This window comes from Rhinopithecus roxellana, chromosome 15, assembly GCF_007565055.1.
Source record: "Rhinopithecus roxellana isolate Shanxi Qingling chromosome 15, ASM756505v1, whole genome shotgun sequence".
Taxonomy (NCBI): Eukaryota; Metazoa; Chordata; class Mammalia; order Primates; family Cercopithecidae; genus Rhinopithecus; species Rhinopithecus roxellana.
Genome location: NC_044563.1, coordinates 67,197,110 through 67,307,821, shown reverse-complemented (window position 1 = coordinate 67,307,821; position 110,712 = coordinate 67,197,110). Strand labels below are relative to the sequence as shown.

Genomic DNA, 110,712 nt, shown 5'->3' with positions numbered 1-110,712 from the left:
GATTACAGGTGTGAGGCACCACACCTGAACTCTTTTGTGGTTCGAACTGAACATTTTATATGATTCTATTTTCTATTTTCCTAACTTTCCTAGAATATCAGCTTTTTTTTTTTTTTTCACTTTTTAGTGGTAGCTCTAGAGTTTGCAATTAATTCAAGTACATTTTCACATAACACTATCCCACTTCATTGACAGTGTGCATATCTTTTTTATTTTTCTTTCTTTGAGATAGAGTTTTGCTCTTGTTGCGCAGGCTGCAGTGCAATGGCATGATCTCAGCTCACCACAACCTCCGCCTCCTGGGTTCAAGAGATTCTCCTGCCTCAGCCTCCTGAATAGCTGGGGTTACACGCATGCACCACCATGCCCAGCTGATTTTGTATTTTTAGTAGAGACGGGTTTCTCCATGTTGGTCAGGCTGGTCTCAAACTCCTGACCTCAGGTGATCTGCCTGCCTTGGCCTCCCAAAGTGCTGGGATTACAGGTGTGAACCACCACACCTGGCCATAGTGTGCATATCTTATAACGAAATAATCCTAATTCCTCCCTCCCACCCCACCATCCCTTATATTATTGCCATCATTCATTTCACTTACATATGGATATATATACAGATATATTAGTATATATCATTGCTATTATTTTGAACAAACTGTCATGTGTTAGATCAATGAAGTGGCCAGGCACAACGGCTCATGCCTGTATTCCCAGCACTTTAAGAGGCTGAAATGGGTGGATCGTTTGAGCCCAGGAATTCGAGACCAGCCTGGGCAATACGGCAAAACCCCATTTCTACTAAAATAAATACAAAAAATTAGCCAGGTGTGGTGGCACGTGCCTGTAGTCCCAGCTACTCAGGAGACTCAGGTGGGAGAATCACTTGAGCCAGGGAGATCAAGGCTGCTGTGGGCTGTGATTGCACCACTGCACTCCAGCCTGGGCGACAGAGTGAAACCCTGTCTCAAAAAAGTAAAAAGAAAAATAAATCAATGAAGAATAAGAAAAAGCAAGATTTTTCTTTTACCTTCAATTATCAAAGGTAATAATGATGCTCTTTCTTTAAGTAGATCTGAGGTTCTGACTTTTATCATTTTTCTTCTCTCTGAAAAACTTCTCTTAATATTCTCTTCAAGGCAGGTCTACTGGCAACAAATCCCCTTTACTTTTGGAGGATAATTTCATGGGGTACAGCATTCTAGGTTAGTCACTGCTTTTTTCTCTCAACACTTAAACATTTCATTCCACTCTCTCCTTGTGTGCACAGTTTCAGAAGAAAAGTTATTTTTTGTTCATTTGTTTTTGTTGGTTTTGAAGGACTTTTTGCATTTACTCTGTATGTCCTCTGAGCTTCCTGGATCTGGGGTTTCATGTTCCATATTGATTTGGGGAATTATCAATCATTATTGCTTCAAATATTTCTTCTGTTCCTTTCTCTGGCTTCTTCTAGTATTCCCATGAGGCACAGTTATACCTTTTTTTACATCATCTCACAGTTTTTGGATATTGTCTTTCAGTTATAGAGGTTTCTATTGAGATATCCTCAAGCTCGGCGATTCTTTCTTAGGATTTTTTTTTTTTTTTTTTTTTTTTTTTTGAGGTGGAGTCTTGCTCTGTCGCCAGGCTGGAGTGCAGAGGTGCAATCTCGGCTCACTGCAACCTCCACCTCCCAGGTTGAAGCGATTCTTTCACTTCAGCCTCCCAAGTAGCTGGGATTATAGGCGCCCACCACCACGCCTGGCTAATTTTTGCACTTTTAGTAGAAGCAGGGTTTCACCATGTTGGCCAGGCTGGTCTTGAACTCCTGACCTCAAATGATCCACCCACTTCAGCCTCCCAAAGTGCTGGGTTTACAGGTGTGAGCTTGCGTGCCCAGGCTATTCTTCATTTTCTATCTCTAGCATTTTAGCTCATTCTTAGGATTTCCATCTCTCCTTACATTGCTTGCTTGTTATTGCTTGTTGTCTACGTTCTCTAGTAGAGCCCTTTTCATACTGTTCACAGTTGTTTTAAATTCCCAGTCTGCAAATTCCAGCGTCTGGGCCATATCTAAATCTGGGTCTGATGTTTGCTCTCTTTCTTCAGACTTGTCTTTTGCCTCTTAGTATGCCTTGTAATGTTTTTCTTGATAGCTGGTCATGATGTGCCAGATAGAGAGAATTTCTGTAAGGAGGCCTTGAGCAATGTGGTGGTAAGGTGTTGGGGTGGGGGAAGCATTCTGTATTCCTAAATGAGGACTCAGTCTTCTGGTGACCCTGTGCCTCTGGACTGTGTCCTTCACGAGCGCTACGCGCTTATCCCCTCTTAGATGAGGGACGATGGCTAGAATGAGCTGGGTCTGGGTGTTTCCCTTCCTCCAGGTGACTGAGGTTCTGCTATAACTTCAGCAGGTTAGGTGCTTGTTACAATAGAAAGATCAGAAAGCTCTGGAGTATTTCAAAATGGTTCCTTCTCCCCTTCCTCTGCTGGAAACATGTGGGGATTTTTCTCCGAATTTCACTGTGAAAACCTAGTGAAGCTCCTGGGGATACAACTCATAAAAGTGTGGGTCTCCCCTGACCCCCCTCCAGTGACTGAGTTCCCTGGAGTTTTTAACTTCTCAGATCTCTCCATGCTGAGCCTGCAGCAATTCATCAAATAGACTTCACATTTTCCTAACCTGGCCCTGGTTCTTATAGAGGTTACTGCTCATGGATCTTTTTCTCATGGGTTTCTGTTCTATAAGCTATGATTCTCTGTATCTGCCTGTTTGTCTTTCCAATTTTGGGGACGGCAGTTTGTCCTGTGAGCTCAACTTTCTGACGGATCTCAGGAGAGATGTTGATCTTTCCATTTGCTCAGCTTCTTACTTATTGCTAGGATGGAGAGACCACTTCCATGCTTCCTACATGCCACGCTGGAAACCAGAAGTTGCAATTCTTAAAAGAAAAAAAAAAAATAGCTCTTATGGCTTCACACATACAAACAGGCTTATTAAAAAATATATTTATTAATTTTTACACCTGCTGCATAGCACAAGACTATTAACACTATAACTCACTGAATGTACAATAAATGTTCACATTTAAATAATAGGATAGGGTCAACATTTTCAACCAGTGGGTCAGCTTTAGCATCTCATGAAGTGCTTTTTAGACCTAGATATCTTAAGAGTTTTTTGAAAGGATACTACCGAGTCAGAAAACAAGATCAAAACAATAGGTTTGTCCAGAAAAACAGGAATTTTACATGATGAAATGTCTATTTCTGTCAGCACAAATCAACAATAAAAACAAAATCTACATCCAACCTACTCCAAAATACTCACACTGCACTGAATTAAGTCTACAGTGTCAATGTGTCTTGAGAGAGGCCACAATATCCACACTGGCTACATACATGTTTTCCAAATTTAGTTTTCTGATGGCTCGTCATTTGCCACCTCTTGAAATTCAGGTCCTTTTAAGAATCTATGACCTTGGAATGAATGAGCAGAATACCTGATCTGAAAGCCACGTGACTTGGCTCGACTGCCATCCGCATCTCTGGCTGATAATATACAAATCAGTTTGAGAGTCTTTATTTCACATAAGGACCAAAGAAGAAGAAGAAAACTTAGAAGGGAAAGCAACAAAGAGGTCCTTCCACAACATTTTCCTCTGTGTATTTTAAAACTTAAAATAACTGCCATAAAATGAACATTCCATTCAGTGATTCTTTTCAGTTTTCCAATAAGTTATTCCTGAGGGGAGGGAAGATACCTTATGGTTCAAATTAAAAAGAACATAACAGGGCCAAATTTCAGTTATCAAAGCTAAAACTGGACCTTTAGAAAATGCTACTATTCTTCCCCTAGAAAGGCTTTCTGGACAGGACACTGGGATATTTGTAATCATTACACTGTGGGACTTAGGGAACCCGAGTCTGTATTTTGTAATGCAGGGTCAATATTTCCTGTTGAATATCTTTCTCCCAAAGACAGAGAGTCCATTTTCAGTGTCCGTATATTTATGAAGTAACTTTCTCAAGTTCTCTTAGCACTCAAACATTGGGGAATAGCGATACGAACACGGTCTCAGAAATCAAGTGCGAAATCTACCCATCAATAAAGTTCTTTTAACAGACTTGTTCACTTTTCAGAAACTGTCTTTATCATAAAGAAGCTACTCTACTTAATTTATAGAACCAGTTTTTACCCAGAAATGTAAATTAATTAACTTCATTTGAAATGAAGTAAGGTCTTTCTGTTCTGGAGTAATAAATTCTACTATGCAATAATTATTCTAAAAACGTGTTAGCATGTCACAGAAAGTTGATAAAATATATACTGATTTTGTAATGCCCAACTAATAGTATACTCATAAAGATTGGATTTCTTCCAGATCCCTTATAACTACTTTATTATAAGTTTTCCTCACATTTTAATTTTTTCCCTAAGTGTGAAGTTGATCATCTTATTAAAAGGTCCAGATGAGTTACAATATGTTTAAAGTTAAAAGTGTTAAGAAATAAGAAATGCCACCTTTCCATCCAACTTTAAAGAATGTTCATTTTAAGACAGCGTTAAAAGTACTAAAATACACTGAACACTGTCAGCAAGAGTTAAATGTACACTTGGTCAAGGAATATATCCTTTACCAATGAATGATAAATGGATCCTGCAAGGCAGAACAAAATTTCAATTCTCTCTCTTCTCTCTCTCTATCAAGTTTTGGTAATTTTTCTTGATACCAATATCTCGTTCTTACCACCACCACAACCAGAGAATGGGAGGCAAAGTGTTAATGCAGGGGTTCAGATTTTGCTGACATCAAGCAGACTTTTCTCTTTCAGGGAGTCCACCTTTGCGAAACAATGAAGAACTATCAGAACGTGAGCTTCTGACCTAATCCACTGAGGACCAGCATCTCTGGAAAGCACTACCAACAGCCTAACAACAGTTCTCTAAAATAGGGAAGTTAAAAAAAAAATCAGCAAGAAAAATTTAGATGACAGTTTTTGCTTCAGAACGTCACTGTCAAAACTTTTGTTTCATCATTTTCATTTTCTTATTCAACAAGCTCCCTTTGTTAAATTACTGAAAACTAAAACAAGATAAAGCAGTTCAGACCTAATACACACCCACAAAATGCCCCTTCTCCTCCGGTGCCACGGCTTGGAATAAGAAGTCCAGTAACCATGGACTTGGCACATCCTGTCTCCACCTTTGGTATGAACACAATACACCGCTTAATATTTCCACAAAGGAAAAGTAAGGCTTGTCAGTGTGTTAAAAGACCAACTCAAGAGCAAGGCAAATTCTCTCCATCTCGAAATCTACTTTCCCCTGAAAGATCTCCGTTCCGTGGCAAAAAACGAAGGGTTTGAAGAGTCAATTTGATAAAGATGACCTTGGCAAAATAAACCCCAGTGGATGGATGAGAGACAAAACTGTCGTTTCCAGACTCTTGAGTGAATAATAAATCTTACAAAAGAGCTCTAAGTGTCAGAGCTTTCAGACTTATGAGAACAGACATGAGGTGGGTGCTGGATTCGAGCTCCAGGGTGGAAGTCATGGTTTGGTGATGTGCACTTCACTGCTTCCGTTCCCATTGGTCGTGGTGGTGATGATGTACTGTGTAGCCTGCTGTTGGCTGGTGGTCTGGGGATCCAAGGAGTCACTGTGTGCAGGTGGCTGGACCTGGACTCCACCAGAGAGGGCGGAAGTTTGCTTTTCCTCCAATTCTGGTTGACTTTCTGATAACACATAATGACCCTTAAGGAAGAAGAAAAGGATGTTTAAAAACCTGGGGCCTTAAAGGGAGGATGAAGCTACTAGGGAAGGAGAGAGATGCGAAGAAATGTCACAAGGGACCCAAAATAGGCACCTGTGAGAGATGCTTTACCTAGGTTCTTCAGAGAGGGGGGATCAGTCACAATAATTGACTACTAAGGTAAGCTCCTTAAAGGAGCACCTTAGCCGTTTCACCAAATGCTAGAGTGAACAACTTCAGGTACAGTAATTTGCATCATGGTGGTAACACTCGTGGCAAAGAAAACGTGCTGTTGCAATGCTCCTAAGAATTTACACATTCAGAAAAGACAGTTGACTGTCCATTCGATCTTAAGACTAATACAGAATAGGATCCAAGAAGAGATAGTTAAAGTCTCCTTGAAGAGGCAGAATGACCCTGAAGACAGGTAGTCAAGATCAATGGTTCTCAGAGTTCAGAATTTCAAAAGACCAGCAAAATTTTAAAAAAATAATAAATGGAGGCCGGGCGTGGTGGCTCACGCCTGTAATCCCAGCACTTTGGGAGGCCGAGGTGGGCGGGTCACCTGAGGTCGGGAGTTCGAGACCAGCCTGACCAATATAAAGAAACCCTGTCTCTACTAAAAATACACACACAAAAAAAAAAAATAGCTGGGCGTGGTGGTGTATGCCTATAATCCCAGCTACTTGGGAGGCTGAGACAGGAGAATTGCTTGAACCCGGGAGGCAGAGGTTGCAGTGAGCCAAGATCGTGCCATTGCACTCTAGCCTGGGCAACAAGAGCGAGCCTCTGTCTCAGAATAATAACAATAATAAATGGTTCCCAAATTTTATTTTGTCAAGTAAGGTCATTTAAAACATGCTACCATCAAATAGAGATTTTAACACTCAAGAGCACAGGAAGAACAGGATCTCAGAATGAAATCCCTTACACTGAATAAATTTAGCTTTATGAAAACTTACACATTGTCTTTGTTTTCTTATTTTTCCCCTCATCATGAAAACGTCTTCAGAGACCTGTAGCTGGCTATTTTGTTACATTAACATTTTTAAAGAAATGTGTCTGTCAGTCAGAAGGAGGGTTGGTCAGCTACAGAACAGAGGAAAAGAGACGTCACAGAGAGACTCTCAGGCAGTAGCCTGTCTGCACTGCCCAGAAAAGAGCCATCGCCAAATACCCATTTGATTCCACTAGGGCCAGATGTTCTGAGTTCACCCCACCAGGCAACGTTGTGATCATGATTGTTTTTTCCATGTGGGGAGGGGGCTGTTTGTCAACCTAGGGTCCATTGACTCCTGGGGGGTCCATAGGTCGGCTGCAAAAAATGCACAAACCCCCAAAACTGTACATTAAATTAGTGTGCATGTACACTGTGGTAGGGGAAGAGAAACAGTCTTGGCTAAAACCATTCTCAAATGAGTTCCAGGCCAGAAAAAGAACAAAGTCAATGGGTCGTACAGGGAACAAAAAATGTCCTGGTCATGCCAGTGTGATTATCCCATTTTACATTCGTTACTGTTTTCACTGACAATTAATAGTGTCACTCTGGATTTACATCTCTCTCCTAAGTCTAGTTAATGTGACCTTGTGTGCTGAGAAACAGGTGAGCTCTCCGTATACTAAAAAGAAAGAAAGAAAGAAAAAAAAATCAGGGTTTTGAGACCACAAGACTAGCTAGCTACCCTCTGAAACCTCTTAAGAAAATCTTCCCTTGGTAATATCTCAATATTGCTAGCCATTGAAGAGCATTTTTCCTTTTTTTTCTTCTAGCTTTCTTAAGATATAATTAAACAAAACAACCTGATTAACATATCCATCAACTCAAGCACTTGCCATTTTATTTTATGGCAAAAAACATTATCTATACTAACAGTTTTCAAGTATACGATACATTATGAACACAGCCAGCATGCTGTACAGAAGATCTCCGAACTTATCCACCCAGGAGTATTCTTCTTTTTTTTCTTTTCTGAGACAGAATCTCACTCTGTTGCCCAGGCTGGAGTGCAGTGGCATGATCTCAGCTCACTGCAACCTCCGCCTCCCAGGTTCAAGTGATTCTCATGCTTCAGCCTCCCAAGTAGCTGGGATTACAGGGATGCACCCCCACACCCACCTAATTTTTGTATTTTTAGTAGAGGCAGGGTTTTACCATGTTGACCAAGTTGGTCTTGAACTCCTGACCTCAAGTGATCTGCCTGCCTTGGCCTCCCAAAGTGTTGGGATTATAGGCATGAGCCACATGAGCCCAGCCAAGAGTATTTTTCTAAATTCCCATGTATGTACTCTGTCTTCTAATAACTTAAGAGGCAGGCCAGAACAAACCAGTGAAGATAAAAACAGAAGGAGACACAATCAACATTGTACCTGCCCAACTTAGATAATTTAAGGCAATGTTTTTCACTTTCAGGTGGGTGAAATGTTTAATACAGCTCCATAATTGATTCATTATATTATTCTCTCCCAACCCAGTTGAGGGCCAATTGTCTTGAGGACTTAATCTTTCCAAGAAGCATATAAAAACACCCATAAGGGCCGGGCACGGTGGCTCACGCCTATAATCCCAGCACTTTGGGAGGCCGAGGTGGGCGGATCATGAGGTCAGGAGATTGAGATCATCCTGGCCAACATGGTGAAACCCCATCTCTACTAAAAATACAAAAATTAGCTGGGTGGGTGGCGCATGCCTATAATCCCAGCCACCCTGGAGACTGAGGCAGGAGAATCACTCGAACCCAGGAGGTGGAGGTTGCAGGTGAGCCAAGACTGCACCACTGTACTCCAGCCTGGCGACACAGCGAGACTCTGTCTCAAAAAAAAAAAAAAAAAAAAAGGCTCACAGCGATGGAGCTAGGACCATTACAGTTATTAATTGAACAGATATTTATTGAGCATTTGCTATATCCTAGTCTCCTGGATAGGGCACTGAGGATAAAGTGATAAGACCCAAGACCCAGCTTTCAAAGAATTCATCAACTACTGTGAGAAAACAGAGTAAGCCAATCATTAAAAGATAAGTGGTGACAAGAGTTATATAGCACCACAGGTTGCTTACCGAAGTAACCGCCTTCACCTGGCCAGTAGTAACTGGAGTTGCCACACCACTGTCTGTAATCACAAACTGACCTGGGGGAAGTGTCATCATTTGAATCTCAGATGCTAAAAAACAGGAAATATTCATAGTTCAGTGGTCTCAGATTTTAACACAAATCTTAGAAACAAAACCATAACCAGTAGCCACAGTCCCCACTGATTTGCTTGCCATGAGAGTCTTACAATGATATGATTTCTCTGCTACGAATTGAGAAGAGACTGGTACGCAGCGACCCAGTGTCAGAGACAATCAGTGCATTCCCCTTCAAATGTGGCTTCTCAGTATCCACAAAGACAAATACTCAACAATTTTTAAAACCTTGAAATAAGTCACAAAGAGTTACCTTTTAAATCAATATTTTTATCTTTTATATTCAGATTTGAATTTGTGACACAAATGTATCCACACTTGGCTATCATAATTTAATCCAACTTGAATTTTATTTCACCACCAGTGTTATTAGAGCAAATTAAAAATAAAGCCGACCCTAGCATCTTGTTGATAAGTAATATTTCCTCCTAAAAGAATGAGACTTTCTTGGGAAAATGGCTGATTCCAGACCTGGGCAGAAAGCTTGTGAGACAGTTGTGGGGCACTGTGTCTTCTCAGCACACAAGATGTGATGAAAGACTATCGGGTCATGTGGGAATAATGCAGGAGCCAGTTAGAAGAGGCTCCTACAAGCCAGAGAAGGGGATCACTTGAGCATCGGAAGGATCACACCTGCAATCGGCTGAAACACACCAGGCGTTGAAATCCACGGGTACATAACCACACTAAGACGTGCACACACACCCCTATCACCTTGGATAGCATAAGAAATCAATTCATTTTGTGAAAACTGGTAAACAAAGGAAATGAATTAGGTATTTAAAGCATTTATCCTGCCTTTCTTGTACAAATTGTACCTGAGAGAAACTTGGTAGTTAAGGTAAAATTTTTTTCTTTATAAAAGTTTTCTAGCTAATTAATGAATAAGGTGCTAGAATCATGGCCAGGCACAGGGACTCACGCCTGTAATCCCAGCACTTTGGAAGGCCGAGGCAGGCGGATCACTTGAGGTTAGGAGTTCAAGACCCACCTGGCCAACATGGTGAAACCCCCATTCCTACTAAAAATACAAAAATTAGCCAGGCAAGGTGGCAGGTGCCTGTAGTCCCAGCTACTTGGGAGGCTGAGGCAGGAAAATCACTTGAACCTGGGAAGCAGATTGCAGTGAACCAAGATCGCACCACTGCACTCTAGGCCTGAGTGACAAAGCAAGACTCCATCTCAAAAAAAAAAGAATATCACAACTTTGCAAGCCCTAATGAAATAATGGAGCTAAGGAATAAACACCGATGGCTCCTAACATCACAAAAAGAGAGACACCTGAACATTATGTGCTCCTGATAGAAGTACACACGCCAGCTATGAAATATCAGGAGGCAAAAAACAAACTGCACCTGAGCAAGCCTGCAGATCGAATTGCCAGTCTACAGGAAATGAAAGGGACAGAAGAGCACATATTCACTGCATGGTAACACGGGAATCCCACCAGCAAAATCCAGAATGCGGAAAACAGCACAAATGACCCGGTTTCCTCAACACAGAAATTATAACTTAAAAGAGTGAACACATACATTAAAAGAAACTCAAAACTCATCATCAATTGCAATGTATGGCCCTTATTCGGAACCCAATATGAGCAAACCAACTTTTTTTGTTTGAGATGGGAGTCTTGCTCTGATGCCCGGGCTGGAGGGCAGTGGCGTGATCTCGGCGCACCACAACCTTCGCCTCCTGGGTTCAAGCGATTCTCCTGCCTCAGCCTCCTGAGTGACTGGGACTACAGGTGCGCACTACCATGCCCGGCTAATTTTTGTATTTTTAGTACAGGCGAGGTTTCACGATGTTGGAGAGGCTGGTCTCGAACTCCTGACCTCGTGATCTGCCTGCCTCAGCCTCCCAAAGTGCTGGGATTACAGGCGTAAGCCACTGAGCCTGGCTGAGCAAACAAACTATTTTTTAAAAAATTTCTGAGACAATCATAGAAATATAAAAACCCTGACTGGGCATTTTAAATGTATTTGTGGGTATTAAAGAATTACTGTTGGCTGAGCACAGGGGCTCACGCCTATCATCCTAGCACTTTGGGAGGCCAAGATGGGAAGATCACTTGAGCCCAGAAGTTTCAAAACCAGCCTGGGCAACACAGCGAGGTCGCATCTCTACCGAAAAATTTAAAGGAAAAAAAATTGGCAAAGCATGGTGGTATGTGCCTATAGTCCTAGCTACTGGGAGGCTAGGGCAGGAGGATGGCTTGAGCCGAGGAGTTGGAGGCTGCAGTGAGCTATGATCACACCACTGTACTCCAGACTGGGTGACAGACAAGACCCCCTCTCTTTTTTTTTTTTTTTTTTGGAGACGGAGTCTCGCTCTGTCGCCCAGGCTGGAGTGCAGTGGCCAGATCTCAGCTCACTGCAAGCTCCGCTTCCCAGGCTCACGCCATTCTCTTGTCTCAGCCTCCCGAGTAGCTGGGACTACAGGCGCCCGCCACCTCGCCCGGCTAGTTTTTTGTAGTTTTTAGTAGAGACAGGGTTTCACCGTGTTAGCCAGGATGGTCTTGATCTCCTGACCTCGTGATCCGCCCGTCTCGGCCTCCCAAAGTGCTGGGATTATAGGCTTGAGCCACCGCACCCGGCCGACCCCCTCTCTTAAAAAATAAAGAAAGAAAAATTACTGTCATTTCTTTTTAGGTGTGATAATGCTGTATGGAGTTGTGTTTTTAAAAAATAGTTTTTTTCAACTGAGCATGGCTTATGCCTGTAATACCAGCACTTTGGGAGCCCAAGGTGGGAGGATCACTTGAGCCCAGGAGTTTGAAATCAACTTAGCCAATGTAGTGAGATCTTCGCTCTAAAAAATTTTTTTTAAATTAGACTACACGTGGTGGCTCACATCTGTAAACCCAGCACTTGGGGAGGCCAAAGTGGGTGGATCACTTGAGTCCAGGTCAAGGCTGCAGTGAGCCATGATCACGCCACTGCATTCTTCAGCCTGGAAGACAGAGCAAAACCCTATCTCAAATAGTCCTTTTCTTTTAGAGATATATACCAAAATATGTATGGATGAGGTGATATGATGGATCATTATCCAGTTGGAGGATGGGAGATAATGATTGGCGCATATATGAGACAAGGTTGGGTGTAAGTTGGTAACTGCAGAGGCTGGACAATGGGTACAGGATGGTTCGTTACACTCTCTCTACTTTTGTATATTTTTATATTTTTCCCTAATAAATTTCAGTCCCAGAATCTTTTCTACAGGTTAGAATGCTAGCTCATCCTATTTTTACCATGAGTATCTTCATCACTCCACTTTTTTTTTTTTTCTTTTTTGAGATAGAGTTTCGCTCTGTCACCCAGGCTGAAGTGCAGTGGCACGATCTTTCTGCCTCAGCCTCCTGAGTAGCTGAGATTACAGCCATCCACTACCACACCTGGCTAAATTTTTTTGTATTTTTAGTAGAGACAGGGTTTCACCATGTTGGCCAGGCTGGTCTCAAACTCCTGATTTCAAGTGATCCGCCCACCTTGGTCTCCAAAGTGCTGGGATTGCAGGCATGAGCCACAACACCCAGCCCACTTCACTTTCTTTCACAGGAATTATACTGAGTACAGAGGTCAGTCTATTCACCAGATTCTAGTGGTAAGAGAGTCCTTCCCTGAGTGGAAACTAGACCCAGCCCTTGTTGTGACGTCCAGTGTTTAAGAGTATAGATTGTGGCCGGGCGCAGTGGCTCATGCCTGTAATCCCAGCACTTTGGGAGGCTAAGGTGGGTGGATCACCTGAGGTCAGGAGTTCGAGACCAGCCTGGCCAATATTGTGAAACCCCATCTCTACTAAAAATACAAAAATTAGCTGGGCTTGGTGGCCCGTGCTTGTAATCCCAGCTACTCGGGAGGCTGAGGTGGAGTTTGCAGTGAGCCAAGATTGTGCCACTGCACTCCAGCCTGGGCGACAGAGCGAGACCTCATCTCAAAAAAAAAAAAAAAAAAGAATATTGATTGTAAAAATTAACTAGATGGTAGAGTTTGAGCCTGACTCCACAGCAAATCTATGTAACATAGCCAAGGATCAATCATGACAAAGACGGCCCCCCCCAAAATAAATCAACAGTAGAAGAAAGATCAATACTTTCCCTTCTCAGCACCTATTCCTCCTAGTTTCTACTACTGAGGTCTGTTACATCTACTATTCCTTCCATACCTTCCATGATAAAGGTCTCATACTTCCTGGCCTGCAACCCAAAGCTGTTTACCCACCAAGGGGTTTACCTACTCTGACCTCTGTCAGCCAGCCTGTTACTGTTTCCATAGCATGAATATCAGGGTTTTGGAATCAACAACTCATATGTCTCTCTCCTTTACTAGATGGCGGTCAGCAGCACAGTGGGGTGGTGTAGAGTGTACACTCTGAAGCCAACTGCCTGGGTTCCAATCCTCTGTTTACTAGCTCTTGGAAAAGTGAGTGTGTGGAAATTGCCTTATCTGTAAAATGCAAATAACAATTGTACTTATCTCATAGGTTGTTGTGAATACTGACTGTGATATATATGGTTCCGAATCATTCCTGGCCATACAGTAAGAGCTTAATGAAAGTTGGTTAACATTATTATTGTGTGGTATTACTGATACCAATGAGAATATTATTCTTGGTATAGCCAGGGTCTAGTACAGTGATTGATACACAGGCATTCTACAAATATTGGTGGAAGGGATGACTCAACATAGCCTATATCCATCTAGCTTACCACTTAATTACATAGCTATGCTTCCTCCAGCGATACACCTGACGTTTCAAAAATGTCCTATCAGGGTAGCTCTGTGAAATCAGAATGCTACACCTTGAGATTTGTCATGAAACTCATTGAAGTACATGCACTAGAGAGTGTACAAAACGGTCAATAGATACTTTAAAAATCTATCATAAGCTGAATAAATTCAGACACATGGCTGGAGATCTCCCACCCCTGACCGACACGGCATCGTCCCTTCTTACTTACAATAGCCACGGAAGGAATTCCAAGCACTGGGCAGGTAGGTGTGCTGCACAGAGGAATTCTGCTGCTGCTGCTGCTGCTGCTGCAGGGCCTGCCCCTGTGTGGAAGAACTGCCCTGGATGTGGGAGGGGCTGAGCCCCTGCTGAGCCTGCTGGGCTGAGGGACTCAAAGGCTGCCCAGATACCTGGGGAGAAAGAGAAAGCAATGGCAGGGAATTATGAACTTCTAATATAGTGAAGACTCACAGATAACTGAAGGAAGTAAATCAGACTAATATGAATTATAATGTTGAAACTATCATTGCTTATTTTTTTTTTTGAGACGGAGTTTTGCTCTTATTGCCCAGGCTGGAGTGCAACAGCACGATCTCGGCTCACTGCAACCTCTGGCCCCCGAGTTCAAGCTATTCTCCTGCCTCAGCCTCCTGAGTAGCTGGGATTACAGGCATGCGCCACCACGCCCGGCTAATTTTGTATTTTTAGTAGAGACAGGGTTTCTCCATGTTGGTCAGGCTGGTCTCAAACTCCCGACCTCAGGTGATCGGCCCCCCTCGGCCTCCCAAAGTGCTGGGATTACAGGCATGAGGCACCGCGCCCAGCCTATCATTGCTATTATTAAAAGTAATACTTTAAATAAGAATAAAATCAATGAAAAGCAAGCATAACTATGAAATTCTAATTTGTTTTTAAAGGATTCTCTACCAGAGTATGCAAAAAAATTAATTTCAATCAACTGTTAGAAAGATAAATGAAAGAAAATATAATTACCTACATTATATAAGGTTAAAAATAATAGGAGGTGAAGTAACTTCCCTGTGTCACAAAACTATCTGGAACACAAAATGAAATGGAACTCAAAGTTCATCATTTCCATTCACCAGCACTGACTAATCCCAGCTGGCTGGTGGAGTTCAGCACAGGTGAGTGAAGAGGCCCACTCCTGACAACAGGATGAGGCCAGTGCTCTCCAGCCTGCCACCTGCAATCCCGCTCCAAACTACCCACCCAGCTTCCTTTCCGAACATCATTTCCTGTTAGTAATCCAAACAGAATAACCCCGTTTCAGAACTGTACCCCTCCTCCAAGACCTCAAAGACCACTTCTACAAAAATGCCCTGGACTCCCTCCTAAACCTAATCTCTCCCTCTCTGAACTCTGAGAACTTATCTATGTATCTCAATTCCAGACTCAAGCATACAAACACAGTAACATGCAATATACCATAATACTCCACAAAGCCACTGTTCCAAACCATAGAAGCCACTTAGCCATTGCATTTAGAATGGAAAGCAAAGACCACTGTTGTTTCTAGGATGTCATACCACAGGACTCTGTGAGGGCAGAAACAGCTAACAGCTTAATGTGTGTCCACAATACCAATATAAAAATTGGAGGCAAAGGTAAGATCCTTTAATAAAAATCCAAAAATAACAGTATCTCAGTAGCTGAGGAGACTAGGTCTGAAGGGAATGTCCTCCCTCTCATTAACTCTGATAGTCCCTGAGGCCATGCTAACACCTCCAAATAGTCTGTGGAGCAGGGTACCTGGGCGGAGGACGGGGCCGAGGCAGTAGGCTCGCTGACCTGGATGTGCTGCACCTGGATGGCGTGCTGGGGGTAGGGCTGAGGATCATGGAGCTGGCCAACATCCACAGTGGACTGCTGTGACTGGTGAGGGGAAGTGGCCTGGAAGGAGAGAAAACAGGCCCAGAAACCAGATATATATTGATTGAGATTAAGGGAAATCCTTCCAGAGAAAAGGTTCAGTTAAAAACAATATCCTGGGCCGGGCGCGGTGGCTCAAGCCTGTAATCCCAGCACTTTGGGAGGCCGAGACGGGCGGATCACGAGGTCAGAAGATCGAGACCATCCTGGCTAACACGGTGAAACCCCGTCTCTACTAAAAAATACAAAAAACTAGCCGGGCGAGGTGGCGGGCGCTTGTAGTCCCAGCCTACTTGGGAGGCTGAGGCAGGAGAATGGCGTAAACCCGGGAGGCGGAGCTTGCAGTGAGCTGAGATCCGGCCACTGCACTCCAGCCCCGGCGACAGAGCGAGACTCCGTTTCAAAAAAAAAAACAAACAAACAACAACAACAACAACAAAAAAAACAATATCCTGGCCAGGTGCAGTGGCTTATGCCTATAATCCCAGCACTTTGGGAGGCCAAAGCAGGTGGATTGCTTGAGCCCAGGAGTTCGAGACCAGCCTGGGCAACATGGCAAAACCCTGTCTCTACAAAAAAATACAAAAATTAGTCAGGTGGCCAGGTGTAGTAGCTCACCCCTGTAATCCCAGCACTTTGGGAGGCTGAGGCCGGGGCATCGCTTGAGGTCAGGAGTTCAAGACAAACCTGACCAATATAGTGAAACCCTGTCTCCACTAAAAATACAAAAATTAGCTGGGTGTGGTGGTGAGCACCTATAATCCCAGCTACTCAGGAGGCTAAGGCAGGAGAATCACTTAAACCTGGGAGGCAGAGGTTGCAGTGAGCTGAAATCGTGCCACTAGACTCTAGCCTGGGCAACAGAGCAAGACTCCATCTCAAAAAAAAAAAAAAAAAAAAAAAAAATTAGCCAGGCATGGTGGCATGCCTGTAATCCCAGCTACTGATAAGGCTGAGGTGGGAGGAATATCTGAGCCTGGGAGGCGGAGGCTGCAGTGAGCCATGATTGTGCCACTGCACTCCAGCTTGGGTGACAGAGTGAGACCCTGTCTCAAAAAAGAAAGCAAAAACAATATCCCAATATATGCCAACAGAAATAGAAGAATGGAAGGGATTTCAGCTCCAATGCTGCACTCGCAGATAGCCCACACCTAGACCAAGCCAGAAAACAGGATAGAAAAAGATCGTTTAAAGAAATGTGCTTCTAACACATAAGCCACTAATGTTATTATATTCTGGAAGAGAAGGAGAGAGAGGAAAGATAGTTCCTGACAATAAGCTGAAAAAGAAGTTGTCAGGAATCAAAACTTTCAGGTTACATTTAATGATCTACACTTTATCAATTAAAAGAGATCAAAGAAGAGAATTTGCTTTTAGTTTGTCACCATTAACCTACTACAACCGTGGTTTTTAACTTTTTATGTATCATAAACATCTTTGAAAAAGTAGCTAAAGTGCAGGCCCTTTTTCTAGAACAGTGTACCTATACATCATAATTTACAGGCAACTTCAGGGACTCATATAGGTTTCTCTAAAGTCTGAAGTTAAAAACCCTCCATAAGAAAAACAAGACAAAAAATAGTCAATGACAGTGGCAACTTCCAATCTCCTGTTCCCATGTTAGTTTTAAATTTTCAGAGACCAAATGATTTCAAAGCAACAAGTTTGTTCATTTGTGCCTTGGGGACACTTTTCCTCAGTGTAATTAAATGAAACGATAGTTCTGGGAGAATCACTTTCATTTAGTTCCTTAGTCAATAAGAATGAGTTATTCATTATCTGGTAGAAGGAACACAGTTATACCTCTATACTACAAAGGCACTGACTGATATGCAGAGATTGAATCAACATTATTCCTTTTTTTTTTTTTGAGATGGAGTCTCACTCTGTCGCCCAGGCTGGAGTGCAATGGTGTGATCTTGGCTCACTGCAACCTCTGCCTCCCAGGTTCAAGCAATTCTCCTGCCCCAGCCTCCTGAGTAGCTGGGATTACAGGCATCCACCACCACACCCGGCTAATTTTCATATTTTTAGTAGAGACGGGGTTTTGCCATGTTGGCCAGGCTGGTCTTGAACTCCTGACCTCAAGTGATCTGCCCACCTTGGCCTCCCAAAGTGCTGGGATTACAGGTGTAAGCCACTGTGCCCAGCCATCAATATTATTCTTTACAACCTTTCTTTGATATAAGACATTTGATACGCAGGTCGTGATTCATCAAACTGGCTCATTACGAAGCAGCCAACCAGGATGGTAAAAGATAAGGATTCAGAGGAGGGTCAGAAATAGGTGCTGTGGCTACTGTCCTGCCATAGCACAGGAGGCTTGTATATGCTGGAGCCTAAAATTTTCTGACTACCATAGACAGAAATCTCTTACACTGCTAAGGCCAGAGGCCTCATCAGCCTGAAAGGGGAAGGGGCATTTGTAAAATGCCCAAGGCTCAGAACTTCCACGCAGAAGGACATTACATACATCTCAGCCCCAGATCAGAGAACGAGGTGCTAGTGGCAACAGGGCACTCATAAGGCTAAGGGAAACCGAGGCACGCAGTACCGGGGCCACTTGCACCACTTGAAGCTGTATGTGCTGAGGCTGCTGGAGGCCAGACGCCGACTGCGACACAGGGATGTACTGAATTCTCTGGTAATCCCCTTGTGGCGTTCGGTAGTCTGTCGTCAAAGTCTGGGACAGTTCTGTCATTGCTTGGGTGAGCAGGTCCGTCGTCACCACAGTCTCTCCAGTGGCGCTGTCCGTAGTTAAAACCGCCGGGGTGGCACTGATCACAGCTGTCGTCAGTGGTGTGTGTATGGTGTTGGAGAGCTGGGCGAACTCCGGATGCTTCTTTCGAATGTGCTGGACCATCTTGGTCTGAAAAAGCAAGGTAAAAAACAAGAATTAGTATTAGAATTTGTGATTTTCCATTTTTCTCACATGTAAATCCTTCAAAGATTCCTAAAGTCTTTTATCTTATGTCTTAAAAAAAGAAAAGTCAGAGCAACACTGACCCTATGCCTGTACTTCCTGGGGTAACATAATGCTATGAAAGCAGGAAAGAGGGTGGGAATGAAGTAAAGCCTCACCTGGTCTCACACCACCAGCAAGGTCTCAACATCCCCCCCAGCTAGTACCTGCAGCAATCAATCACAATCCCCCTAGCCAAAACCACCTCCTTTGTGAAGCCACCACTTAACCTTCTATGCGGTGCTTCCATAAGCCTGAACTCACCAACTACAAGCACAGAACATTCAAACGTGAGGCCCTCCGCAGGCCAAGGGAAAAGGAAAACAGCCAGCTGCTTGGGCTGCTGTATGGCACTAATTCTGGGGGAGGTCCACAGTATTCTCTTTCCGTTCTCTGCTGTGGTCCCTGTTTACAGTGACTAGGACAACATCTCTTTCAGTCCCCCGTCAACTCAGAAGGAGCTGTCCAGACCATGTGGATGAGAAGACATCTTCCCTTAAGAGATTCCTTACATGGCCGTTTTGACCTCAGCTTTAGTCAGAAACTGCCCCTACCTTGCTGCTGTACTGCTTGGAGCAGTGGGGACAACAGACGGGAGGGGTGGCAATGGTGCCCGTCAGCTGGGTGTGTGTGCTCAGCATGGGGTCTGGCTCTCCAGGACCAGCGGGCCGGAGCTTCCGAATGCTTGGTGGGAGCTCTGCTCCTGGGTGGTTCTTCAGAATGTGGGCTTTGCGCTTGCTGGCGCTTTTATAAACCTGCAAATGTAAGTGCCTTGCCATGAAAGCAGTATATGGTTCCACTTTCTTGCTTAAAGCAAACTAACAATTTCATTATAAGACATTGAGGAAAAGTATTGAAGTAGACCCAAATAAAATATATTAATACGTATATTAACAGATCTATTGAAGGACAACAAGCATATACCATAAATTAGAATAAAAAAGAACATAATGTAGATATGCCAGGTTTCTTTAATCCATAAATCTAAGATAATAACTGTGAAAATACCCTTTACCCTAAAGTGTAAAATTTGGATATGATACACAGACACAGGAAGGTAATTGTTTTCGAGGCCCGTCCACCTCAGAGGAGAGCTGCCTGTGAAAGCTCCCATACAATGTATGCAGCTGAAGACCAGGAGCCAGAGAATCTTCCAAATGGCAACGTCAATAGCAACTGCTATCTATAGTGGGAATCTATGTTAAAAAATGTTTCTCACTTTTAAGCTGATATAGCTACATTATATAAGGAAAGGATGGCCGGGCATGGTGGCTCATGCCTATAATCCCAGCACTTTGGGAGGCTGAGGTGGGTGGATCACCTGAGGGCGGATCTTCCTGGCCAACATGGTGAAACCTCATCTCTACTAAAAATACAAAAATTAGCTGAGCGTGGTGGCGGGCGCCTGTAATCCCAGCTACTCTGGAGGCTGAGGCAGGAGAATCGCTTGAACCCAGGAGGCAGAGGTTATAGTGAGCCGAGATCATGCCACTGCACTCCAGCCTGGGCGACAGAGCAAGACTCCATCTCAAAAAGAAAGAAAGGATATTATGGTGGAACAATAAATATATATTCTGTGTCTTTTCTGAAACTACACAAAAATAATGGAGTAGTACAAGTAGAGTACTCCACCACGAAGCTTTCCCAACCCCCCCTACCTTATAGAAACCCCCAATCTACCATATATGTCATAGGCCATATGATAAATGCTCTCATTTTAGAACCTAGGAATTTGAAATTAATTCATACACTAGGCACTCAGTAATAAGCCTCTTCCAGTGTAACAAAAATCACAGAGAGAAGGGACAGTAAGAAAAATGAAGTCAATTATTTCTTAAGAAAAAAAATTGGCTTAAAATTAGGCTGTATTTCTAGTCCTTTCTTGTCTGAATGGAGACTACGGAGAGACAGGGAACCATCTGGTCAGAGTAACAAACAAATCATAGCATAGATTTATAAATGCGGACGAGTCAGCTCTAAGCAGGGAACCCCAGTGGCACACCAGCATGAATATTTCCCTTTTACCTTATCGCAATACTGACAAAAGTAATCACGATTGGGTTTTATGATGGGTAGAGTTAACTCTGGCACCTCTTCTATCTTCATGTCTGGGTGTCTCTTTGACAGGTGATTTACCTAAAGTGAAAACAAAGAACAAATGAGAAAAAGAGATCCCATTAACCAAACGGAAGCTACACAAATGCCTCTGATAATGACCACCAGAAGCTGAAATTCTCTGAAGCAATGCCCCAAAACAATAAGGCATTTGGCCAGGACCAGCATCACCAGACCCCATCTGACACCAAAGCACTCACAGTCAGGGTTAACAGGAGTTAATAATTCACCAGACAACTGAAGGTGAACTCACTGTGGTGAATTCAGCCATCAACAGTCTTTGGCTGAAAGAACTACTATTGGAAAAAGGAAAATTACACTGATATGAATTTCTTTGGTGAGTTCTCCTCATGCAAACCTGTCTTTCATTATTTAATGCCCTAGCCTTACTAAGAACATGGAATGAGATACAGACCAAGGTTCTGAATTTTAATTTGCTCTATGACTTTCCAGCTCCTGGCAGAAATATATTCTGCACCTGTAACAAGGTCAAAACGAGTTGAGAGCAGAGCACTGGCTGTCCTGATACTTCAGCTAATCTGGATGCACATACCCTGCTTTGATGGACATACCCTGCTTTGATGGACAGCTTCCTTCTACTGCTGTTTGATATCTGGAAAAGAGAGGCATTAAAAGGAAACAGCTGTGGGCTGGGCGCAGTGGCTGACGCCTGTAATCCCAGCATTCTGGGAGGCTGAGGAGGGTGGATCACCTGAGGTCAGGAGTTTGAGACCAGCCTGGCCAACACGGTGAAACCCTGTTTCACCATGAAATATAAAAATCAGCCAGGCATGGTGGTGGGCACTTGTAATCCCAGCTACTCAGGAGGCTGAAGCAGGAGAATCACTTGAACCTGCGAGGGGGAGGTTGCAGTGAGCCGAGATCACGCCATTTCACTCCAGCCAGGGCAACAACAGTGAAACTCCATCTCAACAATAAATAAATAAGATAAAATAAAATAAAAGGGAACAGCTGGGGAGAAGGCAAACACCCCACAAGAAAATACATTCAGGGACACAAAAGAGGGAAATAAAATAAGGTGAGAGCAGAGATTGAGATGGGTAAAGAAAAACAAAACTAGTAATGAAAAGTGATTAAAAAAAAAAAAAGCCTCTTGCAAGAATTGACCCAAAAAGCAGCAAGAGGGCAAAGGGAGACTGGAAAAGACAGAACTCCAAACTGGGAATTGTTTGCCTCTGTTTCTTCCCCTGGACATTGACAAAACCATTGATCAATATGACTTAGGACAGAATACAACACAGAAGTCACCATCATCGACAGAAATGAGGTGTGCTGGGAAGACAGAGGAACCCGCGGCCACTTGGCACTGACCAGCATGCCGCGCCGGCGGAAGCCCATCATGCACAGGCGGCACTTGAATGTGAAGCTGTCGTAGTCTGTGGATGTGATGCGGGGCTTGAACGTCTTGGAGCGGCTGATGCGGTCGGCTTTCTTGGCTTCCCTTTCAGGATTATGCATCCTCTGCATGTGTTCCCGTAGTTTGTCTTTTCGCTATTTGGAGAGAATTTTTGAAAACAGGGTAGACATGTTGGTAGAACATTTTTAATGGAAGGGATAATTTTAAAAATCAATACAAATTAGCAGTAGCCACAAGCCTCCAAGAGACATTTGAGTTGCTGGAACACTAGGACATACAAAGATGTGTTAAAAGTGCCTGGGAGTTACTCTGTTCACTAGCAAATATGTGCATTCCAATGTTAAAATGACCACTAAATAGGAAAGATACATACTGACTTTTGAGAATAAAGACTGTGCATTTATGTAGAGGAATTAAAGAGAACATGGAATAAGCCTGGTATAAAAGAAGACAAATTGATAATAGGTAATAGCCATGCGTAGGCCGGGTGCAGTGGCTCACGCCTGTAATCCTAGCACTTTGGGAGGCCGATGCGGGCGGATTGCCTCATGTCAGGAGTTTGAGACCAGCCTGGCCAACATGGTGAAATCCTGTCTCTACAAAAAATACAAAATTAGCTGGGTGTGGTGGCGCACGTAATCCCAGATACTCAGGAGGCTGAGGCGGGAGAATGACTTGAACCCAGGAGGCGGAGGTTGCACTGAGCTGAGACTGCGCCACTGCACTCTAGCCTGGGCAATAGAGCAAGACTCTGTCAAAAAAAAAAAAAAAGCCATGTGTATACTCAATTCCCACACATTTCAGCAAACATTATATTTTTCTAAATCCCAAAAGAATTTAAGTAGGAATCTCGATCTTATGGATTTAGAACTTCTCACCTTACAGAATTAGAAGTTCAAGTAAACAAATCCATTGTTCATTATGATGGAGCATGGGACCCAGGGCTCAGCTCCTGGTTTCACTATTTAGTGACACATGCTGATGTGAGTCCATGGAGAGAATTAGGCAGAGCCCATCCTGAATAAAAACAAAGTGCCAGCTCCCTGATCCAGTGAGGCTTTCTGCTCTGGGACACATGAATGAATTGTTATTAGTCCTGTAAAGACTCTGAGCCTTTCTACAAACAAGTTCTTCCCACCTTTTGGTACAAGGACTTTTTTAAGGACTTCATTTTTCAGCACATTTACTCAACAAATATTCCTTGAGTGCCTACCAAGTATCGGGGAGTAGGCTAAGGGCCCAGCTCGAATGCCGGACCTCCCTCACCCACCTGCCTCTTCTGCTACAATGCATATGACCCAACTGCTCTTTCTTCCTATCCCACCCACCTTCATTTCTGGAAAGCCCAGGAGGGAAAGTTCAGAGCTTTGTAGGCTGCAGTAGGATTTGGATTAAGGACACTGCCCTAAATGACGGTATTTTTCTTTAGTGTAATACGATGACAAAGCACTGTTGCACCGCTGCTATTTTTTCTTTTCCTCTTCCTCCAACTCCTTTCGTATTCCCACTTTTTCCTAAGCATCAATGTTTACTAGTTCCCCCGTCTATTCCCTTTAAACAACCAATTTACCTTAACCCAATCATCACGTAAATTTCAAAGCCTAACACAAATACCACACCATGCTATGCACATCGTGACAGGCACACATTTGTTGGATGCCAAATCTCCATGAGGCCTTTCCATCCTAACATCCCCCAAACCAAATCCGCTATCTGCCCCCACTCCTTCTGCCTAAGTCGTGCTTTTTCATATCAGTGGTGTTCCCAAACATCTAGCCTCTCGAGCTGCAAATCTTCATTCCTCGTCGTCTACCCTTCCCCCTTTCATCCAAGTGCAAGGTCTTGTCAGCCTCCCATGACGCCTGTCTTGAACACGGCCCCTCTTCTCCACACCCACTGCCTCCACCTGAATTAGCCCAGCTCTGAAATGCTTAGGGCTTACTTCCTGGTAAGTCTGATGACTTAGCACAGCGCGCTAGCTTAACCTGCTTCCCTGGCTTCCTCTTGCCACACCCTCCATCACTCCCCTTCTCCCCATCTCCTGAACGTGGCATTGCTACTCCCTGCTGCTCCCTCTGCTTGAGATGCCGATATCCCTCCCTCACTCCTCACCTCTCCCTTTCCCTAGCTGGCAAACTCTTTCCTGCCCATGAGTGGATTCAAAAGTGTCACCGTATCCATGAGGTCTCCCCTATACCCCAAATCAGTGAATCCCTCTCACGGCATTTTTGAGATGGAGTCTCACTCTGTTGCCCAGGCTGGAGTACAATGGCGCGATCTCACCTCACCGCAGCCTCGTCTCCCAGGTTCAAGTTTTTCTCCTGCCTCAGCCTCCTGAGTAGCTGGGATAACAGTCACGTGCCACCGCGACCAGCTACTTTTATATTTTTAGTAGAGACGGGGTTTCTCCATGTTGGTCAGGCTGGTCTCAAACTCCTGACCTCAGGTGATCTGCCCGCCTCAGCCTCCCAAAGTGCTGGGATTATAGGAGTGAGCCACCGTGCCTGGCCACTTTATTCTTTTCTCTATTCTCGTGTGAACTCCCTAAAGTCAGAAGGTCCCACCTTGACTTCAATGCTGCCTTCATGGAGCTTACACTTAGCAGGACAGGCAAATGCAATACACAAATGCTATGACAGGGTCGCCAGCAAAAGCCCCTGTGGGAATTCATGGGAGAAGCAGCACTTAATCCAGGGATCAGGAAATGCCCCATATGAAGTGACATTAGCCAGGTAAAGAAATATGACAGTTTGAAAGTGCGTTTCAAGTCAGGAGGAGGAGTGAGAGCAAGTGCAAACAAAGGCCCAAGGAGAGAGAGTACGCCACACTTCGGTAAAGCTATGGAGTTCAGGTCACCCTGAGTGCACAGGGAGGCAGGAACCAGAGAGGCTGGCAGGAGCCAGATCTTGTAGCATCTTAGAAGGGACAAGAACTTCGGGATTTATCTGCGTGAAGAGCTATTAAAGAGTTTTTCAGAAAGGACATGACATCAGAGCTGTTCTCCAGAAAAATTACTCTGATTCTAGTCTGAAAATATGCCAGGAAGGTAGGTGGTAGTGGTTTTGTGCTGGGTCAACTTGGCTAAGGGGGACTACATTTGAAGGGAATCTCCTTCCCAGCATGGTTCTGAGTTGGGTTAGCCAAACAGAAACTCACACCAGCCTGGAAGGTGGAAAGGAAGCAGCTCCGTACTGCTCTAGACAGTGTCACACAGAGGTACCTCTGGGTCCCTACTTATCCTCTCTTTCCCACCCAGCCACAAGATGTCTTCCTGACTGCCAGCCCTGTGGGCCAGCTCCATATCCGCCACCAGATGCAGTGACACAGTCTTCCACAGACCGTACCAGCTCTCCTTCCTGGCCCCCACTGCAGGTGGAAGGGCCTGGTTCCTAGATTCCCAGGTAAGTTCCCATTTGACCACCCAGACCAGTGTTTCTGTGGGCATACTGCTGACTTCCGACCTCCCAGCTGCTCCCTTCGACCCTCACTTCTCCATCTTCTCCTATAATTCAGTTCTCAGTCCTATAAGAAAATCTTCTGTGACACTCACAGTGGCTTTGCTTCCCTGATTGAACTGTGTTGAATATACTGGGTCAAAGTAAAAGAGAAAATGAAAGCAAGCAAAGAAATTTTAAAGAAATATTCCAAGGTGTTAAAATATGGTATCTGGCACACAATGAAAAATCAAAAAACATTGGCTGGATGGGATGGATGCATGGCCAAACAGTATCACAAAACAGGAATCCTTTTAGATATGATTTTTTTTGAAAAAAACAGAAAAATCCCAGACCTATTTATACTTTTCACATTGGAGTTCTCTACACAATTCTAAATTGTGCTACTACATATTAAAAGGCATTAGATTATATTTTATAACACACTTACCATAAAACAAGCTTTGAAAAATCTATTTCTCTTTAATTTCTTTGCATCTGTTACAAATATACCCTTAGCTTTCCTCTCCTGAATCCATTTCTGATTCTTTTCCAGTTTCTATGAGAGTGTGGCCTACAATCATATTCAGTAGAATATCTTCCGATGACGGTTTTGCAGAATCACCTGATTTCCCAATGAAGCATCTTTCATTGTTTTTACATTTATTTATTTAACTTTTATTTCTGGGTCCCCTGCAGGGTTTTGCTTGGCTGCTTCTAAGTTCCAGGTGGGTTACCGACACTTATAACGTTCTACTTTAATCTTTGAGGTCATTAACATTCTCCAAAGCAGTCTAAGCCTTCTCAGCACTCTTCAGATTTCCCACCTGTATTAGATGAGAGTCCTGCTGCCTGCAAGGCTCAATTACTGGCTCTTAATCAGTGCTCAACAAAAACCTCTTGATCTGAATGTAAAGTAAAGGTATTGGTCTGTTAGGAAATCTCAATAGCAATTTGGTTATACTTGTCATTATACATTTGGATTCTTTTAGGAGATGCATTTTTATTCTACTTGTTTGGGGATTTGAATTAGCTATTTTGAGACAGTAAGTTTTCCCCCTTCATTTTATAACTAAGTCAAACACAAGGCCCAAAGTGCATCTCAGGTCCGGTTCATCAGAAGTGGGTGAAAAACTGATGAACGGAACAGGCATTTACCCTCAGCTTGCTATAATTCCAGTGGCCACGAGAACCACCTTGGGCTGTGTCTTGGTGTCATACCTTAAATTGCTTCCCACAGGTGGAACACAGGAAGTCTTTGCGGTCCGAATGCCGGAGCATGTGGAGTCGCAGTTTATCGGGGCGACAGAAGGCCTTGTCACACTCTGTGCACTGGTAGATCTTTTCTGAGTGGAAGCTGCGCACGTGTTTTTTCACCTGGCAGTAAAAACCATGGGAAAACTCAGGGGACACACGCACCAAAGGAAATGACCAAAGGCAGCTTGTCAACGCTAGAGGGAGCCAAGTGCATTACCATGGGTTTTCATCAACCCCCGCCGAGGAATCCAATCAGATGTGATAATTGGCCTCAATAACACATACTGTCCCTGTCACAAAGAAACAAAACAAGTAGCCAGAAAGCCTTAGAAATCCTAACCTCCCCGACGACTTGAAACGTGAGAGAGAGAGAGAGGGAGGGTGCTTGCTTGGAGCCCATTTTTTAAAGATAAAAAGCAAAAGTTCCTTGGGTTTAAATGAATCTTGCTAAAAAGGATCTATAGGAAGACAAAAACCAGTTCTTCCTTACTTTTCTCCGGCTTTAATCTGCATAAAAGCAATTTAGCCCCTTTCGATGCTTTTACATCTTCTTATAAAATCAAGTTCTGAAGAATTAAAGACATGAATGAGTGGATACAGAAGACATTACCGGTTTATGAGAGCAATATGACGCTGGCGTCATTTCTCAACTGGGACTTACTTCCCTTACTTTTAGACAAATAAAGGAACAGGGCTTCTGAACTCTCTTAGCCACACATATCCAATGAAGAAGAGCTGACGAAGGAAGCTAAGTAGTGAGTCCTATCAAACTATTCCTATAAGACAGTTTGCTTCATTATTTTTGGAGTTTCTTTTGCCATTAAATTATGCCTTAAAGCAACCTTTCTACTAGTTTGTGTGAAGTGAGAAGATCTCCAAGACTCTCAACACTAGCAGAACTAAAAGTAAATCCTAGTCTTCTTTTCCTTTGGTAATTGAAAAGGTGTATTTTGCCGGGCGCGGTGGCTCAAGCCTGTAATCCCAGCACTTTGGGAGGCCGAGACGGGCGGATCACGAGGTCAGGAGATGGAGACCATCCTGGCTAACACGGTGAAACCCCGTCTCTACTAAAAAATACAAAAAAATTAGCCGGGTGAGGTGGCGGGCGCCTGTAGTCCCAGCTACTCGGGAGGCTGAGGCAGGAGAATGGCGTTAACCCGGGAGGCAGAGCTTGCAGTGAGCTGAGATCTGGCCACAGCACTCCAGCCTGGGTGGCAGAGCGAGACTCCGTCTCAAAAAAAAAAAAAAAAAAAAAAGAAAAGGTGTATTTTTACAAAATGTTTCATTATTCACTGACAGGCATAGGAAAATCCTATCATGTAAAGTCCAAATGAAATCATGAGTATTCTGAAATTTATCTTCACCCATTTTGCTCCAACAAAGAATACACTACAGGGGAGGAGACGGTGGGTTCTTGATACAAAAGTACATTATATACCAACTTTCTCTTTGTTTCCTTCCGAAACGTATGGCCTTGGTTAAAGCAAGCAGGAAACCACAGTAGTAATAGGGAGATGTTCCCAGCCCCTCAGAAATGGGAGTATGTCTTCTACAGGCTCTATATATTTTATAAGCAATAGATATTGACATGGATTATGAAAGATTTTTTAAAAATTATAACAGATCTGGGTGTTTATTACTTGTATTATAACTTAAACACTTTAATGTCAATGTCTGATCTGGACAATTAAGGGTCATAATAATCTTTTGTTTATAAAAGTAGTTTGATTGAAGAAATATTGTTCTCAATTGTAAAGTTGTTTCAAAGAAGCGATGAAAATGCAGGTGCTAGGCAGTCTCGGTTTTCCAAAAATCGAAGTTTCTTTTACCAAAAGAAGGAAGCAGACAGGAATCTCTGTAGTAGACACTCACCTGGATAAAATCTGGGAACCGTTTCTTACAAGTTGGGCAGGTGAAGTAGCCATCATTGATATGAATGGCCACATGATCTTTCAACAAATCAAGGCGGTCAAAGGATTCTGGGCAAAAAATGCAAGAGTAAGTCTTCTGGTCTGAGTGGAGCTTCATGTGGCTCTCCAAGGATGCGCTGCTGATGAAGCCCTTGTTACAGAGGTCACAGGTCAGTGGGCAGTTCCCCTCCCGCCCATGGAAGCGCAAGTGCTGGTCCAGTTTGTCCTTTTCCCGGAAGGCCTTCCCACACTGCAAGCATTTAAAAGGCCGGAAGGACTTCCGAATAAACAGATGCTGAAGAGCTGCATTCTGAAAGACATACACAAATGTGATCATTTAGTGAGGAAATTAAGAGTGCAACTGGATCACACTTTTACAGAGAAAGAGAGGATGATCTCTGCAATCACCGACTTCCCATAGAAGTTCAACTCTAGGACACACACAGTTGAAAGATTTTTCTGGTGAAGACACTGAAAATGAAGCCATCCTCAAAGAAGTTCATCTTGAAAAGACGAAACTTTTTTGTGTTTTGTTTTACATCTATGTATGTGGGTTTTCTTTCGAAAGGGTTTAAGTAACACAAAAAAAGTGTTCCCAATGGAAGACTTGTATAATAAAACAAATCCCACAGTAGAACAGGATAAAAATGGAAGACTTGGAGGAAAAGACTTAGGGTAAGTCACACATGCAGGAATCAGGCTGGAGCAAGTCAGCCAAATGTTACTTGTTGAAATCCATGAGAAAAAGAATTTGAAGCTTGATTAAAACGTTTAGGAGAAAAAAAAAGACAATAAAAAGAACTGAAGGTTAGTCCTTGCCAGTGGCAGGGTGGAGAAGGAAATGGATACCAGGTTTCTTTTGGGGGTGATGAAAGTGTTCTGGAATTAGAGAGTGGTGAAGACTGCACAACTTCAGAATGTTCTAAAAACCACTTTAAACGGTAAATTTTATGCCATGAGAATTATAGATCTCAATTCAAGAAAAAGAACTGAAAAGGATTCAGATTTATGTGAATGAGACATGAGCACACATCATAAATGGAATATAAGCATTTCATCACTTTCTACTTAGAAAACAGAAGATAAGGTCCCAGCATAGCTAGTTAGTTCTACTGGTTAGAATGCCATGCTAACAAAGTGAAGCTCATCACACTGTTCCCTGCCTAGACCAGGCAATTCTGCTGTTTGTTTTCAGGCACAGATTGCACTTGTAATGCTGATTAGCCATCTTGTAAATTCATGCAGTTGTTATAGGGAACCCAAGTGGGAGAGCATGGGTACTCGGCGCAAACCCATCACCACTACTGGAAAAACTACTCATGCTCTGCTGAGAGCAGATCGACAAAATCATCTCTCACACGGAGAATGCAGAATCAATCAATCTTTCAGTTATGCTTATAATGAAGATTCATTCATAAGTTCCTCAAAACACTGAGGGAAAGCTCTAGATTGCTACAAGGCAGGGTTGGGGGGAATCTTTCAAGTATGTCTGTGAATGGCTGTGCCTATGTAGCTATAAACGAAGAGTAATTGAAGGATTAATGGAGATCTTAGTGCGACTTGTGTAATGAAGAAAGTGCAGTGAACAATGCTTACACTCTTCAAATTACTTGTAAGCATCAACTTTTAAACTAAATTTAATGTGAAATCATCATGGGAGGAAAACAAAATATTTTTGATTCAGTGAAATTTCTAGACATAATTACTATGTAACAGGAAATTTCCTTCTCAGGGCTTCCCTAACGGGGCTAGGAGAAAGATTTTTAAGCTGCTACCTACTCACTTATGTTGAGTAGATAAACAACAATTCTGTTGTCTTCTTCAGCTCATGGGGCTGCCTCAGGGGATGTGTCATACTTTATTCTCCTTTATATCCAGATCCCTTAATAAGCTGCTTAGCTTACAGGAAGTCTTCAAAAGTAGTTTGAGAATCAGTGAAATATATTTCATACGAAACTAAAAAAAATGATTTCAAGGATTTTTCTATAGCATCTGCAGAGATTTTTAAGAATAGGTCTTTCTTGGCTGGGCACGGTGGCCCACGCCTGTAATCCCAGCATTTCGGGAGGCTGAGGTGGACAGATCACCTGAGGTCAGGAGTTTGAGACCAGCCTGGTCAACATGGTAAAACCCTGTCTCTACCAAAAATTCAAAAATTAGCCAGGCATGGTAGCAGTCACCTGTAACCCCAGGGCTGTAATCCCAGCTGCTTGGGAGGCTGAGGCAGGAGAATCACTTGAACCTGGGAGTTGGAGGTTACAGTGGACTCTGTCTCAAAAAAAAAAAAAAAAAAAAGCATAGTTTTGTTCTCAAATCAGCCACAGGGCTTGCCTTCACGTCTGTGCACAGTTCAGCAGCCACCTCATCTTTTTACTCTGTCTGGATCCTAATTTTACATAAAAGCTTTACTATTTTGTCTACTTTCAAAACTTTATGGAAATACTGCAGATGAACCAATACTATTCTGAGGTTCAAAGGTACAAGATTTAGAGCACTTTTGCCATGTAGGCATCTTTTCCTTTATCTATGTTCACTGAAGTGTCCAAGGACAGACACAATGCACATTGATTGTGGTCCCGCTGAGGATGCCATTTCTCCTCAGGTGCCAAATCCAGAACTCAGTTTTGTTTTGGTCAATTATGCTAATCGGTCTTCTGTCATTTCTGATTAGCGCGAGTACCTTCAGACACTTGATTTAAACTGAGCCACCACCTGGCTCCACTTTCTTGGCTCTATTGACAAACCTTATCATCTTTTCAATTTCCATCCTGAACATTGTCTGTACTCAAGAAGTAGATTATATTTCTCTGATCTAATGATACCAATAGGATCGTTACAAGGTCGTAAAAATGCTGAAACTGTTCCCACCCCTTGACCCACTTGCAGGCCATTTCTGTTCTAAGGTGTCTTCTGTAGCTCAGAGCCACAACCCGTACACATTTCTAGAAGAAATCATGAAAAATGTTGGAAAGAGCACATAGATCCACTCTAGTTCTTCTGCTTCCTGAGTTCATCAGGCAATCCACTACACTATAAATATATATCAGCTACTCTAGGGATACCAAAATCGTATTGTTGCTAAATTCTGTGATTTGGGATTCAGCTCACATTGCAATGAATTCTGAGACAACGGATTATTTGTAGACAAAGATCATAAAATGTTTCTAAAGTTTAGGGGGTTTTTTGGTTTGTTTTTTAGAGATGGAGTCTTGCTCCATCACCCAGTCTGGAGTGCTGTGGCATGATCATAGCTAACTGCAGCCTCGACCTCCTGGATTCAAGCAGTCCTCCCACCTCAGCCTCCAGGGTAGTTGAGACTTATAAGTATATGACACCATGCCTGACTAAAATGTTTCTAAAGTTTAACATTAATAGCTAAAAGAACCTAAATTATTCATCAATTTTCATACTCTTTTAATCCTGACACAAAAAGGAAATCAAACAATCATATTTGTTGATTTGGGGTTTTGTTGATTTTGATTTGGGGGCTTTTTTTTTTTGAGACAGAGTCTCACTCCATCACCCAGGCTGGAGTGCAGTGACACGATCACAGCTCCCTGCAGCCTCAACTTCCCAGGCTCAGAGGATTCTCTCATCTCAGCCTCCCGAGTAGCTGAGACTACAGGTGCGTGCCACCGTGTCCAGCTATTTTTTTGTATTTTTTTTTTAGTAGAGACAGGGTTTCACCACGTTGCCCAGGTTGGTCTGGAACTCCTGGGCTCAAGCAATCCACCTGCCTCAGCTTCCCAAAGTGCTGAGATTATAGGCGTGAGCTACCGTGCCTGGCAGTTTTGGGGTCTTTTAAACAACCTTCCTTTGGACAACTGTCTGCCCACTTTCAAAGCCTTTGGTTGGCCAGCCCTGCCCAACTCCGCTCACTCTGCACTATCCTTCCAGTGCACCCTTGCTAGGGCCAGGCTCATGTCTGCACTGTCCGAACCACAGCAAGAACCTCCTGTGTCTGGGCCTCTGATCCTAAGGCTATCATTCTCTGAAGCAGTCTACCTTCCTCCTCTCTCTCTTTCAAGGGCTAGTCTAAGTCTCACCTCATCCAGGAATTATCCCGACTCCTCTATTTTACTTCGACCTTTCACTCTTCCAAGTTATACTTTCACATTTAACACCTAACCGTAAACTCCCCTACATTAGTATTGATTTCCTACTTAGACTGCAAGCTCAAGTGAAAATTCTATTGTGTACCCAGCACAGTGCCAAATAGACAGTTAGAACTCAACACCATTGCAGAAGTTATTCCAATGGTTTTAGCGCTGGAAGGGACCTTGGAGATCACTTAGTCCTACCCTTCATTTTGTATATGAGGAACCTGCAGCCCACAATTTATTCATTGATCTATTTACAATTAAATTATCATTATTTCATTAATTTGCATTTACTGTAGCAACCAAATTGTGGTTTCCACCAGGATTTAGTAAGTACAGGTTGCAAAGAACAGCAGGTCAGGCAAACACTTAAGTAACATTCTGTTATGTGAAACACAGGAAACAAACCTACCTGCAGCTCCAACTGAGCAGGCAGCATTAGAGGAGAGAAAAATAGTTACATTACCAATTGGATTGGAAGACTTCCCTTCAGTTGGTCATTACCAATCTGGATAGAAAAGATGAAAAAATACATAGCCCTACTTTTTAGAATGTGTGAGAGAAAAGAAAAAACAAAATAGCTCAACTAAGACTGACCTCCAAAAACCAAATGCATATGGCTTTTGCTTTGCCACAAGGAACCCTGTACCAAAACCAGTAACCCTGCTCATTCAAAAATGCAAGTACAATTACGGCTGGACTGTGTTTGTGCATCCACAACTTCACTGCATGTGTGGGCTTCGGGTTTTTTCCTTCCAAAAAAAAAAAAAAATAGAAATCTAGCAAGCATTTCTCTGGACTTAGTAAAAAAAAATCAGAATGGCAGAGCAGAAAATGTAGTAACTGAGCAAGAGAAAGAAGTGCAGATTAGGAACTAAAGGAGAATGACGGACGAGACGACATTAATTCATAGCTTTTTTTCCTTGCTGTCCTATATTTCTGTATGTTGATATACTCTTGTGAAATAATATACAGTGAGCTGAGAGTTTTATATGTTTTGATTACAGGGCCCTCATAAAGGCTGTTTAGCCTCAGAGTTCTTAGAGCCCTTCAAAGCTATCATATGACTACAAATGTTTAAATGTGTTTTTACATGAAGGCATGGACTAGACTATTGTTCAAGGTCCCTTCTAGCCTATAGGCAAATAAGAAGACCAAAAGAAACAGATACTGAAACAACCATGCACGTAGAAGTTGTAAAGCCTAGGAAGTTCTATAACATGCCTCTTTCATCTACTGGAAGGTACCAATACGTCTTTATGCACTCAGCGGCCACAAACATGGGTTTTAACCATTGGTTTTTATCAGCCCAGGCACTTATCCCACAAAGCCATATTGTTTTCCACCGAATCCCCTGCAGTTCCTAACTCAGACTCAAATGCTATTTGTGAGATAAGAGAAAACGCATCTGAACTGCAAGTCAGGAAAGCCCTGCAGCCGCACGGCCTGAGGCCAAGACATAGGTCACGTGACTCAGACACTTCACGTGACTCAGACACTGACTCACTCTCCGACTGACAGCTTTGGCTCAAGCTATCCCCAGGTGTGTGAACTGTACCTGCCATATCAACTTGGACACAAGTCACTTTACATTGATGAGTAATGACATTTGCCATTCTCCCCTGGGAAAGTGTAGATAAGCACATTTAGTTACCCAAAATTAACTTGAGAGCTATGATTAGGCACAAATTAGCCTGGTTTAAAATATAAATGGTTATTATAACTAAATGTACTTATTTCTCCACTTCCAATCTGTGAATTGAGGGATGCAGAGAGCTAGTCCAGGAGCTGCCAACCTCTAGGCTTCTGTGTCATTACTAACTTGGTTGAATCTAGGACCAGCCATGCCAGCCTGCCATGGGACACAGAGACACTGAGAAATAGTGAATACTTTCCTTCAAAATAATGGGATCGAGCATGTGACAGGCTAGATGCAAGATTTCAGAGTGGAAGGTGAATAGGTTGGAAAACCACCAGAGAGCTGCTAGTGGGAGGAAGATCACCGGCAGGTGCAAGGAGCCGCCGGCTTTCCCCACTTACTCGGATGCGCTTGGCTCTGCGCATGTCGTCGGCTGTCAGCGTGCTCTGGGTGGGCACCACGCTGTCTTCATGCTGCGGCTGCAAATGCAGCGTGTGCGTTTCTGGTTCATGTTCCAGGGAAGACTGGGTTTCTTGTGGCAGCTGAGGGATTGGGATAGTGGTCTGTTCTGGTTGATCCAGCCCATTCAGAGCGGCTGGTTCAGCCTCATCAAATTGCTCCTTTGTGGGAAAATGTAGCAAGTCCTGAAATTTGAAATAACCAGGAACAGAGATCAGTGCCAGAGGGACTGTCGGCTCAGATTTAGAATTGCTGCTTATTTAGGAATGACTAGATTCATAATACTCAGAAAAAATATTCTCCCTCTGGGAAAGTTAATTAGGTAACTATGCACAGAAGGCAAAAGCAGGATAGGTTCCAGACCACTTAACAAGGAAAAGACTCTGATCTGACTTTTCTGGAATATCAATAATTTTAATTGTTTAATTAAACAAAGTCCACCTCTACTAACTCTGGTCAATTTTATAGAGCAGCAAAGTTGGGTTTTTGTTGTAGGTAACACTTGAAAATACATTCTTTTCTGGCATTCTCCAATCATGCTTTAATTAACAGGCAGCAAGGTCTGATAGGAAAGGTCTACAAACATTGGGAAGGTCTTCGTACTTAGATCTCGTCAGGGATCTGGCGAGTCCTCCACACAAGCATCTAAGGAGGGCTCCTTCCCGTCCCCCCGTACCTGTGTCCCATCGTCACTCTTTTCCCCATTTTCGCTGGTGATTTCCAGGCGGATAAATTTTGGAGGACGCCCTGGCCGTCGACCTGGACCAAATCGCCTCTTGCCTCGTCCCCTTCCTCTGCCTCTTGTTCTAGGGAAAAGAGATTGGGTTACGGGTCGTCATGGTTACATAATATTCCATAACAAGTAGTGACCTAAATGATTCTTACTAACCCCAGAGTATGATTCCTCTCACCTTATTACTTTCCCAGATTTTCTCCAATGGAAACAACTGTTTTACTAACATACACTTTCTGAATGTCTCATCCTTCCCCTCTATTACAGCTTAAAGATATGTCTTCAATTATTCTGAAGAAAAGAGCTATAAACATTCAAATCACTGACAATATTTTGCTTCTGAAATGATGTGAGAAAGGCAGACAGGACAGAACATGCTAAGCCTTCGAGTGTGTTCCCAGGAGATGTCATCTGAGACAAGATTCCCATTATTTCTCTCTTTCTCCCCTGGTCTTGCGTCATATTCCTTCTAAGAAACGTGGCCAAATTCAAACAACTTTCTCGTTTTACTACAAGCTTCTGGAAGGTCAGAACAAATCTCTAATTCAATTGTTTCATAATATGCCTAGTAAACATCAATTAAATTTTACATCCCCTCTAATGGATTTTTTTTTTTTTTTTTTTGAGACTAGGTCTTGCTCTGCGGCCTCAGCCACCTGGGCTCAAGCGATCTTCTCACCTCAGCGTCCCAAGTAGCTGGGACTACAGGCATGTACCACCACGCCCAGCTAATTTTAATTTTTTGTAGAGACAGGGTCTCACCATGTTGCCTGGGCTGGTCTAGAACTCAAGCAATCCTCCCTCTTGGGCCTCCCAAAGTGCTGGGATTACAGGCACAAGCCACCATGCCTGGCATGAATTGCCAACAAATACAAATTCCTTAATGAAAGAGGCTTAAAAGAAGTAGGTTATGAGAGCTTCTTTTAGAAGATATGTATGTGGAAAGTGTACAATGTCAATGAGATCAAATTTCATCCTTCCACTCATTTATTTAATAATTTAACAAATACTACTATATTTTTTCCAGGAACTTTTAAAAAACTCTTCATGTTGGAAAATTCTGAACCTAGGTAAATAATAGAGAACAGCATGATGAGCCCAATGTACCCATAACCCAATTCCAACATTTTTCAACCCACAGTCAACCTTTTCCATCTATATCCCCACCACTTGCCCACACACATACCCAGTAGATGATCTGGAAGCAAATCCCAGATAGCTTTTCATCTCTAGATATCTTGGCATGTCTCTCTGAATCATAAGGACTCTTTATATACATATGAGCACAATACCATTATCACACCTAAGAAATACCTGATAGTTGCTAAGTATTATCATATCCAGTCAAAGTTCAAACCTTCCTAGTTATCCCAAGTTTCTCTTAACAGTTGGCTAACAAACGTATTACCTACTGTGTGTTACATACTGTGCTAGGCACTAAGGACATCAGATTACATGCAACAGATTTTACCCTCAGGGCTCTAGAAGAGGGAGGTGGCATATAAACCAAAAATCACAATATAAAATAAAAAGTGCTACAATAGAGCCACCAACAGAGTCTTGGAGATACCCAGGAGTGAGTGACTCAAATCTCACTGTGTCCACCCCCCCTTAGACATTTACCCCTGTGGTCACATGCTGGACCCTGTCACTCTTGTAAGCCTCTTCCCGCCAATCCCACGCACTGCCCACTCGGACACTACCCTAGCTCTGTAGTTGACTCCCTGTGGTACAAGCACACAACAACCCTTCGGCCACGCGAGCATCTCCAATCCAATCCTTCTGGTGCTCCCGTGCAGCTCTGCATCGCCGCCTTGATGTTTTTCCACAGCATACACTCCAAGGTCACCCATTGGAACCACTCCCTTGTGTGTACTCTCAGTTCCCATCCCACAGCTGCTCTGTTTTCTCAATGTGTGTTATGAGCACTTGGCAAAGCCACAACCCTGTGTAATCCAATTCCCTGCCCGCTCTGCACCAGCATCCCTGCAGCTGAATGAAGCTGGAGAACAACGCACAGTCATGCTAGTGAGCTCACTTTCATTTCATAACCATGAACCCCAAGTGGGCATTTAATGTAGTGGGCAATTGTATGGTACTTTCCTAGAACATTCACTTTCCCACTTACCTAACTACCATCTCACACGTCTCCTCTCTTTCCAAACCCTGGAAAAGCTGGCAACCCTACATCTGTCCCCCTGGCACGACCCTACTTCAAACCACCCTCATTCCTATCCCAAACTGTTGTGATAGATGCTAACAGGACTCCTTGTCTTCACTCTTACTCCAATATAAGCTGGTGGTTATTTTTTTCCAGGTGTTATTTTTATCCAAAATGGTTTTCAAAAAAATACAATCAACATCACAATACTCCCTAACCAAAACCCTCTAAAGACTTCTCATCATACTTGGAATAAAATCTAAATTTCTTACCATTTCCCATAAGGCCCTACCTGATCTGGCCCCTGCCCCCTTCATCCTATACAATTCTCCCCTCATCTGTCTTTTTTATATAGTGGAATGAAACATATGACTTGGTTTGATTAAGTAATCGTACTGCTGAAAAAAGTCTGAAAATCAGAGATCCGAATTACTTTAAAAGTATGTGCTATCTCAAAAATTCCTATTTCAGAATCTCCAGTTAAGGGAGATTTACCTAAGATGAAAGGATCTCCCATTGCTGGGTACTGGTTATGCTGGAAAAGATGGATAACGGTAAATGAGGAGCAGAGGGAAAAGGAGATGACAGGTAACACCATTCCCTCAGTAGCCCACCTGGTTACCTGTCTACACATGACACTTGGAGACACTCATTAGCTAGTGGACAATATAGAAATGATTCTGAACCTTTATAAGCTCGGTCTGTGGGCCTTTCTCCCTCATACATACCTGCTAAACACATCTAGTTTCTCATCATGAGAATTGAGATGCTGTTGCAACTGCTCCGAGCTTATAAATCGGCGGTTACATTCATAGCAGGGCCAATTCTTCTCTTGCTCTCGAAGAACTACAGTCACAGAAGAGACATCATGAAGGCTGATGATCAATAGACACCAATGCAACTCAAATGCCTGCGATCCCCACCATTCTTATCTTGCTGCAGCCCAAAGGGTTCATAGCTATACTGTATCTGCTATTTGCATGACTGTTTTGTTATCAAATCAAAAGCTAAAACTTGGCAGAGAGTTGCTTTTTAGGATCTTACTTTCTAATGCATCCATGCAAGACATCAAAGGAACAAATACCCTCACTTCACCCTCTCAGAGCCCTCAAAACACGCACACGACTTCACCACACCAAAAACACATGAGATGTTACGAAGATCTGTATTCAGATAGCCTAGTATTCAGACCCAGGTTTCATAATCTGAGGGTATGTTTTAGAACAAATAACTTAAAACTCAATGCCCAGTAGAATCACTTCAGCAAAATGTTCAGAAGCACCCCCTAAGTTGAATATAGGCATACTCCATGACCCAGCAACTCCACTCCTAGACACATACCCAACAGACATGTGCACATAGGTTCACTAAAATACATGTCAGAATGCTCGCAGCAGCACTCTTCAAAACAGCCAAAATCGAGAAACAATCTTATCGTGTAATAAAGAATCTGCCTGGTCTTTTTCCCTAGTTGGTAACCTTTAAGTCACTGGAATTTCCTGAGTCATAGGAGTGTCTTTGTTATTCATGGTGTCCCACCCCATAAACATACTCAAATGTATTCTAATGAGATGCTTCGGAGCAGGGACAGGCCATGCAGGAAAGTTCAACCATGTAATTAGAAATGTGGGGCTTTGAGCCAGGGGTTATCAGCCTGACCTCATGGAAGGAGGAGGAGAAGGGGGAGCTGGCAGTCAAGCTTGATCACCCGGACAATGATTGAATCAGTTATGCCTGTGTCATGATGTCTCAATAAAAATGCTGGACACTGAAGTCGGGTGAGCTTCTATGGTTGGGAATCATATATCAATGTACCAGGAGGGTGGCACGTCCTGAGGACATTTTGGGGCTTCCCAGACCTCACCATATGCATCTCTTCATTTGACTGGCCCTAATATATAAAAATCATACATTTTAATATATTAGATATATAGATCTTTACATTATAATAAATACAAAGGATTGTAACAAAATGGCCATCGTTAAGAATAGCGCTTTTTCGAGTTCTGTGAGTCATTGTGAATTATCAAACCTGAGGAGGTACTGGGAACCTCCTAACCTGTAGCTAGTTGGTCTGGGGCTTGGGACCTCCAGAGCCTGCAGCTGGGGTCTGAAGTCTTGACTGCCCTGAGCCTGTGAAACTTGACCTAACTCTGGATAGTGTCAGAATTGCATTTCACAACCAAATCTACAGTAAAATGGAAAAATCAATTGTTTTACATTCATACACCAGAATACCAAATAACGAGAATAAATAAATTATAATTATATACACCAATGGGGATGAATCTCACAAATACCATGTTGAGCAAAAGATGCCCAGGCACCAAAAGTGTACATATCACATAATTCTATTACACACAGTTCATTAACAAGCATATCTTATTGTGTGGTACTAGAAGTCAGGAGAGAGTACTTAGGAGAGAGTAGGAATTAGAAGGCAGCACAAAGAAACTTCTGGGGCACAGTAATGCTCTGTTTCTTGATCTGGGGGCAGGTTACATGGGTGTGTTCACTTTGTGAAAATTTAAGTTGTATACTTACAATGTGTGCAGCTTTCTGTATATAGATTATACTTCAGTGACATTTGCATTAAAAACAAAGCCAATGCCTGCCTTGGTATATCCTCAGAGATGATAAAATCTGGATAGAAATCGTCTTCTGATCTAGGTTCTAATTTGGTATTTGGAAGTTTTCATTATATTAAATATTATTTTCCAGCACACATGAAAGAAATGTAAATGTCATTGTAATTTGACACTGAATTAGATGGAGATGTGTGTCTCCAAAAAACCTACTGGAATAGCTTCTGAAATATACTGAGACAAAAAAAATTAGAGGTTTCATAAAGATGTGATATATACAATTTAGAATTCATATACAAAATGTAAAACATAAACGTCTAACCACCTTTCCTTTCTTCCTCAGATATGTCATGAATTTTCTGGTTCACGAACTCAGCATAGGATGCAGCATACCACACCTGCAAGAAGCAAGTATATCATCAAGAACTGGGGACATCAGCAGATGTTCCTTGCATGCTTAAATTATTTCTCCTGCTTCCAGGAAACAATTCAGGCTTTTCCACAGCCCATTAACAAAGGAAAAAAAGATCATGCTGTGAGCTCCCCTTGCAATAACTTTCCAGCAGATCAGTCAGGAAGTTCATTTGCCAAGGCACACTGCCTGTTTTTTCTTTTTCTTTTTCAGAAAATAGTTACTGTTACTAGAATAACTTCACAAGAATTATAATCATAGTCTCTTCAACTAAATAAAACAGCCTCCTCTGATTTCTTATCTATATTTAAACACCGGTTTTTACAGGGTTGTAGTTACAGTGGTTGCCACCAAACACCCCTTACTGGAGTCACCAATGACAACTTCAAAGGCAACCACCTTCTCCCGCCCACCCACTGGCTACTTCTGATCACTCTGTTTGCCTCTTTTTTTGCTCCCTAACTTCTACATGTTGGTGTGGCTCAAAGCTTAGTTAGAGTGTAGGGCCTTCTTATTTTGACTTCAGGTGGCCACATTCATTTCCAACCAACTCTATGCTAATGACTCCCAGATTAATATCTCCATCCCAGACCCTCCTTCTCTGTTCCCTCTGAGTGTGTCTGACTGGATGTTTTGGATGTCTCACAAACAGATCAAACTTAGCATGTCCAGAATGGAATTCTCAATGCTTTCCAACTCACGCCCCCACCCATCTTCCCCATCTTGATGAATACCTTCCACCCAGTTGCTCAGACTTGAAACCTGAAAGGTGCCTTTGATTTCTCTGCTTGCTTCGATATGCCTTTAGCAAGGACTGCCGCTCCCTCAGGTGTTCCCCAACCCTTCTTTTGCCACCCTGATGCATGTCAAGACCATTTCTTGCCTGGATGATCACTTGGCCCTCTGACTGGCCTCTCCTTTTCTCTGCAATCTACACAGTAGCCAGAGTGGTCTCCTTAAATCTCAGTTACCCCAGTTGGATCATTACACATCATATATAGGCATCAAAATATCACATGTATCCCAAAAATATGGACAACTAATATGTATCAATAAAAAGAACACACAATCAGATCTTGTCATGCAGGCAATGGCTTCTCATCTCATAGTAAACCTGAAATGCTTGATAATCTCCAAAGGGCTCCACAATCTCCCCAACCTGGAAAAGCAACCTCAGCCCTTGTCAGCCCCCCGACCCATGCTTCAGTCAACATGGCCTGCTTTCAGCTGCTCAAATATGCCCAAGTCCTTCACCACCCCAAGGATTCAGCCCTGCTGTTTCACCCCCACCCCTGCCATAACCCTCTGTAGTGCTGGCCCCATTCCATAGTTCTCAGCCTCAGTAGTGCCTCGTCAGCAAGGCCTTCCCTAACCATCACATCAAAATCGGTCCCTTTCTTTTACCTGCTCTTTCTGCACCATCTGTTTCCTTCATGGAACTTACCCCATGAGTTATTATTTGCTTGTTTACATCTTTCTGTCCATTTCTGCTCTAGAATAAAGGTCCCCTGAACACAGGACGCCAGTCTGTTTCCTAGGGTCTCACACACAGTAAGAGTTCAATATATCAATTACTAAGTGAATTAACCATATATAATTTTATGGATTATTTTATAGATATGGAAATACTTATAAAGACACTTTATGTTTTACTGTGGAAGAGACTACATCGTCTGTATTCTATAGTTTAACTAACCATGCCCCTGTAGTTGTACTTTTAGATGGATTATCATTTTACTGTTACAAATCCTACCCTAACCTATCAATTCCAAGGTGTATTTTTAAATATTTTCACCGGTCAGAAGTCAGGATGTGTTTCACACTCTAGGGCCTTCTACAGTCATGGCCACGATGGAGCTCTTGCTACCTGCCCACTGCTCCTGCACAAACCTGGTCAAGCTCTTTGTACTGTTCTCACCTCATTCTGTTATAAGCCCACTGACAGCTCATGAGTGAACACTTGCCAAGCAATGCAAATGAAGGCCAAAAAGATCTGTCATTTCCCTGAGAACAAACACAAGAAATCTGAAAGCCATGCAAGGCTGGCGTGTGTCCTGCAGGGCTTCTCAGTAAGGCATCAGCTGTCAGAAACTTCCTACAGACTTGATCTGAAACCTCTCCACTTCCAAGGATATGTGATTCAATTGAGGAAAAAGACACAGATGAGTTCAGTCAAATGGGAAAGCACAGTATCAAAACTTGCAGGAAGGTGATCAGTGGCTTGAGGCAACATCCCAGGGGCAACAGCAGAACCCTTATTTTTAAAATATTGCAGATGTATCAACACTTTCGATGGCACAGAAGATGAGAGCATACAGAAAGGCACAAACATCCACAATGAAGTCAAACAGTGATGCAGGAAAAAGAATTCAGGCTCTGCACACAAAGCAGTTTATACCTCAACCAATTTATTTTGCTTCAGTGTGTCTTTTTATGAAAGCACAAGTATGATATAATTTTAAAATTATGTCAAAATTAGTCTAACATAGCTCCTACTAACCATTTTTTATTTTTAAAAAGCACTATAATTTAATAGGTAGCATTTTTTTCTTAATGGTGCATAAAATAATAGTGTATCCTAAAGTCACTGGTATCTTAGAGTCAGTAGAATACAGTAGAGTCTAGTACTGTCTTCTTTTTATAACTGTTTCCTCAGATTAATGTTCAATGATTAGATTTACCCAGCCAAGAACACTTTTGCTATATACTTCCAGAAATGTTTTATGAAATGCAATTCTACAATTAACATTCCTATTTTTTAAACATTCACATTCATTGTACTGTATCCATTTGTTTTTGCTAATTTAAACATAAATAGTAGCTCATAGTTATTTTGAGGGTTTTTAAAATTATTAACGTTGAAAATTTTTTTTAACTTTTTAAAGTTCCAGGGTATATGTGCAGGATGTGCAGATTTGTTACACAGGTAACATGTGCCATGGTGATTTGCTGGACCTATCAACCCATAAGTAGGTATTAAGCCCAGAATGCATTCGCTATTTTTTCTGTTTTAAAACTTTTTTTTTTACTATTTGTTTCCTCCTCCAGATAAAGTCAACTCCTGACATTTGTTCATTTGTCCCTCAGGGGGTAGTGAGGTCTGTCAGTTTTCAAAGTTGAACTTTTTAATGTGTATTACAAATATTTCCCCCCTTCTGTTGTTTCCTTTTCATTTGTTTTATGGTTGTTCATTAGACTGAACTATTATATTCTTATTTGTTTCTCTCCAACTCTATAGTTCTATCTACTGGTTTCAAAGAGGAAATCTCCCCTTCACAGTTAAAAAATATTCACCTCAGTTTCTTTTCTAATCAGGAATTTATTGGGATACATGGTATGAGATACAAATCTCCTTTTACGTGTTTTCTTCAGGGTTAATGGATTCTCTAGCTGATGGTTTCAAAAACAGAGGTTCTGCATACCTTTTTAACAAAATCCAGGATTCCTCCTCCCTCAAAAGAGGTATCCATTTCTAATTTGTACCATACGCAGGCACTGTGCAAGTCCGTGTTTGTGCACTTACGTGATCATTTCTTGCCTATTTTTCATTTATATCAGGAAGCTGAAGAGTATTTTGGTCCCCTCTTTTGGCATGTTCTTAATGTAAGTTTTATTTTAAAAAAGGAATTTTCATTTAGAATCATAGCAAAATTTTGTTATGTCATCAAGAATTATTATTTAGATAAATTTCAATAGTTATTACTCAAAAATGTATTTCTGAAATCAGAAGTCAGCACATAGGATTCTTTGAGTAAAACATTCATACAAAGAAAAAAATCTTGCTTATACATCTAAACATCTTGCCCATACATCTAAAAATCCGTTTCTCAACTATGGAGTGTGTAAATGAAGTTAACTCACATCTTGAATCACTTCGTCACAGATACAGACGCGTTCCTGTCCATGGTTTGACTTACAATTTTTTGACATTACGATGTTGCAAAAGTGAGACGTGCTCAGTAGAAATCGCCTGAGTGCCCGTACAGCCATTCTGCTTTTCCCTTTCAGTATTCAATACATTATATGAGATAGTAAACACTTTATTATAAAAGAGGCATTGTGTTAGATAATTTTGCCCAACTGTAGGTTAATGCAAGCGCTCTGATCACATTTCAGGCAGGCCAGCCTGAGGTATGATATTCCTAGGTTGAGTGTATTAAGTACATTTTCAGTTTACAGTATTTTCAATTACAATGGGGCTTATTGGGATCTAACTTCATCATAGGTAGAGGAGCATCTGTACCAGTCTACTCCCCAAAACAACTACCTCTTTACCCCGGACCTCATGCTTTCACATTGGCTCTGCACAGTCTCCTGGTTCAAGCGATTCTCCTGCCTCAGCCTCACAAGTAGCTGGGATTACAGGCACCCGCCACCATGCTCGGCTAATTGTTGTATTTTTAGTAGAGATGGGGTTTTGCCATGTTGACCAGGCTGGTCTTGAACTCCGGACCTGAAGTGATCCAACTGCCTCGGCCTCCCAAAGTGCTGGGATTACAGGCGTGAGCCACCATGCCCGGCCTCACATAGGGCCTTTGATAAGCATAAAAGTCATATACTTTTCATCCTATTTGCAGGACTATGACAGTGTATACTACATGGTAGCTACTCAATAAGTATGTGAATAAGCAGGAAACGACCTTTTTTTTTTTTTTAAAACAAACCCACTTTAGGGAAATAAACTTGCAAAAAGCCCTAAACAATCACTCTTGCTAGCAAATAGCAGCACAGGTCTGGCAGCACTGTACCTTCAGTTCCTGCTTGGGCTCCACATTTTTTATGGTTGTATAATACACATGGTGGCCATACTGGTAAGCCACCAGGTTCTGCTCCAGGTGATTCTGGGCTGGCCGTACAAACATCATCCAGTTACAAAGCGTCTCATCAGACAACTCAAACCATAGGTCCTCATGTAAATCCCTGTCTTTTCTGTCCCCTTTATCAAGAGAAACCTGTACAAAAAAAAGTCACACAAAAAACAAAACAAAACCTTCAATATGAGACACATTTTATAATGTCACAATATGCAAAGTATTGATCCTAAAATTAACATACATCCTGGCTCTTCCCTTTGTATCTGCAAAAATCCTGGATCTATGACTTGCCAAATGTTAAAGGGAAAAGATGCTTTCTGAAGCCTCAACTGTAGAAAAATTACCTGGCAAAATCTAAAAGTTAATCTAATTGCGTAGCTTTAGCTAATATTTCACAAAACATGACAAAAAATGCTATAAATATGCCAGAAAATGCAAGCAAAATACTCTCTAGTTCATTACAACTTGCCTCCTTTTGGGGTTTCATTGCATTCATTTGTAATAGGCAGCCCAGGGATAGGCATTTCTGTTTACAAAGTAATATTCTTGCTTGGAGATTTTGAGAACACAAAGAAAACCTCCCCATGTCAAAAAACGCATCCCAAATATTCACCCCTCCCACTGCCCTTTCCTAGTTCTCTGGAGTGGCTACACGAAGCAAGTAGCAGAGAGGGCTGGAAAGAAACAAAGGGTCAGCTAGCTGTAAAGAGATGGCTATAAACATACTTCACCATACAGGCAGCTATTCTTTAACCAGAGTCTACAGGTCTGACCTGTTTCAAAACTGGAAAGTGGTTTTCTTGCAAACATTACTGGCACACAGCAGATGACATTAAGCCTACATAAGTCTCTTTGCATTCCAATCAAAATTATTTTAAATAAAGCAAGCAAGCCCCTGTTATGGGCTGAACTGTATCTTCCTCAAAATCCATGTTGAAGCCCGAACATGCAGTACCTCAGACTGTGACTGCATTTGGGGACAGGACTTTTAAAAGGGTACTTAAGTTAAAATGAGGTCATCAGGGTGGGCCTTAATCCAAACAGGACTGGTCCTTATAAGAAGGGAAGATGGGCCAGGAGAGGTCGCTCAGGCCTGTAATCCTAGCACTTTGAGAGCCCAAGGCAGGAGGATCACTTGAGCTCAGGAGTTCAAGACCATCCTGGCCAACATGGTGAAACCCCGTCTCTACTAAAAGTACCACAATTAGCTAGGCTTGGTGGCAGGGACCAGTAGTCCCAGCTACTTGGGAGGCTGAGGCAGGAGAATCGCTTGAATCCAGGTGGCAGAGGTTGCAGTGAGCCGAGATCGTGCCACTGCACTTCAGCCTGACGACGGAGCGAGACTCCATCTCAAAAAATAAATAAAATAAAATACAAACATTATAAATAAATTAGAAGGGGCGATTAGGACGTGGACACACACAAGCACTGAGGAAAGACTCTGTGAGGACATAGTGAGAAGGTGGCTTTCTGCAAGCCAAGTAGAGAGGCCTCAGAGGAAACCAACCTCAAACTTCCAGCTTCCAGAACAGTGAGAAAATAAATGTCTGTTGTTTGAGCCTCCCAGTCTGTGGTATTTTACTATGGCAACCCTAGAAAACTACTGTAGCCCCTCCAAATAACTCATATAATGCTTTCAGGGACTAAAATTGTAATCTCCATCTCATTAGTGAGTTTCCATTCAACCAAATTAAGATAGAAAGAAGAATACTAGCAAACAACCGCTAAGAAACAGGAATAAGAGACTCAGTAGACAATGCAGTGCTCCTCGGAACACTGCTGAAGAACAGGAGTGAGGTGTGATAAAGCATAAATTACCTTGAGGTGAATATAACAGTCTTTCAGCTCCGAGCCCCTGACGAGAGGCCCCTCCACAGGGCCAAACTGGGTACGCTTGGGGATGCGCCGCTTGGAGAACACCCCGCCCAGAAACCTGTCTATGTAGAGCACCAGGGGAAGGCTCGCCCTCGCACGGGTGAGCACCGGCCGGTTGGGGATCGGGTGCAAGGGGCCATGCTTTGGGCACACTGAAGAATGCGCGTTATTGCACTCTTCACACCCTGCAAGAGAGAGAGAGAGTCTTGAAGAAAAGTCCAGTTCCTCAGAATAACTTGATATGAGGTAAAAAATTCTGACCTGAAAAATCCCCAACTGCGTTTTCAAGCCAAAATTCAATGTACTCCTAACGGTGCTACCCATTCAATGGTAATTCATTCTCTCTGGGAGACCAGTAGTCCCAGCTACACCTGTAGTCCCAGCTACACCTGTAGTCCCAGCTACACCAGTAGTCCCAGCTACACCTGTAGTCCCAGCTACACCAGTAGTCCCAGCTACACCTGTAGTCCCAGCTACACCAGTAGTCCCAGCTACACCAGTAGTCCCAGCTACACCTGTAGTCCCAGCTACACCAGTAGTCCCAGCTACACCTGTAGTCCCAGCTACACCAGTAGTCCCAGCTACACCTGTAGTCCCAGCTACACCAGTAGTCCCAGCTACACCTGTAGTCCCAGCTACACCTGTAGTCCCAGCTACTCAGGAGGCTGAGGCAGGAGAATCGCTTGAATCCGGGTGGCAGAGGTTGCAGTGCACCGAGATTACAGGAAAAATCCTGTAATTCTCCTCTAACATCAGACAGAATTTGCTTATGCCTGTCACAAACAACCAGCAGGCCATGACTGACTTCTCTGCTGGAGAGTCCTTTGAATAGTGGCCACTACATTTACACATCAATTACAACATGTCTGAAGAGTAAAAAGAGCTTATCAGGCTAAATGTTGCACTATCTGATGAGACAAAAGAGGTGAATTTTATAGTATGCCAATTATCTCAATAAAACTATTCCACTGCCAAGGGGCTAGACTGCCTGAGCTGGAGTCCTGACCCTCAAATTATTGGCACAGCCCTGGGAAAGCTACCCACCTCATGGTAGGGCCACGGGGAGCATGAAGGAGGTAGCAGACGCAGGGCACTCACGCCTGGGATAGAACAGCATTCTTAAAAGGCTATCATGGAAGAGGCAAAGCAGCAAGGCAAACGTGTTAAAGCTGAAGTGGCTGAAGAGGCAGGATCGGGCAAATCTACCGTGGTGGTTTGGCAGCTGAAGCTCTGGTGTGAGAGACCTCGGCTTGGCTGCCTGATGCCCCTTCATCCCTATGTGACCCTGAGTGAGTTTCCCAATCTTCTGAGCTTCAGTTTTCTCATCAGTAAAATCAGAAAACAAAGAAGAGTGTCTCTCAAAGGGCTGCAGTGAAGGCCAGGTGGGATGATGCAAGCAGAGAATGTGGCACAGTGGCTGCACACGGAAGGACCTGGTTCATGGGAGCTATGTTCACACACACACAGGCAAACACACACACACACACACACACACACAAGACGGACACAGCTTCCCTGGGGGAGTCCAGTGCCCACACTTACATAAGTCGTGCGGGTCGAAGGGCCGGGGCGGGTCTGGCTCCCAGTCATCCAGATCTGTGTCCTCTCCGTCTTCCTCCTCATCTTCCTCAGTGTCCTCGTCCTCATCCTCATCCTCTTCCTCTTTGGCCTCCAGTCTGCCTAGAGGGGTCTGCAGAGTCGCCAAAGGGTCGGAGCCATCCACACTCTCGATGGAAGGCAGCACCTGGTTATGCACTGGCAATGAGGCCTGGGCAAAAGATGAAGGCACAGAGTAAGCAGACATGGACCCCTGCTTTCGGTTCACTGGTGCCCGCTGGCAGAAACAGGGTGCAAAGGGCTGGGTGGAATCTAGTCTTTGTACCAACTCCTTCCAGGCCCTGGAAAAATGACTTCCCTCTACAGGCTGTGAGGAAGAGCTGGCTTCATTTTTGATCTGACTGCTCACAACCTCTAACCCCGGCCTCCCTCTGCCCCTTCTGTCCCACACCTGGGCAGGCTGCTAAGAAGGCTCAGGTGCTCCCTCCTTTGGCAGCAGGGGAAACTCAAAACTGGCAAGGCCCTGGCCACCTGCGCACTGACCCCACCCCTTACACTCAGGAAAACCTGGTCTCTTCCTGGCTCATTCAGGCCGTTTCACACTGCTTGAGAGGCCTGCCCTGTCTCCCAGAGACTTCGAATAGGTAAGCAACAGACCGTTACGATGTGTGCACATGTGAGGTACTATCGGTTTCCACATCTGAACTAAACCTGGGGTGGGGGGGTCCCTCTCGCCTTTCCAGAGTGGTCTCACCACAATGGAGGGGGGACACGAGTTGACTATCCTCAACCACTTGTCTTTTAAAACTCAACATGTCATGCAACGCATGGTTAACAAAGTTCAATAGCTCACAGCTCTCCTTTTCAACAGCTCAGGCAGGCTGAGGTTTTTAAGTAAGAATAAAAGAGATGAGATGCCTGTTTGTGTCATCATGCTGAAGTCAGTCTCCTGCAAATAAGCCACAGCTGGGGTCATGTATTAGGTTAATGCTCTCTTATCGAATGTCCTGGCAGAAAATAAAAATGGTACCTGAAAAAGTTCTCCTGCCTCCAGTCTAAGTGTTATGGGATTATACACTGGCCTAGAATCCCTTTATTCAATCTTGCTCCTCCTGCCCAATTAGCACAAGGTCATACTCAAGCCATGTCCTAGTCAATAAATAAAGGAAGCTTTTAAAGACACCACTCCCTTCATCTTCTCATATGTTGTTTTCCTCACCTAGAATACTCTTTCCTCAGCAACCTGCTAAATCCTACCACATTCCAGTTTCCCAGTGAACCGCCTCTGATGCCTCCAGCCCTCCCTGAGTCTCCTCTGCTCTGAACTCCTGCAGCCCTTGGAGCCATAGAATCCCTCTCACAACACCACTCAGCATCTGCTTCCACACTTCATGACCTCACCAGGCAGCCTGCTTCCACACTTCATGACCTCACCAGGCAGCCTGAATCATTCTGGAATAGTTCTATGACATTTTCTGTGGAGCCCAGATCTTCCACGCTTTGGTCGGGGCCCAGGACTTTCCTCTGGAGGTCGGTAGAATAAGTGTAACCCTTCCGCCACAAGAATCAAATAGCTGAAGGCCAAAAACCCCTAATTCATTCAGTCATTTCTCAAATGACCAAACTCCCAGCTCCCTGATCATCTTTTGTCTTCATTTATTTTGCAGTGGATTCCATATTTTTATTAACACAACATCAGGGTGCATTAGTGTTTACGTTGGCCACATTGTTCTACTGCAGACCCATCTTGAACCTGCAGATAACTAAAATTCCTAAGTCCTTTTTTCCCCACATAGAGTGCTATTAAACCATTTTCCCCCTCCTCAGGACTTCAAGAGCTGATTTTTACTTAAATGGGGGAGTTTGCATTTATCTCCAGTAAATTTCATTTCACTACTTTTATCTGTTCTTCCCGTCTGCCAAGATCTTTAGACTCTAGATCCAGACATCTCACACATTAACTATCCCTACAGCTTTGCATCCATTGCCAGACACCATCTATTTTGGTGGTAAGTATGTGTTTTCACATGAGTCCATCTTGCCTCTCCAACTGCACCTCAGGGAAGTAGACTATGGGCTTTGGAGTCAGGCATTTAGAGTAAAATCCTTGCCCTGCCACTTAGCAAGTTACTATACTTCTCTGAACCTCAGTTTCTTTGTCTGTAAAATGGACACAGTAATACATGCCTCAGGTTCTGTAAGTACTAAGTGAAACAATATGTATATAAGGTCAGTAGCAGAGTATATAGCATTTAGTAAGTGCTTAGTATCAATCATTGTTATCCTAAGTTCTTTAAGGACCATGATGGTATCATATACTTTCTCCTCAAATTTAAAAGATTGCTGAGCATAAAGTAGGTATTCAATGAAGATTAATTTGTTGAAATATATTTGGCCTTTTGGGAAATGGCATCAATCCCTTCAGGCATCTAGAGGAAGTCTTTGTGGCTGTTCACAGACATCCTTTTCCCGCAGTGCATCTTAATCGAAGAACTTATCAAACTCTAAAAGGAGGCTGGGTGTGGCTGGGCTCGGTGGCTCATGCCTGTAATCCCAGCACTTTGGGAGGCCAAGGTGGGCAGATCACCTGAGGTCAGGGGTTTGAGACCAGCCTGGTCAACATGGTGACACCTCATATCTACTAAAAATACAAAAAAAATTAGCTGGGCATGGTAGCGGGCACCTGTAATCCCAGCTATTCAGGAGGCTGAGGCAGGAGAATCACTTGAACCCAGGAGGCAGAAGTTGCAGTGAGCCGAGATCACGCCATTGCACTCCAGCCTGGGCGACAAGAGCGAAACTCCATCTCAAAAAAAAAAAGAGGCCAGGCGTGATGGCTCATGCCTGTAATCCCAGCACTCTGGGAGGCTGAGGCAGGAGGATTGCTTGAGCCCAGGAGTTCGAGACTAGCCTAGGCAACATGGTGAAACCCTGTCTCTACAAAAAATACAAAATTTAGCTGGGCAGTGGTGGCATGTGCCTGTGATCCCAGCTACTCAGGAGACTGACGTGGGAGAATCGTTTGAGCCCAGTAGGTTGAGGCTGCCGTGAGCTGTGATGGTGCCAGTGCACTCCAGCCTGGGTGACAGAGCAAGGCCCTGTCTCAAATAATAATAATAAAAAGAACTCTAAAGAAACGGTACTGCAGTGTGTTTATTGAGGGCCTGACCTGCAATGGCAGTGTAAGAGCACTGCCCAACATTTGAAACAGTCGGGCTCCAGAAAGCAGATCCAAGCGGCTATCTCAAACTGCATCCGCACACTTAACACATGCTCATTTAACTTTTGCATGACGTTCCACTTCTGCAACTCACGGTCTTTTAGAAACTTTTACGTGGGAGGCCAGAATTCTGGAAGATGCTTCTGCCTCAGCTTCAGTAAAAACAACATAAAATGCCGTGTGAGGCTGAGGACTCCACAGGGAACTTTTAGCAGTGCAGCTGCTGTAGCCACCTCCCCCTCAACCTCCTCAATAGAACCTGTGAGGAAGTGACTGTATTCCTGCTCCCCATCTCAGAGCACAGCTTACAATATTGCCCCTTGTCCTAAGTGCTGAAGCATTAGGTCAGGGTTAGTGATAAATGTTATCATACATTGAACAAACCAAAGCATATATGCACCTCTACTCCTCATAAATCGGCTCTGCAGAGCCAACCTGAAAGAATGAATTCAGCAATTCAGTTATTCTAGTGAAACCGCAGTGTATTTTTCCCCAACAGATGCTGTCAGAAAGACTCTGGTTTGGCAAGGTGACTGGCTTCTTGCCACTGCTGAGAAAGCTGACATCAAGATAAAACCAACCTTCTCTTCCCCATGCTGGACCTCTCTCCTAACAGACTGTGGCAAAAGGAAATGCTTAAACACTCCAGCATCATCTTCAAGGGCTAACGTTAAAAGCAGAGTTTGGATATTTACCAGAAACACGCAAACTACTGTTGAAAAGGAATGGAAAGAGCTGGTGACTATCATTTCTAGGTAAGAACTGTATACTTCTAGACAACACAGACCTTAACATACAACAGGCATACATTACAAATTTAATGAATCACAAATTCAAATTCAGCTGGTGTTTACTGATGCTAGGCACATATTTGAATTTCTTTGAGGCCAGGTGATGTTACAACCCTCCTAAGTGGCAGAGATGAAGTTTAAATTCTGACTCTGCACTGCTTTTTCCAGTACATGACAATGGCCCAAGGGAATTCAGTCTATTCAAGGAGGGCAGCAGAAAAGGTAAACATCACCCACGCTTTGAATACCTGGGCAACAAGGTAACCACACATGCTCCTGACGTCACCGCCAGGCAGTAGGTTGGCAAGCAGTGTGTGTGTGTTTCACTTAGAGGAAAAGAATACAAAGCAAAACCATTTTAATCCTGTGCATTTTGTCATGTACAATAAAATACAGTAAAAGGAAAAAGAATCTATAAACTTATGGTATACTTTCTCCTTCCCACTTAATACCACTCTCTGTAATTATTTCTGAAAGGACATAATGCATTTCAGGATACAATTTATCTGAGAAGTGAAACATGAAACGACTACGCTGGACAGCAGCACACACAACAGAATGCTTCTTGATTCCTACTGAGACCAATTATCAGGGCAGCATATTTTCCTCTCAGTATGTGGGGAGTCACACATGTTCATTTTCAAAAACAATGGGAAGACTATGCCTGGAGACCACTGATGCCTTTCTTAAGGACAAGGGAATGCATACCTGCAAAAGGCTTCAAGCACATTTTGCCCCCACTAAAAACAACTGAAAATATAACAGGAATCTTTTGTCTAAGAAGAAAACCAAAACCAAAAAAAAAACAAAAACCATCATCTGTGTTAAACCCTCAATCTAACTTTCTATCCAGAATTTATCCAGGTCACCAGATACACTGACAACCACTGAGGTGTTATAACCAGAAATAACAACTGTGCTGGTTGAAAGGAAACTGCAATGGAGAAAGATGCTAAGCCAATAGTTCCACTGACTTGTAATGTCAGGGTTTGTGGAGCTGAGTACAACTTTCCTTTTGAGCACAACATGAAACAGGCAGATTGTTTCTGGACATTGGGAAAGATGAAGAGCCCTTTAAAGTGCAAATGGCAACGAAGCCTTTCATTAAAACTATCCCTTAATAATAAAACAACACAAATCTGCCTACGAGATTGGCAAAATTTGAAAAGAATGCAGATACTCAGTGTGGCAAGAGTGTGTGGAAATGGGGCACCCTTGGACAGTATTTTGTTGGTGGGAATACAAACATTTTCAGTGTCTGAAAAGCAATTTAGAAAATCAATCATCAAAATAATTTCACACAAATATCAAATAGAATAGTATAATAAACCTCATGTATCCACAACTCAGCTCAACAATTATCAATTCGTGGCCAATCAACTTTTTTTTTTTTTTTTTTTGAGATAAAATGTCTGTCTGGAGTGCAAGAGTGGCTTAATCACAGCTCACTGCAGCCTCAGCCTCCCAGACTCAAGTGATCTTCCCACCTCAGCCTCCCGAGTAGCTGGGATTACAGATACATGCCACCATGCCTGGCTAATTTTTTTAGTTTTTGTAGAGACAAGGGTCTTCACTATGTTGCCCAGGCTAGTCTTTAACTCCTGGGCTCAAGTGGTCCTCCTGTCTCAGGGATCCCAAAGTGCTGGTATTATAGATGTGATTCACCGTCCCTGGCCAATTCACGGCCAATCTTATTTCAATTAATCTACCTACTTTCTCCCTCATTGGATTACTTAGAAGCAAAACTAAGACATTATACATTTTCATCTGTAAATAGTTGAGTACAACAAAATGACTTTTAGATTGCATATCTTATCATACCCAAAAAAATTCGTCTTTTTTTTTTTTTGAGATGGAGTCTCACTCTTATCGCTCAGGCTGGAGCTGCAATGGCATGATCTCGGCTCACTGTCACTGCAACCTCCGCCTCCCAGGTTCAAGTGATTCTCCTGCCTCAGCCTCCCAAATAGCTAGGATTACAGGTACCCACCACCACACCCAACTAATTGTATTTTTAGTTGAGATGGGGTTTCACCATGTTGGCCAGGCTGGTCTCAAACTCCTGACCTCAGGTGATCCACCTGCCTTGGCTTCCCAAAGTGCTGGGATTATAGGCATGATCCACTGTACCTGGCCATCATTTCTGCATGTGTGTGGTTTTTTTTTGTTTGTTTGTTTTTTATGGAGTCTTGCTCTGTCGCCAGACTGCAGTGCAGTGGTGTGATCTTGGCTCACTGCAACCTCCAGTTCCCTGGTTCAAGCGATTCTCCTGCCTCAGCCTCCCAAGTAGCTGGAATTACAGGCACGCGCCACCACGCCCAGCTAATTTATGTATTTTTAGTAGAGACAGGGTTTCACCATGTTGGCCAGGATGGTCTCGATCTCCTGACCTCGTGATCTGCCCACCTAGGCCTCCCAAAGTGCTGGGATTACAGGCGTGAGCCACTGCGCCCGGCCCCAGCTGTCATTTCTTAGTACTACCAAATATCGACTTAGTGTTATGATTTCCCCAATTGCCTCATGTATTTTTTTACAGTTGGCTTGTTCAAATCAGGATCCAAACAAGGTCCATATATTGCATCTGACTGATTTGCCTCTGAAGTCTCCTTTAATACGTAAGCTCCCCCTTCCTCTTCTTTTCCCTTGCAATTTATTTGGAAAAGAAGCTAAACCATTTGTCCTAGAGAATCTCCCACAGACTGGGTTCTGCTGACTGCATTCGTGTGTATCTTTTAATTTGTTCCATTTTGTCTACCATGCTTGAATCTAGATACTTAATCAGATTCCATTTTGATTTTTTGGGAAGCATACTTCATACGTGATATAATACAACAGGAAGTACACAATGCCAGGAGGCACATCATGAATGGCCGTCTCTCTGTTGGTGATATTATCACTTGGATCTATCCATTATACCATTCCTCATCAGCTTTTTCCTGATGGTTTCAGGCTATCATTGACAATCATTGCCTAGGTCAGTATGTCATTAGGGGCTGCAAAATGGTGATATTCTAAGTCAATCATCCCATCTTTATTTATTAGTAGGAATGCTTCAATAATGAAATTTCCCTCCTCAAGTAATTGGTTACCTGAGTACCTTCAAGGAGACAGGCAGGATTCTTTTTCTCCATTTGCCAGTTTTTAGAATAATATGGTAAATTCTAGCATCCTCAAAAAGTGACCAATCCAGCAAGACCTTTTAATATCACTATGAACTTGTGGACCTTACGTATATTTAGGTACTTCAATCTATTGTAGATGTTATCCCTTTTTTACAGGTCAATTTGACCCATTTTGGCCCCTTCAAGTTCTTGCCATAGGAAACCAGAAGTTTTTCATAGCAACCCTGCATTCTGAGAAGACAAGATGCTCCAAGTTCATCGGTGCATTCCCTGCCCCAGAGCTAGAATCTGCCATTTCTCCAAAAAGCCCTAATTCCTTTTGCTGGTGAATTGTATTTAAGAGAACACATGGCAGCATTAGGGATACTCACTGCTACTGGGATGATCATCGTATCTAAACTACTTCAATGGCCAGAACTAGAAAAACGGGATTTTTGCTTTTTTTTGTTTTTTGTTTTCTTTTGTTTTTGAGACAGAGTCTCACTCTGTCACCCAGGCTGAAGTACAGTGGTATGATATCAGCTCACTGCAACCTCTACCTCCTGGGTTCAAGCGATTCTCCTGCCTCAGCCTCCCGAGTAGCTGGGACTACAGGCATGAGCCACCACGCCCAGCTAATTTTTGTATTTTTAGTAGAGACGGGGTTTCACCATATTGGCCAGGGTGGTCTCGAACTCCTGACCTCCGGTGATCTACCTGCCTCGGCTTCCCAAAGTGCTGGGATTATGGGCATAAGCCACCACGCCCAGCCTGTTTTTTGTTTTTTTGAGACAGAGTCTTGCTCTGTCACCTAGGCTGGAGTGCAGTGGTGCGATCTCAGCTCAATGCAACCTCCGCCTCCCAGGTTCAAGTGATTCTCCCAACTCAGCCTCCAGAGTAGCTGGGATTACAGGCATGAGCCACCACACCCAGGTAATTTTTGTATTTCTTGTAGAGACAGGGTTTTGCCATGTTGCCCAGGCAGGTCTTGAACTCCTGGTCTCAAGTGATCTGCCTGCCTCAGCCTCCCAAAGTGCTAGGATTACAGGCACCTGATGAGAAAACATGTTTTTTAAGAGAAAACATATTACAAATCCATATTCATATTCCAATTCAAATTTAGAATTCTGGGTTTTTATTTCATTGGTTTGGTTTTTATATTTGTATCTTTTTCCACTTTTACAAAAAGCTTGGTTCTTAACTTAAAATACAAATATCTGGCCGGGCGCGGTGGCTCAAGCCTGTAATCCCAGCACTTTGGGAGGCCGAGACGGGCGGATCACGAGGTCAGGAGATGGAGACCATCCTGGCTAACACGGTGAAACCCCGTCTCTACTAAAAAATACAAAAAAAAATTAGCCGGGTGTGGTGGCGGGCACCTGTAGTCCCAGCTACTCGGGAGGCTGAGGCAGGAGAATGGCATGAACCCAGGAGGCAGAGCTTGCAGTGAGCTGAGATTCGGCCACTGCACTCCAGCCTGGGCAACAGAGCGAGACTCCGTCTCAAAAACAAACAAACAAACAAAAAAAAACAAATATCTTCTGTCTCTACCATTTCTCTTTGGGGTATTTATCCTAAGGAAATAATCTGATATGATATCCACGGCAGGGTTCTTTATAGTAGCAAAATAAGAAAAAAAGGAAATAATCTACATGTAAAATAATAAATGAAGAATATATATAATAGTATATCTATCTATATATATAGATATATATTTCATTGCTTGCTTGATGGAATCAATGTAGCATCCCTGTTGGAATCAATAAGTACAGAAATGAGGTTGGTTTGGGTCAAGAATATACCTAATTATTACAAAAAATTATTAAAATAAATAACAGTTCCATTTAAGTTCAAAGACCCCCACTGCATTGCCATTCACTGCCAGTCATGAATGAATTTAACCCCAACTGATATAACAAAGGCTCCTAACAACCGTCCCTAGATTTCAGATGATACTAATACAACTAGTGTTCATTTTCTAAATTGTGAAACAGAAGCATACAAATCTTCTACCAAGAAATAAAAAAGCAGAAAGTGCTTCTTCTTTGAAATTTTAATTAATTAATTAATTAATTAATTTTTTTTTTGAGATGGAGTCTTGCTTTATCGCCCAGGCTGGAGTGCAGTGGCACAATCTTGGCTCACTGCAACCTCCACCTCCCAGGTTGAAGTGATTCTTGTGCCTCAGCCTCCCAAATTAACTGGGATTACAGGAGCACGCCACCACGCCCGGCTAAGTTTTTTGTATTTTAGAGACGGGGTTTCGCCATGTTGGCCAAGTTGGTCTTGAACTCCTGACCACAAGTGATCCACCTGCCTTAGCCTCCAAAAGTGCTGGGATTACACATGTGAGCCACCACACCTGGCCAGAAAGTGCTTCTTAATGAGAATAATGTAATTATTAATCAGTCATGGCACTCAGTAATACAGACAAATTACAGTCACATTACCTCACATGAAAGTAAACCTATTTGGTTTTTGTTTGTTTATTTTTTGAGACAGAGTCTTACTCTGCCACCCAGGCTGGAGTGCAGTAGTGTAATCAAAGCTCACTGCAGCCTCAGACTTCTGGGTTTAAGGGATCCTCCCACATTAGCCTCCCAAGTAGCTGGAACCACAGGTGTACACCACCACATCTGGCTAATTTTTAAAATTTTGCAGAGATGGGGTCTCTCTCTATTGCCCAGTCTGGTCTCAAATGATTCTCCCACCTCAGTCTCCGAAAGTGCTGGGATTACAGGCAGGAGCCTCTGTGCCCAGCTGCTCCCACACCTTCTTTATCACTTTCACATTCTTGCAAAAAATAAGAAGGAAGTCATCAAAGCCAAGTAGGATATATGAAGAATGAAGGTAATGGGAAAGAAATGTTTTAAAAGAAAACCAAGAAGAACTCAGCTTTTTAGAAGCTGGCACGAGGAAAATTGGAACCACATTTATATGTCATTTAAGCAAGAATCTTTTTTTCAGTATTTAAAAATAGAGCAAGCACAAAAGCTATATCAATTTCCAAAAAGGGAGACACTTTTAAACCTCATGATTATTCCTTGGTTCTTGAACCAATACTCTGTTCATATGCTTATTTTTAAAAATTTCTCTGACAAATCACTTTCTATTACCAGATCATTCCAGTATATACTTATTGAAATATGTTAATATTGTGTTACATTTTGCTTTGTTTTCATTAAAGGAGCTGGAGAACATTCTTAGTACATAAGAAACAAACATGTAGAGATGGTGCAGTGTGAAGGGATGGGGGCATTCCAGGCACAGTGGCATTCACAGTGTTATCCCCAAACAAGAAAAAGACAATTCATTACCTGCTGAGCTGTAGCATCCTGCTGGACATAAGCTACCTGGCCTGGGTCTGTAAACAGAGTCTAAACAAACAAACAAACAAAAACTTATCAGTAGCTCTTTGGATAGCCTGCCTAGACAGCAAAATTATCCTACTGCTAAGCACCAGTTTTTAGAAAAGCTAACTCCCATTTTAGCTAGTAATAATCTTTCATTAATACAGAAAATAAAGATAGTAATCTTAAATTTAGCTAAAGCCTTTTATTCAGATGGCTCCAAAGAGATTTGGAGCCATCTGAATAAACCATCCCAATGGCTAACATACTTCACAATTTTACTCCTAAGCAAAGCCTCTCTTGGGGCTGAGGGTCATAGTTAATTAAAAAGGCATCTCGTGAAAACAAAAGAGAATGACATGGACAAGGGTTCACAGGCTCACGCATAACACTGCTCACAGGCGTAGTCTTGTGATTAAATGAAAATGGATGGAGATAGACAGGCATCCAGAAGAGGATTACATTCCTAAGGATTACAGCCATTTCAAACGTAAGTGCATGTTTATTATCAGAAGAGAAGTAGAAGGAAAGTAAATTGAACTTAATGTTCCATGAGTTCTTTATTGGATAGTCAATAAAGCCATAATTAAAAAAAAATCATCATCATAAACTAAGTTGGGTCATGATGCAGCAAAGCTAACTAGAGAAAATTCTTTGAAACTATTGTAGCCAGGGCACCACGGTTACTATCTCTAATCCAGAAAAATGTCAAAATGTCCTTTCTTCTAAAGTTTCTAAAAATCTGGCTAGGCGTGGTGACTCACGCCTGTAATCCCAGCACTTTGGGAGGCTGAGGCAGGCAGATCGCCTGAGGTCAGGAGTTCGAGATCAGCCTGGCCAAAACGGCGACTCCCCATCTCTACTAAAAATATAAAAATTAGCTAGTTATGGTAGTGGGTGCCTGTAATCCCAGTTGCTTGGGAGGCTGAGACAGGAGAATCACTTGAACCAGGGAGGTGGAGGTTGCAATGAGCTAAGATTGTGCCACTGCACTCCAGCCTAGGAAACAGAGCAAGACTCTGTCTCGAAAAAATAAAAAATAAGTAAATAAAATAAAAATTATCCAAATTCAGACATTTAGTAACACTGTAATAAACTAAAAGTTGGTCACAGGACATTCTTACATAAACTAATCTTATTCTAATATAGGCAGGGGTATTCCAAAAGTACCACTAAGTCTTCAGTGATTTCATACTTACGTAGATTTGAAAGGCACTGATTAGGCAGGCCTCATTTCTTTTTGGGAATGATCTGAGCCTCTTTATTAAATATCAAATGAGGACAAATTTTTATTACCAAGATGCTACTATAAAAGCATGGAATTTAGATGTTAAAGATACACATTTCAAAGTACTTTGTACATTGTAAAGTGCTAACAATGTAAATTAACATTTATATGTTGGGGGATATTGGTGTCACTCATTTGGAAGCTATACTGCAAGTCACTGGCAAAAAATAAAATAAAAGCAGCTATAATTGTATAGCTTTTACCAGTAAACATCTTTGCTTCTAGTACAGCCTTGCAAATCAGTAAGTTATTAAGAAGTGGTAGCTAATAAGCTTAGCAGGACCCTTTCTTACACATTTAGCTGAAATAATCTGTGTGTTTTCACAGAGCCTGGTTCTTGATACTTAGGAATAATAACAAATTCATAACCTAGTCAACTGGAGAGAAGAGCTATACACAAACCCATGCTCTAACTCCTTATCGCATTTAGTGTTGAGAAGTAAATCACATCTTCCTCTGCCAAGCTGGTTACAAGCTCCTTGAGAGCATAGATCTTTTCTTTTTTTTGAGACAGAGTCTCGCTCTGTCACCCAGGTTGCAGTGCAGTGGCATGATCTCGGCTCACTGCAACCTCTGCCTCCCAGGTTCAAGCAATTCTCTGCCTCAGCCTCCCGAGTAGCTGGGATTATAGGTGCCCACCACCACGCCTGGCTACTTTTTTGTATTTTTAGGAGAGACAGGGTTTCATCATCTTGGCCAGGCTGGTCTTGAACTCCTGACCTTGTGATTCACCCGCCTCAGCCTCCCAAAGTGCTGGGATTACAGGCATGAGCCACCGCGCCCAGCTGAGAGCACAAATCTTATCTGAATACGTTCTGCATCACCAGTAGCTAGCGCAATGACTGACAGAAGGTAAACACAAGTAATCGGTTAATTAGTTAATTAACAAATTATAAACAAATAATCCTTCACATGCCTGCGCGGCTTCCACTGGGTGGATGTATACCAGCGTGTGCTCTGGACCATCCACTGATGTGTAGGAGGCACCATCTGCCGTGTACACCACCTGCTGGGGTGGGCGAACCTGGTCATCAGCATAGACGATCTGAGCCACTGTTCCAGTGTCCGGAACAAAGTGCACCTGGCATAAAAAGGAGGCAAGGACGAAGAACAAAATCAGTCTCACAGAGGTAAGAGCTCGACAAGCGCACCTGGGATTCTAAAATATCCCCAAGGAAAGGAGAATGGGGATGCGTACACCTTCGTCTACACCGAGCTGATGACTGGGGAGGACCCAAGGACCCTGTCATTGATGTACTCCTGTTAGGCAACCGACTTAAACTCCCCTTTGCCTCAAATGTCCAATGCAGATAACTCTTTTGGAGAGTAATAAGGATGTGGTTAATTGATCCTAGAAACGACACTGAAGATTCCTGCTTGACAACACTACCAGAATAAAACATACAAGTTACTCTGTGGTGTGAAAAAATATGTCAAGACTCAAAAGCCAATTGCTCTCAACACATCATAAGAATTCTATTTTATAACTAATAGTGTCTTTCAGCAGACACATTAAAATAAGGTCACTTTTGGCCAGATGTGGTGGCTCACACCTGTAATCCCAGCACTTTGGGAAGCTGAGGTGTGTGGATTACCTGAGGTCAGGAGTTCAGGACCAGCCTGGCCAACATGGTGAAACCCCATCTCTACTAAAAAAAATACAAAAATTAGCTGGGCGTGGTGGTGGGCACCTGTAATCCCAGCTACTCGGGAGGCTGACAGGAGAATTGCTTGAATTCAGGAGGCGGAGGTTGCAGTGAGCCGAGATTGCGCCACTGCACTCCAGACTGGGTAAGAAGAATGAAACTCCATCTCAAAGATAAATTAAATAAAATAATAAAATAAAAATAAAATAAAATAAAATAGTCACTTTCTTTCCCGCAAGTTGTTTCATACACAAAGGACATACTGGAGGTGTATCAGTAAATGCTTGCTGAATCATTGAATGGAATAGAACTCTTCCTTGCCAGGTAGATGAAGACACAGAAAATTCTAATAAAGTACTTTTAAGGCGTTCCGGACAACTATTTCAGCTGTCACCAGGGTAAATAATTTTCTCCCAAGACCTAAAGAACTAAAGCAGAAATCGAGTTTTGCAAAATATTTTCCGAGTGGTCAGCTTTGGAGGATTGAATTCTTGAAGGCCTGAGCTTGGCACATGGCCTGATGCCTGATATTGGAGGTCTGGAAGCAGATGGCCAAAGCACACATTTGGGAGAGAAATAATTTATGTGTTGCTATCGAAGTCAGGCACTCTTAGGGTGGAATCCTTGCTCTTATACTGCCTTGGCTTTGGGCCTAACTTTTTTATGTCCGTTTTCTCTAGTGAAGGATTGTAGATCCCAAAGATAATATAAACTAATTTAATCCTCAGAAGGAAACCTAAGAGACAAAATGTAATCAAACACCACAGAAATACAACAAACTTCTACCTCTACACTAAATGATTAGTCTGGCTTCTACATAAATTTGATTTGTCTGGGAAGATAAAGTTTGTCTATTGGAAAAATTAGGCTCATATTTGAGCAGGCTTAATTGCTATAAGACAATTTTGTGACTTTAGATTTGTTCATTAACATCAAAGCCTTGAACTAGTTTCAGTGCTTAAGAAGGGAAAACATGTTTCCTCCAGACAAGTTATCCAAGCTTTTCCGCTTGGTCTTCATCACTCATTAAATCAGAATTCCCAGCTGGCGGAAGAACCAATTGGGAGGAAGGAGTGCCACAGGGACCCTGACCTTGGCTATCTACTATCTGGTTACCCATAGACAGGGCCCTGGTCATGCAGTGTCACAACTAGATTTTCTTTTGTTTTGCTTTTTAATGAACTACAATTTTGTCTACAAATAAAATATACCAAAATACATAGCTGCATGGAAGTGACCTCAAAATGATTTCCAGGAGAAACAAAACAGAATTATCATATACTCTGCTGAAAACATCGGTGGAACTTTTTTAAGTAATCAGACTAAGACTTCATTTATTTTTATTTTTAGAGACAGGGTCTCATTCTGTCACCCAGACTAGAGTGTAGTGGTGCAGATGGTTCACTGCAGCCTCCACCTCCTGGAGACATGACTGCACCACTACAGGCATGCACCACCATATCCAGCAAATTTTTTTTTTTTGTAGAGTCAGGGCCTCGCTTTGTTGCCCAGGCTGGTCTTGAACTCCTGGCCTGAATTGATCCTCCTGCCTTGGCCCCTTAAACTGCTGGGAAAGGCATGAACCACCATATTTGGCCCATACTGAGACTTTTTAATCATACCAGATGACCAATTTTATTGATTGTATATTTATTATATTGCTTAAATTAAATAGAATCTGCATACTTAAATGTTTCAGTGTAACTTCTTGATTTTGATACGGTACTATGGTTATGTAATGTAATGAAACATTAAATTTGTATGTTTAGGCCAGGCGCGGTGGCTCAAGCCTGTAATCCCAGCACTTTGGGAGGCCGAGACAGGCGGATCATGAGGTCAGGAGATCGAGACCATCCGGGCTAACACAGTGAAACCCCGTCTCTACTGAAAATACAAAAAACTAGCCCAGCGAGGTGGCGGGCGCCTGTAGTCCCAGCTACTCGGGAGGCTGAGGCAGGAGAATGGTGTAAACCCGGGATGCGGAGCTTGCAGTGAGCTGAGATCCAGCCACTGCACTCCAGCCTGGGCGACAGAGCGAGACTCCGTCTCAACAAAAAAAAAAAAAAAAAAAAAAAAAAAAAATTTGTATGTTTACTATAATGTTTAAAAATTAAGTTTTATGCTTTGGTCACATATAAAACATGGCTCCATATGACTGCTAATCATCCCAAAATTCAATTCCATACCAAAAATGCAGAGATTTGCCGTCACTAAGAACAGTCAGAATAACGTGGCTGGTTCTAGCAGCAATCTGAAAGGATGACAGCAGCATTTGATCAGGTGACTAACTTCTAAAGTGGCTGACTCATAATGGAACAACTTTCACTTAGAGGTTTATATTCTGAATTTAAAAAGAAAAGAAAAGGCCACTCACTTTATAGATATACCTGTACTCATTACACACAAAGGACCAAACTCCTATGGATAACATAAAAGAAACAAACTATAGTTTGAGATTTTCAGCACCAATAACATAAATAAAACAGGGTAGTAAAACAGACTATGACAGTAAATTGCAGACAAGGCAGAGAAGCCTATAGGTGGTGGTCTAGCTCTCCTAACTCACAGTGAGCCACGTCGATGGAGCATTCAAGGTGCCAAAACAGTCCCTATTCCCTGGGTACGAGTTCTTCATGTCGGCTCCTCCCAACCAGTCACTACTAGATAGTTAGCAAACTGTGTCCAGCTGAAAACCTCTCAATACCAAGCTGGAAAAGACCAGTCTTCACCTGTGCAGCATTCTGTTCGTGCTCTGCAGACGTCGGCCACACGTGCGAGCTTTCATCTTTGGAATCCATCTTCTCCCAACTGGACAGCTCCACGTCTGGCACACCTAGAGCAGCACGGGATGCAGGACAGTCATCTGTCTACCACATGTGTGTTCATGAAGGACAGAAAGGTCTGTCTGCAGTGAGCCTGAGAAAACACAGAAAAGGAACCAAGACTTTCAGTAGATAAATACATTTCAATAGATTACAATTTCTTTTTTTCTTTCTTTCTTTTTTTTTTTGAGACGGAGTCTTGCTTTGTCGCCCAGGCTGGAGTGCAGTGGCACCATCTCGGCTCACTGCAAGCTCCGCCTCCTGGGTTCACGCCATTCTCCTGCCTCAGCCTCCCGAGTAGCTGGGACTACAGGCACGCACCACCATGCCCAGCTAATTTTTTTGTATTTTTAGTAGAGACGGGGTTTCACTGTGTTAGCCAGGATGGTCTCGATCTCCTGACCTCGTGATCCACCTGCCTTGGCCTCCCAAAGTTCTGGGATTACAGGCGTGAGCCACCGCACCCGGCTAATAGATCACAATTTCAACCACAAAGAGTAAAAGAAAGATTTGTCATAAAGCAACACACCTGGGCAAAAAACGTAAAAATGAAGATATTATTTGTGATAATAATATAGGCCAGGTACAGTGACTCACGCCTGTAATTGCAGCTCTTTGGGTTTTTTTTTTTGGGGGGGGGTGGGGGGAGTTGGTTTGGTTTTTGAGATGGAGTCTCGCTCTGCTGCCCAAGCTGGAGTGCAGTGGCACGATCTAGGTTCACTGCAACCTCCGCCTCCCAGGTTTAAGCGATTCTCCTGCCTCAGCCTCCTGAGTAGTTTGGACTACAGGCATGAGCAACCATGCCTAGCTAATTTTTTGTATTTTTAGTAGAGATGTATTTTCACCATGTTGGCCAGGCTGGTCTCAAACTCCTGAGCTCAAGTAATCCACCTGCCTTGGTCTCCCAAAGTGCTGGGATTACATGCATGAGCCACCACTCTCGGCCAATCCTAGCTCTTTGAGAGGCCAAGACAGGAGGATCGCTTGAGGCAGGGAGTTTGAGACCAGCCTGGTCAACATGGTGAGACCGCATCTCTGTTTAATAAAAAGAAATTTAAAAATATAATAATATAGGCCGGGCGCGGTGGCTCAAGCCTGTAATCCCAGCACTTTGGGAGGCCGAGACGGGCGGATCGCGAGGTCAGGAGATCGAGACCATCCTGGCTAATACGGTGAAACCCTGTCTCTACTTAAAAATACAAAAAAATAGCCGGGCGACGAGGCGGGCGCCTGTAGTCCCAGCTACTCGGGAGGCTGAGACAGGAGAATGGCGTAAACCCGGGAGGCGGAGCTTGCAGTGAGCTGAGATCCGGCCACTGCACTCCAGCCTGGGCGGCAGAGCAAGACTCCGTCTCAAAAAAAAAAAAAAAAAAAAAAAAATATATATATATATATAATAATATAATGTACTGCATGCTTGCTATGTTCTAAACACTCATTGGGGGGGTGTATGTATAATATCTTATAAAATTATATATTTTGCATATGTATTTGTGTATACATACATGTGTGCATGTTTGTATAATGCAATCCTCATTAAAAATACTGAAGGTAATCTTAGTTCTCGTGAGGAGAATGAGTTTCTCAGATGCCAAAAGCAGGCTCTTTCCTTGTAGACGCTAACTTCCCATACCACCTTTACTTCAAAATGAACAGCTGAATAATAAGTCTCAAGATGAGGGGAAAGTGGCAATTTTCTGTGTAAAAAATTTAGTGAATGCAAATACAAACTTTTTTTCTCACATGGTCAGTGCTGGAGTGATTAGCGGCCAAATAAAAAGCCTTACTAAATTTCAACACACACAATATCTGCATCTCAAAGTCTTATTCCTTCCCAAAACAGGCTTTTTAAGGTAGTCAGTCTTCCCTTTTGATGATGATAAAATGTTAGTATTTTAGAAGTCCACTTGGCACTTGCTGTGTTAACAGGGCAGCAGCCACAATGCCAGAATAAAGACCAAAGAAGAAAAAAAGAGAAGGTACGTGAACTTCCAAAGTCTGTGCCCAACTCTGGAAAACAGGGGATGCCATGTCCATCTTCTGAGCCATCCAGGTGCCTGTTCCTGCTTTGCCTCAACATGATCATTCTCATCCCCACCATGCAGCGCCCCCCACCACACTTATTCACCCTGCATGCACCCTACTCTTCCAATCCCCATTTGCGGGGGACTTGAAAGACTGCCACATCCACCAACAGGTGAATGTAACAAGAAAGGAACACCAGGGAACTTCATGGAGAAATGGGAATATCCTGCATCTTGTATCTGAATTGGGGTGGTGGTTACATAAGGAATATGTGTGTCAAAAGCCATCAACCTATTAAGATATGTGAATTTTATTACATTTAAATTATACCCTAATAAAGTTGATTTTTTTTTAAGCATACCTTCCTCATACAGCAGTACTATTTAAAAATATACACAAAGATATTCAGGGTGAGTTTCATCTGGTATATAAATTATATCTCAACAAAGCCATTATTTAAAGAAACAAAAAGTATTAAGAAAGGAATAGGCTGGGTGCAGTGGTTCACACCTGTAATCCCAGCACTTTGGGAGGCCAAGGCCAACAGACTGCTTGAGGCCAGGAGGGCAAGACCAGCCTGGGCAACCCCAAGTGAAACCCCATCTCTACAAAAAATACAAAAATTATCCAGGTGTGGTGGTGTGCACCTGTGGTCCCAGCTTCTCGGGAGTCTGAGGTGGAAGGATCACTTGAGCACGGGAGGCAGAGGTTACAGTGAACCCAGATCACGCCACTGTACTGCATGGGTGGCAGAGTGAGATTCTGTCTCAAAAAAAAAGAAAGAAAGGAATAAATGTCACCAATCATCTAAAGATCTATAAGAAGAAAATGACAAAATTGTACAAAAGGACATAAAAGGCTCAGTAATTACAAAATCAGAGCCAGGAGTGGTGGCGCACGTCTGTGGTCCCAGCTACTCAAGAGGCTGAGGTGGAGGATCCCTTGAGCCCAGTTCAAGGCCAACAAGGGCAACACAGAGACCTTGCTTTGAAAAAAAAAAACAAAAAGGAAGGAAGGAAGGAAGGAAGGAAGGAAAGGAAGGAAGGAAGGAAGGAAGGAAGGAAGGAAGGAAGGAAGGAAGGAAGGAAGGAAGGAAGGAAGGAAGGAAGGAAGGAAGGAAGGAAGGAAGGAAGGAAGGAAGGAAGGAAGGAAGGAAGGAAGGAAGTTAAGTCATAACATGTTCCATGTAGGAAGCTTTTTTTTAAAGTTGTTTATTTTGAAATAACTTCAGACATAAAAGTTGTCAAAATAGTACAAAGAATTCCTGTATTTCTTCACTCCAATTCCCTGAATGTTAACATTTTACCATGTTTACTTTATTATTTCCCCTTTCTCTTTCTTTCTCTCCCTGTTTTCACCTGAACCATTTGAGAGTAAGTTGCCAGCACAATGCCCCTTTCCCCCTAATTTTCTAAGTGCCTAATTCTATTTTTCTTTTTTTCCCCAAGACGTAGTCTCGCTCTGTCACCCAGGCTGGAGTGCAGTGGCGCCATCTCGGCTCACTGCAAGCTCTGCCTCCCAGGTTCACGCCATTCTCCTGCCTCAGCCTCCCGAGTAGCTGGGACTGCAGGCGTCCGCCACCACGCCCGGCTAATTTTTTTTGTATTTTTAGTAGAGACAGGGTTTCACCATGTTAGCCAGGATGGTCTCAATCTCCTGACCTCGTGATCCACCCGCCTCGGCCTCCCAAAGTGCTGGGATTAAAGGCGTGAGCCACAGCGCCAGGCCCTCAGTGCCTAATTCTTAAAAACAAGATTTTCTTATAACCACAGTACTGTTATCGAAATGAGGATGTTAACACGGAAACAGTCCTATTACCTAATTCACAGACTTTATTCAAATTTTGTCAACTCTAATGAACATCCTTTAAAAAGAATACAACATTTTTTCTCCTGGCCTGGGATGCAATCCGATATTGCACACAGCACACTCAGCTGTCCTGCCCTTCAGTCTCCTTCAATCCCAAACGGTTCCCTGCTCTTTCTTGGTCCGCCGTGACCTTGACATTTATGAAATGCACAGGTCATTTATTTTTCAGAATGCTCCTCAATTTAAGTTTGTCTGATGTTTCTTCATGGTTAGATTCAGGATATGTATTTTTAGCAGAGACACCACAGAAGAGATGTGTGTCCTTCCTATAGAGGAATTTGAGTTGTTTCCTTCAGCTTGGCTCACTGATCGCACAAATGCTCAGGTGTGTGCTATGCTAGGCACTGGGGTGCTATGGGGATCGGCAGGTACAGTCCATGCCCTCACAAAACCCACACAGCCCAGAGCATCTTTTTGTCTTTGTTTTCATGTCTAGAAAGGTATACTTTATTTCTTTTATTTTAATTATATTTATATCTCTTTTAATAGGTAGTAAATGCAGCTGGCTCAAAATTCAAAAGGCACAAAAAGGTATACAGTGGACAACTGCCCTACCTGGAATGCCCTAGCCATTGCTCAGAAGCAACCTATATTATCAATTTATTGTATTTTCTTCCAAAAATTATTTTGTGTACATACACACAAGCATATATATACTGTCTCCCTCTCCAACCACAAATAGATGCATACTACTGATTCCATCAAGGTAGCATTTCTTCTATATCTCGTTTGTCCCATGTAATATCATACCTTTCATATTGTTCCATATATATACAGACATTCCTCATTCTTCATTACAGCTGCATATTTTTAATCTTGCATTCATAAACGCTTAGGTTATTTCTAATATTTTGCCATTACATGTGACACTATGATGAGAACTTTGGACATAACATTGCTTTACAATGTATCTTGCATTTTATGTATTAGTACCCCACGTTTTGGAATCTCTGAGGGAAGATACTAGCGAAGTTAAAGTGATTATCATATGTAAAATGGAGATCATTTTATTGTGAGGGTTAAATGATGTATGTAACAACCCTAGGCACAAGGTCTAGTACATAGTAGGTGATTAAATATATCAATTTTCACATTTCACAAACGAGTCATACAGAGCTTCACAATTTTCAAAACATTTTATACCCTTTAAAAATCTAACAATTTGGCTGGGCAAGGTGGCTCACACCTATAATCCCAGCATTTTGGGAGGCCAAGGTGGGCAGATCATTTGAGGTCAGGAGTTCAAGACCAGCCTGGGCAACATGGTGAAACCCCATCTCTACTAAAAATACAAAAATTGGCTGGGCGCGGTGGTTCAAGCCTGTAATCCCAGCACTTTGGGAGGCTGAGACGGGCAGATCACGAGGTCAGGAGATCGAGACCATCCTGGCTAACACGGTGAAACCCCGTCTCTACTAAAAAATACAAAAAGTTAGCCGGGCGAGGTGGCGGGCATCTGTAGTCCTAGCTACTTGGGAGGCTGAGGCAGGAGGATGGCGTAAACCTGGGAGGTGGAGCTTGCAGTGAGCTGAGATCCGGCCACTGCACTCCAGCCCGGGCGACAGAGCGAGACTCCGTCTCAAAAAAAAAAAAAAAAAATACAAAAATTAGCCAGGCTTGGTGGCGTGCACTTGTAGTCCCAGCAAGTCAGGAGGCTGAGACAGGAGAATTGCTTGAACCCAAAAGGAAGAGGTTGCAGAGAGCCCAGATCATGCCACTGCACTCCAGCCTGGGTGACAGAGCAAGACTGTCTCAAAGGAAAAAAAAAGGAGAAAGAAATCTAACAATACATTCCCTGTACCTGAATGTCTTTGATAGTAAGGCTTGTCATATTGATTTTCCTTTATTAATTTTCTTTTTAACTCCACAACGTTTGCAGCCCTGTTGATTTTGATTTACAGGAGACAGTAGAAGAATCCCAGGAACAGGAGCCATGTTACCGCTGTCTGGCCGGCAGGTGCTGACAGGCTCTGGTAACCAGGGATAGACTTTCGCCCCTCACCTTTTTGCCTCTCCTACAGACCCGAGGGAACGGATAGCCACAACTATACCTTGTCTAGAAAACAGCAGCCATTTTCTGTCCTTTGCCCCTTGTCCCAAAAGAGTTCAAGATTTCATTTCCAGGAAGAGAATGATATGGTTGCATTTCTATTTTCTCTCTAATGATTGACTTTATTCAACAAGTATTTATTAGTACTTGGTATGTGCCAGGCACTGTTCTAGGTCTTTAAGAAACAAGTTTATCAAAAAAAAAAAAAAAAAAAAAATCCCTGGCTTCTTGCAGCTTCTAGTCTAGTTGTTTCTTTCCTGAACAGTGTTGTACAGGGTCTAAAGTGTGAACTTTACAATCAGACAAATCTGGGTTCTGAGCTCCCAAATCTTCCATGTACTTAGTCGGGGCATTAGTAAGCCAAACACTCTGATCCTCAGTATCCTCACTTAAAAGTCCAAATTACCAGCTGGGCGCGGCGGCTCACACCTGTAATCCCAGCACTTTGAGAGGCCTAGGCAGGCAGATCACTTGAGGTCAGGAGTTCGAGACCAGCCTGGCCAACATGGTGAAACCCTATCTCTACTAAAAATACAAAAATTAGCTGGGTATGGTGGCGTGCACCTGTAATCCCAGCTGCTCGGGAGGCTGAGGCAGGAGAATCAACTGAACCTGGGAGGCGGGTGTTGCAGTGAGCTGAGATTGAGCCACTGCACTCCAGCCTACGCAACAAGACGGAGACTCTGTCTAAATAAATAAATAAATAAATAAATCCAAATTACCTGCCCTGCATGGTTGCTGTAAAAATTAACTACATGTTATGTATTTCATCGAGTCTATAAAGCACTTTCCCCCCATGTTTTAACATTTCTGGAATAGGTATCTAGTTTACAAACAGCACAATCAGTGGCATCTTGCAGTTACTGTCATCCAGGTGGCAGTCAGGACATAGGGTCACTGCCCACTCATGTGTGATCTCACTTCGACTGAGTCATGTGCACTGTTGACATACTTAGCCTAACTGCCACTTTAAATGTCTTCAAAAAGATTACACGATAACTCGGTATTCAAACCAAAAGACATGGAAACAGTAGCAGGGCACAAATTTTATTAGAGAAGCAAATATCCACCACTGGAAAAATGACCTTAACCACAGAGGCCCTTACAGAACCTGGGTATAGAAGACGGCCCATGTGGATGAAGCTGTATGATGTGTTGTTATTACTGAGAGTCACAGGAAAAAAAAAAAAAAATGGCCTGAGGTTGAGTGAGAAAACAGCAGGTTTAAAACTTGCAGAACAGGTAACAGATGCTTAGAGGAGATTCCTGGAGACAGTGGAGTGCCCTCTTTTAAGAAACGCCACATCACCAACGCTCTTGGTGGCACAGAGAATGACACTGTGTGGAAAACCACCCACATCAAGTACTCTGAGTCAAAAAAGATTCTGAAGAATCAGACTCTTGGAGAAATTTTAGGAATATCTTAGTCAATCTATTTCTCTTTATATTTTCACTCTTTTGTATGCCAAAGAGTGAGATGATAAAAATCAATGTCTAAACAAATCTAGAAGAGCTCTTTCAATAAGTATATAATTAAAATACTAAATGACAGAAAGCACTGGTGAAGCCAGGCATGGTGGCTCATGCCTGTAATCCCAGTACTTTGGGAAGTCGAGGTGGGTGGATCACGAGGTCAGGAGTTTGAGACCAGCATGGCCAACATGGTAAAACCCCGTCTCTACTAAAAAAAATACAAAAATTAGCCGGCATGGTGGCGTGAGCCTGTAATCCCAGCTACTTGGGAGGCTGAGGCAGAACTGCTTGAACCGGGGAGGCGGAGTTTGCAGTGGGCCGAGGTCGCGCCACTGCACTCCAGCCTGGGTGACAGAGTGAGACTCCATCTCAAAAAACAAAAAAAACAAACAAAAAAGCCACTTGTGTCAGAAGTACAGTTGGCAAGATTTTTTTCTTACTAATGTGTAAAATCACTGTGTATCTTACCATCAACATCTTAGACTCAATAAAATATGGCAATATTTGTGATCACATAACAATGATGAACATTGAAGAAAAGGTAGCAATTTTCTTCATGCTTGGTGAATGTCAAACACGTTTTTTAGTACATGGCAAGCACTGGGGAGAAAAAGGTGAGCAAAAAACTCTGCTCCCAGAGAACTCACAATCTAGTTGGAGAGATGACACCCCACTTTGCAGCTCACCCCATGGCTACACTTGCAGGGTGAGAGTGACAGTGATGAAGAGTAAGGGGAAGTAGGAAGGAAGGATAAACCTCTACTTTTCCAACTAGTTCAGCGATAAGGCTGGGCAGGCACCAGACAAGGGAGTATCCTAATGTGCCAGCCTCCACCATCACCTGCCCGCCTAGGAGCCCTGAGTTCCCATCATGCCGTTCACCCCACAGCCCTACCCACCATCCACCAGCCTCCCCCGCCCCCAACATCACTAAGCCCTTCTCAGCTAAAGCCGACATCCGGAACTCCCAGGGACTTAGGATGCAGGAGCTCCTGTCTTCATCACCTGCACACAGAGGTGGAGGAAGAGGCCCAGATTCACCTTCAAAGGTAGATGAGTATCTGGAATCCCAGGCTGAACTACAAATACAATTTCACTTAAAATGTTGTGACACACAGTGGTTAAGTTCCACAGCACTGTTGGTACATTATTAACCTCAGACACATTAAGAAGCAACAAAGGTTTCTGTACTGGCCTTGCACCTTAAATGCCAGACACGTCATTACTGATAAGGGAAGAAGTGTACCACATTCCAGACAACGCACTTACAAATAAACTTTTCTGCTCATTATGAACTAACTAGCACAAACTGTGGGCTCTCTCCCTGAAATCCAAGTCTAGACATGCCACGGAAAGAAGTTATGGGGAGACTGATGAGCCTGCAAGATGAACATAAAAACTGTGAGGACAAAAATGGAGGACGGTGAGTGCCAGTCTGGGGAGGGAGTTGTGGATGGTCCCAGGAAACAGCCCAGACAGACAGGGACTAGGTTCCACAGAAGAGATTAGGGGGTGGAGGCAGAATTTTTCTGTTGTTCTCTCTCTGATATTACCCTGAGCTCCTGCCGCCCAACCCGCAATCCTACCCCCTCACTATCCACTAGCCTCATTCCTAACATCACTAAGCCCTTCTCAGCTAAAGCCAACATCCAGAACCCCCCAGGATGTAGGACTCAGGAGCCCAAATTAGCAACCTGCTGGGGGAAAATGTGGCAAAAATTAAGCAATATCTGCTGATGCAGTCATCAACACTGCAATATAGAAACATAGCAAAAGATGAGTGCAAAAAATCAAATCATAACACAAAAAAATTAACACAGCAGCTAGCTCTGTGCTGCATGGCAGTGGGAAAACCTCAAGGCAGCAAAAAAGGCTGGGTAGGGTGTAAATAGCAGGTGCCAGGAGGATGGCAAGGTGCTGGGCACTCTGCTACCACACACTCCCCCGCTGCAGAGCTAGCAAAAACATATGTTCAGACAGCACAGTTCCTCTAGGGGAAAAGGAGTGGCTGACCCAGAGACTGGCCTGATAAGCAATTGCTCGTTTTAAAAAAATTAACATTTCACCTTTCTTTCAATGAATATGCACTAGCTATATGGTGATTTTTGCTGACCCAAGCATAAAAAGAGCATTCTTCAGAATATTTATATAGCAATTAATCTCCATTTAAAGAAATGATACTTGGGCTTTGTTTAAGTGAGTTACCATAAATACTACAGGCCTTGGGCTGGATTTGTACATATTTGTGTTAGAGTCCTCTTTGGAATCAGACAGCCTAGCTTCAAAGCTTGGATTTGCCACTTGCAGCTTTTGGCAATTTGCTTAATCTCTCTGAGCTCCACCTTCTTCATATATAAGGATAAAGAACTAAGAATATTAGATATTTAACGAATAGGAAGGCCTGGCACAGTGACTCATGCCTGTAATCCCAGCACTTTGGGAGGTCAAGGTGGGCAGATCACTTGAGGTCAGGAGTTTGAGACCAGCCTGGCCAACATGGTGAAACCCTATCTCTACTAAAAATACAAAAAAAATAAAAATTAGCCAGGCGTGGTGGTGTGTGCCTGTAATCCCGGCTACTTGGCAGGCTGAGACACAAGAATCACTTGAACCCGGGAGGCAGAGGTTGCGGTGAGCTGAGATTGTGCCACCACACTTCAGCCTGGGTGAGAGTGAGACCCTGTCTCAAAAAACAAAACAAAACACAAATAGAAAACAATGGTAAACTGTGCATAACACAAAACACCTGTATGTCAAGAAACAGAAAACACACCCTTCTAAATTCATACTTAAGATCAGATTCCACTTGGTAACTAAAAAAATAAGTGATTTCACTCTGTGTATAGAGAAAACACATCTTCTTTAAGATATTGAGTTATAAAAAGGGGGAAGAAAGATAATAGGAAATCAAATTCTATGGCGTAGAATAACAGAACTAATTTCAGAATTAGAAGAGAAATTCTAGGCCCACAGTTCTGAAATATGTTCAGATGACAGGGACCCTGAAGACACAGCACCATGAAATATTAATAGCTTACATGTACAGCATTTGTTATGAACCAGGCACGTTCCCTAAAAAGGAAGGGAATTCTGAAATATGCTTCAACAGGGAGGAATCTTGACGACATTACACTAACCACACATATTGGTTCATTTAATCCTCACAATAACTTATGAAGTAGGTACATTATATCTCTACTTTACAGGTGATGGATGGAGACAGAGAGAGGTAAAGTGACTTGCCCAGGGTAACAGAGCTAGGAAGTAGTGGAGCTACGATGCAACCTGGGCATGAGGCTGCCTAGCCCACATACTTAGCCACAATCCTACACTGCTTCTCGTCCCACAAACTAAGAACACTGGACCTGCATGATGATTCCAGTATAAATGACTCTACTAATGAGCCATGTAACAATCATACCCAGCCTCACTTTACTTTTTTTTTTTTTTGAGATGGAGTTTCGCTCTTATTGCCCAGGCTAGAGTGTAGTAGCTCAATCTCAGCTCACTGCAACCTCTGCCTTTTGGGTTCAAGTGGCTCTTCTGCCTCAGCCTCCTGTGTAGCTGGGATTACAGGTATTCACCACCACGCCTGGCTAATTTTTTGTATTTTTAGTAGAGACAGAGTTTCGCCATGTTGGCCAGGCTGGTCTCAAACTCCTGACCTCAGGTGATCCACCCACCTTGGCCTCCCAAAGTGCTGGGATTACAGGCATGAATCACTGCACTCAGCCTACTTTATTATTATTATTTTTTGAAGTGTTAAATGAAGGAAGATTAGGTATTCCCAAGTTTTCCACCAACTTTTTTGCCACTTGTTCGCTTATCACATCCTAATGCTGGCTAAAATGACTGGCAACAACAGCAACAAAGAGTTAACAACATTTTGTGAGACTGAAAATTCAAAATTAAACAAATACTATCCTTGATTTCTATTAAATGAAAGACACCTCTGTCCAGCTCTAGAACACTAGTGTTTTAGGGAAGATAGTTTGAGGACAGATCATCTGGAACAACTTCTGTTTTATAGAATCATGTCAAGTCCAGAGCAAGTCAATGGCAACACCAGACTCAGAGGCTGAGACTCCCAACACTCTTAGCCCTAGGTCACACTGTGGCCACAGGACTGATCATGGAAAGGATTGAGAGGAGTCTTCAACAAGAGATTCCTGATTCTGCAGAACACTGTTTATCTTAGCTTTGTCTTTGTTTCTTTAAGACTGTGGCCCTTGACTGCCCGCTTAGAGAAACAGTCTTGCGCTCTGTAGCCCAAGTCAAGGAAAAGTGTCTCACCAGCCATCACAATAGTCCAGCAAAGTCAGAAACCTCTGCTTAAGAGCTAGTGAGATTCGAGAGGGCAGTGATCTGGACAGAAAACTCGTGCAAGGCCTCTGAAGGGTGGTCCCCCTGGCAAGAGACGAGCCCTCCTTCCTTGTTACAAAAATGTTTTTCACTTTTTTAGCGCCTTTCTCATTCTTCTTTTATTTCTATTTTCTCTTTCTTTCTTTTTGTCTAAGATAAAAGTTCTAGGATACAAATTAGCTCATTACAAAATACCCACTTTGAAAATTTTAGAGTAATCCTATGAGATTATAAAAGCTCCAAGTAACAACCATACATCAAAGAAAAGCTTGATGCAGAGTAATGAAGGAGAAAAGCAGTGTCACAGGAAAGCCCAAATTAGCAACCTGCTAGGGTAAAAAGTGGCAAAAATTAAGTAATGTCTGTTCTATGCAAATGTTCAAGGTCTGTGAACTGAAAATAGTGAATTAAGCTAGGTGGCAATGAATGAGGTAAGGAAACCAATGAGGTAAGAGGCACCAAGCTAGAACCTTCCCAGCAAGAACGGGCACAAAACAAAAGACAACTTAGATATGGATTAAATTCCAAATGCACATTTTAATTTATTTGATGACATTTTGAATGTATACTCCCTTTAAAACCATGTTACACACCATCTTTTGATTCCCAGAATAATAGAAAAGCATATTAACTCATAATTAAATTGAAATAAATTAAGCTGAAATAAAATAAAAATTTAAGCAATCATCTGTTACAATGTCGGTGATTTAAAAAAGCAAGGAAATAAAACTAAATGCATTTAGACAAACCAGTTACCTCTTTGTGAAATAAGCTCATCAAAGTATCTTTTCAGCTCTATAATTGAGATGAAATGATTTTTTTAAAATGGTACTTGAAGAAACAGAAGGTTAAACAGTGTCAGATAAAACACCGAAGAAGACTCTTACGTAGGTATAAAGATGAGACTTGTATCCAGAAGACTTGCATCCAAAATTCTAAACATTTTGGAGCTAGGTGGGACAAGAACTCACTATGTTTGATTTGACTTTGAACTACAACATTCCTCCACCTTGAGCCCAGCACAAGGCATTCCGGCATCCTGCATTTCCAGCATGCTCAGCAGTGCAGAGTGGAGGGACCAGGCACCCACTGGAGCCACCCAGCCCGGCTTCCAGCCCCGCCTCCAGCTCACCAGCAGCTGACCTGGTACGAATTGCCCAGCCTCTCTGTGACTCAACTCTATCACTTGTAATATGGAGACAAGAACAGTATCACCCTCATAGAGGTGTAAACAGGACTAAACGATATAATATTTGCAAAGTGCTGAGAACAGAGGCTAGACTATGGTAAGCACTTATATATGTTACATGGAAGAAATAATGACCAGGGTCATTTCTGAGACACAAACTTTAAATGGTAGAGCAAGAAGAAACTAACTAGGGGAAAGAAAGGAACACAAAAGGCAAGAGAAGAAAAGAGAGGAAAGCAATGGAAAAACAGAAGGAAAAGAGAGTACTCCAGAAGAGAGCATTTAGAGGAAATGACATGAGAGGACAAGAGGAATAAATGGAGTGGGGAGGAGTCTAAGAGAGAAAGAACTGGATAAACAGTAAACAGAATAAGTAGAAGGTGAGGGGAAGGGAGGGAAAGAAAAACTAAAGAAAAGAGAAAACGTGAATCAGATTGTTCTGAGCTAACTAGATAGGAATTAGAAGTGAGAGTGGAACAGTCTAAAAGATCACTCCCATGAGAAAGACCTCCTGGGTTAAAATCCACTCGACAGTTACATCTGAGGATAAGGATATGGGGACACTTGCTGAGCGCCCACCATTCTCAGACGCCTGAAGACACGAACGGCACCTCAATAAAGTGCCCGATATGCTGCTCTTAAAAATGCCAACAGCACCCATCCATTGAGGAATGGCTCAATAAAATGTGGTCTGTACAGTGGAATATTATTCAGCCTTAAAAAGGCAGGGAATTCTGGCATATGCTTCAACAGGGAGGAACCTTGAAGACATTACACAAAGTGAAATAAGTCAGACACAGAAGGGCAAGTATTGTATGGCTCCACTTATATGAGGTACCTGGAATAGGCAAGTCCAGAGACAGAATGTAGAAGAGTGGTTACCGGGGGCCTGGGCAGGGAACAGGGAGTTGTTGTTCAATGGGGATGGAGTTTCCTTGGGGTGAAAGACTTCAGAAAACAGATGATGGTGATGGTTGCACAACAATGGGAATGTACTTAATGCCACTAAATTTTACATGTAGGCCTGTAATCCCAGCACTTTGGGAGGCCGAGGTGGGTGAATCACCTGAGGTCAGGAGTTTGAGACCAGCCTGGCCAACACAGTGAAACCTTGTCTCTACTGAAAATACAAAAGTTAGCCAGGCGTGGTGGCAGGCACCTGTAGTCCCAACTACTCGGGAGGCTGAGGCAGGAGAATCGCTTAAACCTGGGGAGGCGGAGGTTGCAATGAGCTAGGATCGCACCATTGCACTCCAGCCTGGGTAACAGGAGCGAATCTCCATCTCAAAACACAAAAAACAAAACAAATTTTACACCTAACAGTGGTTAAATGGTAAATTTCACTTTATGTATACATTTTACTGCTATAAAAAATGTAAATAAAAATTGCTGGAGGTGGCCCTGGTAGTAATCACCATCCCACTGTCCCCATGGTGGGAACGGGACTTCACTTCACCTTTCCCATCATGACAATGAAAAAACCCTTGCCACCCCAGGGCCACTACTGCCCACATTCAAGGCAAACCCTGCCTCCCACTGGCCCTTCCTCTGCCCAGCCACACTGACACCATTCCCTTCCTGCCACCACTGCAATCTCTCCCAGCTCAGGTCAGCGGAGCTGGTCTCCAACCCATCCCCTCTGGAATTGCTGCGAGCCAGTCACTGCTCCTGGAACAGGGTGGCTACACCAAGTGCCTTCCAAGGTGCCTGGCACATAGGAGGTGAACAATCAATAGCAGTGACTGCTGTTGTTGCCAATGTGCTATCAAACCCCAGTCTCACTATCCCGCTTCCTAAGCTGGTGTATTTAGTTGTACTAGAGGTGGGGTCATGGGGAAAAGGCAGTGATATTCGGTCTCCTACGGTACCTCATCCACGCATGGTATCTCTAAGGTTTCTCAGGGTGAAGGGAAGCAGAGCAACTAGAGGGTTACCTGGAAGGTCCTGTCCAGTTCACAGACGGGTCCCTTCCTGTCAAAGGCCTGATCAGCACAGGCCATCCTGTGGACCTATTCCAGCTGCTCCTCTTTTTCCCCACCCCCTGGTTTCCTAAGCCATAAACTCTGAGGCTCCGATTCTAGGTTTACTTCTTGGATCTCTGACCCCTGATTCACCTTGGGTGTCGCTCCATGCTTTTTATACAAGATTTGTGAAACTCCGTACCCCACTGGCCAACTAGAACCCACCATCAAGCAAAGGCTGTTGCCCTGGCACTGTGCCCCCAAGCATGGCCAAGGGGAAGAGAGTGGGTACAGGACCATCCGAGAGACGGGATGTGAGGACAGCCATCATGAACTGAGTGCTTACTGCGTGCTAGACCCTGGTCTAAGCAGCTAACATTCATCAGTTCAGTCCATTTAATGCCCATGACAACTCAATGAAGTTGTTTAAAACTTATGTTCAGAAAAGAAATGATAGTACAGAACCCTAAACTAGTGCTCTACTCCGAGCAGCTGCTGATGACCACATGACTGAGAGGTGTCACATTAAATCACGGAGCTACAAAATCAGACCAAGAAGAATGAAAATAAAGAGCTTCTATTATGTTCATTCATTTGGAATGAACATAATAGGAGAGAGTTTCCATTTAACTGATTTCTGGAACAAATAATTTTAGAACTCAGAAGAAAAGAAAAAATAATGGACTTAGTTCTAAATGGTGAATAGAAACTGGCAGCAGAATTAGTGATGAACAAATAACAAAATAATACAAATTCCAGCACAAATTCCCCATATGAGATGGGAAAGCCCAAATCCTCCATCATGTTTCTCAAATTTTAAAAGATTAACAATCAACCATTAGCACTCCTGAGAAAAAATAAAAATGACCAGTTATGAAAAACACAACTCCCTTCGCCTTGCCCAGCAAGGTTCGTTCCCAGAGCCCTCCCAGATGCTGTTTCACGTGCCCTCACCCCCACCGCGTGACGGAGCCAAGGTGGGCTTCTTCTCCACGTCTTACAGAGGAAGAAGACAGCAACGTCACTTGCTCATTCCACTGTCCAGGGTCTGGCCAGCCTGAGTCCCTGCAGCAGACAGAGCACGGTGCCCCTCTTATCATACCACTATGACCCCAGCTAAAGAGCTACTAAAACCTAGAAATTGGAGCAGAGTAACATGACTAAAATACACACACACACACACACACACACACATATAGTTTGAAATGGAGTCTCCCTCTGTCGCCAGACTGGAGTGCAGTGGCGCAATCTCGGCTCACTGCAATCTCTGACTCCCTAGTTCAACGATTCTCCTGCCTCAGTCTCTCCAGTAGCTGGGATTCCAGGCGCCCACCACCATTTAGTAGAGACGGGGTTTCACTATGTTGGCCAGGATGGGCTCGAACTCCTGACCTCATGATGTGCGCGCCTTGGCCTCCCAAAGTGCTGGGATGACAGGCGTGAGCCACCGCGCCCAGCCTAAAATATTTTTATTTTATTCCACTAGGAAGTAAACTAAACACACCTTTAGTTAGGGGAAATATGCCTGAGGAACTGAAGTAAAGAAGCAGGGAGGCTGGGCACGGTGGCTCATGCCCATAATCCCAGCACTTTGGGAACATGAAGAGGGTGAATGGCTTGAGACCAGGAGTTCAAAGCCAGCCTGGACAACATGGGGAAACCCCACTTCTACAAAAAATGCAAAAAATTAGGCAGGCACTGGTGGTGTGCACCTGTTGTCCCAGCTAAGCCGGGAGGCTGAAGTGGGAGGATCGTTTGAGCCTGGAAAGTTGAGGTTGCAGTGAGTACAGTGAGATCGCAGCACTGCACTCCAGCCTGGGCGACAGAGCGAGAGATCTTGTCTTAAAAAAAAAAAAAGAAAAAAAGAAAGAAAGCAGGGAAACCAGGCTTTCATAAAGGATTTCAACAATTTTTTTTTTTTTTTAAAGAAAAGCTGTTAAGCCTCTGATTAGGTTCCAAACAAAATTGTTTTGCTTTTCGGTTAAGGCATTATGGATGTGGGATATTTCTACATAAACAGAGAGGCCTGAAGGTAAAGGTAAAAGAAATGAGGCTGTGATAATGCTGGGGCACTCCAGGCGTGTCTAGGGGCCACTCACATTGACCAGTTGTTTCAAGTGTGGGCCGTGAGGCACACGATGGAGCTCTGGAAGCTCCAAGGCACAGGAGGACTCCTCCAGATGATGTGAGTTTAAGCCATTTAGAAAAAACTCCAGAAAAGCCTTCAGAAACTGGGTGAGCAATGGCAGACACATTTCAGAGAAAGTCGTGCTTCTGATATGAGACTGAGCTATCTGTTACAATCTAAACCCTAGTGTGTAGCATGTCCTAAAGAAACCTTCCTGGCTTGTCTCTGGTTGTCATCAAGGAAGATACTGTATAACCAGAAGAGAACTGAACTAAGATTTCGAGGCTTCAAAACAAACCAACCAGGTGAGAAAACACAGGATGACAGAAACAAGCCCAGCAGTGAAGCCCGTCGGGCAGGTCTGAGACGGTGACCTCCGCCTGCTTCTCCCTCTCCATGTGGTGTCCCTTTGACCTGCCACTTCCCATGTAGAAATCTTCACACCAGGCAATAATGCTTCCTACTTTCCTTGTGCACAAAGGGCTGCAGAGACTATCAGCTCAGGTTTCCCATCAGGGTGTGGCACCCCTTTCTTCATGCCTCAAAGGAGGCATGCAAGCAAATCTTTCTTCATGTTCACCCAAGAAATATGGACTTTTCCCTAATTCAATTTAGACCTTTTCATGTACCAAAAAACAAAGACCGATCCTCCCATTCCATTTGAGAGTTTGTTAGTGATGCATGAGGGCCCCATCAGGTGCTTCAAAGGGGCTCCCGCCACTCACTCAGACAGAAGAAACATGAGGCTGAGACACTTGTTGGGGGTCCTAGCCCGACAATCCTACATGAAAATCCTTCAGAGTTTAAAAGGAACCAACATTCAGTGTGAGTTCTAAAGAATGATAAACCTTGATGTTTGCCTTTTTCTTTTTATAAAGAGTAGCAGCTGGTTGGCTGGTAAAATGTGAAGGCAATTTCACAAAGAAATCTGTCAGGGGTCCTGTGTTCTATCCTCACAAGATAGCAGGTGGGAACCTCAAAGCGCCAGAGTGCATCACGCGCCTGCAGAAAAATAGCACAAATCCTAAGCGTCTGACCTGAGAGCCGCTCTCAGAGGAAATGCCTCTGGCTCGAGGAGCAGAACTCCACTAGCACCCAGAAGCTCCTGCGCCCTCTGCCCAGGACACCCACCCTCCTCCCCAGGATCCACCCAGCCTCTGGTGGGCTGCAGAGGGCAGAGCAGCGCAGTCCGGAGCTCGCCTGAGGCTGGTTTCTGACTATAAGACTCAGTTGGCTCCAGGGTGTGACCTTCCAGGGTTGCGGGGGAGACTGTGAGGTGCATCCTAGAGCTCCCCCTCCTTGGCAGGTCTTCTACTCCAGTTTCTGTCTCCCCAGCAACTTGAAACTACTGAAAATCCCCTCTTCTATCCCACTGTGTTTTGACTTCTTTTTTTGACCAGCCCAGCCTGGTAAGCAAAGCCCTCAAGGAGAAACCAGTGCTGGACTTGAGGCTCACGTCCCCATGCCTTCCTGGCCTCGGATTCTGCCCCTCCTGTTCTAACTGCCTTCACAGCCCTTCAGGCCCCATCCTTCACCTCCTCCACCCTACGAGGAGGCTCGCCTGGAGCTCTGCAGGCTTCTCTGCCTCTCAGCAGCCCCTTCCCACCTTCAGTTCCTTAGGCGTATGTCCCCTAACTAAAACTGTGTTGATTTTACTTCCTAGTGGAATCTAGTTGCCAGGAAAATGTAAATGAAAGCCATAATGAGATGCCACTTGACGCTCACTAGGGTGGTTTGAATCAAAAAGTCAGATAAGTGCGGACAGGATGTGCTGAGATCAGAGCCCTCGTAGGCTGCTGGCAGGAACGTAAAGGGTGCAACCACTTTGGAAAACAAGCTGGCAGTTCCTGGAACAATTAAACGCCATAGTTACCATATGACCAAGCAATTCCACTGCTAGGCACAGACCCTAGAGAAAGGAAAGCATGGATCCACATGAAGACTTAGACGCAAAGTTTACAGTAGTGTTATTCATCATGGCCAAAAGGCGGAAACCACCCAAGTGTGCATTAATGCAGGGGTCTCAGACCCCCGGGGCCGCACACAGGTACCAGTCCTGTGGCCTGTTAGGACAACGGCAGCACTGGACTCTCATAGAAGCAGGAACCCTGTTGTGAACCGTGCAGGTGAGGGATCAAGGTGCTCACTCCTTTTGAGAATCTAACTAAAGCCTGATGATCTGAGGCATTAGATTCTCAGCTTCATCCCAAAACCACCCCCAACCCCTTGTCCATGGAAAAACTGTCTCCCACAAAACAAGTCCCTGGCTGGGGACGGCTGCATTAGTGGACAAATGCATAAACAAAATGTGGTATATCCATACAATGGAATATTTATCATTTGACCACCACAAAGGAACAAAGTATTGATCCATGCTACAACATAACTGAACTTTGAAACATTATGCTAAGTGAAAGAAGCCAGTCATAAAAGACCACATACTATATTTTTAAAGTCCAAACCAGGGAAATCTATAAAGACAGGAAGTAGATTAGTGATTTCTTAGGGTCAGGAGAGGATGGGAAGATGGAGAGACAGCTAAAGGGTATGACATTTATTTTTCCTTTTTTTTTTTTTTCGAGACAGAGTTTCACGCTTGTTGCCCAGGCTGAAGTGCAGTAGCGCAATCTTGGCTCACTGCAACCTCCGCCACCCAGGTTCAAGTGATTCTCCTGCCTCAGCCTCCTGAGTAGCTGGGATTACAGGCATGCACCACCACACCCAGCTAATTTTGTATTTTCAGTGCAGACAGGGTTTCACCATGTTGGTCAGGCTGGTCTCGAACTCCTGACCTCAGGTGATCCGCCTGCCTGGGCCTCCCAAAGTGCTAGAATTACAGGCGTGAGCCACCGTGGCCGGGCTATGATGTTTCTTTTTCAGGTGATGAAAACGTATCAAAATTGTTTGTGATGATGGTTGTACATACCTGTAAGTATGCTAAAAAAAAAAAAAAAAAAGTGAATCGGGGAAAAATTCTGACAGTACGGAATCATTTGAAATAAACAGTAGGCCGGGCGCGGTGGCTCAAGCCTGTAATCCCAGCACTTTGGGAGGCCGAGACGGGCGGATCACGAGGTCAGGAGATCGAGACCATCCTGGCTAACACGGTGAAACCCCATCTCTACTAAAAACTACAAAAACAAAAACTAGCTGGGCGAGGTGGTGGGCGCCTGTAGTCCCAGCTACTCGGGAGGCTGAGGCAGGAGAATGATGTAAACCCAGGAGGCGGAGCTTACAGTGAGCTGAGATCTGGCCACAGCACTCCAGCCCGGGCGACAGAGCGAGACTCTGTCTCAAAAAAAAAAAAAAAAAAGAAAGAAAGAAACAGTAAAAGTTACCCCCTCTCCCACCACCCCAACCTATTCCCTAGATATTGCCATTGCTGACGTTTTAGTGTCTGTCTTTCCACTGATCTATCATATATAAACACAACACACATAAACTAGCTGTCTTTATGCACAAATGTACTCATGGAGAAATGTAACCATACTTTTTTTTTCCATTATCTTATATATAGAAATATACTTTAACTTAACAGTAAGCTGTGGACACCTTTTCAGATACTGAAAGTATCTGCAGTAATCTCATTGCTTTCAACATGATAGATGTGCCAATCATTTATTTAAATATTCCTCTGATGGGCCAGGCGCGGTGGCTCACAACTGCAATCCCAGCACTTTGGGAGGCCAAGGTGGGTGGATCACTTGAGGTCAGGAGTTCAAGACTAGTCTGGTCAACATGGCGAAACTCCGTCTCTACTAAAAATACAAAAATTAGCCAGGCATAGTGGCGGGTGCCTGTAATCCCAGCTACTCAGGAGGCCGAGCCAAGAGAATTGCTTGAACTTGGGAGGCAAAGGTTGCAGTGAGCCGAAATTGCACCATTGCACTCTAGCCTAGGCAACAAAAGCTAAACTCCATCTCAAAAAAAGTATAATAAATAAATAAATATTCCCCTGATGGAAATTTTCTTTTTTATCCTCATAAAAAAATTATAAAATATGGCCAGGCGTAGTGGCTCATAGCTATAATTCCAATACTTTTGGAGGCCGAGGCTGGTGGATCACTTGAGCTTAGGAGTTCGAAACCAGACTGGGCAAGATAATGAAACCCCATCTCTACAAAAAATACAAAAATTTAGCTGGGTGTGGTGACAGGTACCTGCGATCCCAGCTACTCTGGAGGCTGAGGTAGGAGGATTGCTTAAGCCTGGGAGGTCAAGGTTGCAGTGAGCTGTGATGGTGCCACTGCACTCACCCTGAGCAAGAGAGCAAGACCTTGTCTCAAAAAAATGTGTGTGTATGTGTGTGTGTGTACGTGTGTGTGTGTACACACAGAATGGAGTGCAGTGGTCCAATCTCAGCTCACTGCACTCTGCCTCCTGGGCTCAAGTGATTCTCCTGCCTCAGCCTCCTGAGTAGCTGGGATTACAGGTGCCCACCACCTCGCCTGGCTGTTTTTGTATTTTCAGTAGGGAAGAGGTTTCGCCTTGTTGGCCAGACTGGTCTCGAACTCCTGACCTCTGGTGATCCACCTGCCTCTGCCTCCCAAAGGTCTGGGATTACAAGCATGAGCCACCACGCCTGATCCAAAAATCTATTTTTATTTTGACAAAATATTACACTGTAATTGTTCATTCCTAGTGAGCTAATTTTTCCAGAGTTAGCTTAGTGTATACAGGAGAGGAGAAGGTTTAGGATGGAATAGACTAACTGAAAGAAGTGAAACTGAAGAGACCTTCGTTCCCACTTCCTAGGTATGGCACTAGACTAAACTCTAAGAAGAACATACTCCTCAAGGTAGCCTAGAGGAAAGTAACATAAACATTGTTATTGAAATAGATTCCGAAGTCCCCCGTTATGTGACCCTCCTGGTGACCACTTTCCTCTCACTGACTCTCTGCCATACCCACACCGGAGGGAACCCTACGCGGATGCTGCCAGGTCTCCCTTTAAATTCAGGGCCACTGATCTCAAAGGAGCACTCAACATTGGCTCCCACCCTATTCTGCCTTGGAATTAACTTTGGATTCTTGTCTCCAAAAAGGACTACTCCTTTCCCTCCTCTTTCCCCTTAGGCTTCTCCTCCACCATCCTGACTCCAGCTGATGCCTCGCACTTCCCTGGGAAAAGAGAGCCCCTCAGGCAGGTATTCCCTCAGCTCCCACATCAGCACCCTGTCCTCACCACACTGGCTCAATGGAGGTGGCCTTTCCGCCTGGGTGGCTGGCACCAGGCCTTCTGGGACCCTCCAAGCCTTCTCTGCAAACCAGCTAGCATGTGCTACAATCTATCTTTATTAGAATAAAAAAGTGTGCACTTATCTAGACTTATATTTCAACAAAATCTTTATATTAAACAAAACCTTCCCTTGAGCCCACGTTCCTGCTCACCTACCCGCCATCTCTCTGCTCTTCCCCCCACACACTGAGACTCTGCAGCATGGCCTGCAGTCCAGCCCCACGGCCTAACTGTCCCCTCCCTGCCTCGGCCTCGGCCCACCCCACTTGGGCTTCCATCCCCACGACTCCCTGCGATGGCACATTCTAGAGTGTCTACTGCAAAATCCAGCACTCCCCACAGCTCTCATCCTCCCTGTCCTCACATGGCACTCACACCGTCTGCAAATCTCTTCCCTTCATTCCTGATACTACGCCTTCCTGATTTTCCTCCCATCTCCCGGGCAACGCCTCCGCAACCTCTTCTGGTGGCTTGACCTCCACAGGTCGCGCTGCTGGGCTCTCTCTTGGGTCCTCCTTCTTGTTTTTGGCTTCATACTCTCCTTCCGCTCGTCCAGCCTTTAAGGTGGCAACAGCCGTCTGCTCTGTGGGAATGCTTTCTCCGCCACTGTCCACCACCTACCTCCTTCTCATTATCCAGATCTCAGGGTCAATGCTACCTCCTCAGTAGGCTTTTTTGATCAACCTTTCTCGTGGGATTCTGCTGTAATACTCTGCAAAGCATTTACCATCAGTTAGGCAAGTTCAGTATGTGTGCACTACCTGTCCTCCCGCTGGAAGGCTGCTGCAGGAGCATCACCTCACTGGAGCTGATGAGGGAGTGTCCCCAGCACCTGGAGCCATGACTGGCCCAGGAGGCCATCTGGAAGGAATATAGTGCAGTCTTCTGCTTAGAAGGTAATTTGTTACTTCCCAAAACCCTCTTAGGATGAACTCTCATAAACAAAAAAAAGTATTGCCATTAAAAATAATGGTATTTAACTGCTTCCACAGCTAAGAAAGCATGTGTGTGTGTGTATACATACATATAGATAGATAGATATCTATATATCTCTCAACGTTTATAACTGGATTTTAATGAGCTGAAAAGAAAAACAACACTACGGGGGGAAATGCAATTGACAGATGACATCATCTAGTACAATACAACTGGCAAGGTATATGGAACTCAACTGCTCCCAAGCCACACCAAATCAAAACCAGTCTTTGTGAATGCAAAGAATACACTATAAGCCAAATATGGTATTGGGCAGGGCACAGTGGCTCATGCCTGTAACCCCAGCACTTTGGGAGGCCAAAGCGGGAGGACTGCTTGAGCTCAGGAGTTTGAGATCAGCCTGGTCAATGGGGCAAAACCCTGTCTCTACAAAAAATTAGCCACGTGTAGTGGCATGCATCTGTAGTTCCAGCTACTCAGGTGGATCACTTGAGCCTAGGAGGCAGTTTGCAGTGAGCCGAGATTGTGCCACTGCACTCCAGCCTGGGGGACAGAGCCAAACCCTGTCTTAAAAAAAAAAAAAAAAATATATATATATATATATATATATATATACACACACACACACACACACACACACACAGTAATAAAAGAAATTCTTTAATAAGTCCAATTCTTATAACCCAAGGTACAGATCTTGAGGTTCATATATAGTCTCTGAATATTTTCATATTCATGAGCTGTGACCCTCCCACACCAATGCTGCAAGATTAGTCCCAATGCTTCCGTTCTTAGTGTACACAGAGGTGCTGGGCTCACGGTGGCTAATAGCAGGCTCATGGTGGCATGGCAGAGTCTGGGGTGTGTGGTTCTAGGACAAGAAGGTAGATTTCCTCACGCTGTGCCTCCAACCTGTATTAGTTAATAGAGGGGGCAGAGGCTTAGGATGGCAACAAGAATGGTTGGAAATCACATATAGTGCTCCCTTGTGTAGTGGGCTGTGGCAAGTCCTTATGTCATAGCTGGTGCCTTAACATGACCTTCTAGCAGCCTGCTACTGACCAAACTTCCTCCTCCCCACTTCTAGCGCTGCTGCGTGAATTTGGTTTCCTTTGGGTTTTTTTTTGAGACAGGGTCTCACTCTGTCACCCAGGCTGGAATGCAGTGACACAATCTTGGTTCACTTTCAACCTCTGCCTCCCAGGTTCAAGCAACCGAACCTCAAAAACACGAGTAGCTGGGACCACAGGCATGCAACACCACGCCTGGCTAATTTTTTTGTATTTTTAGTAGAAACGGGATTTTGCCATGTTGGCCGGGCTGGTCTGGAACTCCTGGGCTCAAGCGATCCACCTGCCTAGGTCTCCCAAACTGTGTGAGCCACCACGCCAAGCCTGCAGCGTGACTTTGAGTGGAGGACAACAGATCTCTAGGGTCAGGGGCCTGGACTGAGGCTCCTCGGCTGCCAGCTACAGCTCCATGACCCGGGTGAGTGAAGTTACTTCTCAAGGCGTCATGACTTCATCTATTGCATGGTTACAGCAGGACCAATAGTTCCAGTTCCCTAAGGTAGAACTAGGAAATAAATGAAATACACTGTGCAAATGAAACCCACACCTGGCCCATAGGAACACTCAAAAATGCTCATTGTTGTCGTTTTTGTATTTATTAGCATATACTTACTAATTCTCCCATCAATTCATGTTCATTCCCAGGGTTAAAAGGAACGAGAAGAGCCAAATGAAAATAAGCACCTCAGATTCTTGTCTGCTATTGTGTAGGCAAAATGTACCTGAAATTCAAATCACACAGATCATAAACTCTCCACTAACAGGAAAGGTTTGTCCAGCTAAGAAAAATTCTGAAGCATACTGTAGCTTCAGAATAATACTTTTATGGCCTCAATTTCAGCAAAATATTAATCTATATCCTTTATTGTTTAGAGAGCTCCAAACAATAAAGGCAACAGTCTTCATGCCATGTCAGCAAACCACAGAAAACTGCCTTTATTAATGATACTCTGGTTTCTATGATGCTTATTTTTGTAATGCATTTTCATCTTTTCGATTTCACTCAAAATTCTGATAGGGCAACAGGTAATGACCAGTGTGGGTAAGCATGAGGAGAAACCGGAACCCTCATACACTACTGGTGAGAATGTAAAACACTGCTGCCAATATGGAAAACAGCCCAATAATTCCACAGAAGGCTAAACATAGACACACCAAATGACACAGCAATTCCTCATCCACGTGTAATAAACCCAAGAGAAATAAAAGCATATGTCCCTAAAAGACTTGTACATGAATGCTCACCATTGCATTATTCATAACAGCTAAAAAATGGAAACGATCCAAATACTCATCAACTGATAAATGAATAAAATGTGGTATATCCATTTAATGGAATATTATTTGACCATAAAAAGGAATGAAGAACTGGAACATGCTACAACATGGATGAACCCTGAAAACATTATGCTAAGTGAAAGAAGCTAGTCACAAAGAAATACACATTGAATAATTCCATTTATGTAAAATATTATGTGAAATATTAATTTGCAGAACAAGCAAATTAATAGACACAAAAAATAAACAGTGGTTGCCTAGGGCTTAGGAGGAGATAAAAGAATTAATGGTGACAGCTAAATGGTTCAGGGTTTCTTTTGGAGGTTATAAAAATGTTCTAAAATTGATTGTGGTGACAGTGACAGCTGCACAACTCTTTGCATGTATTAAAGCCATTGAATTGTACACTGTATTTTTAAATTTTTATCTATTTATTTACTTGAGACCAGGTTATGAGACTGGCAATTTTTGTATTGTGGGTAGAGACGGGGTTTCGCCATGTTACCCAGGCTGGTCTCGAACTCCTGGGTTCAAGCGATTCACCTGCCTCAGCCTCCCAAAGTGCTGGGATTACAGCTGTGAACCACCGCACTTGGCTGAACCATGTACACTTTAAATAAGTGAATTGCATGGTATGTAAATTGTATTTCAATAAAGCTGTTCTTGGAAAAAAAAAAAAGATGAGCGGTTAAGTCAATGCAAACTTTCTAGAAAGTTCCAGAGGCAAGAGAAATTGAGGGGATGCTTAGGTACCAGTAACTATGGGAGAGACAAGCCTCAAACAGTAGTAAGGATGGGGCTATACAAGACTACAGAGGAAGTAGAATAATTTAAACTTTATTCAATTGGTCTACAGAGTCCACACTTCATGAACTGGTTGTACCAGAATAACATAGAAAGCTAGGTGAGAGAAAAATTCCAGGCCAGCACAGTGGCTCACATCTGTAATCCCAGCACTTTGGGAGGTTGAGGCAGGATGATCGCTTTAAGCCCAGGAGTTCGAGGTTGCAGTGAGCCGTGATCATGCCACTGCACTCCAACCTGGGCAACAGCAAGACCCTGTCTCTGGGAGGTAAAAAAAAAAAAAAATCATTGAGCATGCATGTTTCTCAGCTATGAATAATGAATTTAGAAAGCTGGCCAGGCGCGGTGGCTCAAGCCTGTAATCCCTGCACTTTGGGAGGCCGAGATGGGCGGATCACAAGGTCAGGAAATCGAGACCGTCCTGGCTAACACGGTGAAACCCCGTCTCTACTAAAAAATACAAAAAAAAACTAGCCGGGCGAGGTGGCGGCGCCTATAGTCCCAGCTACTCGGGAGGCTGAGGCAGGAGAATGGTGTGAACCCGGGAAGCGGAGCTTGCAGTGAGCTGAGATCCGGCCACTGCACTCCAGCCTGGGCGACAGAGCCAGACTCCGTCTCAAAAAAAAAAAAAAAGAAAGAAAGAAAGCTTCAAGCACACATCCTCCAGCTCCCTTCTGAACAGCAGTATTCAGTCACAAGACAGCTGGTGGGGTGTACAGATACAATGTAAGACCCTGTTTCACCCATGCACCCAACACTATTTGGCCCCCGTATCTCAAGCTCTTTTGTTGAATTAGCCAGTGCAGTAATTAAGTAGGAGACTTTCAGGTGGGTCTTACGCGGCCTGAAAAGCTTTCCTTACAGATGGTTCTGGTTGGTACCTATGACTCAACAAATCATAAACCCAAGTTGTTAGGATAAACTCCTGGTTAATGTATAGAGGCACAATCTTAAGTAGTAGGCTGTTCCCTCAATAAACCCACGTGCTTTAACATGTTTTAACTAGGGAAAACTTTTTAACGTATTAAAATTGCTTAGAGGAAATCATTCTAAAGCATAATTTTCATAATTTAACACTACAATATGTAATATAAAACAGTGTAACTACTCGTTCACTCTACAACTCCTGAAACATACAGTCTTTAGTTCAAATAGACTGAACCATGACTCAGACACAAGATTAAGAAGAAAACTCAGGCCAGGCACGGTGGCTCATGCCTGTAATCCCAGCATCTTGGAAGGCTGAAGCAGGTAGATCACCTGACTTCAGGAGTTCGAGACCAGCCTCAGCAATATGGTGAAACCCCATCTCTATTTAAAATACCAAAAATTAGCCAGCCGTGGTGGTGCAGGCCTGTAATCCCAGCTATTCGGGAGGGTGAGGCACAAGAATCACTCGAACCTGGGAGGTAGAAGTCGCAGTGAGCAGAGATGGCGCCACTGCACTCTAGCCTGGGCGACAAAGTGAGACTTTGTCTCCAGAAAAAAAAAAAAAAAAAAGCAAATTGATACCGTACTGGTTTGAAGTAATTCCTTTTACATCCAATTGACACCCCTGTAAACATGTTAATGGGGTCCTCACCTGTTTTTATTATTATTATTTTGTAGAGACGGGGGTCTAGCTATGTTGCCTAGGCTGGTCTCTAACTCCTGGCCTCAAAGTGATCCTCCCACTTCAGCCTCCCAAAGTGCTGGGATTTACAGGCATGAGCCACTATGCCCGGGTCCCCACTTTTCTTCATTTTCAAATTCTCATACCTTTAAATATGAAACACAGATGGTAGAAAAATAAGTATTTTATTAAAGACAGTGAGCTCAGATAGACAACATATTGACATTTTACTGCCTTCATAAAAACTCTGTCTCGCTGGCATATAATTAAGACCTACAAGCTACCAAATTTCAACCTCCTCCATCTTAATAAAACCGCTACTGTAGGACTATGTTCACTGGTCTAGGATTCAAAGTCGCCTTCCGCTAGCTGAGGCATTTCTTGAAGTGAAGAAAGGATTTGAAGGCAAGCAAATCACAGGCTCACTGCTAACATAAAGTGGGATAATGTCTGTTACAATATAGCTCAATAGTATAGAGTGTAATGCAAATATTAATAATTATTTAAAGTGTGAGGACCACAGGCTGTTTTAGATCATGAAGGTGTCTCATCCAGGAAAGACTCATTCTCAATTAAAAGACATTTTAATACATTTTCATTATTAAACAATTGTTTTGGGAATAGATCATTCTTATCTGCAGGCTTGGATTCTCTCTTAACTGCTGTATTTCACCAGAACATATATAAAGTTCAACTTAAAACTGATAAAATTTTAAAACTATGTGATTAGCAGCTGGGCGCAGTATCTCCCCCCTGTAATCCCAACACTTTGGGAGACCCAGGCGGGCAGATCACCTGAGGTCAGGAGTTCGAGACCAGCCCGGCCAACATGATGAAACCCCACCTCTGCTAAAAATACAAAAATCAGCTGGGAGTGGTGGCCCGTGCCTGTAATCCCGGCTACTCGGGAGGCTGAGGCAGGAGAACTGCTTGAACCTGGGAGGTGGAGGTTGCAGTGATCCGATACCGCACCACTGCACTCCAGCCTAGTGACAGAGCAAGACTCCATCTCAAAAAAAAAAAAAAAGTAACCAGCCTGGTGGCGCACGCCTGTAATCCCAGCTACTCAGGGAGCTGAGACAGGAGAATCAGAGAATCGCTTGAACCCAGGAGGCAGAGGTTGCGGTGAGTCAAGATCACGCCATTGCACTCCAGCCTGGGTGACAGTAAGACTCTGTCTCAAAAAAAAAAAAAAAAAATACAAAAATAAAAACTATGTGATTAGCATTTTCTTCCACAAGAGACACAAAATAGAAGCATTCCTGTTTAGAAATCTTACCCATAACTATTCTTTGTAAACACTTAACCAGACCATTTCACTCAGGTGTCCCTACAACATGTTAGCTTCATTTGCAAATTCCCTGAAGGAATTACAGACCACAAAAATTAGAATCCTTTAACAGATGCAGCTCTTTATTTTAAAAATCAGTCTAATCATAGTCCACCTGATTCAAAATGCATTCTGTGGAAATTCAATGTTACTTAAGTAAACAGCCAGTGGAACAGTAATAATTACAGCCACAGGCATTTACGGAGCACCTATCCCGTACCAGGCACTGTCAGACGTCCTTTAAATACCTGATCTCAATTAACCCTCACCACAACCAAGAATGATTACTTCTCCAAGGTCACAGTGCTGATAAGTAGAATTTAAGGCCAGGTTTCTTTTACTACAAAGCTTGAAGCTCTTTCCCCTCTTTGCCACAACAGCTTTCAACCTGGGCAAAGTGGCCAGGAGCCGAGCATGGTTTCCAGCTGCTGTTGTAGCCTTGCTCTCCCACCAGATGACGCAATCGCCAGGTTAGACTCGATCTCAAGGGAACCAGAGAACGTTGCAATTCACTACACCCACAAATTTAGTCGAGCGAACTACTCAGCGGCCAGAGTTGAGGTAACTACACAGCCGTGATGAAGAGCTCCCATTGTAAAAGTTCAAATAATTTTTTAAAACACAAGAATACTTGTTAAATGCCTATTCTGTTTCCAGCATTGTTTTAGGAATTGAAGAAGACATTGGATGGAATATTTAAACATTCAGCAGAGAAGGAAAACATAAATAACATTTATTCACCATTGTTCCAGAAACAAAGCTACCTGTGTGTCCAGAACACGACATAGCAGTCCTGAAATATTAACTGAATCAGTATCATGAAAATAAATTACTCCAAATACTTATTCTAGTTCTCTCAGGCATATGCGTTTCTCTAATACTGGAACTGATGGGCATTAGAGTATGCATGTTTTGAACTTTCTTGATAATACTGTTTCCAAACTAGTCATACGCATTTATATCTGTACCAGTCATCTATGAAAGTCCCTACTGTTCAACATCCAGCTTTAATTGAGGTGTACAGTATTCTGGCACTGTGGCTGAAATTTGTATTTCCTTGATTATTAACATGGTTGAACACCTTTTGATGTTTATTAGACATTTGGATTTTTCCTTTTCTGAAGTGCCTGTTCAAGACTTTTGCCCATTATTCTATCTATTACTGCCTGTAGCATCTTGTTGAAGAAATGCTTCTCTATACTGAGGTCATGAGTATCTTCTCCTGTATTAATTCTAAAACTGTTATTGTTTTGCCTGCCTTTCTGCCATGCCTCCAGGTCACAAATCAAGTGTCTGGCTATGCAGGATACTGTTTCTGGACTCCATATGCTGTTCTATTGGTCTATCATTATTAGCCTACCTAATGCCAATATTACACTATCTTTTTTCTGTTTTTGTTTTTGAGACGGAATCTTGCTCTGTCACCCAGGCTGGAGTGCAACAGTGCAATCTCGGCTTACTGCAAGCTCCGCCTCGCGGGTTCGGACCATTCTCCTGCCTCAGCCTCCCGAATAGCTAGGACTACAGGCACCCCCCACCATGTCCGGCTAATTTTTTGTATTTTTAGTAGAGATGGAGTTTCACTGTGTTAGCCAGGATGGTCCTGATCTCCTGACCTTGTGATCAGCCCGCCTGGGCCTCCCAAAGTGCTAGGATTACACGCGTGAGCCACCGCACCCGGCCCAACACTATCTTAATTATTATACCTCTTCTTGAGTTAGAGAAGTTTTCCTAACTTTTCTTTTTTTTTTTTTTTTGAGACGGAGTCTTGCTCTGTCGCCCAGGCTGGAGTGCAGTGGCCGGATCTCAGCTCACCGCAAGCTCTGCCTCCCGGGTTCACGCCATTCTCCTATCTCAGCCTCCTGAGTAGCTGGGACTACAGGCGCCCGCCACCACGCCCGGCTAGTTTTTTTTTGTACTTTTTAGTAGAGACGGGGTTTCACCGTGTTAGCCAGGATGGTCTCGATCTCCTGACCTCCTGATCCGCCCGTCTCGGCCTCCCAAAGTGCTGGGATTACAGGCTTGAGCCACCGCGCCCGGCCAACTTTTCTTTTTCAAAAGTGTTTTGCCTTTTCTTGGGCCTTAGCAAATGTTTTAGAAGCAGCTTGTCTAACTTTTTTAAATGTGGGATTACATTAGATCTAGAAATCAGTTTCCCGAAAATTGACACATTTACAATATTGAATCTTCCACTCCTTGAGCCACTGTGCTCTTTATTTATTTAGGTTTTATTTAAAGCCACTCAATAAAGTTTTAGAATTTTCTATATCTGTCATAGTTTATAACTATTTAAAATCATGAATCTGAAAAAATATATTTTTTAAATGACATATGACATAATTTTTTGGTGAGATACCTACAGCTTGGGATAAGTATATGTAAGTATCAAAATAAACTGGGGCTGGGTGCAGTACCTCACATCTGTAATCCCAGCACTTTGGGAGGTCAAGGTAGGTGGTCAGGAGTTCGAGACCAGCCTGGGCTCGAGACCTGAGGTCAGGAGTTCGAGACCAGCCTGGCCAACATAGTAAAACCCCGTCTCTACTAAAAAAATACAAAAATTAGCCAGGCGTGGTGGTGGGCGCCTATAATCCCAGCTACTCAGGAGGCTGGGGCAGGGAGAATTGCTTGAACCCAGAAGGCGGAGGTTGCAGTGAGCCAAGATCGCACCACTGCACTCAAGCCTGGGTGACAAAGCACAACTCTGCCTCAAAAAAAAAAAAAAAAAAAGAGGAAAAAAAGAAAATAAACTGGTGATGGTGGTTTGCACCTGTAACCCCAGCTACTTGGTTGGCTGAGACGGGAGGATGTCTTGAACCCAGGAGTTGGAGATTAGCCTGGGCAACACAGTGAGACACTGTCTCTAAAAAAATAAAACATACTAAAAAGTTAACATAAACTTTCTTTTTTTGAGACGGAGTCTCACTCTGACACCCAGGCTGGAGTGCAGTGGCGCAATCTCAGCTCACTGCAAGCTCCGCCTCCCGGGTTCACACCATTCTCCTGCCTCGGCCTCCCGAATAGCTGGGACCACAGGCGCCCACCACCACGCCTGGCTAATTTTTTTTTTTTTTTGATTTTCAGTAGAGAGGGGTTTCACCGCGTTAGCCAGGATGGTCTTGATCTCCTGACCTCGTGATCCACCCGCCTCGGCCTCCCAAAGTGCTGGGATTACAGGCGTAAGCCACTGTGTCCAGCCAACATAAACTTTCTTAAAATGTTTAAATGAAACAAAGTTCATCAAAGTCCAATTACTATGACACAATTTCATTTTAATTCTAGAATTACTGTTTTGTAGTAATGTAGTATCTCACTTCCACAGGACTAAAGTGCTTGAGAGAACTTGCATATCACATAAAGTGGTGTCCAAACATTACCATTCATGGGTCCTTATATTTACCAAGTGATGAAGTACTTACACAGTCCAGAATAATTTTCAATTCATCAACTTCAAGAGAAAAAGAATGAAGGAGAAAATGAATACATGATGGAAGAGACTGAAACCTTATTAATACACATGCCCCGGCCTGGGGCTGAGGATCCAGACCCTTTACTTCCATGCGCTCTGACCCCTCTCTCATACTTGCATAACTCCCTGACCCTCTACCTACTTTCTCTCCTTTGCAAATGTGGACACGGTTCTGTCAATAGTCTGTGTTAAGGACTAAACGTAAACAAGTGTCTTGGAGAGGACAGTTAAAAAGTCAAATAAAGAGCAATAATTAGTTACAGGAGTGACAGCTAGTCCCTATTAGAAGGACATTCTATTAAGACTGCCTGTAATCATGGTTTGTGGAAAGACTGAAAATAACCCCCGATAAATTTGCCTCAAAATCTTCAAGCAATTCTAAGAAAATGGTAGAATTTGCATACAAAAATAAGAATCTTGAAAAAAAGGGGAGGAGGGGGCGGGGGCAGTAACGCATGCCTGTAACTCCAGCACTTTGGGAGACTGAGGCAGGCAGATCACCTAAGGTCAGGAGTTCAAGATCAGTCTGGCCAACACGGTGAAACCCCATCACTACTAAAAATACAAAAATTAGCCGGGTGTGGTGGGGGGCTCCTGTAATCCCAGCTACTTGGGAGGCTGAGGCAGGAGAATCGCTTGAACCCAGGAGGTGGAGGTTGCCGTGAGCCGAGATCACGCCACTGCACTCCAGCCTGGGTAACACAGCAGGCCTCTGTCTCAAAAACAAAAAAAAGAAAAAGAAAAAAAGCCAAAAAAAAAAAGGGAGGAAAACTTTACAAACAACTTCAAGTATTTCAATTCACTCAGTTATCCCTCAAAACATTTTAGAATCCAGTAAGTAAAAGGCACTCATTTATACTGCATTCTACATGAGGGGGCTAAAAATCACCTGTAGCTTCCAGAAATTTAAAATCTGTTTGGGAAGCAAGAAATACGCACAAATAATTGGAGTACAATACAACGTAAGCACTGAATAAATGTTACTGTTACTATAAAGCAGTATAAAATCCTGCAGCACCTTCAGAGACAAAAAGGATTACTTTCAAAAGAGATGGTCTCGACACTTCAACAAGGGCGGTGTGGGTTCAGCTTGCTCTGGTACAGGGGATGGTGAGCCACAGCCCGCAGGCAGCAGACACCTGTTTTTGTGCAGCCTGTGAGCTAAGAATGGTTGTTACATTTTAAAATATTTGAAAAGTCTCAAAAGAAGAAGAATATTTCCTGACACAGGAAAGTTATATTAATTGAAATTTAAGGTCCAAAATAGTTTCTTGGAACACAGCCATGCTTTCAGATGCCACAGCAGAGGGGAACTGTTTCAACAGAGACCATATGGCCCACAAAGCCAAAAACATTTACTACCTGGTCCTTTAAAAAGAGTTTTCCAGTCACTGCTCGAGAAGGATGGATAGGATTCTGGCGGGCACAAAACCAGGAGAGGAGAGGAAGGAGAGCAGAGAAGAAGAAACATTCCACTTGGGAAACGAAGGCATGACAGCACAGACAGAAAATCCCGAATATTTAAGGAACAGTGGGAGGACCAGTTTGGCTGAAGCAGGGGGTTCCAAAAGAGATAAACAATTTTTGAACCATTTAGAACTGTGTGCTTTGTTATTGAGCCATTTGTGCAACTGTGGTGAGTGATTAACAGGCATCCTTACTCAGAGTCTGTGAGGTTGATTACTATTATTATCCCTAGTAATAATTAAGAAACTAGTTGAAAGATTTGATAAGAAAACCAAGGCTTACAGAAGTAACTTGCCCAAGATCACAGCCAGCAAGCCGAGCAGAGCAGCGAACCTCTTTGCCCCGAGGCCACACTGGGAGTACGACACCACAGCAAACCTCCGCACAGGGTAGTACAGGGAAAGCATCAACAAAGGCAGGTTAGGGCAAAACTGTCAATGTTTGCAAACATGGAAGTAAAAAAATATGGATTTTATGTGTAGGTTATGTTTCTCCAACTGTATTTAAAAGGACAATTCTCCCGTCTGGGTGCAGTGGCTCACACCTGTAATCCCAGCACTTTGGGAGGCAGAGATGGGTGGATCGCTTGAGCCACAGGAGTTCCAGACCAGCCTGGGCAACATGGCAAGAGTCTGTCTCTACAAAAAATACAAAAATTAGCCAGGCACGGCGGTGCACACCTGTACTCCCGGCTACTTGGGAGGCCGAGGTGGGAGGATCACTTGAGCCTGGGAGGTCAAGGCTGCAGTGAGCTATGACAGTGCCACCGCACTCCAGCATGGATGACCGAATGAGGGCCTGTCTCAAAAAAAAAGAAAAGAAAAAAAAAATGTTTTTCTCACAGGAGAAAAAAATGGATACTCAATGTTTCCAATTTCAGGTGTCTCTTAAACATCTGAAAAATGGTAAATTATAAAAATCAATGTATAAGTAACCGACCAAGTTTGGGAAAATTTAGCTGATTATGCTTAGTTCAACGTTTTTTTAATGGATTATGTGCTTACTGATGTCATTTTGTTATTTTAAGTTCAAACGATCCATTGAATACATTAATTCAGTAACAGTTAACTCAATTATCTGGAAGTGGTTTTGAGATTAAGATATTCTTCAAAATAATAATCATGCTTTTGTGAGAACTATCATAAGCACTAAAAAAACAGACGTCTACATATTAGCAGTATCTGTTCATTCAAATTATAGAAACCAAAAAATAATACCATCTTAATGCCATCTGGGAACACCCTACCCCTAGCTGACTAAGACTGCACTGTTCAGAGAAATATGCAAGCCACACACATCATTTAAAACGTTCTAGTACATACATGTTTTAAAAGTAGAAACAGGTGAAATTAATTATAATAGTATATTGTATTTTATCCAGTCTATCCAACATATTGTCACTTCAACATTTAATCAATATTTTATAAATCGAAAGATTGTATAGTTTTCTACTAAATCTCAAAATCTGAGTGTACATATTTCACACTTCACAGCACTAGCCATATTTCAAGTGCTAAAGCCACAGACGGCTACTGCACAGGACAGCACAGGTCTAAGGGATCTGATTTCTAGAAATCACAGCAGGAAAGAAGCTGTGGAGTACAACTTTACCATCAGTGAAAGTGAAGGACGTGGGTTTAAAAAAACAAGGGAGGGGGAGGAGCATGTCTCCAATATTCTCATGTTTGCAATAAACGAGAGTTTAAAAAATGAATAGCAAACAATAACAGACTATGTTACCAGACAGTAACCTTTTAGCAATCTAAGGTTCTAAAAGTATTGTGCACTATTGATTTTATAATTGTTTTCACCACGTTTTAACTAGTCTTGCTGTAACTGTACTTAGGGTTAACCAAACCTTCCCTCTTTCCACTCCACTTCCTCACCCGCTCCCCATTCCCTAAACTGTTTCAAGTTACAGAAGAGCCTACCTTCAGGTGCTTTCTACAACAGAAATTTAAAATCTACACAAGGATGGTCAATGGAAAGGCACAGAAAAATTTTGGAAGGTGGACAGAAATGTCCAGAGTGCTCCACACAAGTCTTGAAATGGTGTAATAACTTTTTTTTTTTTTTTTTTTTTTTGAGACAGGGTCTCACTCTGGTTGCCCAGGCTGGAGTACAGTGGCACGATCTTGGCTCATTGCAGCCATGACTTCCCGGGCTCAGGTGATTCTCCCACCTCATCTTCCTGAGTAGCTGAGACTACAGCTGTGGGCCACCACACCTGTAACTTTTGTGTTTTTAGTAGAGGTAGAGTTTCGCTATGTTGGCCAGACTGTTCTCGAACTCCTGGACTCCAGCAATCTGCCTGCCTTGGCCTCCCAGAGTACTGGGATTACAGGTGTGAGCCACCACACCCGACTGTGTTATAACATTAAGAATAGAAAAGAGGGCCGGGCGCGGTGGCTCAAGCCTGTAATCCCAGCACTTTGGGAGGCGGATCACGAGGTCAGGAGATCGAGACCATCCTGGCTAACACGGTGAAACCCCGTCTCTACTAAAAATACAAAAAATTAGCCGGGCGAGGTGGCGGGCGCCTGTAGTCCCAGCTACTCACGAGGCTGAGGCGGGAGAATGGCGAGAACCCGGGAGGCGGAGGTTGCAGTGAGCTGAGATCCGGCCACTGCACTCCAGCCTGGGCGACAGAGCAAGACTCCGTCTCAAAAAAAAAAAAAAAAAAAAAGAATAGAAAAGAGGCCAGATATTCTTAAGCAGTGATTCAACGAAACCATGCAAACAGTTTAATGCTAGAACAGGGAAGAGATAAGTGTCACCAATGTGGGCCAAAATAAGTCACGAAAAGCTCCCCTCTCACCCTCCTGCCTCTACCCCATCCACCAGGAGAATTTGAGTGAGATCATTCTCCAAAGAATTGGTTGTAGCAAACGTTTCTTTTTAACTGACTGGCTCTTTCTAGACACCAGATCAAATTCTGCTTCGTTGATCTATTAAAGTACCTATGATAAGTTAAAATAGTAGACAATAAATTCTGCTTGTGAAAAACAAATTGCTGGACTGGGTGTGGCTACACTATCTGGGGTGGGGTGTGATGGGAGAAGACTATGTATTTTAGTGGCAATAGGTCAAAGTACATCAGCATTCAAGTTTAAAACAAACTGAACTCAAACACCGCAACAACAGGATGTTTAACAGTTTCTTTTTACCAGATATATAATTACGCGGTTACCAGGTGTTTACCAGTGCTTAAAATGAAAAATTGAGGAAACCAAAATTACAGCTCAGTAGTTCTCAGCCCTTTGATGAATTGTTTGTTACCCAGAAACCTATCCCTATCAATTAGATTACGCTTTTTAAAAGTTACAAGAAATCAAAATATTATCATTCTTTTAGTTCAGCGGACTTCATGATGCCCCTTCAAATAACGGCAGTAATGAAAGTGCCAAATCATCAGCAAAGTCTTTAGACACCTATTTACGTTTTGTTTTAAAAACTAGATACTAAAGCAAGATGTCGTTTGCACAAACATTTTATACACACACAGAAAACCAACTTGAAGCACACCAAAGTATCAGCAAGGATTATCTCTGGGTAATGATGGGTTTTGGTTTTTTTCACTCTGCTTCTGAATTTTTTTTTTTTTTTTTTTTTTTTTTTTTTTTTTTGAGACAGAGTTTCGCTCTTGTTGCCCAGGCTGGAGTGCAATGGCCTGATCTCGGCTCACCGCAAACTCCGCCTCCCTGGTTCAAGTGATTCTCCCGCCTCAGCCTCCCCAGTAGCTAGCTGGGATTACAGGCGCCCACCACCATGTCCGTCTAATTTTTGTATTTTTAGTAGAGACAGGCTTTCACCATGTTGGCCAGGCTAGTCTCGAACTCCTGGACCTCAGGTGATCTGCCCGCCTCGGCCTCCCAAAGTGCTGGGATTACAGCATGAGCCACTGCGCCCGGCTTAAATTTTATGTTTTCTGCAATGATCATGCATTATTCTTTTTTTTTTTTTTTTTTTTTTTTTTGAGACGGAGTCTCGCTCTGTCGCCCAGGCTGGAGTGCAGTGGCCGGATCTCAGCTCACTGCAAGCTCCGCCTCCCGGGTCCACGCCATTCTCCTGCCTCAGCCTCCCGAGTAGCTGGGACTACAGGCGCCCGCCACCTCGCCCGTCTAATTTTTTGTATTTTTTAAGTGGAGACGGGGTTTCACTGTGTTAGCCAGGATGGTCTCGATTTCCTGACCTTGTGATCCGCCCGCCTCGGCCTCCCAAAGTGCTGGGATTACAGGCTTGAGCCACCGCGCCCGGCCGATCATGCATTATTCTTAAAACTAGAAGGAAAAACAAAACAGGCAAGCCGAAACTGAGGTAGTGCCAATCAAGTTGGGATTATTTTGAATTGTGCTACCCTTTATACCTCCATAACCTCTAAGTAAAAACCATTCAGAGGCCCCCTTGAAGACAGGAACCTTGCCTTTTCTAAAATATATACTCAATTACATTCAGATATACAATATATGATGCATACATTAATATGTAGTGGAGCATGCTACAAAACATTAGAAAAAGTAAAAATGGCTTCTTTGAAAAAGCAGAACAATCTTGCCTTGAAAAACAAGTAACAGCATAGCAAAGAGTGGGAGCTTACCGGGCAGGAGAAGGCACAAGACATTTGTCTTGATCCAAAACAAACAAAAAATGTAAACTTTCCACTAAGCGCCCGTGTTCACTTTTAAATGGTTCATTCTCTGTCAATTTCACCTCAATTTATTATAAAAGTAAACCTAAAGACCGAGCACGGGGGCTCACGCCTGCAATCCCAGCACTTGAGCACGGGGGCTCACACCTGCAATCCCAGCACTTAGGGGTGCTGCGGCGGTAGGACTGCTTGAACTCAGGAGTTCGAAACCATCCTGGGCAACATGAAACCCCGTTTCTACAAAAAGTAGAAAAATCAGCCAGGCGTGGTGGTGCCTGCCTGTAGTCCCAGCTACTAGGGAGACTGAAGCACGACCTTGAGCCCAGGAGGTCGTGTCTGCAGTGAGCCAGGATCGCGCCACTGCACTCCAGCCTGGGCAACCAGAGAACCTGTCTCCTAAATAAATAAACCTAGCAAAGTTACTTTCTAAAAACCCCATATTGAATAAACAGTTTAAACGCTGCTTTGCCCCCAACCAATCCTAATTTTTTAAAAACATCTTGTTTTCTCTATTCTAGAGCAACAAATAAGTAATGCTCATCAAAGTGGAAGCTATTGTAGCGCTGAAATGGGTAGGAAGATACAAAAAAATACAATGTAATAATACACCTTCTTGCCTAACAGCAATGGTGGAGAAACAAAGAACAGGTCAGAAAAAGAGGCCACAAAACAGTCATGAGTGATTCTGCTGTTTTTAATAAAGATTAAGTACCCTTGACTTTAGAGAATTTGGGGTGACGAGCCAGGCAAGATTTTAACCGGCAAAGGAGCAGATTTAGGGCACAGGGCAGAGCTGGGTGCGTCTCATCACACTTCTAATCCTCGATGACAGCACAAAGCCACCCCTCCTTGTGCTTAAGTGTACACGCACATTGATTGAAAATGCACTGAAATCCAACTCATCCACCAAGCAAGGCTAAAGGAGCGCACACAAATTCAACAGCGCTGCGTTCGCGTGGCTGGAGGGCAGACCGTGAATATTCCATTTTACTTAGAGTACCAACACCTAGCTGCACGGTTAAACCTGCTTAAAAAAAAGCTGGCGAGAGGCTGGAGAGCTGCACACCATCAGCCCTCTCCCGACCGCCGACCGGCCTCGCCCTGCCTCCGCGCTGCACCCCGGATGCAGGCGGACTGGGGCAGGGCCGCGACCCCGGCCCCGGCCTCCGCCCGGCCGGCCCCGACGCGGTGCCACTGGACAGACCCGCAGGGGACGCCCCACACCCCTGCGGGCCGGCCCCCGCCCGGGTCCCGGACGCCAGCTTGGGATGGCAGGCCGGGGACCCAGCCATCGATGGCAGGTGGGCGGCGCGGCCTCCGCAGATAAACCTGGGGGCCCCATCGGATAGGACCTTCTGCCCCACGCGCCCGCAACCAGCCACCCCCAGCCCAGCGCCCAGGCCCTGGCCACTGGCCCCCGGCCCCCGGTGCTCGGCTCCCGGCCGGCGGAGACCTGCCCGCAGCGCCCGGAGAGCCCGCGCAACCGCCGCCGCCGGAGCGCGCAGGCCGCCCAACCGCCGTCCCGGCCCAACCAACGCGGGCAGGGGAGGAGAGGTGCGCGCGGCCGGCGGAGCGTGCGAGCCACTCGGGGGTCGCAGGGGGAGGCTGTGCGCGGCGAGGGCAGGGGCGAGGAGGCGCCGAGGCCGGCGCTGAACGCGGCGCCAGGAGGGCCTGCTGGAGGGGGCTTTGCCCCTTTCCCCTTGGAAGGTGCAGATGGTTTGACCCCCCACCCCGAGTGAGGTGCCTCGTCCCAGCCCCGGCTGGACTGTACCATCGGGCGGTGCCGCCGGGATTTCTCCCCCCCACCACCACCATCAATTCCCCCCCCACCCGGGTCCGCGGTCGGTTGGCCCCGGCCGGGCTCTGAGACGCGGAAAGAGCTGGGCGCCATTTTGGGTGGGACTAAGCAAAGACGAAACACCCTCCCAGTCTATGGGGTACTCTGGACCCTGGCTTATCTGGTTCCCTTAATCCTTTAGGTACTTACACGACGTTGGGTGAGGGGAGCTGGAAGATCAGCGGGTCCCCGATCCTCTCTCCCTAGGGGTGATAGAAATCAAACCCCCCCGCCACCTCCAGGTGGTTCTTCCCGCCGCAGAGTGGGAGCAGCATAAAAGGCGGGGTTTTATTAGCATAATCTGCCTGGCAACCTGATCTCGACGTTATATGATTGGTTAAACTCTGTAAGCCCCATGCCGTGCCTAGAGACGAGAAACGCTGGGGCGAACTGACAGGCCCAGATTTAGGAGTCATGACGAAGATCCTGAGACGCTTATTCAGTCTGCAGAGAAGCCAAAAGGAGATTCACACAATGGCCCAATGACTGAAGGCCTCTTTATTTCGTGCTCTGCTGTTCATGTAAAACCCAATCGCAGAGCGGGTCTCAGGCGGCGCTCGCCTGCGTTTCTACTCTCAGCCAATCAGAAAACCCGACTCTTCGCATCGGGGTCAAGCCCCCGCTGCGGCCCGCCTGCCGACGGGGAGGAAGCGTCCAGCGGTGCCTGGGTCTCTCGGACGCCGAGGGCCGCCTGCGCCCGAGGGCCCGGGGTCCCGGGAGGCGCGCGGGGGTGAGGTGACCCTCGCGTCCGCCCGCCCCGCCACAGGTTGCCTCCGAAGCGGCCTGGCCGCGGAGCGCCGGCGAAAACCGAACTCCCGCCCGGCTCCCGGGCTGTGTGCGGCCGGGTAACGCCTGCCGGGGTCTAGCCCTCAGGACCCCTAGGGAGCGGCCGAGCGCCACCAATCACCCTGGGGAGCGGCCGAGCGCCACCAATCACCCTGACCCACCGCACCTTGCCAGCGCTTTCACTGCGCCTCTTTTTTTCCCCTCTACCAATCTGGAAAGGAAGTGATTGTCATTTCAAACATTGAGAAGCATTATTCAACACTAGTTACCCAGTGACTCAGCTCACTCCTTAACCACAGGCTTCCACATCCTGCTGTCCCTTAAAATTGCCTTCTCAAAGGGCAGCCAAGAGCCCAACTTTGGAGAGATACCCAGCTCCAGCTACCCACTGGCAGGCAATACGCATGGCAGCTAGATGGCAGAGAGACCTTGGACCTTCGGACCTTCAGGGAGCGATTTTCCCTTCCTTGATATCTACCTTGCTACGTTATTTTGAAGATTAAGTGAGCTCTTACTTTACTGAGTAAGAGCTTTGCTTAGCACACTGTCTGGAACTTAAATGAGAAGTACTGACAATATAACCTACAAAAATCCTAAACTATTGCCTAACTGAGAAAAAGAGGGAGGCAGGACAACTAAGCAAAAGACCAGAATAGAAAACACCCACAGCGGGAGAAACTAAAATTAACTCAATAGTATTCTCTTTACTGTTTTGTTTTGTTTTGTTTGATTTTTGATACGGAGTCTTGCTCTGTCGCCCAGGCTGGAGTGCAGTGGTGAGATCTGGGTTCACTGCAACCTCCGCCTCCCAAGTTCAAGCGATTCTCCTGCCTCAGCCTCCCTAGTAGCTGGGATTACAGGCATGCGCCACCACACCCAGCTAATTTTTGTATTTTTAGTAGAGATGGGGTTTCGCCACGTTGGCCAGGCTGGTCTTGAACTCTAACCTCAAGTGATCCTCCTGCCTCGCCCTCCCAGAGTGCTGGGATTACAGATGTGAGCCAACGCGCCTAGTCTACCATTTTGTTTATTTAAATAGCTGGAAACAACGGGGAAAGAAAAGAGCTTTTTTTTTTTTTTTTTAAACTTCGTGACAGGGTGGGGTGGCTCACACCTGTAATCCCAGAACTTTGGGAGGCCGAGGCGGGTGGATCGCTTGAGCACAGGAGTTTGAGACCAGCCTAGGCAACATACTGAGACTGTCTGTACAAAAAAAAAAAAAAAATTAGCCAGGCATGGCGGTACACACCTGTGGTTCCAGTTACCTGCAGGCTGCGCAAGAGGGTTGCTTGAGCCCAGGAAGTCCAGACTGCAGTGAGCTGTGATCGTGCCACTGCACTACAACCTGGGTGATAAAGCAAGTCTGTCTTTAAAAAACAAAACAACAACAAGAAACTTCAGACAGTTAACTACCTTGTAAGCAACTTCACGACTAGGCGGTATCTTTTTCTTCCTTAAACTACTGTACAGGTAGCACTGTACTTAGATGAGGCCAACCTTAACATAGCTAGTGAGAGATGCTAGTAGCTCTTCTTTGGGTTTATAGACATGGAAGTCAGTTGCCTACGGAAAGATGATAATGGTTGAGAGCGTCACTTGAATGCTGCCTTTTACTGTTGTGAGTAGACGAACAATGCCACAGGTCGGACAGGTCCTTCTGTGGCCTTGCAAAAGCTGCTACTCCACATACCCCTGGCCTCGGTGAGAACTGCTCCCTTTTAGATTTAACATCATTACATCCTTGCTGATGAACTGAGATGGTCCCAACTGAGGTCCACTGACCAGAAACACCACCACAGAACTCAAAAGAGAACGCACCATGAGGAATGGGGCTATTCACACTGGAGAGCCTGAGTTACTCTCCTGGCTTTAGAGAAATGTTCTAAAACTTCTAAGTACATAAATCTGTGCAAGGAGATTCCTCCCCACAGAGTTTTTATACAGAGGGTCTGGAGTGAACCTCAGGAATTTGCTTTTTATGTGGATTTTTAAATGACTTTTAAAATTTACACTGTAAAATTCACTCATTGGGGTGTACAAGGAGTATTTGTTGAATATGTACTGTGTGCCACTCACTGTTCTAAACAATAAAGATAGAATAGGGAACAACAGCAACCGAAAAAGGCCCTGCTGTCATGCAGCTTTATTCTAGTGTAGGTAACAAGAAGAAAATTAACTCCAGGTGATAAGTGCTATAAAGAAAGTAAACCAGGAAAACGCAAAGCAGAGAACACTGGCAGTTTAAATAGGGTGCCAAAGAAGTTTTCTCTAAGATACCAACGTTTGAGCTGAGCCTTGAGTTATTGGGGGAAAAAAAAAAAAGCCAGCCATGTTAAGATCTTGGAGAACATTCCAGTCTAAGAGAATGGCAAAAGTAAAGACCATGAGGTGAAAAACTAAAGACATTAGTATGGCATGAACATATTCATTCTTCAATTGAATAGATTATTCATTGAATGCCTCCCAAATGCCAGGCACTGTCTTCGATGCTCTGGGATTCGTCAATTAACACTATAGACACAAGGAAAAACACAATACAAAAATCCATGCCTTGACTGAGCTTTCAGTCTAACACACTGAGAAACAGTGAGAAGGCCAGAGTTGTTGGAACAGAGGACAGAGTGATACAGGAAAGCGTGGAGTGAGACAAGGATACAGTGATACAAGAAAACTTAGGGAAGTAGGTCTGGGACAGACCACATAAGGCTTTGAAGGCTATGGTATTGGAATTATTATTGAAAGTGCGACTTAATAGGATCATTGACTCAGTGTGGGAATTAAAAAAAAAAAAAAAAAGTGCAACTTACGCTAGTTGGAGGTTTTAAGTAAAGGAGTAACACAGTTTTTTCTTTCAAAATAACTCTGGCTGCTCTAGGGTGCTTATTTTGTTTGGGGTGAGGGCAAGAGACAAGGAGTCTGTGCCAATATGCTCTAAATAAGAAATGATGGCCCATCTTGACTAAAATAGAAGTAGCTTAAATGGGGAGAAGTGTATGGACAGCAGATATATTTTGGAGGTGAAGTCACAAAACTTGCAAATGAATAAGATATGGGACAGAGTGTAAGTTGCTCGTGGTGACAAGGCAGTAATCGAGAATGACTTATAAGGTTGAAAATTGGCCAATAAATGTTGATGCCTTAACTGAGATTGGGAACACTGGGAGATAAATAGTTAGAAAATCAAGAGTTGTATTGTGGCCATGTTAAATTGGAAATATCCTTTGGAAAATCCAACTAGACACACCATTTAGGCAGTTGGAATCCAAAAGAGAGATCAGGGCTGGAAATATAATGAGAGAAACACAGTTCATCAGATTATACGTTGTATCTAACTACATAGAATTAGGTGTGGTCATCTAATTAGGATTAGATGAGAGAGTGTTTATAGAGAAGACAAGCGTATCCAGGACTAAACTCTTGAGAGCTGCTGAATTTAGAGGTGGATAATAGGAAGGCAATCATCCAAAAGGCTGAGAAGGAAATAACACAGGAGGAGAACCTGGAGAGGATGGTGTCTGAGAAGCCAAGGGAAGACAGAAGACAGTCTTTCAAGAAGGATGTTGTGGCCAGCTGCAGCAAATGTTGCTGAGAGCTGATGATAAGGGCAGTTAACCTGTGGATCTGGAAAGACGGATGTGGAAATTGCTGGTAACTTTGACAATAGTAGCTTCAAGGGAGAGCTAGGAAGCTTATTGGGAGTCGCCTGAAGAAAGCATGGGAGGTGAAGAGTCACATCTGTTGCCAATAGTATAGCAGATAAGATAGGCCAACGAAAACGACTAATATGCTGCAGGGAGCTATGATCACACCGCTGCACTGCAGCCCAGATGATACAGCGAGACTTCGTCTCAAAAAGAAAAAAAACAAAAAAGTATGTCATGAAAGGCAAAGAAAGCCTGAAAAACTGTTCCAGATTAAAGGAGAATAAAAAGACAGAACTAGGCTAGGCATGGTGGCTCATGCCTATAATCCCAACACTTTGGGAGGCTGAGGCAGGAGGAGAGCGTGAGACCAGGAGTTGGAGACCAGCCTGGGCAAC

General features: G+C 43.7%; 1 protein-coding gene across 4 annotated transcripts; it reads right to left on the bottom strand.

Moving 5' to 3' along the window:
- Positions 1 to 2,946: 2,946 nt before the first annotated feature.
- On the bottom strand, positions 2,947 to 106,312 carry PRDM10 (PR/SET domain 10). 4 transcript variants are annotated; one of them, XR_004053541.1, is made up of 22 exons: positions 106,038 to 106,312; positions 65,048 to 65,234; positions 61,589 to 61,753; positions 59,352 to 59,411; positions 48,908 to 49,133; positions 47,309 to 47,550; positions 45,425 to 45,628; positions 40,590 to 40,662; positions 38,408 to 38,525; positions 35,462 to 35,591; positions 34,728 to 34,970; positions 28,550 to 28,897; positions 26,642 to 26,797; positions 21,941 to 22,120; positions 20,519 to 20,629; positions 19,048 to 19,248; positions 18,086 to 18,400; positions 15,412 to 15,552; positions 13,871 to 14,051; positions 8,785 to 8,888; positions 6,692 to 7,348; positions 5,593 to 5,731 (listed from the first exon to the last, which is right to left on the bottom strand). XR_004053541.1 is itself a non-coding variant. In XM_010356411.2 (21 exons), exons 2-21 carry the CDS (start codon positions 65,114 to 65,116, stop codon positions 5,528 to 5,530), a joined length of 3,471 nt encoding a protein of 1,156 aa, XP_010354713.1. In that variant the 5' UTR covers positions 65,117 to 65,234; positions 106,038 to 106,311; the 3' UTR covers positions 2,947 to 5,527. The 4 variants fall into 4 exon arrangements, 3 of the variants coding, with proteins under 3 accessions (XP_010354713.1, XP_030773388.1, XP_030773387.1); XM_010356411.2 differs by lacking the exon at positions 6,692 to 7,348 and having other exon boundaries at positions 2,947 to 5,731; positions 106,038 to 106,311; XM_030917528.1 differs by lacking the exon at positions 6,692 to 7,348 and having other exon boundaries at positions 2,947 to 5,731; positions 15,451 to 15,552; positions 106,038 to 106,311.
- Positions 106,313 to 110,712: the final 4,400 nt, after the last annotated feature.

Coding starts and splice junctions, on each gene's coding strand:
- PRDM10 (XM_010356411.2), bottom strand. CDS start 65,116: ATGGATTCCAAAGATGAAAGCTCGCACGTGTGGCCGACGTCTGCAGAG. Junction 35,592..38,407: donor AAACTAGATGTGTTTAGCAG/GTATGTATGAGG, acceptor TCTTTTCCCTAG/AACAAGAGGCAGAGGAAGGG. Junction 5,732..8,784: donor AGGTGAAGGCGGTTACTTCG/GTAAGCAACCTG, acceptor TTCTTCCTTAAG/GGTCATTATGTGTTATCAGA.